Genomic DNA, 144,179 nt, shown 5'->3' on the forward strand with positions numbered 1-144,179 from the left:
AGATACTGCACTATTTATTTATTATTTATTTATTTATTTATTATTTATCTATTTATTTATATGCCGCCCCTTTCATTCTTACTCTTTCTATCTTTCTTTTTTTCTTTCTTTCCTTCCTTCTTTCTTTCCTTCCATCCATCCATTCATCCTTCCTTCCTTCATTCTTTCTTTATTCCTTTCATTCTTTTTAATATTAAGATTAAGATTTATTAGTTTAATTTTTAAGTGCCTTTTTAAGGTAAAAAGGTGCATCTCATACACCGAAAAATATGGTAATTTCCTGCATCTTGTGCATTTATCTTCCTTTTTATTTCTTTTCTGACTTGGCTGCACATCTTCCCCACCTTCAAACTGCATTGTTGCATCGTTTCCATCCTTATCCAGCGGGCATCTGTTCTTCCGTTTGCGTCGAGGTCCCTTCAGAGACAGAGGCCGTCCAGGGGTCACGCATGAAACTCATGTGCATTTCCTGCATGAAGCGAGAAGAGGTTTCCGCTAACACCGTGGTGAAGTGGTTCTACAAGCCGGAAGGAGGACAAGATGTAGCTGTGAGTGATTACTTCTGTACCTTGAATGTGTGAGCTGCGTTGCTTTGTGTGGCTTACAAGGAAGGAAAGGGCCCCAATTGCCTTCACAAGGCACACCTGGGGATGGAGTTTAAAGGAGAGGCACTTGGCATTTGCCAGGAACAAACTCTGAATCCATCAGGTGTTGAGAGTGTGGCCTGCAATCCTGGTGCTCCTCTGTACTGTCTGAATTAGTGCCATGCTTGTCTTGATGGAATTATTCTTCCCATCTGGGACTCATTATCTCGCCCTGCTGGAGTGATTTTTTGCAATCATTCTGTTTACAGCATTTGGACTGGAGTGTCTACAGTTTTGTGAGAGCGATTTTCTCCAGGCTGGAGAGTAAAAGGGACATTGGGAGCAAAGTTGGCGCCAATAAAAGGATTCACATCAGTTTTCTGGCTGTGTTGCTTTGTGCCATGCCCCGGGTCATCACAAAATCTGATATATAGTACTCTTAAGAGGGTGGGTGTTTTGTCCATGGGAGATCAGGCTAATTGGAAATTAAGGTTATGAGTTTTGGAGAAGAAGACAAAGGGACTTGAATATCTTCTTTCTTAAAATAATCACACTCTAAAAGGGAATGTCTTTTGAAAGGGTCAGGGTGTGGGCTGCTAGGGGTTTGCTCAGGTTCGGGAGAATCCATAGCTATTGTCATGGCCAGTTCAGAGATCCTCCAAATCCCACCCCTGGCTCACCTCACCCCCCCCCCCCCAGGAGTCTCCGGGCAGCCCATTTTGGATGCAAGGTAAGTGCAGGGATCAGGCATGGCAGCTCAGGGAGAGGGGGGGGGGATGGGCCTCCTGGAAGCTCCAGAAGGCCGGAAACAGGCCCCTGATGTAAAGGAAACCAACTAGGCCACGCCCACCATGGCCACACCCACCCAGCAACCGGGCAGCAGAGCCCCCCTCTCCACGTCTCTAACCTACCCAGGCTTTATTCTCTGGGACTGAAGATTGCCAATGCATTTATAGTAGAATGCTACTCCTATTTGTCAAAGGTGTTCTGGCAAAAAGATGGGGGCAGCGGGGGGCGGGAATCCGACTTTATAAAGGGTAGATGTGTGATAGGGATAGGAGCCATGAATTAAATCTGCAGAGATTTAGACTCGAATCCGTCCTCATGAGCCCTTACAAGCCCATGGGGTGGATTTGGGCTAGCCAACACAAATTAACATCACAGAATTGTTTCTATGGGGGAAAAAATGGAATAATGGAGAAAGGAGGGATCTGCATTCTGCCTTAGGTGAAAACAGATGCAAATCGAATTTGGCTTTTTGTTGGTGGGGGAGGGGATGTGGGTGTAAAAATAGAATGAACACACGAGTGTTCATGTGAGTAAGAGCCGCCCCGAGTCTTCGGAGAGGGGCGGCATACAAATCTAATTAATAATAATAATAATTATTATTATTATTATTTATTAATAATATTTTGTTTTTTCTCTCTCCCACCCAGGTACCGTGCTGGTGATGGTCTATTTTATCCTCATGGCTGTGTATTATTTTGCTCCGTCCCCTGCTGGCTGCTAAGGTGACAGTCCGGTCTGCTTGGGCGTCCGTATTCCTGCCTCTCGGCCTGTCAGTCACTTCCCGCAAGTTCTTCTATCCGAGCCATGACCGTCTCGTAGGGAGGAGCTCAGGACAAAACTTTGTAAACTACCTTTAGAAGATTTATCTCCAGGGGAGCCCATGGACCCTTCCAGCTCACTCAGGGGTTTCGGGGTCTTTCCTGCATTCAAAAGCCCACCCAGGTCGGGAAAGGAGCTGCAGAAGATGTTGACCAATTCTTGGTGACCAACAAAGAGTTGCAGAAAAGCAGCGATGTCGTTGACCACTACTAAGGACAAGAATGGCTGGTGATTTTGAGCGCAGATTTGGGGGATGGGGTCCGTTTCCTCGAAGCTGCCTCTCAAGCGTTTTGTCGTACAGACACACACACACACACACACCAAAATCAAGCCGTCCCTTATCTCGAGACAGAGCACAAAATAAAAGAAGCTGGTTTTTGAATGCGTCCTTCAGCTTGTGTCAGTGACGGTCTCTTTCGTTTCATAGCCGTTGCGGGGTTTTCAATCTTGGGTGCTTGATGCCAAGTGGATGTCAACTCCCTGAATTTCTGGCTGAGGAATTCTGGGAGTTGAAGTCCACCAGTGGCTGGCTGAGGAGGTCTGAGGAAGGCCAACTGAGGTCTGGCTGAGGAATTCTGGGAGTTGAAGTCCACCAGTGGCTGGCTGAGGAGGTCTGAGGAAGGCCAACCGAGGTGCAGCTGAGGAATTCTGGGAGTTGAAGTCCACCAGTGGCTGGCTGAAGAATTCTGAGGAAGGCCAACTGAGGTCTGGCTGAGGAATTCTGGGAGGTGAAGTCCGCCAGTGGCTGGCTGAAGAATTCTGAGGAAGGCCAACTGAGGTCTGGCTGAGGAATTCTGGGAGGTGAAGTCCACCAGTGGCTGGCTGAGGAGGTCTGAGGAAGGCCAACCGAGGTGCAGCTGAGGAATTCTGGGAGTTTGAAGTCCACCAGTAGCTGGCTGAAGAATTCTGAGGAAGGCCAACTGAGGTGCAGCTGAGGAATTCTGGGAGTTGAAGTCCACCAGTGGCTGGCTGAAGAATTCTGAGGAAGGCCAACCGAGGTGCAGCTGAGGAATTCTGGGAGTTGAAGTCCACCAGTGGCTGGCTGAAGAATTCTGAGGAAGGCCAACTGAGGTCTGGCTGAGGAATTCTGGGAGGTGAAGTCCGCCAGTGGCTGGCTGAAGAATTCTGAGGAAGGCCAACTGAGGTCTGGCTGAGGAATTCTGGGAGGTGAAGTCCACCAGTGGCTGGCTGAGGAGGTCTGAGGAAGGCCAACCGAGGTGCAGCTGAGGAATTCTGGGAGTTTGAAGTCCACCAGTGGCTGGCTGAAGAATTCTGAGGAAGGCCAACTGAGGTGCAGCTGAGGAATTCTGGGAGTTGAAGTCCACCAGTGGCTGGCTGAAGAATTCTGAGGAAGGCCAACCGAGGTGCAGCTGAGGAATTCTGGGAGTTGAAGTCCACCAGTGGCTGGCTGAAGAATTCTGAGGAAGGCCAACTGAGGTCTGGCTGAGGAATTCTGGGAGGTGAAGTCCACCAGTGGCTGGCTGAAGAATTCTGAGGAAGGCCAACCGAGGTGCAGCTGAGGAATTCTGGGAGTTGAAGTCCACCAGTGGCTGGCTGAAGAATTCTGAGGAAGGCCAACTGAGGTCTGGCTGAGGAATTCTGGGAGGTGAAGCCGCTCAGAGAGGGCTGTGAAGCAGTATATAAGTCCAATCTTTAGTGCTAAGTCCTGTTTATGAAGTCAAAGTTTCAGGTGGGAGCTGCAGGTTTTGGCAAACCCTTGAATGACACAAGAGCTTCCGATTCCCACCTTCTGTCTTTCTTTGTGTCAGAAACACCTCCAAACGACATATAGACCTACCACATTCAAACCCAGCATATCAAATGAGCATAAAACAGATCAGAGACATAGCAGGATGAGTTAAAAAGTACAGTGGCACCTCTACCTAAGAAGGCCTCTACTTTTCTAGACAAGAACCGGGTGTTCAAGATTATTTGCCTCTTCTCAAGAACCATTTTCCACTTACAAACCCCAGCCTCTGAAACTGCAACTGGAAAAGGCAGGGAGGAGCCTCCATGGGGCCTCTCTAGGAATCTCCTGGGAGGAAACAGGGCCGGAAACGGCAGGGAGAGGCCTCTCTAGGAATCTCCTGGGAGGAAACGGCTGGAAAAGGTGGGGGAAAGCCTCCGTGGGTCCTCTAGGAATCTACCGGGAGGAAACAGGGCCAGAAAAGGCAAGAAGAAGACTCTATGGGGCCTCTCTAGGAATCTCCCAGGAGGAAACGGCTGGAAAAGGCGGGGAGAAGCCTCCGTGAGGCCTCTGTAGGAATCTCCCCGGAGGAAACAGGGCCTCCACCCTCCACCCTCCCTCCTCCTTCCACATTCTTTGCTTTTACGTTGATTCCTGTGCGAGGAAAATGCTTCTTCTTACAAACTTTTCTATGTGAAAGGGTTAAATAAGGTTCAGGAGGGAAGTGTTTTCAATAGGAAAGTGAACGCAAGAACAAGGGGGCACAATCAGAGGTTAGTTGAGGGAAAGATCAGAAGCAACGTGAGAAAATATTATTTGACTGAGAGTAGTAGAGGCTTGGAACAAACTTCCAGCAGATTGTATTTCCAAGTCAGAAAGCAGCAGAACCACCAAACTCAATATTTGGGTTAACAAAAAGGACAATGAAGGACCCCTTTCAAATGCTCACCAGTGTTGTCACACGCTGTAAAAGCAACACACACACAAAAATGACAAAAACAGTGCAGGGTTTCCCTAATTTCCTGCCAGGAATCAGGAAAAAAGTCTCACCAGATTCCAGAGGAAGCCGAGGCTGTTTTGCAGCGCATTATCTCTTACCGAAAGGGAAATCGAGGTCTGAAACCAGGAGGCAGTGAACAGGTCCTCACGACGCTACAAGAATGTGACAAAAACCCCAGTACAGGTAGTCTTCAACTTACGACCACAATCGAGCCACCCCCAAAATTCCTGTCGGTAAGTGAGACATTCCATCAAATGAGTTTTCCCCATTTTACGAGCTTTCTTGCTACGGTCGTTCAGCAAGTCCCATGTCGTTAAGCGAGTGGTCGCTTCCCCAGGGACTTTTGCTTGCCAGAACGTCGCAAAAAAGGGACCCCAATGGGACACCCTCACCCTCATAAATAGGAACCATTTGCCGAGCATCCGAATTTTGAGAGGGGGGGACACTGCAACAGTTAAAATCCGACGCTAATTTGCAACTTCCAACTGCCACTGAATGGAACGGTTGTAAATCGAGGACTACCTGTACAAATTCTCAGCCACAACCAGCTTTTTCCGTTCATGATGTATTTATAGGTCTCCATAAATTAAAAAAAAAAGCACAGAGTTTAATAAATTCTCAAATCAGAATAGAAAAAAAAATTATATATATATATATATATAGTATGTATGTGATGGGCAAAGGCATCCGGAGTTCTTGGCGAGTAAGGCTTCTTGTCCATGGCGGCGTTCTCTGCGGGACCATAAATAATGGGAGGAGATGAGGACGAGAGGCGAGAGGGGCAAAGCCGGAGGGGAAGAATTTCCTTTTTTTCCTTTAAATTAGCGCGCCGGCCTGCGGGACGTTTTTTCCTTCCTTTCATTTCAAGCGTTCGATGAGCCCCTGCGTCAGTCCCAGGTGCAGAAGCTGCGACCGGCTGAGCTTGGCCAAGTGAGGGAAGAAGACCAGCAGCTTCTCCCAACAGAGTTCCAGCAGGCTGGGCACCACGAGCCACATCTTAAAGAGGGAGCCAGTCCGTCTGTTCCGGTGAATGTCCACCACGCCTCCGTGGACGTACATGCAGCCGGCCTGCGGAGCAGCAGCAGCAGCAGCAGAAGAAGAAGAAGAAAATTTGATTTTTATGTGACTAAGCGGAAATTTTGCTACAAGCAACAAAACTCTGAATTATATTAACTGGCAAAAAAGATGGATAAGTATTTTATTCTATTCTTTGTTGGTGTCTTGAAAAGCTTCTAAGCCCCTTGCCTGTAGCACCCCCCCCCCCCCAAGAGAATAGAGAAGAATAGAATTGGGACCTTGGAGGTCTTCTAGTCCAACCCCTTGCTTAGGCAGGAGACCCCACACTACTTCAGACAGATGGTTGTCCAACATTTGCTTAAAAACTTCCAGTGTTAGGGCATTCCTGGTGGCAAGGAATTCCACTGATCAATTGTTCTGTCAGGAATTTTCTCCTTAGTTCTAAGTTGCTTCTCTCCTTGTTTAGTTTCCACCCATTGCTTCTTCTACCCTCAGATGCTTTGGAGAATAGGTTGATTCCCTCTTCTTTGTGGCCACCCCTGAGAGATTGGAAGACTGCTATCATGTCTCCCCTGGTCCTACTTTTCATTAAACTAGCCAGGCCCAGTTCCTGCAACCGTTCTTCGTATGTTTTAGCCTCCAGTCCCCTCATCCTCTTTGCTGCTCTTCTCTGCTCTCTTTCTAGAGTCTCAACGTCCTTTTTGCATTGTGCAAACATTCCAAGTGTGGCCTGACCAAGGCCTTATAAAGTGGTATTAACCACTTGACATGAACTTGAGTCTAATCCCTATGTTAATGTTAAAGAAATGGGGAAACTGGGTGGGCTGCAAAGGCTCCTGCCCCACCCGCACTGGCTGTGAGAGGAATGACTTCACGCTCTCTTTGGGGGGAGAGCCGGGGTGGCCCAGTGGTTAGAGTGCAGCCCTGCAGGCTCCTTCAGCTAATTGCTAGCTGCAGTTCAGCAGTTCAAATCTCACCTAAGTGGACAGTTTGATTTCACAGCCATCCTGTCTTTTAAGTGTTCCCTTTATTTTTTGAGCAGTTACAAAGCCATCCCGAGTCCTCAGAGGGAGGCGGCATAGAAATCCAATAAATAAATAAAATAAATCTAACTAGGCGAGAGAGGTCACCAGGTAGGTGGGAAGCAACCTCTTACCGGAGTCACAGCAGCACAGTGGAAATAAACAGGTTCGGGCATCACCGCAGGGAGCTTCACCCACTGAAACGTCTGCAGGTTCAGTTTCCAGATGTCGCCTAAAATCACCTCTCCGTTGTATCCGCCGCAGACAAAGACATCTGAGAGAAGAGGGAAGGATTTGTTTACCCTGTTTCAAGCTATTTTGCTCCCATTAGCTAGTGTTTCCACAACGTTTGCAAGTTAAATTCCCCAGACAGAATGCATTTTAGTCCTGCCGTAGGCGTGAAAGCCAGGTGGGCAACTGTGGACCAATCACAAGATTGGGAGTTCTAGTCCCACCTTAGACATGAAAGATGGCGGGGTAACTTTGGGCCAGTCCCTCTCTTTCAGCCCAACCCACCTCACAGGTTGGGGGGGGGTTAGGGGGGAAAGGAGGAAGATTAAATAGGTTTGCCGCCTTCAGTTATTTATTGCTAGTATAAGGTACATGGTTGTTAGGGTTTGCCATTGTAAACTACCTATTGTAGTCTCTTGTACTATCACTTTAAATATTTTGGGCTGGTTCGCCATAAGAGGGCGCCAGTGCTCCTTCCCTCAATGATGCTTTAACGCTCATTCGCTTTTGCTTTGCCTTGAGGGGGGGAGTGTGTTTGCTTAGTGCTTATTACATTGGATGGCTAAGTGCTTGTTATGGATTGTTTTCTGTTTTGTATATATATAAATAGTACTTATTAAGCATAACTAAGTCTGTGTCTTTTTCTTTGGCTTTACCACACATCCGCACTCTGTTAAAATCCTCTGCTCAGTGTATGTCAAAGGTCGCATAGCCTAGCTATACCAAGACATACCAACATTTGTTTTTAAAAAATGATTGAAGGCAGGATAAACAAATAATTTTAAAAATAGGCAGTGCAACCCTGTCAGAATTCCACCCATCCCTAACAGGAGATTCTGTTGTTCCAACCGTCCAAACTTAAAAGTATTTCTTACCGTTTTTTATCTGTACACAGCTGTGGCATCTTCGGGCTGCAGGATAATCTGTGGGTCAGAAGCCTGAATGTCAGTAATTCAGTCCATAAGATGCTCCTCTGATTTAACGTTAATGACTTGTGGACTTCAAGTCCCAGAATTCTGGGAATTGAAGTCCATAGGACTTAACATTCGATATCCCTGCTCTAAAACATCAGCTATGGGGCCCAGGGGAAGAGCCTTATCTGTGGTGGCTCCGACCCTCTGGAACCAGCTCCCCCCAGGGATTAGGATTGCCCCCACCCTCCTTGCCTTTCGGAAACTCCTTAAAACTCACCTCTGCCGTCAGGCATGGGGGAACTGAAACATCTCCCCCTTGCCCATGTAGTTTTTGGGTATGATTCGGTTGTGTGCTTGTTTTTTATATATTGGGGTTCTTTTGAATTTTTTGACTTAAAACTGTAATTTAGATTGCGAAATATTAGGTCTCTTCCAACTCTGTTGTTGTTATTATTATTATTATTATTATGAACACTCGAAGGTTGTGAACAATCCCTCTGTGGCACGATTTACAAGTCATTAAAACTTGTAAACTCACTACCCTGAATCTTACAGGATTGGGGGCGCATATAAGTCAAATAAATTAAATTAAAACGCACTCCCCCCCTCCCATCGCTGCCAACAAACCCAGATCGCAAGACCCCTACCTTCTTTTTTATGAGGCTTTGTGGCGATTTCTTCCCAAGTGTTGGTTTCCAGATTGTAGGCGTGAATCTTAATCAAGAGGAAAACACAATTCAGTTATTATATATTATTATTATTATTATTATTATTATTATTATATTAGATTTATTGGATTTATATGCCGCCCCTCTCCGCAGACTCGGGGCGGCTCACAACAATGGTAAAAAAAACAGTACATAGTAACAAATCTAACATTTAGCAATCTAAATTACTGTGACAGATGTCAAAAGGTTGCAGGATCCAATCTGAGCCGAATGGGGCAACTGGGAACAGCCAACTCGCCGCAGCCAATTCATTCTGGGACATCTTTATCCATTCTACTTAATTGTTTAAAATGTGAGTGGTACTGGGGAGTGTGGGGGGGCGAGCTGGCTGGAGAATTCTGGGAACTGAAGTCCACAAGTCTTAAAGTTGCCAAGTTTGGGGGCTCGTGGTGTAACTCTTGTCCTGCAGCAAGTTGGCTGTGGTAATTTCAATTCCCCCATGCCTTTCGCAAGCTCCTTAAAACCCACCTGTCGTCAGGCATGGGGGGATTGAAATTTCCCTTCCCCCTAGGCTTATAGAATTTATACATGGTATGCTTGTATGTATGAGTGGTTCTTTAAATTGGGGTTTTTAAGATTATTTCTAATATTAGATTTGTTTACATTGTCTTTTTATATTGTTGTTAGCCGCCCCGAGTCTTCGGAGAGGGGCGGCATACAAATCTAATAAATAAATAAATAAATAAACTGTCACAGACCCTAATCTGGGTGGGTCACCAGGACCAGAGGTTTCTGGGTTTTCAAATTCGTGCCGGGGCCATCCCCATTGTTAGCCAAGTGTGTGTGTGTGTTGTTCAATGTATGGGGTTTATATAGTGCCTGTTCCACGTGGCGTTTTAAAGACGTCGCTTGGGGTGTTGTGTTGAGGGCCAGCTTTGGAGCCATTGGCTGTCGTTTCGACACCTGTATTGTTCTCGACCACCAAGCTTGTCTCTTTCTCTGCTAATCCTCTTTTGTATTACACCCACCCTCTCACAGGTACCCTCTGTTCACAACCATTCATTTAGAGGCTGTTCGAAGTTACGACGGCAATGGAAAAAAACATGACTTAGGGTCATTTTCTGTTCTGTCTGGGCCCGGCGCCAATCAGAGATAAAGAGACAGGCCAACTCAAGCTTTGATCCTAAACAAAATCTATTGGTAAAGCAAATAATGCAATCCACTGGCTTAAGGAATTCATGCAGGTACCATCTCTCTGCGAGCGAGGGGGCTATAAATCTTAGTCCTTGAAGTTTTTATGGCAGCTTGAACAGCTTATGTTTCAGTAAAAAATGTGCAAAGCTTAAAACAGGCAGGAAGGAAAAGGACTCGAACTCAGAAAGTCCTCTCAGCTTCGATTGTCCAGCATCCATGATGAGGAATGTTGTCTGCCATGCTCATTTCCCCTTAGACCAGTGGTTCTCAACTTTGGGGTCGGGACCCCTTTGGGGGATCAAATGACCATTTCCCAGGGGTCGCCTAAGACCATGGGAAAAGACAAATTTCCGATGGTGTTAGCAACTAAAGCTTCTATTCTGGCGTATCGGAACATATTTTTACAATCCAATCAGTCGTTTACAGTGGGTGTGTCCCCCTGACCTCCTGCCAATCAGCCTAAAGCTCTTGAAAGAATTTGTGCTAGACTTATAGTTGGGGGTCACCACAACATGAGGAACTATATTAAGGGGTCACGGCATTAGAAAGGTTGAGAACCACTGCCTTGGACGTCCCTTATATACTCGCAAGGTGTGGCCAAGTGACCCAGAGATCTATTAATGCCAAGAACCCCTTATTTTCAGATATTCATACATAGACCACGTTCTCCTGACTCTTGCATCTAACAGGGGGCCCTCCTCCTCTGATTCCCCATCGTCCTCTGACTCATGAAGTCCCATAACTGGGGGCACTACAGTCTCTGGTGGTTCCTCAGTCTCCAATTCCCCTTCACTCTCAGACTCAGATGGCAAGACCAATGGCCTGCAATGCCAGCACTCCTCCATCTCCTGGTCCTCGAAATCTGTGACCAGCTGAACCGGATATGGGCCACTCATAACAATTTTTCAAACTTTAGCAGTGTCCCCGTGGTCAGGCGGTCAAAATTCGGACCCTTGGCAGCTGATTCGTATTGATGGTGGTGGCTGTGGTTGGGGGTAGGGGGCGGCATACAAATCTAATAAATTATTATCTAATAATTATTATTATAAAAATCCAAATCAGCCAACAAACCAATATCAACAAAAGGCCTTTGAACAGTTCACCTTGTCCAAGGAGTAGGCTGTCCAAGACGTCCCACCTCCCAAGATGTAAATTCTCTGCCCGTCGTGTGCGATTTCGTGTCTGTATCTGAAAGGACAAGTCAGCTTTAGAATTTTATAACATGAAATAGATCAAATACAGGAGAACATGTGTAGCTCAAGGTTGGCAGGTGTCACCTTAACGCCTGCTTGTGCTTTGCTACCATTTGGTGACAGTCTGCCATGTACTCCAGGGAAGGTGTATGGAAAGAGTAGGGGCAGGCAACAATGAGGTGTATTTTGGATGAGGACCTCAGCTACAAAAAGAGATGGATCAAATTGAAGGGGTCCAAAGATGGGCTACAAAAATGGCAGAAGGTCTTAAGCATCAAACTGATCAGGAAAGACTTCATGAACTCCATCTGTCTAGTCTGGAGGACAGAAAGGAAAGGGGGGACATGATTGAAACATTTAAGTATGTGAAAGGGTTAAATAAGGTTCAGGAGGGAAGTGTTTTTAATAGGAAAGTGGACACAAGAACAAGGGGGCACAATCTGAGGTTGGGAGAAAAGATCAGAAGCAATGTGAGAATATATTTTTTTACTGAAAACAATAGTAGATGCTTGGAACAAACTTCCAGCAGATGTGGTGGGTAATTCCACAGCCACTGAATTAAAACATGCCTGGGATAAACATAGATCGATCCTAAGATAAAATACAGTAAATGGCATAAGGGCAGACTAGATGGACCATGAGGTCTTTTTCTGCCGTCAATCTTCTATGTTTCTATGTTTTTAAAAGAAGAGTCACCGTCTTGTTTCTCCCAGGGGACATTTTGAGCATAAAGGAACCCTCAGACCATGGATTTTGGCCTCACTGACCTTTCCTCCGGCATATCACAGTGGAGGCTGTTTGGCTTGAGCTGCGTCCATTCCCTGGTGTTGAGGTCCAGTTTATGCAAGTCTGTGCTGTAGATATAGCCAGTTGTTCCTCCAAATACGTACAAGCACCCATTAATGATGGCCATGGCCTGACAGGGAGAGAAGAAAAGGCCGTGTGAAAATATGCTGCATTTTATGTAAGCTACATCAGGGGAAACCTGGCTCAAAGACAGTTAACTGTGAGAAGGACCTTGGAGTCCTGGTGGACAATCACTTAAACATGAGCCGGCCGTGTGCAGCAGCAGCCAAAAAAGCCAATCCAAGCCTTGGTTATACAAACAGAGGCATAGAATCAAAATCACACAGTGTTAATACCACTTTATAAGGCCTCGGGAAGGCCACGCTTGGAATCCTGCATTCAGTTTTGGTCGCCACGATGCAAAAACGATGTTGAGACTCTAGAAAAAGTGAAGAGAAGAGCGACAAAGATGATTAGGGGACTGGAGGCTAAAACATACGAAGAACGGTTGCAGGAACTGGGCATGGCTAGTATAATGAAAAGAAGGACCAAGGGAGACATGATAGCAGTCTTCCAATATCTCAGGGGTTGCCACAAAGAAGAGGGAGTCAACATCTTCTTAAAAACTTCCAGTGTTGGAGCGTTCACAACTTAGAAACATAGAAGTCTGATGGCAGAAAAAGACCTCATGGTCCATTTAGTCTGCCCTTATACTATTTTCTGTATTTTATCTTAGGATGGATATATGTTTATCCCAGGCATGTTTAAATTCAGTTCCTGTGGATTTACCAACCACGTCTGCTGGAAGTTTGTTCCAAGGATCTACTACTCTTTCAGTAAAATAATATTTTCTCATGTTGCTTTTGATCTTTCCCCCAGTTTACTTCAGATTGTGTCCCCTTGTTCTTGTGTTCACTTTCCTATGAAAAACACTTCCCTCCTGGACCTTATTGAACCCTTTAATACATTTAAATGTTTCTATCATGTCACCCCTTTTCCTTCTGTCCTCCAGACTATCCAGATTGAGTTCATTAACTTCTGGATGCAAGCTGTTCCACTGATTAATTGTTCTAACTATCAGGAAATTTCTCCTTGGTTCTAAGTTGCTGCTCTCCTTGTTGCTTCTCTCCACAAATTGCTTCCTGTTCTACCCTCATGTGCTTTGGAGAATAGCTTGACTCTTTCTTCTCCCTCAGGACGTTTTTAAGAAGATGTTGACTCCCTCTTCTTTGTGGCAACCCCTGAGATAGTGGAACACCGCTATCACGTCCCCTCTGGTCCTTCTTCTCATCAAACTAGCCAGGCCCACTTCCTGCAACCATTCTTCATATGTTTTAGCCTCCAGTCCCCTAATCATCTTTGTTGTTCTTCCCTGCACTTTTTCTAGAGTCTCCACATCCTTTTTGCATTGTAGCGATCAAAACTGAATGCAGGATTCCCAGTGGGGCCTTTCCAAGGCCTTGTAAAGTGGTATTAACACTTCGCATGATCTTGATTCTATCCCTCTGTTAATGCAGCCTAGACCTGAGTTGGCTTTTTTGGCAGCTGCTGCACACAGCTGGCTCATATTTTATTATTATTATTGTTGTTGTTATTATTATTATTATTTATTAGATTTGTATGCCGCCCCTCTCCGTAGACTCGGGGCGGCTAAATGGTTAATGATTATTTAAATGGTTATATTTAAATGGTCGTCCACCAGGACTCCAAGATTCCTCTCACAGTTACTACTGTTGTTATTATCTCTGATTTCATTGTCAACAGCCCAGAGTCTCTCTGCAGAGCCAGGTTTAACCAATAAAGGGATGTCCAGAGGGCTTCTTGAGCAACCCCCTGGCTGCCTTTCACCTGTCCGTAGATGCGGTTCGGCTTCTTCCCTCGGCAATTGAAGAGGGCCCAGCGCTTGTACCTCACGTTGCAGACGTGGACGTCGTTGCCGTTGCTCTCCCCGAAGGGGATCCCGGTGCCGCCAAAGACCAAGAGGTTGTTGCCGTGCAGCACGACTGTGGAAAGACGATACGGAACAGGGAGGTTTTGTGAACAAGACAAGCAGGAAGGAAAATGATCCAGAGGCAAATACCCTAATGTTGCCAAAAAAGGCAGGTTTAGTCCCTGGTTTACGACCATAACTGGGCCAAACTCTCCTGTTGGTAAGCAAAACAGACACGAAGGGAGTTTTGGCCCACTTGGAAGACTTTTCTGTCCATGTTTGTTAAGCAAATCGCTACACTTGTCAATTAACGCGGCTCTTTTCCCCATTGACTTTGTGTCATCGTACCAATAAACATCCAAGAAGTGGTGCACTGAACTTAAGTACGTCAAAAGAGCCAGGCTGAATCGGGCCAAAGCCCATCGAGTCCAGCATTCTCTGTCCCACAGTGCCCCCCCAATTGTCCATGGGGATCTTGAGCAGAAAGAAAAGGCAAGACATACAAATAGAGAAACCTAGAAGATTGACGGCAGAAAAAGACCTCACGGTCCATCTAGTCTGCCCTTATACTATTTCCTCTATTTTATCTTAGGATGGATATATGTTTATCCCAGGCAGGTTTAAATTCAGTTACTGTGGATTTACTAACCACGTCTGCTGGAAGTTTGTTCCAAGCATCTACTACTCTTTCAGTAAAATAATATTTTCTCTTATTGCTTCTGATCTTCCCCCCAACTAACTTCAGATTGTGCCCCCTTGTTCTTGTGTTCACTTCCCTATTGAAAACACTTCCCTCCTGAACCTTATGTAACCTTTTAACATATTTAAATGTTTCTATCATGTCCCCCCTTTCCCTCCTGTCCTCTGGACTAAACAGATGGAGTCCATTAAGTCTTTCCTGATACGTTTTATGCTTAAGGCCTTCCACCATTTTATAGACCCTCCCTTTCCCTCGACCCCCAGGAAATGGGACCCAAGGGAACCCTGCCGGCCTCAACCAACAGTGGTTAGAGTGCAGTACTGCAAGCTTCTTCTGCTGATCACCGGCTGCCAGCAGTTTGGCAGATCGAATCTCACCAGGCTCAAGGTTAACTCAGCCTTCCATCCTTCCGAGGTAAAATGAGGACCCAGATTTTAAGGGGCAAGAGGCTGACTCTCTGTAAACCGCTTAGAGAGGATTGTAAAGCACTATGAAGTGGTATATAAATCTAAATGCTACTGCTATATAAATCAGAGTCTAAGCCTTGGTCTTCTTCCAGGCCAAGTTCCAATTTATTAACGAAGCCAGGTGGGAAACGAGCTGTGGTCAAACCGATACTAACTTTTCCTACAGTTCCGCACCCAGGTTAAGATTCATCCTTCACCCCCACAAGTTCATCACATGGGCCACTCTGGCTCTCTCAACGCCCACGGTCCTCCCCTGCACTTCCGCTGGTGCCGAACAAAGGATGACCTTGAATGTTCTGAAAGGAATTTGTTGTGGCTAATATCTCCACCACCACCACCATGTAATCACCCCTCCCAAATTCCACAGTACTATTCTACTTGTGGCTGGCCAAAGTCTCCAACTGGAAACGATGGGTTCGGCCTGACACTTTGCTTGTCAGAAGGTCGCAAAAGTGACTCGACTGTCATATAGAGTCAGTGGCCAATTTTGATCACGTGACACTGAGGCTGCTGCAATGGTCAGAAATGTGAAAAACAGTCATAAACAGTCAAAACTTTTTTTCAGTGGTGTTGTAACTTTGAATGGTCACTAAATGAATTGTTAAGAATAGAGGCGTTGCAACAGCAAGCCTCACATAACAGTTTCATGCTCAATCTTACTCTAATATAGTTTTTGCATAGTGAAACATGCTGGATGTTGTGTTTAATGTAACGTATTTAATTTACGCACCAGCCATCACCAAGTTGTACATTGTGGGCTGCGTAGATTAAAAACAAACACAAAACGGGAAAACACATAATGTTTGGGGAAAAGGAATCCTCAATCTGAGTATTGCATTGGCAGTTCTGTGTTAGCAAAAACTTCAGAAGAGAAGGATTTAGGGGTAGTGATTTCTGACAGTCTCAAAATGGGTGAACAGTGCAGTCAGGCGGCAGGGAAAGCAAGTAAGATGCTTGGCTGCATAGCTAGAGGTATCACAAGCAGGAAGAGGGAGATTTTGGAATACTGTGTTCAGTTCTGGAGACCTCACCTACGAAAAGATATTGACAAAATTGAACGGGTCCAAAGATGGGGTACAAGAATGGTGGAAGGTCTTAAGCATCAAACGTATCAGGAAAGACTTCATGAACTCAATCTGTCTAGTCTGGAGGACAGAAGGGAAAGGGGGGACATGATCGAAACATTTAAATGTGTTAAAGGGTTAAATAAGGTTCAGGAGGGAAGTGTTTTTAATAGGAAAGTGAATACAAGAACAAGGGGACACAATCTGAGGTTAGTTGGGGGAAAGATCAAAAGCAACATGAGAAAATATTATTTTACTGAAAGAGTAGTAGATCCTTGGAACAAACTTCCAGCAGATGTGGTTGGTAAATCCACAGTAACTGAATTTAAACATGCCTGGGATAAACATATATCCATCTTAAAATAAAATACAGGAAATAGTATAAGCGCAGACTAGATGGACCAGGAGGTCTTTCTCTGCCGTCAATCTTCTATGTTTCTACTCTAATATAGTTTTTGCATAGTGAAACATGCTGGATGTTGTGTTTAATGTAAGGTATTTAATTTACGCACCACCCATCACCAAGTTGTACATTGTGGGCTGCGTACAATAAAAACAAACACAAAACAGGAAAACACATAATGAAATTATTTTAAAAGGGTAAGGAAGGGACCACAAGAATGAAACAATCAAGAATACCTGACTTGTGTTTCCTTTCTAAACCTGTTGTGTTTTCCCCATTGTGTTTGGTTTTATTCTTAACCCTTTTAAGCAATTTTGAGATAAAATTTTGATTGAGCTATTCACCGGTAATTCACCCGCTGGCACTTACGTGACATGGATGCCAACTCGCGAGGCATGTAGCCCTCCGTGCCCATCTGATGCCAGGTGCCAGTAGCAAAGTTGTATCGCCAGAGTTCCCGGAACAGGGGGTAATCTTCGTTCTCCGGCCCTCCAGATTCGTCGTAGTCAGGATTGTACCCTCCAAACACATAGAGGTTGGCATTGTCTGCCACGCAGCGGTGGCCGCTTCTGGCTGGCGGCACTCGGTGGCCTAAAGCAGAATAAAGACCCGTTTGTCATTGTGAGAAGAGACAAAAATCACCAATCAATGACATCTGTGGATGCTGTCAAAGTCCCTAATGAAGACAATGTCTTCAATGGGACTAAGTGCAACCCAGCCGTGTGGGATCACTCACGAACGTGAATCCTAGAAAGAAGACTTGGACACATTCTCTCTCTGGGTGAAGTGACACAGTATAGAGCCATGTACCTCTTTTTATTTGGGAACATGAGGAAATGGGGATAATTACACATACATGTCAAGTGATACACAAACATCCAATAACATAACTTCAAACATATCTTTGAGTTCTTCCTTTTCCCACAGATATCACAAAACAATTTCCTAGAAACACTTCCTCAGAGCAGATGTTTCTCACACCTAATTTCTCTGAAGCCTTCTGCCTTATCACAACTAATCTTCCTTAATCGCCCTCTCGTCTTGTGTATGCTTCAGGCAATGTAAATCTCCCCCTTTGATTGTATAATGTCCTGTCCGGAGTGATGTAAACTTTGTTTATCAGTGAGATGTTTATTGAGCCCTTTTGTATCCCTTCACCAGTAATTACCAGGAATACAGACTAGGCAAGTTAGTGCCGTCCTATTCTGGCTTATAATAGATTCAGCGTAAGCAGAGTATTTTTATGCTACAGGTCCAGATATAAATCCTATTCTAACATTACGCTATACTGCAACAGACATCTGCAATGCTGCACCAGAAAGCACCTCTGGAGGACTGTAACTGATATCTAGCTGGGGGAGGAAGGATAACGAGAGGAGCGGTACCGGTCCAGGAATGGAGCCCGGGATCTGCTGGTGATGAATTAACTGGAACGTCTTCCTCAGCTGGGGAGCATCATCAGTGTTAGATGGGAGTGAGGTTGAGGAGGATTGTGCGGTCCTTGGAGCTCTGAGCGTGGTCATTTTCTTGACGTTTAATAACCCAACTAAGTAACAGCTTCAGTTCTCGGTCCGATTCTGGAGTGGGGAGAAAAACTTTGAACTTTTTGGTGCCCTCTGATCTTGACTGTGTTCCTGCAAACATGTCATGACCCATGGAGGTAACCTCATCAGTGTTAGAGGGTATGTGTGTGTTACTTTATGTATAAGTGGCTTGCTCCATCAATGTTTGGTGGGAGTGACCTTGTGGGTTCCTTCATTAGAAAGTCCCTTCACTGCTTACTGTTTCTTTGTCTGCATTGGAAGCATAAACAGAAAGCTGAACTCACTCCCTTCTAGCACTGATGTTGTTACCTAGTTCGATCGTGAAACATCTGTAAGAAAAACCAACAACTTCGCACGGCAGCAAAAAAACCCATCGTTGTTGTTGTCGTCCTCCTGCTCTCCATTGCAAACCCAACTCCCTTCTAGCCATGATGTTGTTACCTAGGTGGATCATGAAACGTCTGCAAGAAAACCAGAGAGGCACCAGGGACCCCACAATCCTTCTCCTCTTTCGACTCCGCTTCCTTTTCTTCTTCCTCCTCTTCTCCTTCTTCTCTACTCCATTCCCTTCCAGCACGGATGAGGTTATCTAGCCGGCTCATGAAACCTCAGCAACAAAACCAGCAAGCTCAGGGAGCATTAAGGATCTTATATCTGTTCTCCTCCTCCTCCTCCTCCTCTCTACAAACCCCATTCCCTTCTATCACTGATGAGGTTATCTAGCTCAGTGTTTTCCAACCTTGGCAATTTGAAGATATCTGGACTTTAACTCCCATTTGCTGGCTGGGGAATTCTGGGAGTTGAAGTCCAAATATCTTCAAGTTGCCAAGGTTGGGAAACACTGATCTAGCTGGATCAAGAAATGTTTGTAACAAAACCACCAAGCTCAGGGAACATCAGGGATGTCATAGTAGGTAGAGCCTCGGTGGTGCAGTGGTTAGAGTGCACTGCTGCAAGCTACTTCTGCTGATCACCGGCTGCCAACAGTGTGGCAGATCAAATCTCGGCTCAAGGCTGACTCATCCTTCCAGGGCCGGTAAAATGAGGACCCAGACTGTTGAGGGCAATAGGCTTACTCTCTGTAAACTGCTTAGAGAGGGCTGTAAAACACTGTGAAACGGTATATAAGTCTAAATGCTATTGCTATTATCCTCTTCCTCTTCTTCTTCCTCCTCCTCTCCACAAACCTCACTCCCTTCTAGCACTGAAGAAGTTACCTAGCTGGGTCATGAAATGTCTGTACAAAACCACCAAGTTCAGAGAGCATGAAGGACCCCACAGTTATAATTGTCTTCCTCCCCTTCCTCTTCACATCTCTTCTAACACTGATAATGTTCCCTAGTCAGGTCATGAAACGTCTGCAACAAAACCACCAGGCTCAGAGAGCACCAAGGATCCCACAGTCCTTCCTTCTTTTCTTCCTCCCTCCCCTTTATTCCTTCTCCTTTCTCTTCTTCCTCCTCTCCACAAACCCCATTGTCTTTTAACACTGATGATGTTCCCTATTTGGGTCGTGAGACGTCTGCAACAAAACCATCAGGCTCAGCAAACTACAAGGACCCCTACATCCCTCCCGCTCTTTCTGCTCCCCTTTTTCTTCTCTTCCTTCTCCTCCCCCGTTCAAAAAGCTCGCCCCCTTTCTAGCATCAATGGCATTCCCTAGTTGGGTCAAGAAATGCCTGGGGGGAAAAAAAGCCACCAAGCTCAGAGACCACCCAGGATCTCTCCCCCCAAGGGATTTCTGAGTGGAGGTGGTGCAGTGGTTAGAGTGCAGTACTGCAGGCCACTAAAGCTGACTGCTAGATCTGCAGGTCAGCAGTTCAAATCTCATCACTGGCTCAAGGTCGACTCAGCCTTCCATCCTTCCGAGGTGGGTCAAATGAGGACCCGGATTGTTGGGGGCAAGAGGCTGATTCTGGAAACTGCTTAGAGAGGGCAGTAAAAACACTAGGAAGCTGTAGATAAGTGCTATTGCTAAGTGCTAAAGAAGGGAGAAAGAGGGAGGGAGGGAGGGAGGGAGGGAGGAAATGGTAGTGCATTGATTAGACTGCAGGATTGCAGGCTTATTCTGCTCCACTGCCAGCAGTTCAATCCTGACCAGCTCCAGGTTAACTCAGCCTTCCATCCTTCCAAGGTGAGTAAAATGAAAACCTGGATTGTGGGGGCAAAGGGCTGGGCTCTGTTAAAATGTCCTATTGCTAACATATTGTAAGCCGCCCTGGGTCTAAGGAGAAGGGTGGCATAAATAATTGAATAAATACTGTACGTAAGTACATAAATACATTTCCTGGTGGCCCCCCCATCCAAATCCTCACCTTAAAAACGTACCGACCGCCCCTCCCCTTCCTGAGAACCGCCCTAAGTCCTTTTTGGAGTGGACGGCATATAAATACAAATAATAAATAATAAAATAAGTAAACCATCCCACCCGCAGGACCTGCAGTCCCAATTCCACCCCAAAAGCATTCAAGTCGCTCCCCCGGCCTCCCCTCCAGGGGGCGTCCTTCCCAGCTAAAGTGCCCTGGGCCAAGGAAACTCCACTCCCCGCCGCCCATTGTTTTCCGCCTCCGTGACGCCTGAGCAGCCTTCACGGGGCTCCACCGAAGTCCAGAGGCCGAGGCGGATATCCCCGCTCCCCAGGAACGACCGGTCACGCCCAGCCGGCCTACCTCGCCGGGGTGTCGTGCGCGGCCTAGGAAGCCAACAGAGCCAGAAGGGCCTTCCCGCAGCCGGGGCCTGCCCGCCTCTCACTCACCGACGCGTCCAGGGCCGGGCGGGAGATGGACGAAGCGATTGAGGAGCCCCCCGGACGGGGCCTGAGCGGTCGGCCCGTCGCCGCTGCCCCCTCCGCGCTGCCCGTTGCCGACCCAGCCTTCTCCGTCGGCCGCAGACATGCTCCCCCCCCGCCGGCCCGGGCCTGGCCTCGCCCCGCGTTCCCCTCAACGGCCGACCGGCGGAGCCCCCCTCAGGCACCGAAACAAAGCGGCGTTTCCCCCGGCGGGCCAATCAGCTTCGCCCTAACTCCGCACCAGCCAATCAAAGGCGCGCTTGTTGCAAGGCGCGCGATGGGGGAGGGAAGGCCGCCGGGTGACCATAGAGAGCCCTGGGTCGCCTCGACCGCCCGGCAGCACCACGTGACCCGGCAGTAGGACACGGATCCTTCCCTTCTCGCGGCCTTTGCGTCGGGCGCCACGAAGGGCAGGCAGAAGCAATCGAGGCCAGAGGAAAGAATTCTCTCTCGCGAGAGCTCTCTTCGCAAGGACTGCTGGGGGCTGTAGTTCCATTGCGGGCAATTTTTCAATAGATTCGGTAGCTAATTCACCGCGACCTTTCAAATCATCGGGCAATGGGTTTGCATTTCAGATTTTGGAAGCCTTGTCCTGTCTTGTCTTCCGCAGCCAGTGGTTGGGGATGATGGGAATTGTAATGACCGCCATGGAAAGGCAACAGGTGGACATGACAGCATCGGGGGGTCCAGCTATTCTCCAAACCCAAAGCACCAGAAAGCAGGACAAGAAACAATGGACGGAAACTAATTAAGGAGAGAAGCAACCTGGAATTAAGGAAAAACTTCCTAATAGTGAGGACAATGAACCAGTGGAACAGCCTGCCACCAGAAATTGTATGGGCTTCATTCAGGTTTTTAAGAATAGACTGAACAGCCACCAATCTCAAATTATGTAGGTTCTCTAGACCAGTGTTTCCCAACCTTGGCAACTTGAAAATATTTGGACTTCAACTCCCAGAATTCCCTAGCCAGCATTCGCTGGCTGGGGAATTCTGGGAGTTGAAGTCCAAATATCTTCAAGTTGCTAAGGTTGGGAAACACTGCTTTAGACTAGAGGACCTCCAGGGTCCCTTCCAGCTCATTCATTCTAATCAAGTTGGGAAGGCAGACTTGAAATAGAAAAAAATGGAAAGATTAAAAAAAACTAATAATAAATAGCCTGCAAATATTTTCTGACCCCTCGCATCCTGGACATAAACTGCTTCAACTCCTACCCTCAAAAGGTCGCTACAGAGCCCTGCACACCAAGACAACTAGACACAAGAACAGTTTTTCCCGAACGCCATCACTCTGCCAAACAAATAATTCCCTCACCAGTGTCAAACTATTTACTAAGTCTGCACTACTATTACTACTAGTTTTTTCTCATCATTCCTATCACCCATTTCCTCCAACTTACGACTGTATGACTGTAACTTGTTGCTTGTATCCTTAAGATTTTTTATTATTGTTTCATTTCTTATTTGACCCTGTGACAATTATTAATTGTTGTACCTCCTGATTCTTGACAAATGTGTCTTTTTCTTTTATGTACACGGAGAGCATCTGCACCAAAGATAAATTCCTTGTGTGTCCAATCACACTTGGCGAATAAAGAATTCAATTCTATTAAATTCTATGCAAGATTTCAATAAAACTTTAATCTACCACCACCACCATCATCATCATCATTATTATTGGAGAATTCTGGTAGTTGAAGTCCACCAGTTTTAAATCGCCAAGTTTGAAGACCTCTGGTCTAAGATTAAAGGTTTGGGGGGGGGAGAGAAATTGGAGGACTTTTTAAAAAAATGTATAACCCCCACCCACCCCAGGCATTGCGTTGTAAGGGATGGCAGATAGAGACGGCCTTAGCAAGCAGTTGAGCCGGGTAGGAACGAATATTCCCCCGGAACTTCCGTTTCCGGTCTTCGGTTGGGAGTGGGGAACGCTTTGGACGGACGGACAAAGATGGCGGCGCCCAGCCCCTTGGCGGTTGCTGCTGCTGTTGCTGCTGCCCCGGGCAACGAGAGCGGCGCCCTAGCGACCAAGCCCAAGTCCCCGGCCATCACGCCGCAGAAGGTGCGGGAGATGATCGACGAAGGGATCGCCCCGGAGGAAGCCGGCCAGGACAGGTGAGAACGGCGGGACACGGAGCACGCCAGCCGGCAGCCCGCGCGTGGCTTAGGTCCCCCGGCGGAGGGGAAGGCGGCGGGTTGAGGTCGGAGGAGAGGCGGGTTCTGGGCCTTGGGGGGCGGTGGGGGTGTGTGTGGAGGCGGTGGGGGGGTTATGGAGACTCCGTCCAACGTTGGTTTCATGGGGGGGGGGTTCAATTAGAGGGACGGTTGGGTCCAGGTGGGGAAGGTGCTGGGCCAGAACCAGGAGACGGTGAGTTCTAGTTCTACCATTGGCATGAAAGCCCGCTGGGTGGCTTTGGGCTAATCACTAGGAGATGGTGAGTTCTAATATCGCTTTAGGCATGAAAGAGACTGGGGGACTTTGGGCCAATCAGCAGGAGATGGTGAGTTCTAGTCCTGCCTTACTCTTGAAAGCTGGCTAGGTGTCTTTGAGCCAATCACCAGAAACAGTGAGTTCTAGTCCTAGTTTGGCCCAATCCCAAAGTGATAGTGAATTCTAGTCGTGATTTACTCATGAAAGCTGACTGGGTGACTTTGGGCCAATCACCAGGAGACAGTGAATTTTAGTCTCCCTTATTGTTGAAAGCTGGCTAGGTGTCTTTGAGCCAATCACCAGGAAACAGTGAGTTCTAGTTCTAGCTTAACCATGAAAGCCAGTTGGTGACTTTGGCTCAATACCAAAGTGATAGTGAGTTCTAGTCACGATTTATTTATGAAAGCTTTGGGCCAATCACTAGGAGGTGGTGAGTTCTAGTCCCGCCTTAGGTATGAAAACTGACTGGGTGACTTTGGGCCAATCACCAGGAGACGGTGAGCTCTAGTATCGCCTTAGGCATGAAAGAGGCTGGGGAACTTTGGGCCAATCACCAGGAGACAGTGAGTTTTAGTCTCCCTTATTGTTGAAAGTTGGCTAGGTGTCTTTGAGCCAATCACCATGAGACAATGAGTTCTAGTTCTGGCTTTACCATGAAAGCTAGTTGGTGACTTTGGCCCAAACCCAAGGTGATAGTGAGTTCTAGTCCTGCTTTAGGCATGAAAACTGACTGGGTGACTTTGGGCCAATCACCAGGAGATAGTGAGTTCTAGTTCTGGCTTAGCCTGATTGGTCATTTTGGCCAAATTCCAAGGTGATAGTGAGTTCTAGTTCCGATTTACTCATGACAGCTGATTGGGTGACTTTAGTCTAATCACCAGGAAGTGATGAGTTCTAGTCTAGTTTTGTGTCAGTTAAACACCAACCCTAAGAACAAGGCCTGGGCAGCCTTTCATTTGGAGAGTTTCCATTTCGATTCTGCCCTGAGCAGTGGGGTCAGACTCAATGGCCTTCAAAGGTCCAAGCCCAATTCAAAAATCCTATCACTGTATTCCTTTACCAAAGGTTAGTTTTATACACTTTTAGGGGGTCCTGAAAAGAGGGAGATGGGAGAGAAACTACTACTTCTTTTCCTAAATTGAAAATCATTTCTCTTGCATTTCAGAAAAGATCCCTCGGCCTTCGCTGAAGTGGCCAATGGCTCTCCCCACACCAACGAGCTGCATTTTGAATCCACTAGCAAAGATGCTTTCTTCAGCCGAGTTGAAACATTCACCATATCCTTTGAGTCCCAATTATTTTAAGGCCTATAAATTTAATAAAACTAAACTAAACTTTTGAGGGGGGGGAGCTGAAGTGCCCAGAGGAAACAAAATATACAGTAGTCCTCGACCTATGACCACATTGGAGCCCCAAATTTCCATTGCTAAGCAAGACAGAGAGGCGAAATATCAATCCAATGAATGAATGATTTTTTTTTAAAGTTTATTTTTATTTATTTAAATTTTTTTAAAAAAATTAATTGATTTTTATAATAACAATATATTAATAAAACATGCACAAAACACATAACAATGTGCTCAATGTTCAAAATGCCCACCACCAAACAACATTCATACCCCTCCACCAAAATGGGGGCATATTTTCTATATATCATTTTAAGAGTAACATATCTATTTACATATTACAAAGTAATTCTAATTTATTCTTTATACCTTGGTCTCGAATTCTACTAACCACATGTGCTCTTACCTTGTCCCATTGTCCCATCAGTTCCTGCAGACTATTACCACCTGGGCGCTTTCTATCACTGCTTCTTTTATTTCTCTAAATTCTCCCAATTTGTTCCTTTTAACTAATACTGTACTGCCATTTCCTTTGTAATTGTCCATCGTATATTTAACATCCTATTAGTGTCCCCTTTCACTTCTTTCCAAAAGTTCTGCACTACCTCCAATGAACGAACGAATGAATAAATAAATAAACTAATAAATAAATAATACAACGCACATATTCTATTAAATACCAGTATTTAACAAAATTATTTTTTAAACAAAATGAGTTTCTATAATCTTACAATTATTCCATTAATATACTCTCTAGTTTTGTATTTTTCTTGTTTGTAAACATTCATAAAATAGGTTCCAAATTTTATAATATTCTTGAGTGGCTTTCCTTAACACCCACCACTGTCTCAAGTGGGCAGGCAAACCCCACGAGCTGTCGCCCCTGATCTGCGCCAAGTACGGCTGGACCAACGTAGAATGCGACATGTTGAAATGCTCCAGCTGCCAAGCCTACCTCTGCGCCAGTCTGCAGCTGTCGTTCGACTTCAGCAAATGTAAGCTTGTTTGGGGTTTGCACATCTGGAAGGCAAATGGAAACGGGATTTATTGGTTGGTGGGCTGGCTGGTTGGTTTGGTCAACTTGGCACGCAGTAACTCTGGATGCTTTGCGTGCAGCTTGCGATTCGTGGCATTTGGGGTAAAGATTAAAAAAAGACTACATGGGTTTTGGGGAGGGTTTTTTAAAAGAAAATTAGTAAGCTTGAGTAAGCTTACTCAAGAACTACAGGATAAAGATAACAAGGAATTCCATAATACCTGGGACAGGTGGTATGTCTGGATAACAAAAAAAAAAGTATACAAGTATTTAAAATTTTGATTGTGAATACACACTCAAATGAAAACGGAGAAAAATTGAGATAAACAAATGTAAATATAGTTAAATGAACCACTATACCACAGAATAAATATAGTTGAAACGAAAAGAAACATAGAGAAATAGATATTGATAATATAAGGAGACTAACGTGCACTAATAAGTAGGAATTGAAATGGTTGCAAATGAATAAGCTGAAAATAATATCCTGTTATATAGCAGGTGTTCACTCTAAGTTCTGACACCAAAGCTACTTAATGTATAAAGCATAATGCTTTATTTTGTCCTGTCTGTATGTGTGTATGCTTTCTTTTTATGTTGTCTTGTTTTTAATCAATGTAAATAACCAATAAAGTTATTTTTTTTAAAAAAAATAGTAAATATACTGCTCAAAAAATAAAGGTAACACTCAGAGAACACATCCTAATATCTGAATGAATGAAATATTCTCCTTGAATCCTTTGTTCTGTACAAAGTTGATTCTGTACAACAGCATGTGAAACTAATTGTCAATCAGTGTTGCTTCCTAAGTGGACAGTTTGATTTCACAAGTTTGATTTACTTGGAGTTGTATTGTGTTATTTAAGTGTCCCCTTTAATTTTTTTTTGAGCAGTGTATATACTGCTTTGTAAAGAGGGAGTTGGAAAAATTTCATATTTGTTTGTTTTTATTTGTTATTTTTAGTTTTTAATAAACAAAGGTCATTCTTTTATATACACTGCACCAAAGACAAATTGCTTGTGTGTCCAATCACACTTGGCCAATACAGAATTCTCTTCTATTTGCTCCTTAGATAAGGAGCGGTGTCTGGAGCTGCAGAAGGCCCTGTTGGGAGCTCACGAAAAATTCTGCTTCTGGCCAGACAGTCCTTGCCCAGGTAAGGAGGGAGAAAGAAACAGCAAGGTTGGGGCCATACCTGGACAATGACGTTTTCCAGCTGTGTAGGCTTACTGACCCTCCACCATTTTCTGTGAAGTAGAATGCTTGGCTGCATAGCTAGAAGTATAACAAGCAGGAAGAGGGAGATTGTGATCCCTTTATATAGAGTGCTGGTAAGACCACATTTGGAATACTGTGTTCAGTTCTGGAGACCTCACCTACAAAAAGATATTGACAAAATTGAACGGGTCCAAAGACGGGCTACAAAAACGGTGGAAGGTCATAAGCATAAAACATATCAGGAAAGACTTCATGAACTCAATCTGTATAGTCTGGAGGACAGAAGGAAAAGGGGGGGACATGATTGAAACGTTTGAATATGTGAAAGGGTGAAATAAGGTTTAGGAGGGAAGTGTTTTTAATAGGAAAGTGAACCCAAGAACAAGGGGGTCCAATCTGAGATTAGTTGGGGGGAAAGATCAGAAGCAATGTGAGAAAATATTATTTGACTGAAAGAGTAGTAGATGCTTGGAACAAACTTCCAGCAGACGTGGTTGGTAAATTCACAGTCACTGAATTGAAACATGCCTGGGATAAACATAGATCCATCCTAAGATAAAATACAGGAAATAGTATAAGGTCAGACTAGGAGGTCTTTTTGCTGTCAATCTTCTAGGTTTCTATGTTTCTAAGTGGGGGGGGGGGGCATTCTCACAGCCACAGAAACTTTGGGCTTCATTTGTGGTCGCAAGTCGAAGACATTTGCTTCTTTTCGGACCAGATCGGTTTTCAGTGCTGCTGGTGGAAGAACCCCGCGCGCTTTTGAACGACTTCCTGCAACGCTTCCATACTCTGCGTCGGCTGCAGCTTCGTCTACCCTCCCTGAAGCCAGACAGCCTCAAAAATGTGGTAAGCTTGTGGAAGAGAAATATGAACACATTATAAGTGCCCGAGATTGAGTGGCGCGTTGGCCTACAGGTGGAGCTCTCGCCTCACATTCAGGGCTTGTGAGTTCAATCCTAGGTAGAGGCAAATATTTCTCTCTGGATGCAATGAGAATATACGAGGGTTATCTGGAAAGTAAGGTCACAAGGCCCGTAGCTCTCACGGGGAATGTTCGCAGGGGAAGTTGGTGTGACTATCGTGTAGCGGGAAGCCAGCAGAAGAGACCGAGCAATGCCAGTGGTCAGTAGATCATCAACTGGCCTTGTGGGGAAGGTTAGAGAGGAGCGTCCTCATTTTGTTTCTCTGGCTGTGGAATTCTGGGAGGTGAAGTCCAAATACCTTCAAGTGGCCAAGGTTGGGAAACACTGGACTAAACAATGCCATCTGGCGGGCCCCAGGGGAAGAGCCTTCTCTGTGGTGGCCCCGGCCCTCTGGAATCAACTCCCCCCCCCCCGGAGATCAGAACCGCCCCCCACCCTTCTTGTCTTTTGTAAGTTACTCAAAACCCACTTTTGTCACCAGGCATGGGGTAACTGAGCTACCCCTAGGCTATTATAGTTTTGTGTATGGTATGACTGAGCTGTATGGTTTTAATGTTATGGGTTTTAGATGTTGTTTTAATGTATTGGATTTGTTATATTGTGAGCCGTCCCGAGTCCTTGGAGAGTGGCGGCATACATATCTAATAAAATAATGAATGAATGAATGAATGAATGAAAGAATGAATGAATGAATCTGGTATGCAAGGAAGAGGATGGTGGTACTCTCCCTCCCTGTTGCTTTTCAAACTTTTTAGCAGGATCCTCCAGCACATCTTCCCACTTCCCAAAATGCCAGAATCCTCCCCCCTCCCCCCGTTTTCATGGAAGCCAATGCAAACAGGACATGAAGAAGAAATGTAGAGGCTGAGAGCCATTTAAGGGGGAGGGTTGAGAGATTGATTTACTGTATTTTTCAGAGTATAATTATTCGGAGCCCCTTAGTTTTGGGGGAGGAATGTATGGAAAAGAATCTGCTTACCAGGTATTCCTCTGGCTAGCATCCTTAGCTGGTCAGCTTCAGCACATTATTTTATCCCCTGGTTAGGGCTTTAAAAAAACTTTATTTGGAAAGAGTAACAATGAAAGAGCTTGCAAGCCAGTGAGAACTGGAAACATCATTAACACCTGGAAAGAAACATTCGGAACAAGTAGAGCAATGGAAAAAACCCTGCAAAGACTTAGGACTTGGAAAACATTCTTTGCAGAGAGTAACAATGAAAGAGCTTGTAATCAGGTAAGAGCTGGGAACATTGTTAGCACCTGGTTAGGGATGGAAAGAAACATTGGGAGCAAGTAGAGCAATGAAAAAAATAAATAAAATAAAACTAAGTAAGTAGGTGTTGTGTTTAATGGATATGTATAAACTGATTGATTGAATTGATTTTTTTCTCCTTTTTTGTGTGTGTGTAAAATTGTTTTAAATGTTTATGTGTTTTGTTTTTAATGTGAATATTTCAATATATATATATATATATATATATATATATATATATATATATATATATGTAGATTGTTCTGAGTTCGGGTTTTGCCCTGTGTAATGTTTTGCATGTCTATGCGACGTTTCGGTAAAATCACATTTACCATCATCAGGCTGGAGTTCCAATCTCTGTGTTTTTGCAAATGAATATTAGCAACTGACATTCCTTCTTAGCATGTAGTGTGGGGGTGGAGATTTGCTTTGAATGTAACCATGATTACACCAACCAATCAGATCACGGAAGCATAGTCACCCAATCTATTTGCTACATTCAAAGCAAATCTCCACCCCCACACTACATGCTAAGAAGGAATGTCAGTTGCTAATATTCATTTGCAAAAACACAGAGATTGGAACTCCAGCCTGATGATGGTAAATGTGATTTTACCGAAACGTCGCATAGACATGCAAAACATTACACAGGGCAAAACCCGAACTCAGAACAATCTACATACATATACCCGTGAAAATTTACGAAAACAATATATATATATATATATATATATATATATATATATATATATATATATATTAAGAATAAGAAAAAAACCCATAAAGACAGGGTTTGGAAAACATTCTTTGCAGAGAGTAACAATGAAAGAGCCGGCAAGGTCGGAACTGGGAAGATCGTTAGCACCTGGTTAGGGCTGGGGGGAAAAGTATAAGACTCACCCAAATTATCAGCCCCTTTTAGGGAGGAAAAAGGAGCGTCTTATACTCCGAAAAATACAGTAGTTCTTGTTTGCTTCTCAGGCCTTGACAGAAGAGAAGGTCAGCTTTCTATTGCAATTGATTGAGGAAGAGGATGAGGAAGAGGAGCCGGAGAACTGCAAAAGCGAAGGAGGCGAGAAGACGTCGGCCAAGCGGCCTTCCGATCCCCTTCAGGTCCACATCACCGCTTCCATCCTGGCCCTCTGTGGTTGGACTGGCAGGTAAGTGGAAAATTAGAATCATGGATTGGCGGGCCCGGGGGGGGTGTCTGATTTTTTTTAAAAAAATTGTGTCCCAAACTATCCTTTATTTTGAAGTCTCCGGTAAAATAAAAACCCTTCGGAAACTGGATTTATCATCATTGTCTTTTAACGACCTCTTTGCGGGGGGGATATATATATGGGTATATCACCCATTTCCTCCCACTTAAGGCTGTATGACTGTAACTTGTTGCTTGTATCCTTAAGATTTTTTATTAATATTGATTGTTTCCTCATTGCTTATTTGACTCCTATGATAATAATTAAATGTTGTACCACATGATTCTTGACAAATGTGTCTTTTCTTTTATGTACACTGAGAGCATCTGCACCAAAGACAAATTCCTTGTGTCTCCAATCATACTTGGCCAATAAAAAATTCTATTCTCTCTCTCTCTCTTTCTCTCTCTCTCTCTCTCTCTCTCTCTCTCTTTCTTTCTCTATCTATCTATCTATCTATCTATTTATATATACTGCTCGAAAAAATAAAGGGAACACTAAAATAACACATCTTAGATCTGAATCAGTGAAATATTCTCACTGAATACTTAGAGTTATATTCTGTTTTTTAAATGTTCCCTTTATCTTTTTGAGCAGTGTATATATAATAATCAATGCATATACCTTAAAATATATCAGTGTGTGTGTGTGTAAATTGTGGAGAAAGAATAAAATTCACCAAAAAGGGTTGATTTTTGGTGTGTGCTTGGTGCCTCCTTCCCAGCCCTCCCTCTGGACCCATCCACCTGCCCATGATCAGCTGCAGCCGATGCGTCAGGAAAGTGGGGCTGTGGAGCTTCCACCAGATGGAGTCCGCGGAGAGCGAGCTGGAGATCCCCGCCAACGCTGCCCCCCCTGCAGCCGAGAGGCTCTCCCTGGGGCCCACCTCCCCACGACGGATGATCACCCGGAGCCAGGACACCAGCGCTCCCCCGGGCTCGGAGCAGGTAACACCGCCGGACGCTGGAGGCCCAATTTCTGAGGGATTGGGGGGGGCAGATGCTGTGGCTCTTAATCTTGAAGTCTAGGGAGATTCTCTTTTTTTTTTTGGAAAGCATGCATGCACAGGAAGCAAAATGATGAGAGGATGCGCACACACCCCGGAGAGATTTTGCTTCTGCGCATGAGCAGGAAGCAAACTCTCATGAGAGGATGCGCGCCTGTGTGAGGTTTCCATGATTTTTTTACTTCCACACATGCACAGGAGCAAAAACCTGCTGAAATCTCACACGGGCACGCATCTTCTCACGGGATTTTGCTTCCTGCGCATGGTAGCGGTGGCAAGTAGCAACCTCCGCCTGCCCCTGCCTCTCCCTCAGCTTCTGGGTTGACCCCGTGTCGCCTTCTTCCTTCCCTGCAGCACGAGAAGAGTCCGTCCCCCGTGATCAGCCGCGTGCGGGGCGGAGACAGCTTCAGCGAGCGCCCCGAGGCCGAAGCCGCCAGCCCCACCACCCGCAGCCGGCCTGTGACCCGCAGCATGGGCCATGGGGAAGCCTGTGGCCCGGGAGCCGAAGTCCCATCCAGCCCCCACCGGAAAGCCAAGCGGCCACGGCTGTACTCCTCCAGCAGTTCGGTGAGCGGGCCTGATTCTTTCTTTTATATATAGAAGAATAGAATTTTTATTGGCCAAGTGTGATTGGACACACAAGGAATTTGTCTTGGTGCAGATGCTCTCAGCGTACATAAAATAAAATATACATTTGTCAAGAATCATGTGGTACAACACTTAATGATTGTCATAGGGGTCAAATAAGCAATGAAGAAGCAATACTATTAATAAAAATCTTAGGATACAAGCAACAAGTTACAGTCATACAGTCAACATGGGAGGAAATGGGTGATAGGAATGATGAGAAAAACTAGTACAATTTAGTAGAAAGTCTGACAGTGTTGAGAGAATTATTTGTTTAGCAGAGTGATGGCATTCGGGAAAAAACTGTTCTTGTGTCTAGTTGTCTTGGTGTGCAGGGCTCTGTAGCGACGTTTTGAGGGTAGGAGTTGAAATAGTTTGTGTCCAGGATGTGAGGGGTCAGTCAATATTTTCCCCGCCCTCTTTTTGACTCGGGCAGTCTACAGGTCCTCAATGGAAGGCAGGTTGGCAGCCATTGTTTTTTCAGCAGTTCTGATTCTCCTCTGAATATAATATATATACTGTATATATATTATATTCTTTCTTCGGAGTCTTCAGAGAGGGGTGGCATACAAATCTAATAAATTATTATTATTATTATTAATATATATATATGTGTGTGTATATATATATATATATATATATATATATATATATATATATATATATATAATTTTTAAAAATACACAAAAGAAAAAACAAACGAATAAGACATTATACAACACAAAACAAAAACGGATCTGATATACATACATTTATACCTTTAAGGTTATTTTACGGTACATATATCAACTAGTATTTTATGATTATTTTACTATTTTTACTATTTCTAGGTAATTATAATCTATGTTATCTCTAAGGATCTTAATTATAACATTATTATATATTAAATAATAACGTTATAATTAAAATCCTTAGAGCTCTATAGATTATAATGACAGTAGAAATAGGTAAAAAATAGTAAAATATATACATTATGTTCCTAAGTATTGATATAATCCAGTATTATATCCATCTGAGGGTGCCTAATTCTTTCACTTATTTATTTTGTATCGCACTTTTGTTACTTTTATAAAAACAAGTCTGCTACAGCAAATATATTGAATCCTCTTTTTCTCCACAACAACCCTGTGAGGTGGGTTGGGGGTGATAGAGTGGGAGGGATTGGCACAAGGTCACCCAGCTGGCTTTCATGCCTAAGGCAGGACTATAACTCCCCTTCTCCGGGTGATTGTCTCAAGTCACACAAATGGGTTTCAAGGCTAAGGCAGGACGAGAACTCCCTTTCTTCTGATGAGTGGCCCCAATCATTCAGCTGGCCTTTAATTTAATTTAATCTAATTTATTAGATTTGTATGCCGCCCCCTCTGAAAATTCGGGGCGGCTCACAACAACAATAAATACAGTAAACAATAATACAAATCCAATTAATAAAAGTAGAATTTAAACCCCTTAATATTAAAAACAATCAATGCGACACAGTCATACTATTCTCAAGTGCTATAGTCAGAAGAGAGGGGGGAGTTAATCGCACAGGGGAGTCTTTAACATCTTGCGGAAGAGAGGGAGGGTGGGGGCAATTTAAATCTCATGGGGAGTTGATTCCAGAGGGCCAGGGCCGCCACAGAGAAGGCTCTTCCCCTGGGGCCCGGCGGACGACATTGTTTAGTCGATGGGACCTGGAGAAGGCCAACTCTATGGGACCTAATCGGTCGCTGAAGACAGTCTCAGAGATATTCTGGTCCGATGCCATGTAGAGCTTTATAGGTCATAACCAACACTTTGAATTGTGACCGGAAGCTGATCGGCAGCCAGTGCAGACTGCGGAGTGTTGGTGAGACATGGGCATACCTAGGGAGGCCCATGGTAGCTCTTGCGGTCACATTCTGCACGATCTGAAGTTTCCAAACACTCTTCAGAGGTAGCCCCATGTAGAGAGCGTTGCAGTAGTCAAACCTTGAGGTGATGAGGGCATGAGTGACTGTGAGCAGTGACTCCCGGTCCAGATAGGGCCGCAACTGGTGCACCAGGCGAACCTGTGTAAACCCCCCCTCGCCACAGCTGAAAGATGGTTCTCTAATGTTAGCTATGGGTCGAGGAGGACGCCCAAGTTGCGGACCCTCTCCAAGGGGGTCATTAATTCCCCCCTGCAGGGTAATGGACGGGACAGATGGAATTGTCCTTGGGAGGCAAGACCCACAGCCACTCCGTCTTATCAGGGTTGAGTTTGAGCCTATTGACACCCATCCAGACCCCAACAGCCTCCAGGCACCGACTCATCACTTCCACTGCTTCACTGACTGCACATGGGGTGGAGATGTATAACTGGGTATCATCAGCATACTGATGACACCTCACCCCATGCCCTTGGATGATCTCACCCAGCGGTTTCATGTAGATATTAAATAGCATTCATAGTTAAGGCGGGACTAGCAGTCCCAGTATCCTGGTGATTGGCCCAAGGTCACTCAGCTGGCTTTCATGCCTAAGGCAGGTCTAGAACCCACCACTTCCTGATGATTGCTCCAAGTGACTCAGCTGGCTTTCATAGCTAAGGTGTGACTAGAATTCACCTGGTGATTGTGCCAGGGACACTCAATCAGCTTTCATGCCTAGCATTGGGGCAGGAACCATGGCAAGACTGTTTATTCCAGTGCCGTCGTAACTTTGAACTGTCACTGAATGAATGGTTGCAAGTTGAGGACCACCAGTACGAAAGACTGGAATCAAAATCTGAGCTCCGGTCAAGGAGGAGATAAAGAAACTCAAGATAGTCTCACCTTGGTTTTCTTCGGGGACGGAAGGAAATTTGAGCAGCTCGAGCTCTTGTTTTTATGTCCAAAAAGCTTAAGGTCTGTTTCCTATTGAATCGCGGTAGATTCAATAATACAGAAAGAGCATCGCAGGGTGAAAAAAGCCAAAGGCCTTACTTTATTAGTGAAGAATTAGTGTGCAATAGGGTTGACATTCCTGGAGGCGTCTGTAATATGGTAAATGATTTAGCTTTACTAGATAAATGGTCAAAGCAATGGAAACAGTTTAATGCTTCCAAATGTAAAATAATGCACTTGGGGAAAAGGAATCCTCAATCTGAGTATTGCATTGCCAGTTCTGTGCTAGCAAAAACTTCAGAAGAGTAGGATTTAGGGGTAGTGATTTCTGACAGTCTCAAAATGGGTGAGCAGTGTGGTCGGGCGGTAGGGAAAGCAAGTAGCATGCTTGGCTGCATAGCTAGAGGTATAACAAGCAGGAAGAGGGAGATTGTGATCCCGCTGTATAGAGCACTGGTGAGACCACATTTGGAATAATACTGTGTTCAGTTCTGGAGACCTCACCTACAAAAAGATATTGACAAAATTGAACGGGTCCAAAGACGGGCTACAAAAACGGTGGAATAAAACTATCAGGAAAGACTTCATGAACTCCATCTGTATAGTCTGGAGGACAGAAGGGAAAGGGGGGACATGATAGAAATATTTAAATATGTGTAAGGGTTAAATAAGGTTCAGGAGGGAAGTGTTTTTCATAGGAAAGTGAACCCAAGAACAAGGGGGCACAATCTGAGGTTAGTTGGGGGAAAGTTTAGAAGTAATGTGAGAAAATATTATTTGACTGAAAGAGCAGTAGATCCTTGGAACAAACCTCCAGCAGACGTGGTTGGTCAATCCACAGGAACTGAATTTAAACATGCCTGGAATAAACATACAGTATATCCATCCTAAGATAAAATACAGGAAATAGTATAAGGGCAGATTAGATGGACCAGGAGGTCTTTTTCTGCCATCAATCTTCTGTGTTTCTATGTTTCTAAGAGGCCATGAAGCCAAAAGAAGAAAAAGAATCAACTTACCCTAATTTATCCTAAAACGTAGACATGTGCTAACTTATTAATCCTAACTGATTTCACACAGCACTTTTTATAATAATCTGTTTTCTATGACCTAATGCAGTTAATAGACATGCGCAGTTCTTCATGATGTTGTAATCCATGAGCCTGCCAACATCATAGATAAGGCTGCAGGTATTGAGATAGATGTTTAAAGAAAGCTTGTGAGAAGCTAGATAAAAGAATGTGTTTAATGGTGCCAGCCCGAACTCCCATCTTTTCTCATGCTCTCATTCAAAACTGCCCATTTCTGTGAACATGAACTTTCCCTGAATTTTCCAGGCCTACCAGAAATCTGTAATTGCAAAGCCTGAGCAAAACTCATACTAACTTATAGTAACAGCATAATGGGAACTAATAAATAAATATTCCACGTGCGGTTTCCGGCATATCTGAGCATGCCCATCCATATGACCTTTGATCCGCAAAAGGAATATTACAGTTTCCTGACCTGACTTACCTCAAAAGGCTATAGACCTAATTCAGGAATCGCCAAACTTAGCCAAACTTAGCCATTTTAACTCCCAGGATTCCTCAGCCAGTGTGGATAATTGTTACTTCAGACGTACTTCAATTTTCAATTCAATTTATTAGATTTGTATGCCGCCCCTCTCCGAAGACTCTAGAGAATAGAAATTTGGAACTAAAAGAAAGACGATTGGTTAGAAAGATAAAAAAAGGGATACTGAAGTAAGATCAATGAAAATATACTGTATATATTATATATAATAATAGTTATAGTGGTGATAGGGATTGAGCATGGTAAGAATTATAAAGCAGGTATGTCCCACACTGTCCAATGCTTTTAAATATTTATGTTTGTATGATTGTGTTAAAATAAAGAAATATTTTTAATTAAAAAAGACAGGTGAAAAAAACATATAAAAAATTCCTCCTGGATGGCAAAATGGGAAATGTCTAAAGCAGAAGTTTTCAAACTTGGTGACTTTAATACATGTGGACTTCAACTTTCTGTATCACTTGCCACCAAACACCACCATCATACAGTGATACCTCATCTTACGAACTTAATTGGTTCCGGGACGAGATTTGTAAGGTGAAAAGTTTGTAAGACGAAACAATGTTTCCCATAGGAATCAATGGAAAAGCGATTAATGCGTGCAAGTCCAAAACTCACCCCTTTTGCCAGACGAAGTGCCCGTTTTTGCGCTGCTGGGATTCCCCTGAGGCTCCCCTCCATGGGAAACCCCATCTCCGGACTTCCGTGTTTTTGTGATGCTGCAGGGGAATCCCAGCAGCACAAAAACGGGTGCTTCGCTGGCAACGGAAGTCCGGAGGTGGGGCTTCCCAGCGAGGGGAGCCTCAGCGAAATTGCAGCATCGCAAAAACACAGAAGTCCTCGAAACCCCACCTCTGGACTTCCGTTCCCAGTGAAGCGCCCGTTTTTGCGCTACTGGGATTCCCCTGCTGGGATTCCCCCGCAGCATCGCAAAAACACGGAAGTCCGGAGGTGGTGTTTCCCAGGGAGGGGAGCCTCAGGGGAATCCCAGCAGCGCAAAAATGGGCACTTCCCTGGCAACAGAAGTCCGGAGGCGTGGGGGCATCCCAGTGGCGGCGGCTTGGGTTTGTAAGGTGAAAATAGTTTGGAAGAAGAGGCAAAAAAATCTTAAACCCCGGGTTTGTATCTCAAAAAGTTTGTATGACGGGGGGTTTGTAAGACGAGGTATCACTGTATCTCTATTCCATCTTCTCTTCTGCGGATTAAGGTCCTGCTTTCAACTTGCTTGATAGAACTTGATAGATCTATCTTGGTGGATCTTCTCTGGATGCGCTCTAGTTGTTTGCCTTCTGGTGTCCAGGTGTCTAGAACTGGACACAGAACTCCCAGTGTGATCTGACCAGGGATAGCCGATTTCTGCGATCTCTTGCACTTTATGTTCTTCATAATCCCAAAATCCCTATTTGTCTTTTGGCTGAATCACCCCCACTGGCTCGCCTGGATCACGAGTGTGACCTAGTCCATCAGGAATCTGGCAGCACCTGTTGTGATGAACCCATGACTCATTCCCCAGTTACCTTCTTCCCTGTCCACTTCCTCCACCAAACTCCATGGTTTTTTTCCTTCCCGTTTTAGAAAGCTTTCTGTGTATCACTTTAGGCCAGAGATCTTCTAACTTGGCGACTTGAAGACTTGTGGACTTCAACTCCCAGAATTCTACAGCAAGCCAGAGAATTCTGGGAGTTGAAGTGGGTGGAAAGATCTCACCCATATAGTTCCAACTGGCCAGTAGTTCAGTTAGGTTCTTCCCATCACATGCCTACAGTAGGCTTTGGAGGTCAACCCCCAGATTTCTCAACCAATTAGAAGTTGAAGTCCCAATACAAGAAGAATGGAGGTCGGTTTGAGGAAGACTAAGTAGATACTGTACCTTCTCGTTCAATCTCCTGTTTCATTTTTGTCTTTACTACATCTCAGATCAAAAGCTTGGTCAGGTCCATCCAAGAACTATTGGTCCAATTAAAGATCATTTATGGAGCTTGTTGGAATATTTAGTGACCCCTCGCACCCTGGACATTAATTGTTTCAAAAGTCTCTTTAAAGCACCATGCACCAAGTCAACTAGACACAAGGACAGTTTTCCCAAACGCCATCACTCTGCTAAACAAATAATTCCCTCACCACTGTTAAACTATTCACTTAGTCTGCACTACTATGACTATTAGTCTTCTCATCATATCACCCATCATCTCCTCCCACTAATAACTGTATGACCATAACTTGTTGCTTGTATCCTTACGATTTATATTAATGTTGATTATTTCCTGATTGCTTATTATACCCTGTGACAATCATTGTGTTGTGTCTCATGATTCTTGACAAATGTCTCTTTTCTTTTATGTACACTGAGAGCATAAAAGTTGATAGCTAATAACTAATGGTACTATTAGTCTTCTCATCGTTTGATCACTCATCTTTTCCCACTTAGGACAGTATTATCTCAGGGACCGCCTTCTGCTGCATGAATCCCAGCGACCAGTTAGGTCCCACAGAGTGGGTCTTCTCCGGGTCCCGTCAACTAAACAATGTCGCTTGGCGGGACCCAGGGGAAGAGCCTTCTCTGTGGCGGCCCCGGCCCTCTGGAACCAACTCCCCCCAGAGATTAGAATTGCCCCCACCCTCCTTGCCTTTCGTAAGCTGCTTAAAACCCACCACTGCCGCCAGGGAATTGAGATACTCTTTCCCCCTAGGCCTTTACAATTTTATGCATGGTTTGTCTGTATGTATGTTTGGTTTTACAATAAGGGTTTTTAACTGTTTTTAGTATTGGATTATTATTATATGCTTTTTTGTTATTGCTGTTAGCCGCGCCGAACCTCCCGAGAGGGGCGGCATACAAATCCAATAAATAAATAAATAAATGACTGCTGCTTGTATCTTTATGATTTGTATTGACTGGTTCCTAATATAATTTGATTGCTTATTGTACTCTATAACTAACAAGTGTTAGAAACATAGAAGTCTGACGGCAGAAAAAGACCTCATGGTCTATCTAGTCTGCCCTTATACTATTTTCTGTATTTTATCTTAGGATGGATATATGTTTATCCCAGGCATGTTTAAATTCAGTTACTGTGGATTTATCTACCACGTCTGCTGGAAGTTTGTTCCAAGGATCTACTACTCTTTCAGTAAAGTGTTGAGTGTTGTATCTCATGATTCTTGACAAATGTCTCTTTTCTTTTATGTACACTGAGAGCATCTGCACCAAAGAGAAATTCCTTGTGTTTCTAAACACACTTTGCCAATAAAGAATTCTATTATATTCTGTTCTATTCCATTTCTATTTCTATTCTCAATAGACTCTATTCTATTCTATTCTATTCTCAATAAAAATTCTATTTATTCTGTTCATGAACACTGAGAGCATCTGCACCAAAGGCAAATTCCTTGTGTTTCTAGTCACACGGCCAATAAAGAATTCTATTCCATTCCATTCCATTTCTATTTCTATTCCCAATAAATACTCTATTCTATTCCATTCTATTCTCAATAAAGATTCTATTTATTATGTTCATGTACACTGAGAGCATCTGCACCAAAGGCAAATTCCTTGTGTGACCAATCACACTTGGCCAATAAAGAATTATGTTCTGTTCTGTTCTATTTTATTCTACTATTCTATTTTATTCTATATATGAACATCTGAATTTACTTCGCTTAGGTCAGCCGTCTGCAAACTTGGCCACTTTTAAGTCATGTGGTCTTCAACTCAGGACGGCTGGATGAGGAATTCTGGGAGTCAAAGCCCACAAGTCTTAATAAGTTGCCATGTTTGGAGACCTGTCTCTTAGGCAAAGATGAGCTAATCCTTTACCCGGCTTAATCTGGTTGTGTGAACACAGGCTGTTTTTCCTCCCCCTAACAGGATTCATCGACCCGGGTTTACTTTGACCCCCTGGCCCAGCACCGCGACTGGTGCCCGTGGGTCAGCGAGGTGAAGGAATTGGCAGGGCTTGGACCCAAAGGGGACTCCCCGGAGGAGAAGGGAGACCATGGCTGGCAGGCGGTCCTGAAAGTTCTCCAGGCTTCTAGGAAGTCGGAAAAGCCATCTCATCTGGAATCCGAGGTGAGACAGACCACCCATGGACCTAAAACCCTGGCAGCGTTGAGACTTGTGGACTTCAACTCCCAGAATTCCCCAGTTTTAACTCCGCCCCCAGTTCCTGCCACTCCTGCAGACACATATTGTAAAATTGCACTGGTTGCCGATCAGTTTCTGGTCACAATTCAAAGTGCTGGTAATGACCTATAAAGCCCTTCATGGCACCAGACCAGATTACCTCTGGGACCACCACCTGCTGCATGAATCCCAGCGGCCAATTAGGTCCCACAGAGCGGGTCTTCTCCGGGTCCCATCGACTAAACAGTGCCGTTTGGCGGGACCCAGAAGAAGAGCCTTCTCTGTGGCTGCCCCGGCCCTCTGGAATCGACTGCGCCCAGAGATTCGAATTGCCCCTACTCTTCCCGCCTTCCGCAAGATGTTGAAGACCTATCTATGTCGCCAGGCATGGGGGGGGATAACTATCTTCTCCCTCCCCAGCACCACCTTTTTTCTGAGTGTAATATATGAGAATGGTGTGGTTGCGTAGTAATGATCGTTTTTTAATATTTATGGGTTTTAAATTGCTTTTAACTTATATTGGATTTGTACTTTGTATATTGTATTGCTGTTGTTGTGAGCCGCCCCGAGTCTTCAGAGAGGGGCGGCATACAAATCTAATAAAACTTAAACTTATACAGTGCCAACTAGCCCCAGCCCTGGTCCAGTTTAATTTCTAGGTTCAGACAAGCCCATGCATCTCCAAGAGGTCAATGTTGAAAAACGCCGGACAAAGTTCGTCCAAATCCAGTCTTTTTTAGCTCAAGTGGCGAAAGAACATGTGCATGCGCTATTGTGCATGCGCAAGTGCACATACCCATAATTCAATGCCTGGGGAGGGCGAAAACAGCTTCCAGGGGGCAGCAAGTAGCTGGCTGGGGAACTCTGGGAGTTGAAGTCACTTTACTAGATAAATGGTCAAAGCAATGGAAACTGCAGTTTAATGTTTCCAAATGTAAAATAATGCACTCTCACCCGTCCCTCTCCTCCCCACTGCAGAGTCTCTCAACTAAATCCCACAAAGTCTTCCAGATTTTCCGCCAGTGGGAAGGCGCCTGCTCCTCCTGAAGACCCGGAGGCGGCGGCCAGACGGGGCAAAGCAGGCTGAACAGGACCCCCGCCGTTCGGTTAGCAGGAGGGAACGCCACGTAAACGAAGAGACCCAGGGAGAAAGGGTTAGATACCGCCTCCCCGCTGCCACTTTCTCCCCATGGGCAAAAGCACAGGGCGGTTGGCCCGTCTCCCATCGAAGAAGGTGCCTTACCTGCAGAGCGGATGCCGGGGGCGGGGGGACACCTGAGCATTTCTGCAAGCCTTTGTGCTAGTCCCCAGCTGCCCGGAGACCTCTAACACCTGAGCCCAGACAAATTCCCAGCTTAAATTGAGCTTAGATCTGTTCCGGCGACAATTTGGAGAAAATCTCTCCCCACATAGGAAATGTTTGGGTTGCGCTTGGGTCTTCCTTGCTCCCCCTTCTCTGCAAGGAGGAACGGGGGTGTCTGTAGAATTTGTTTGGGGGGGTGGGTGGACCTGATTTGACATTCTTGGCATCAGCACAAATATCGGCCCCTGGCACTCCACCGGGGCCCGACATCTCCGTTACTTGGGATTCGGTGGCGTGAAAATGCGTAGACTACTCGGGGCTCAAATTGAGTCGAAACCCGAACTCGGGGTTCCGCTAGAATGGAAGTGGAACATTTATGGACTTTTATCTCGAGATGGAAAAGAGAAAGACCTCTCCCAGAATTCATTGTGACGGTCTGCTCATCCGGCCAATAAAAACGAAAGAATTAACGCTCCTCCAACCGTTGTGTCATTCGAAAAAGGTCAAAAATTGCCTTTCACCCTGGAGAAAAACTGGGGAGAACTTCCCTCAAAACTAGGGTCTCCAATGTCAGTTAACTTTTTAAGACCGGTGGACTTCAACTCCCAGAATTCTCCCTATCCAGCTATGCCGGGTGGACTTCAACTCCCAGAATTCCCCAGGGCAGATATGTGCTGGCTGGGGAATTCTGGGAGTTGCCGTCCACCAGCCTTAAAAGTTGACAAAGCTAGACACTCCTGCCATAAATACTAAGTTGCGGCTATTAGCAGCCGCCTAAAGCAGCGTTGGTGAACCTTTTCGACACCAAATGCCGAAACAGGAGCACATGTGCCGGAATTTGGAAGAGCAGCTGCCTGGGGCACATGTCACCTGGTCTTCCATTTACATGTGTGCATGATGACCAGCAGCGTGGCGTGCATGTACATTCCGGAAGCCGGAAGAGCAGCCATTTGATGTGCATGCGCATGACAAAAAGATGATATTCCGGTTTGATGTGCGCACATGCATCAGTACATGTGCACCAGAAAATGGAAAGCATCTGGCGCGCCAGAACCTGGAAGAACCACATAGAAACATAGAAGATTGAGGGCAGAAAAAGACCTCCAGGTCCATCTCGTCTGCCCCTATACCATTTCCTGTATTTTATCTTAGGATGGATCTATGTTTATCCCAGGCATGTTTACATTCAGTGACTGTGGATTTACTGACCTTGTCTGCTGGAAGTTCCAAGCATCTACTACTCAATGTTTTCTCACATGGCTTCTGATCTTTCCCCCAACTAACCTCAGATTGTGTCCCCTTGTTCTTGTATTCACTTTCCTATTAAAAACACTTCCCTCCTGGACCTTATTTAGCCCTTTAACATATTTAAATGCTTCGATCATGTCCCAACTTTCCATTCTGTCCTCCAGAGTAGACAGATGGAGTTCATTAAAGTCTTTCCTGATAAGTTTGATGCTTAAGACCTTCCACCTGTCTTTGGACCCGTTCAATTTTATCCATCTCTTTTTGTAGGCGAGGTCTCCAGAACTGGACACAGTATTATTCCAAATGGGGTCTCACCAGCGCTCTATACAGCGGGATCACAATCTCCCTCTTCCTGCTTGTTAGACCTCTAGCTATAAGCAACGGCTGGCGTGTCGAGAGAGATGGCTCTGTGTGCCCCTTCCGTCACATGTGCTGTAGGTTCACCATCACGGGCCTAAAGAGTCCAGAAGGAGTTGGGCGGCTTATAAAATTTAATAAATTTAATTAAATTAAAGCAGCCAAGCTTACAGGTGTACAGGTGAGAGCCCTTTCACAGCTGGACCCCAAACCCATTTCATGCAGAGCTGGACATTCTAATGTGTTGTGCAGTGTTTGTATAAAATAAATAACAGGATCCGGGTCTGTTTACTTTGCATTTTGTGACGTGTCTCACACTTTTCTCATGGGAGTTATCGGACAAGCTAGGCCAAGAGAGAGAAACCTCTCAAAGTCATCCCAGGTCTGAGGATAGATTTGAACCTGGATCTTCCTAGATTAGCCCAGCATTTTCGGTGCTATGTCATCATCTCATGCCAGGGTAGAAATTACGAAAGAAGCAATGAAAGCCAAAATTAAAACATTTGGTTTCTCCTCCGAAGAGCATCTTCGATTCTGATTGGAAGTTTTTCCAAAAGGCAACTGGACAATCTCATATTTTTTTTTGTTTCCTTTGAAAACGTTTCGCTCCTCATTCCAAGTTGTTTCTTCAGTTCTGATCAGAATTTTTTCCAAAAGGCAACTGGACATTCTCTTTTTTTCCCCCCTTTTGAAAACGTTTCACTCCTCGTTCCAAGAAGCTTCTTTGGTTCTGATCGGAACTTTTTCCAAAAGGCAACTGGACAATCTCATTTTTTTTTGTTTCCTTTGAAAACGTTTCGCTCCTCGTTCCAAGAAGCTTCTTCGGTTCTGATCAGAACTTTTTCCAAAAGGCAACTGGACATTCTCTTTTTTCCCCCCTTCCTTTTGAGAATTTTTCCCTCTTCATCCCAAGATGTTTCTTCGGTTCTAATCAGAACCGCAGAAGCTTTGTTGGATGAGAAGCGAAACATATTCAAAGGGAAAAGTTGCCTTTCAGGAAAATCATCTTGGGGAGCCGTTTGCCAGGTGAGTCGCTGTATGAGACATTCGGCCGGAAAGAGAATCAAAACAACATAACACCCATGCCACTCACTCGTCGCTTCGTCGCCAGAGGACAATTTTTCACGGCGTGATAATGAGACACACCTTGGCAGGCGAATCCCGACACGTGGAGCATTTCCCCTTAAGGGCGTTTCGTGTTGGCCGCAACCCCGGAAGTCCGAGGGATTAATGCCAAGGGCGCGTGGCAGCCTCAGCCCACGTAGCTTGGCACATTGCCTGGCATCATCACGCAACGCCCACCGAGGAAACTGAGTCAGGAGAAATGTTACTGATTCCCCGAAAGGGGAAAACCCCCAAAGAACAGAGGTTCAAGCGTGCCAAAAATTGGGGGAAACTTTGTGGGAGGAATCCCCAAAAAACATAGAAAGCATAGAAGATTGACGGCAGAAAAAGACCTCCTGGTCCATCTAGTCTGCCCTTATGCTATTTCCTGTATTTTATCTTAGGATGGATATAAGTTTATCCCAGGCAGGTTTAAATTCAGTGAGTGTGAATTTACCAACCATGTCTGCTGGAAGTTTCTTCCAATCATCTACTACTCTTTCAGTCAAATAATATTTTCTCAGGTTGCTTCTGATCTTTCCCCCAACTAACCTCAGATTGTGGCCCCTTGTTCTTGTATTCACTTTCCTATTTAAAACACTTCCCTCCTGAACCTTATTTAACCCTTTAATATATTTAAATGTTTCAATCATGTCCCCCCTTTTCCCTTCTGTCCTCCAGACTCTACAAATTGAGTTCATGAAGTCTTTCCTGATAAGTTTTATGCTGAAGACCTTCCATCATTTTTGTAGCCCGTCTTCAATTTGATCCATATCTTTTTCAAGCAGTTCTATGTTAGCAAAAACTTCAGAAGAGAAGGATTCAGGGGTAGTTATTTCAGACAGTCTCAAAATGGGTGAACAGTGTGGTCAGGTGGTAGGGAAAGCAAGTAGGATGCTTGGCTGCATAGCTAGAGGTATAACAAGCAGGAAGAGGGAGATTGTGATCCCACTGTATAGAGCCCTGGTGAGACCCCATTTGGAGTACTGTGTTCTGGAGACCTCACCTACAAAAAGATATGGATAAAACTGGACGGGTCAAACGATGGGCTAGAAAAATGGTGGAAGGTTTTAAGCATAAAACTTATCAGGAAAAACTTCATGAACTCCATGTGTATAGTCTGGAGGACAGAAGGGAAAGGGGGGACACAATCGAAACATTTAAATATGTCAAAGGGTTAAATAAGGTTCAGGAGGGAAGTGTTTTTAACAGGAGAGGGAATACAAGAACTAGGGGGCACAATCTGAGGTTAGTTGGAAAGAGAAGAAGCCAACATGAGAAAATATTATTTGACTGAAAGAGTAGTAGATGCTTGGAACAAACTTCCAGTAGACATGGTTGGTAAATCCACAGGAACTGAATTTAAACAGGCCTGGGATAAACATCGATCCATCCTAAGATAAAATACAGGAAATAGTATAAGGGCAGACTAGGTGGACCAGGAGGTCTTTTTCTGCCGCCAATCTTCTAGGTTTCTAGGTTTCTGTTTGAGGCTGCTTCTATCCCTCTGAAAAACCCAATTAATTAAACCTTAATTGATTAATCACGTAACCTTAATTAACCAATGGCTTCGGTATAGCCTCTACATGTGGAAGTCTGTTGCTGTTATGGGATTATTCCTGCATTGTTACCAGGAAAAAAACACCACATTTCTGCAAAGAAAAAAAATGCTTCCCCTAAATTTCCACTTCAGGTTCTAAGTTGGTTCTTTTGAAATCATCTGCTTTTCCCACTACTGGTATTCAAGTACTATAGTCAGGAAACGCTGAAAGAATTCAATCGTGGGGCATTTTGAAGCCTTGCCATGAAATCAAAGCTCTTTTGTCGCCAGGCGATGACAAAAGCAGAAACCGTCCCCTGCGGAAAATCTATAGAAAAGGGGTTTTTTTAAAATATATTTCTTTTCTAATGGATATGGGAATAAAAAGTGCCAGGCTGCATTATAAAGCTGGAATGAGCATGAGTAGCAGACGTCAATGCCGCTTGGACAGTGGTTTACAGAGTTAGCCTCTTGCCCCTTGTCCTCATTTTACCCACCTTGGAAGGACGGAAGGCTGAGTTGACCTTGAGCTAGTGAGAATCGAACAGTTGGCTGTCAGCAGAGTTAGCCCACAATATCGCATTCTAACCACTGTGCCACTACGGCCCCTTCCCTCTTTTCTTCCTTCCTTCTTTCCTTCCTTCCTCCCTCCCTCCTCTATTTTCCTTCCTCCATCTTTCCCCTTTTTTCTGTCCTTCCTTCCCTCTTTTCCTTCGTTCCTTCCTTCCTCCCTCTCCTCCCTCTTTCCTTTCCTTCCTTCCTTCCCTATTTTCCTTCCTCCCTCTCTTCCTCTTCTTTCTTTCCTTCCCTCCTTTCTTTCCTTTCTTCCTCCTTCCCTCCCTTCCTTCCTCCCTCCCTTCCCTCTTTCCTTCCTTTCCTTTCTTCCTGCATTCCTCCTTCCCTTCCCTATTTCTTTCCTTCCGCCCTCCCTCTCTTCCTCCCTTACTTCCCTCTTCATTCTTTCCTTCCCTCCTTCCTGCCTTCCTCCTTCCCTCCCTATTCTATTTTCTTTGCTTCCTTCCCTCTGTTCCTTCCTTCCTTCCCTCGACACTCGCTCCCTTCTCTTTTCTCTTTCCTCATTTCCTGGCTGCTTGCCTCCCTCCCTCCCACCCTCCTCTATTTTCTTTGCTTCCTTCCCTCTGTTCCTTCTTTCCTTCCTTCCTTGAACAGTCACTAAATGAACTGTCATAAATCGAGGACTCCCCGTATGACCACAGGGGAGGCTACAATAGTCGGTAAGGTGAAAAAAACGATCCCAAATCGTCTTTTTTACAGTGCCGTTGTAACTTTGAACCGTCACTAAATGAACCATCATAAATCAAGGACTCTCTTATCACCATGGAGACATTGCAGAGGTTGTGTGAAAAAAATGATCCTAAGTCGCCTTTTTTACAGCAACATTGTTAACTCCGGTCAATGAACTTGCCGTTGTAAGCCGAGGACGGCCTACCGCGATGCAAAGGAGGCTCAGGCCTTGAGCCGCCCGGCGTAGCTGCGTGACGCAAGCCAGAGGCCACCGAGCCGGTTCTGCAGGTTGCCGTCTTTTCCCTCCTCCCCATCCTCCCTGTTTCCGGCAGGGATGGCAGCCTGGCGAGGTGGCGCGGCGATTCCTCCCGTGCTCTGGGCAAAGATCCAGGCACACCTGCCAGCCCAGCCCGTCGGCCTGGCGTGTCATCGGCACCTGGGTGGCCAGGCGAGGCCGGTCGTGAACTCGTCGCTCGTGGCAGGATGTCCCAGGCGGGTGGATGACGGATGGAGGAGAGTCCGAAAAGGATCGGAATCCCCGGGCCGGTCCATCAATTAGGCTCCCTTGATAGACGAGCTGTCTAAATCCTTCACGCCTGAAGAAGAAGCTAGTTTGTTTTAGAATGGAATGGAATGGAATAGAAATATTTGAGCAGAATGGACTGTAATGAATTGGACTGGACTTGACTAGAAAAGAGTAGAGTAGAATAGAATAAAATAGCATAGAATAGAATAGCATAGAATAGCATAGCCTAGAGTATAATAGTATAGAATAGAACAGAATAGAATGAATAGAATAGAATAGAATAAAAATATTTGAGCAGAATGGACTGTAATGAATTGGACTGTGCTGGACTGGACTGTAGAAAAGAGTAGAGTAGAACAGCATAGCATAGCATAGAATAGCATAGAGTAGAATAGCATAGAATAGCATAGCATAACATATAGAATAGCATAGAGTAGCATAGCACAGAACAGAATAGAACAGAATCCTTTATTGGCCAAGTATGATTGGACATGCAAAGAATTTTTCTTTGCTGCAGATGCTCTCAGTGTACATAAAAGAAAAGAGACATTTGTCAAGAATCAAGTGGTACAACACAATGTTTGTCATAGGGATTAAATAAGCAATGAAGAAACAATATTAGTAAAAATCTTGAGGATACAAGCAACAAGTGACAGTCATATAGTCATAAGTGGGAGGAAGTGGGTGATGGGAATGATGAGAAAAAACTAGTAGAAATAGTAGTGCACACCAAGACAACTAGACACAAGAACAGTTCCCCCCGAACGCCCTCACTCTGCTAAACAAATAATTCCCTAAACACTGTCAAACATTTTACTAAGTCTGCACTTCTATTTCTACTAGTTTTTTCTCATCGTTCCTATCACCTATCTACTCCCACTTAGGACTGTATGATTGTACGTTATTGCTTGTATCCTTAAGATTTTTATTAATATTGATTGTTTCTCCATTGCTTATTTGATCCCTATGACAATCATTAAGTGTTGTACTTCATGTTTTTTGACAAATCTATATTTTCTTTTATGTCCACTGAGAGCATCTGCACCAAAGACAAATTCCTTGTGTGTCCAATCCCACTTGGCCAAGAAAGAATTCTATTTCAATATTCGGAAACAATGCCGACATTCTTGTCCAAATGACTCGTGGAAATCCTGTTGGAAGGCAAACATTAAACCAACGTTCATGGTCAGCCACGCTAAACCCCACTTTCTTTGCACAGCTGCAAAGGGGTTCATATTTCTGCACGTTTTCCCACTTTAGTAAGCTGTTCTCATCCACCTCCCACGATCAGATAGGAATCCTGGCCTCTGCAATTCACAAACCAGGTTCTCATCCTAGTTTGCTAGTCTGCTCTTTTTTTAAGGCCGATCCGAGAGAGGCTCGTCTTCCAATTATCACTTGGGCAAAGAAGCTCGGAGGCCCCGCTGCTGCGAGGGAGTATTGCAGATGTTCAACTTATGGCACTGGGAGATAACAAACCTGTACTTGTCCTTCCTCTTAAACCTACATCCGGGCTACTGTGGCCGAGCCCTGCAGCAGTTTACGCCTTGTTCGTACGGCATTTGCAAATGTTTACGACTCAGGCAGGTGTTTCTGTTGTGGTTTTAATAAGACGTCGCTTTATTTAAACCAAGTTACCTTCGCACACCCTTTGCCGGATGTCTCCATTCCTTTAAAAAAAAAAAGGTTTAGTCAGATCTTTCCAGCACCTGTTGGAGATTCCTTGATTTGGGCTTGCAAGGAAAGTATTTTAATTCCTTGCAATCAACAAATGCCCTGTCTTGCACATTGGCGAAAATAATCAGAACACAAAATACAAACTTGGAGGACACAACCTTGTAGAGCAGTGTTTCCCAACCGTGGCAACTTGAAGATATTTGGACTTCAACTCCCAGAATTCACCAGCCAGTGGATGCTGGCTGGGGAATTCTGGGAGTTGAAGTCCAGATATTTTTAATTTACCAAGGTTGGGAAACACTGTTGTAGAGGACCCTCACTCTAAAGAAAGATAGAAACGGTCGTCAGGCATGGGGGAATTGAAATTTCCCCTTCCCCCTAGGCTTATAGAATTTATACATGGTATGCTTGCATGTAGGATTGGTTCTTTAAATTGGGGGTTTTTTGGATTATTTTTAATATTAGATTTGTTTACATTGTCTTTTTTATTGTTGTTAGCCGCCCCAAGTCTTCGGAGAGGGGCGGCATACAAATCTAATAAGTAAGTAGGTAGGTAGGTAGGTAGGTAGGTAGGTAGATAGATTAGATAGATAGATAGATAGATAGATAGATAGATAGATAGATAGATAGATAGATAGATAGATAGATAGATAGATAGATAGAAACATAGAATATTGGATGGCAGAAAAAGACCTCCTGGTCCATCTAGTCTGCCCTTATATTATTTCCTGTATTTTATCTGAGCATGGGTCTATGTTTATCACAGGCATGTTTAAATTCAGTTCCTGTGGATTTACCAACCACATCTGTTGGATGTTAGTTCCAAGCATCTACTACTCTTTCAGTAAAACCATATTTTCTCACGTTGCTTCTGATTCTTTCCCCCAACTCACCTCAGATTGTGCCCACTTGTCCTTGGATTCACTTTCCCAATAAAAACACTTCCCTCCTGGACCTTATTTAACCCTTTAACATATTTAAATGTTTCAACATATCCCCACTTTCCCTTCTACAGATTGAGTCCATGAAGTCTTTCCTGATAAGGATCTTGGAGTACTCCTATCTAACGACCTAAGTGCCAGAGCCCACTGTAACAACATTGTCAAAAAGGCGCTAAGAGTTGTTAACCTAATCTTGCATAGTTTCTTCTCTGGCAATATTAAACTGCTAACCAGAGCATACAAAACATTTGCCAGACCAATCCTTGAATACAGCTCACCTATCTGGAACCTGCACTGCATATCGGACATTAATACTGTTGTGGTGAGCTCTGGCCCAGCTCCTGCCCCAAGGACTGTGGGTGTGGGGGAGACATCCACATGCTGCAGGCCTGTTTTGCCCCCAGTGGAATCTGATGATGAAGGCTCCTCTGACCAAGAAGACATGAGTGACAGGGAGGAGGAGAGTGTGGCAGACAGCTCAGAAGGAGATCAATTATCTAGCTCCTCCTTGGATTCAGAACAAGAGTTAATGATACAGCCACGCATGGGGAGAGCGATGCATAGGCAGCAACAACTGAGAGATTATTATCAAAGAAAATGAGGCCACCTGTAGTTGGGTGGGGCTGTGGTCATTAGTGAGGCTGCTATAAAGAGCAGCCTGTGGGTTTGGCCATTGTGGAGGATTATCTGATGGTTGTGTTTCGTGACTGCTTTGCTGACTTTGACCTTTTGTGTGCTGATTTCCCCCCGCTTTGAAACTAAACCAGAGCAAAGTGTGTTTCACTTTGTGGAAGAAGAAGGACTGTGAATTGCCTCACAGCTGCAAGCTAAGTATCTCAGAACTGATAAGGGACTTGTACACATTACCAGTTTGTTTGGAGACCAGTGCTTTTGGCTATACCAGAAGAGGGCTTAGGTTAAGGGAATTTTCATTATAAAGAACATTGTTTTGAATTTTCAAACGTGTGTGTGTCTGAAATTTGTACCTGTGAATTTTTGGGAGGAGTCTACCAGAGAGCCCGACAGAACAGATACAATCGGGAAAGTCCAGAAATATTTCACAAGAAGAGTCCTCAACTCCTCTGCTCGCAAAAGAATGCCTTATTCCATTGACATTTTGGGCTTAGATAGTTTAGAACTACGTTGCCTTCAATCTGATCTAAATGAAGTTCATAAAATCATCTATTATAATGTCCTACCTGACAATGACTACTTCAGCCTCAACTGCAACAATACAGGAGCACACAGTAGATTCAAACTCGATATAAACTGCTCCAAAATCGATTGCAGAAAATATGACTTTAGTAACAGTGATCAATGCCTGGAATGTACTACCTGACTCTGTGGTTTGTTCCCCAAACCCCCAAAACTTTACCCTTAGATTGTCTATTGTGGACCTCACCCCATTCCTAAGAGATCTGTAAGGGGCGTACATAAGCGCACCAGTGTGCCTCCTGTCCCTGTCCTATTGCCTAATTGACCTGTACATAGAAACATAGAAGATTGACAGCAGAAAAAGACCTCCTGGTCCATCCAGTGTGTCCTTATACACTTTCTTGTATTTTATCTTAGGATGGATCTATGTTTATCCCAGGCATGTTTCAATTCAGTTCCTGTGGATTTACCAACCACGTCTGCTGGAAGTTTGTTCCAAGCATCTACTCCTCTTTCAGTCAAATAATATTTTCTCATGTTGCTTCTGACCTTTCCCCCATCTAACCTCAGATTGTGGCCCCTTGTCCTTGGGTTCAGTTTCCTATGAGAAGCACTTATTTAACCCTTTAACATATTTAAATGTTTCGATCATGTCCCCCCTTTCCCTTCCGTCCTCCAGACTATACAGATTGAGTTCATTAAGTCTGTATGTACTTTGCTAATGTTTATGTTTCTACCAGTACCTACTACCTTGTACATCTTTTGACAAATAAGTAAGCAAGTAAGTAAATAAAACTATTTTTTAAATTTATCCTGTGCTTTCCAAATTATGTCATTTTTATACTGCATTAGAGCCCTGCTTATATATTCCGTCCTTTAAATCGTTCATTGTGAGCCAGATTTCCAATACCATATAAGTAGTCCTCGACATACAACACTTAGTTCAGTGACCAAAATTACAACGGCACTGAAAAAAAAAGCAACTTATGACCCTTTTTTACAGTTACGACTACTGCAGCAACCCCCATGATAAAATGCAGGAAATAGTATAAGGGCAGCAGACTAGATGGACCAGGTCTTTTTCTGCCGTCAATCTTTTATGTTTCTATGAAGTTAGTGAAAGAAATTAATGAAGCCTTGCCTGAAAATAAAGAGAGGGTGACATGTGTACAGCTAGCCTTCGACTTACAATAGTTCACTTAATGACCATTGGAAGTCACAACAGGACTGAAAAGTGACTTGATGACTGTTTCTCACACTTATGACCATCTGGCCACATGAGTGAGAAAATGCAGGCGTTTGGCAACTGAGTCCCGTTGACTAAACAATGTCGTTTGGTGGGCCCCAGGGGAAGAGCCTTCTCTGTGGCGGCCCCGGCCCTCTGGAACCAACTCCTTCCAGAGATTAGAACTGCCCCCACCCTCCCTGTCTTACATAAACTACTCAAGACTCACTTATACCGCCAGGCATGGGGGAGTTGAGATATTCCTTCCCCCTAGGGCCTAGGCCATTACAAGTTATGCATGGTATGTTTGCGTGTACGTTTGGTTTTATAATAAGGGTTTTTAGTTGTTTTATTAATTGGATTTCTACATGCTGTTTTTTATCATTGTTGTTAGCCGCCCCGAGTCTACAGAGAAGGGCGGCATACAAATCCAATAAATTATTAATTATTATTATATGTTTATTGATTGATTGATTGGACTCGGGGCAGCTCGCAACATTCCGATAAAAAGATACAATATAAAACATTCCTAAGCCAATTAATAGAATCATTACTTTTAAAAATTGTCTTATGTTCCCCTTTTGTGACCTGAAAAGTTTGGCCACTTCATATTTATGACGGTTGAAGTTTCCCAGGGGTGGCAGTGGGCTAATAACGCTACATTGCACTTGCCGCGGCGGCTCATAAGTGCTTGCGGGACCAGTGCAATTTTGCTTCTGCATCTGTGGAGGTAGCAACATCGCGCATGGAGCCACAAGTGCGCCCATGTTTCGGCGAGGGTTTTTTTTTGCTTCTGCGCATGCTGAAACACAGGCATACCTGTGGTTCCATGCACGATGTTGCTACCTCCACAGGTGCAGAAGCAAAATCGCGTTGGACCTGCCAGCACTTATGAGCCACAGTGGTGAGCGCAATTTAGCGTTTAGAGTTTTTGGAGAGGGGCGGCCTACAAGTCTAATAAATTATTATTAATTATTATTATATCCCACTTTGCGACCTTCCATCGAGCAAAGTCAATGGAACAAAGCCAAATTCATTTAACGACGGCGTTACTCCTTTAACAGCGGCCGTGCTTCACTTAACAACCGCGGCCAGAAAGGCCAAAGCTCCCTGGAACAAACCATCCACAGAAACTCTGAGGTCGCAAGTCGAGGATTTGAACCCGGGTCTGACAGGAGAAGGCCTGGAAAAAAGCTCCGAAGCCTCAAAACAGCAGAGAGAAACTACCACTCCCGGCGTGCCTCTCGAGGGGGCGAAAGCCTCCGCCCCAAAGTGGGCGCGGCTCCCCTCCCGCCCAATAAGGCCAGCGCTGGGCGATGAGGTCACTGTGGGTGACGTCAGGAGCCCGAGCGAGAGGCTTTGGCAGAGCCGAGCGAGCGGCCGAAAGAGAGAGAAGAAGCAGCAGCGGCGGCGATTGGGGTGCGGGCGGGCGCAGGAAGCAGCGGCGGCGGAGGAAGGAGAAGGAGAAGCGGCGGCGGCAGCGGAGGGGGGGGGGCAGCAGCAGCCGCGGGCCAGGAAGAGCCGGCTCCCGAAGGGAGGGGCCGCCAGGGAGGCCTCCTCCGCGCAGGCGCACCGCGGGCCCCCTCCCCGACGAAGCGTTCTCGACGCCCCCCCCCACCAAGTCCCCGCGCGCCGAGGGGGGTCCTGACAGGCCTCGCTCGAGACTCCGCCCGGGAGGGGCCGCCGGCCGGGGGGGCACCATGTCCTCCCCCAGCCCGGGCAAGAGGCGGATGGACACCGACGTGGTCAAGCTGTATCCTTCCTGGAGAAAAAATAAGGGGGGGAGGGAGGGAGAACGAGGAGGGGGGGCTCCTGTGCCCCCCACCCCTCGCCTGTGAGTATGGGAGGGGAGGCAGAGAAACAACAACCCCCCTCCTCGGAGAAGGACTGAGGGAAGGAGGGAGGGCTCCCCTTGCAGAAGCAGTGAAAGGGAGGGGGGGGCTCCTGGAGGTTTTCTTTTGGGGAGGGGGATGAATGGGAATCCCCCTCCCCACCCCCCAAACTAGAGGACCCCCCCTTCACTCCACAGCCCAAACTAGAGCCTGGGAAATAGAAACCCCCCACCTTAAACTAGAGGACCCCACCACCACCCCCAGATTGGAGCCTTGGGAACAGGACCCCCCCCAAAACTAGAAGACACCTCCACTTCACCCTCAAAATAGAGACTGGGGAGTAGGAACCCCTCTTAAACTAGAGGACCCCCCTCACTCCACCCCCAAACTAAAGCCTGGGAAGCAGGAACCCCCCCTAAACTAGAGGACCCCACCCTCACCCCCAAATTAGACTCTGGGGAACAGGAACCCCCCTAAACTAGAAGATACCCCCCACTTTACCCCCAAACTAGAGACTGGGGAATTGGAACCCCCCACCCTAAACTAGAGGACCCCCCCAAAAATTAGAGCCTGGGGAGCAGGAACCCCCCTAAACTAGGGGACCCTCCCACTCCACCCCCCAAATTAGAGCCTGAGGAACAGGGGAAAAAACTAGGGGACCCCCCCTCACTCCAGCCCCAAACTAAAGCCTGGAGAGCAGGAACCCCCCCTAACTAGAGGACCCCACTCCCAAACCAGAGCCTGGGGAACAGGAATCCCCTCAAACTAGAGAACCCCCCTACTCCACCCCCAAACTAGAGCCTGGGGAACAGGAACCCCCCCCCAAACTGGAGAGCAGGGCCTTGTTTCCCTCTCCCTTCCCCAATATCCCAAACTCTTGATCCCCCCCTAAAAGGGGGGGGGGGAGAAAACCAGCCCCCCCCTTTGGCACGGTAGGGGGCTGCCAAATTTTTTGGGGGGCAGGCAAAGGGTCAGGATTTGCAAGGAAGGAGAGAGCTGGAGTTGGGGAGGGGGGTGTTTGTTTTATTTGTCCCCCCCTTTTAAAAAAGAGGGTTAAGGTAGCCAAGAGTGGGGTGGGGGGTTAAAAACACCTTTTGAGAGACACATTGGACACCCCCCCTTCCTCAAATTCCTTCAGGGGTCTCCGCTTATCCGGTAAACCCACCAAGGCCTCAAAAGAGGCCCTGTTGTGGAAGCCAAAAAATGAACCCCCTCCATCCCTGTGGTGGGCTGCCTCCTATTTCCCCCCCTTTGAAGGCGAGGGGGGCCCCTTAATTTAATTCAACTTATTATATTTATAAGCCTCTCTTCCCCCTCCCCACCCCAAAACCGGGAGACATTTTCCCCTCCTGTTCGGGTGGAAACCTTTTATTACAAAAACAACCCCCCCCCCAATATTTATTTCTCCTTTCCTTCTCTCTCCCCCCCCCATTTCCCTGAAAATCCCCCCCCTCCTCACAAATGAGCAAATAATGGACCCCCCCCTATCCTCATTCCCCAGCCAACAGCCCTCTCCCCCCCAACAACACCTATAGTTTCTCCCTATAGTAACCACGGTGGGGAGTGTTAGGAAAACAAAATCACAATTCTCCTTATTGCACGGGTCTCTTTGAGGCTGGGGTATATATATGTGTGGGGGGGCACATTTTATTGTCCTCCGTATCCCCTCTGGTGGTGGAGAATTTATCTTAGATTAAACAAGCCAGGATGGGAGGAAAGCAAGAAAACTGGTTTATTTTCAACCAGTTTTTTTTTATACCTCTTCATTTTGGGGGGGGGGGAGGGATAGTATAACAATCCATTTAATAATAATATCAATAACAATGTGAAATATTAAATGTTCAGTTGATTGAGTTTCATGTTTAATAAATAAAACAATAATGTCAATAACAATGATAATATAAGACCCAACTCCCTCCAGCAGTTTCCACCTTCAACTACCTGGTTGGGGAAGGGTAAGAAGGAGTTTGGGACAAACCAGGTTTTTGGGGAGGCAGGTTGTTGACAGTTACCATGGGATGATCCTTGTCTGATAATGTTGTGTTACTAGTTCCTTAATTTAGTTCGGGTGGCTTCTGATGCCAGCAAAATTAAAGAGGAGGGTTGGTGTTAGAAATTAAACCTGGTTAATGGGCTTGGAGTAACCCTGGTTTGGTGGAAAAAAACAATTCCAAAACACTCTTAGCCTCTCATTCCTCTCCTCGTCCTGCTGCTGGTTTTATTTTGTTGTTGTTGTTGTTTTATGTAACACTTCGCTGGAGATTTCTTTCTAAATCTGGATTAATTTTATTTTATTTTTCCTATTTTCGTTCTTGGCCTAACAAGATTTTGACCGTTGTGGATATGGTGGGCCGGAGTGGGGTGGCCGGGGGAGAGAGAAAGGTGCCGAATTATTACGTTGCTTTGTAGAATTGTTGTGTGTTAATCGTCCTGTTTATTAGGTGGTGGAGGGGGGAAGACAGATTGGTTGCAATTTGACAAGAGCCAGCCAGAGAAATGCGCTTCGGAGATGTTTATTGAATGGGTTAACCTCTCCCTGGAGAATTTAATCGTGAAGGAATTAGGTATGTAAAGAGGTGGGGGCGCCTACGTGGGTGTTACAAATAGCCATTTAGTTGGGAGAGATAAAACAAACTTATTTAGATTGGGGTTTGCTGGGGTCAAATGGTTATTTATATGGCCGGCACACAATGTTTTTAGCTCCTCCGCGTTTTGTTTGGGGGAAAAACCAACAACAAAAACCGGTTCTTTGATAAGGTGCCTAGATCTTCCCTTTTTAAAAAATAAATAAATAATGTTTTTAATAAATAGGAAGTGGTTTGCGATTGCTCTGGAATCAAAGCTATTTTTATCCGGGGGAATTACATATACATGTCGTTCTTCCAATAACAAATGGCATTGGATGGTTAATTTCTGCTGGTTGGGGAGGGAGAGAGAAGGCTTAGGACTCCAGCTGTTCCCGTGCCAAAAATTCTCATTATATCTACATATTATTATTTTTTTTGAAAAGGCGAGATTCTGGGAGACCCACTGGGCCCTCGTCTACCGATCTCCCCCACCGGTTCACTTTGTGGTTTGTAACGTTAAAGATATCACACTGGGCTTTTTAATATGTATTTTTTTGCAGACAAAAGATAGCACCTGTGAAATATATATATATATTTATGTGTGTGCGCGATTCGGTGTGGCATATATTGGTGGTGTGGTCGCTGTTTAATTCAACGGTGGGTAGAGGTTGGGGGCAGAAATAGAAGGAAAATAGCCTGACATCCCCTCCCGTTGGACTAATAAGCTGCTGGTCTTTTTCTGTTCAACAAAAGAACCATAGAGATCCTTTGCAAAAAAGCTCTCTGGCCAGGCCTCTGATTATAATTCTTGGTATTTTAAGTGAGCTGGGCCAATTTCTCCTGGGCCTGCAAGGATTTTTTTGTGTGTGTGTCTGCGTGGAATGACAAAATAGATCTCTTTTGTTGTCTGTGGTTTCCCTCCCTGGCTTCACTTTTCTCTCTCTTTCATAGTTAAGGTTCGGTTTAACGCAGGCCTTGGCTACCGCAACCCGGCCTAAAGCCTAACCATGGTTAGGAAGGCGCAGCGGATTTTGATTCGGGCTTCCGTTCCAATGAAGGCGCTCTTCCTATAAACGGGTTTAATTTCTTGGATAATATCCACGTTGTTGCTCCTAGGTGTGTGCGACCTGTGCTTTATTTTTATTTTTTTGCAAGTTTCGTTCCACTGTTCATTTTGCTTTAAAAGTGCAGCCTCTTTTGCCCTATAATCTTGACTTTGGGTTGCCCAGCCAGTATTTTGACTTTGCGACGACGGGATGTGGGTAAGAGAGAAATAACAAACGTGGCTTTGCCAGCCCAGCCTTTTTGGGAGCTGTTGTGTGTGTGTGTCTTTTTTTTTTGGCTAGTTTTGGGCTGGGTTTTCTTTTCTTTCTTTTTTTTACAAAAATTCTCCTTGTGTTTTCCCCCTCACTGCCTTCCTATTTTGCCTCCGGCTGGGCCAAAGCCTTTGTGTACACCCTTTACTTGCAAAACCAGGAGTTTTGAGGTTGGTGATCCTCCTCCTCGTCCTCCATCAGTGGGCCAAAACTTCCTCCCGTGTTTGGGGTTGAAAAAAAACCTCATTTGAGTAATTGCACACTCTGAGTCACCGGGCTGTAATATATTTTTTTTTGCACGCTTATTTCACGCAGTAGTTTTGCAAACCTCCGAAAAGAAGAAGCTGGGTGTTTTGGGGGGGGGGGGGGGGCTTCTTTGCACGATTGCATCGTTTGTGGGGTACCTTCTCTCCCACCCTCTGGGTGAAAAACAAGCCGAATTCCCTGTTCCTTTTTGGGGTGTCTTTTCTTAATGTGGATATGAAGAGTGGATGCATGCATGTTTTTTTAAAAAGTAAGTTTGTTTGTTTATTTTATTTAGTTTTCCAAGTCTCTCTGTCTCTACCCCTTTTTTGGGGTGGGTGGGTGGGAAAGTTTGGGGAATTTGGACTGGGCCTTGCAGTTTGAGTTGGAATGTCCTCGTTCCTTTTTCCCCCTTCCCCACCAGCCCATGGATTCCCTCCCCTCCCCAGTCCGGAAGTGTCCCGGGAGTTTGCTTGTTTTGGAAAAGTGTTTGCAGGCAGACACAAAAAAGGCTTAGAAATCAGCTGATTGGCTGTTCTGTTACTACCCGGAAATGGAGCCCTGGGTGGAACAGCCCAAACAGCTGATGGAGTGTGTGACAAGAGAGTGTTTATACAGAGGGGGGGGGGGGCGGCTGGGAAAAAAGAGGGAGGGGGGCTGGAGGCTTGCCTGGCGGTTGCAGCCAGCCAGCGAGAACAAACTGTGCCAGGTCAAGGCTTTAGAAGTACGGCCTGCAAGCAGATGGGGCCCGTTTCTGTTTGACCTCGACTTTGCAAACGGCTCAGAGAGGTTCGGTTAAGATAGAGGTTGGAAGGGGCCTTGGAGGTCTTCTAGTCCAACCCCTTGCCTGGACAGGAAACCCTCCCCCACTCCAGAAAAAAATGGTTATCCAACACCATCTTTAAAAATTCCAGTGTTGGAGCATTCTCAACTTCTGGTGGCAAGCAGTTCCACGGATTAATTGTTCCGACTGTAAGGAGATTTCTCCTTAAGTTCTGAGTTGCTTCTCTCCTTGTTTAGTTTCCACCCATTGCTTCTTGTCCTACCCTCAGGTGCTTTGAAAATAGGATAGCCCCCCCAAATCTTCTTTGTGGCCACCCCCCTGAGATATCAGAGCACTGCTATCATGTCTCCCCTCGTCCTTCTTTTCATTAAAATAGACAGACCCAGTTCTTGCAACCGTTCTTCATAGATTTTAGTCTCTAGGCCAGTGTTTCCCAACCTTGGCAACTTGAAGATCTCTGGACTTCAACTCCCAGAATTCCCCAGCCAGCATTCGCTATGGAGACAGGGCATTCGCTGGCTGGGGAATTCTGGGAGTTGAAGTCCAGAGATCTTCAAGTTGCCAAGGTTGGGAAACACTGTTCTAGTCCTTTGATCATTTTAATTGGTCTTTTGTGAACTTTTTCCAAAGTCTCAACTTTTTTGGGGGTGGTGGTGGTGGTAATCTGCAATGTTCCTTTTATGGCCCACAATCTGGTTAAAACTAAACTTTTGTGGCAGCTGCTTCGCTGATATTTTTTTTTTAAAACAAGGTTGTGTATTAGATGATTGAGCAGTGCCACCTTTTAGCTTGGATCTAAGAAGTGTTTATTTGTTTCCTACGTTTATTGTTTCTACAAATAACTCAAGGTGTCAAGCAAACCTTATCACACCATCGTCCTCCTATTTCCCCCACAAGAACAACCCTGTAAGGTGGGTTGACCTGAGGCAGAAGGATTGGCCCACGTCACCCAATCAGCTTTCATGCTTAGGATGGGGAGTAGAACTCACTGCCTCGTGGTGATTGGCCCCAAATCACCCAATCAGCTTTCATGGCTAAGGCGGGACTAGAACTCAACGTCTCCTGATGATTGGCCTAAAGTCACCCAATCAGCTTTCATGGCTAAGGCAAAACTAGAACTCACTGTCCCCTGGTGATTGGCCCGAAATCACCCAGTCGGCTTCCCATGGCTAAGATGGGACTAGAACTCACATTCTCCTGTGATTGACCCAAAACCATCCAGCTGGGTTTCATGCCTTAAGGTAGGACTAGAACTCACTGCTCCTTGTGATTAGTTCAAAGTTATCAGGAGATGAGGACTAGAACTCCCCGTCTCCTGGTGATTGATCCAAAGTCACCCAATCGGCTTCCCATGGCTAAGGTAGGACTAGAACTCCCCGTCTCCTGGTGATTGGCCCAAACTCACCCAACTGGCTTTCATGCCTAAGGTAGGACTAGAACTCACTGTCTCCTGGTGAGTGGCCCAAAGTCACCCATTGGCTTTCATGGCTAAGGCAGGGCTAGAACTCACTGTCTCCTGGTGAGTGGCCCAAAGTCACCCATTGGCTTTCATGGCTAAGGCAGGGCTAGAACTCACTGTCTCCTGGTGAGTGGCCCAAAGTTGCGCAAATGGCTTTCTCGGCTAAATTGAGACTTGAACTCACCACTCGCCACTCTCTCTAGCCTGTCTCAACCTGGCGTAAACTGTCTGATGCCATCCTTCATTCCATTTTTACTCTGAGCTCCTTTTTCCAACATCTGGGATGTTGAACGGGTCAAAACTCAGGATAGTTCTAAGGATTTGTGCCATCGTATATTATCCAGAAAGTTGGGTTGCAAAACGGTTCGAGATGGGTTGTGATAATGCTGGCTTGGTGGTGGTGGGTTTTCTCTTGTATTCCATTGAGGGCTGCACCAGAGTTGTGTTTGACTTTGCGGGTCGGGGTGTGTGGCCTGGGGGCGTGGCCAACATGACATCACTCGTATCGGGGGGGGGGGGGCTGTGGCTTGCCTGTGCGCTCCGCCATCGAAAACAGGCTCCCGGAGGGCTCCATTTTCAGCTGCCACAGTCTCTTGCAGTGAAAACGGACCTTGGGAGCCTGTTTTTCATTTCATTTACTCGATTTGTATGCCGCTCCTCTCCGGAGACTCCTGGCGGAAGCATTGTAAGCCAGTCCTTTGCTGTTTGTAGGACGGCCCCTGGGCCAGATCTGGCCCTTGGGCCTTGAGTTTGACACCCCCAGCTAAGAACAATTTTATTCCAACTTCTTTTGCAAATCATATCCCAATTATAGGTTAATATGGCTTTTTCTTCTCTGGGCAATAACCAAACCAATGCTTCATTTGAGTCCATTTATCTTGGAAATAAATACTGTATTTTTCGGGGTAGAAAATGCACCTTTTTCCTCCCTAAAAGAGGCTGGTTTGGGTGCGTTTTATACTCTGAATGTAGCTTTTTTTAAAGCCCTAACTAGCTGCTAACCATGTTTTCAGCTCTTACCTGCTTGCAAGCTCTTTCATTGTTATTCTCTGCAAAGAAGAATGTTCTCCAAGCCCTAAGTCTTTGCAGGTTTTTTTCCATTGCTCTACTTGCTCCAAATGTTTCTTTCCAAGTGCTAAGAATATTCCAAGCTGTTACTGGCTTGCAAGATCTTTTATTGTTACTCTCTCCAAATAAGGTTTTTTTAAAGCCTTAACCAGGGGATAAAACAATGTGCTGGCTAAGGACGCTAACCAGATGAAAACCTGGTAAGCAGATTCCTTCCCCCTATTTTCTTCCCCCAAAGCTAAGGTGTGTCTTATACCACGGTGCGTGTTATACTCCAAAAAATATGGCAATTTTAGGCAGTTTGTACTTTTCCACTCTTTTTTTTTCTCTTCTCCGAAACGCAGAGTGAGAATTATTCTATTCAAAAGAGGAACAAATTGTTAACAAAGCTCCATGATTCTAAAACAAGCAGCTCGCCGGTTGTCCTTGACACAATTGTAGATAGATTAGATGGACAATTGGAGTCTCTGCTGATTTTTGCCTCTCTTTTTTTGTGACGATCGCTAAGCGAATCCCCAAGTCAGTAAGCGAATCCGCCTTCCCATCGACTTTGCATGGCAAAAGCTGATTGGAAGGTTGTGATGGTTACAGGCCAAGCACCAAGTTTATTCATGGGGGGGATGTTGCAATTGGCATAGATGTGAGGACCGGCCATAAGTTCCTTTTCCCAGTGTAATAATAATAATTAATAATTTTTTAGACTTGTATGCTGCCCCTCTCTGAAGACTCGGGGCGGCTCACAACAACAACAAAGCAATACAATACAAATCTAATAATTAAAAAACTATGACTGCCATCTTAAAAAAAACAATACAATACAGTCACAAACGCACATAACTCTTATAAGTGTAGTTGTAACTTTGCATGGTTTCCAAATGAATATAAGTCGAGGACATTTTTAGCATTCTTTTTAACATTCTCAGATCCTGGTAGTCCTCCACGTAACGACCATAACTGTATATATTAAGTATATACTTAAGTATTCTTTACAATTGGTGGAGACCTAAACCTTAGATATACAATTTGCACCTGGGCTACAAGCCATTGTACCATTTTGGATGGCGTGAGGTCTGTGAAGGATTTATTTATTATTTTATTTATTTATTGGATTTGTATGCCGCCCCTCTCTGCAGACTTGGGGCGGCTCACAACAATAATAAAAACAGCATGTAAATCCAATACTAAAACAGCTGTCTGTCTGAATAGGAGAGAGATTTAACCCACATGTTAATGGATATGATTCTGGGTTTAAGCCCTTTTCCCAAAATGATGATTCTTTGTCATTTCTGCTTTGTTATTTTTATTAATGTAATTAATATTTCATGTGCCACTTTACTAATAATCTTAGACAGCATCTCTCTTTTAATTTAATATAATATACCTGTATGCCACCCAATCCTTAGGACTCAGGGATTTATATTCTTTCTATCTCGTATCTCTCTCTCTATCTCTCTATCATCTATCTGTCTATCTATCCATTCCTCGGTTTACAACCATAATTGTGCCCAAATATTCTGTTGCTAAGCAACGCCATTATTAAGTGAGTTTTGCTCGAATTTATAAATTAAGTTGTTAATCACTGCAGTTAAGTTAGTGACGCAGTTGAATAGAATAGAAGAAGAAATAGAATAAAAAATAGAAGAAGAAGAAATAGAAGAATAGAACTGAATTGAATAAGAAATTGAAGAATACATAGAATAAGAAATAGAATAAGAAATAAAAGAATAAATAGAGTAAGTAATAGAATAGAATAAGAAATAAAAGAATAGAGTAAGTAATAGAATAGAATAAGAAATAAAAGAATAGAGTAAGTAATAGAATAGAATAAGAAATAGAAGAATAGAATAGGGAAAGAATATAATAGAGTATAGAAAATAGAACAACAGAATAGAATAGAAATTTATTGGCCAAATGTGACTGGACACACAAGGAATTTGTCTTTGGTGCAGATGCTCTCAGTGTACATAAAAGAAAAAGATGCATTTGTCAAGAATCATAAGATACTGTACAACACTTAATGATTGTCATAGTCGTTAAGTGAATCTGGCTTCTTTCATTGACCTGGCTTGTCAGAAGGTTGCAAAAGTGGATGATTCTGGGACATCGTAGTTAGATGCCAGTTGGTTGCAGTTGCCAAGCATTGGGTTTTTTTATCACAACACCCTGGCGATGTTACAACAGACATAAGTACGCAAAACTCATAAGTCAATTTTTTTCAGGGCCATTATAACTTTGAGTAAATGAACTGTTATAAGTCAAGGACTGTATTTGTGTATTTGGGCAGAAATTATCTGTACAAAACCATTTTAGGAAACTGCTTCAGCCTGGAATAATGTCTCCCTTAAAATATTTATTAGACTTGTTTGCTGCCCGTCTAGCTTAATAAACGTAACTAAATATATAATTTAACGGTTTAAAAGAGGGGAAACCAATCATTTGAACCCTCATCCCAGATCTATAGAGGGTCCAAAATATATTTGAATATTAAACAATGAAACATTTACTAATTTATAGACAACCAAGTTCACGGTAAACTCTTGGTAACTACAGTGTCTCCCAATATCGTTGTTTCCATTTATAGGCTGCTTTGCCTGTCAATGTGTCCGGGGCCTTTCTTTCTGTTTTACTCATGGGGGTTAATATGAAAAGTGGCCGCTGCCCTGATTGGTGTTTATTTTTTTTTAACCCAACCACAATTGCATTAATGGCTCTCTAGAATCTTCCTGCTGTTTTATCTGTCAAGCACCCTTTGCAAAACCGAGAGGAAAATATACAGTGTAAATAGTGGAGCCACAAAAATACTCTAAACCAAGATTCATTCTAGAACTGCTCTGGGGGGAGATGAGCGGCCTATAAATTCAATTGATAAATAAAATTATCTCCTGCCTGCTATATACCTGTGTAGAGATAACTTACCACCACAATTGAGCCCCCAATTTTTGTGGTGAAGCAAAACATTTGTTATTTTATTTATTTACTTATTGGACCTGTATTTATTTATTTATTTATTTATTTATTTATTTATTCGATTTTGGGCTCTATGGACTCGGAGTGGTTCACAACATATAAAAAAAATCAATATACAATAAGACATCTGAAATCCAATTAATATAAATAACTAATCTAAAACCATTCTAAAAAGACTAAAACATTAAAACTCATTCATTCAGATTCAAACCACAAACATATCACACATTGGTTGACCAGAGGCTAGGGTCTAGTGACCCCAGGTCTGGCGACATAAATAGGTTTTCATATTCTTGCAGAAGGTGAGGAGGGTGGGGACAATACGAATTGCTTGGGGGAGCTGATTCCAGAGGGCCGGGGGCCCCATAGAGAAGGCTCTTCCCCTAGGTCCCACCAAGGGACATTGTCTAGTAGTTGACGGGACCTGGAAAAGACCTAACTGGTTGCTGGGACTCATGCGGCAGGTGGTGGGTAGGTAGATAGATAAGGATAGAGAGAGACAGGTAGGTAGGTAGATTGATGGGTAGATAGATAGATAGATAGATAGATAGATAGATAGATAGATAGATAGATAGATAGATCTAGGAATAGGTAGGTAGGTAGATAGATGATGAATGGATGTAGGGATAGGTAGGTAGATAGATAGATAGATAGATAGATAGATAGATCTAGGAATAGGTAGGTAGGTAGGTAGGTGAATGGATGGATAGAGGGGTAGGTAGATAGATAGATAGATAGATAGATAGATCTAGGAATAGGTAGGTAGGTAGGTGAATGGATGGATGGAGGGATAGGTAGATAGATATAGAAGTAGGTAGGTAAGTATTTTTTTATATTTAATATTTTTATTGATTTTTAAAAAATATAAACACACATAAAACAGGTGCTTTGGTGGTGGGGTGTGAATGCTTGTCTGGTGGCGGGCATTAATCACAAAGCACTAGGTAGGTAGATGATAGATAGATATAGGGGGAGAGAGAGAGAGAGAGACAGAGAGACAGGTGGATAAATAGATGATAACTAAGATAGATAGAAGATAAATGGTAAAGAAAGGAAAAAAGAAAGAAAGATAGATTGAGTGAGTGATTTCTTTGTAAACCTAAAAAGAGACTCTGGATAATTTGCTTGGGTGGGGTGGGGTGGGGTGGGGAGAAATAAGGCCAAGAGTAGATCATAGAGAATTCGATGGCTTCTGTTTTGTGTATTGGACGTTTCCTTGTGAACAGGCAAACTTGGGGCCGGCTGGGCGAGGCCCTTCTTCTTTGTCAGGCATCTTTCAGAGGCTTTGTCGTTGTTGAGATGCTGAGAAATTTTTTTACACTCGCTCGCCCCGTCCTTGTGCAACGTTATGCCTGGTTTTGGTGACACAAGATACCCCGAGTGAGTCAGACTTTGAAGAAATTCTGCCTTTATTTTTTCTCTTGGTGGAACAAAATAGTCATACAATCTGTAGTCCAACCCGACACCTCCCAAATTCAGTCTGCTTCTTAACAAACAACCATCCTAAACATAGGAGGCAAAATTCAATCTGGGCCAAAAATGATAGTTAGATCATGGATAAACAGGTTGGATTTTACCCTGTGTTTCAGCTCATTTAAACACCCAGATGTATGGAATTTATTGAAGAAGAACCCAGGGTAAAATCCAACCTATGAATTATAATCATTTTTAACGCAGGTTGAATTTTGCCTCCTAATTTGTATTTGAATTGTTTCTTTAAACATACAGTATATATACACTGCTCAAAAAAATATGGGGAGCCCTTAAACAACACAATATAACTCCAAGTAAATCAAACTTCTGTGAAATCAAACTCCACTTAGGAAGCAACACTGATTGACAATCAATTTCACAGGCTGTTGTACACATTCAACGTTATACAGAACAAAGTATTCAACGATAATATTTTATTCATTCAGATCTAGGATTTGTTATTTGAGTGTTCCCTTTACTTTTTTGATATCTATATCTATCTACCTACCTACCTATATGTCACATGTTTTTGCTGAATTTGAAAATTAAGGGAGACTAGGATATATAGTTAGATAGATAGATAGATAGATAGATAGATAGATAGATAGATAGATAGATAGATAGATAGATAGATAGATAGATATGTGGAAAAGCGCAGCTGATGTGGCCAACTTTTATTTTCTGGATAGTGAAAGAAGAGGGGTGTTTACAACAATATTGGAAGTGCCAAACACCATTTCGCAGAGGGGCAGCTCTCTGATTAAAAATTCATATTTTTAATCTGCGATTAATGAGTTGTCTGAACAGGCTGATGAATTGCTTGTGTGATTTCAGTTTTGTGCATGAATTGCAGTTTTCCAAGATTTTGTCTTGTTGCTGTTGGAGGAAACAAAATGAATTTACTGAGTTCTTCTGAGTTTTTGGCCTGCTTGGAGGGTTTTTAAATTCACTGTCTTGTTGTTGCTTTGTCAGTTTGACTGCCCCCCAACTCCACCAAGCCTTGCAAAGCAGACCTCAAGAGATGCTGGCGGCATCTACTTATACTGTAATATCATTAAAATGGACATTTGGGTCCGGAATTGCTTAATAAGAATTGGCTTAGAACAGATTGCAGTCCAAAGTTTGTTTCTTCTTCAGTCCAGTTTTATAACACAGGTTTGTGTGTATGTGTGTGTGTGTATATGTGTGGGGAGTGGGTGGTTTCCAGCCTAATTAAGTGGAGAGCAGGAATTGAAGGAGAGCAATTAATCCATTAATTAGGTATATGCAATGCACCTTTGTATGGGGAAAAAAAATATTTCGCTGCGTTGAAAGTCTGAGTTTATTTTCTCCCAAGAATAAATCAGGGGCCTCGGTTTGAGCATTGTTTTTGTTAATTTATTAACTAGAGGGAAAAAAATGGGGATAACTGACTTTTGCAAGAGAACTTGGGGTGGCGATCCCTGATCGGCGATGGCGCGAAGGCAGGAAAGATGGCGAGAGATCTAGTCCGTACTTTGTGTGAGCATGGGGGTTGTGGAATCAACTATTTGGAAGGATTTGGGAGAAAGATCAGAAGCAGCATGAGAAAATATTATTTTAACTGAAAGAGTAGTAGATGCTTGGAACAAACTTCCAGCAGACGTGGTGGGTAAATCCACAGTAACTGAATTTAAACATGCCTGGGATAAACATATATCCATCCTAAGATAAAATAGTAGGAAATAGTAGAAGGGCAGACGAGATGGACCATGAGGTCTTTTTTTGCCGTCAATCTTCTATGTTTCTATGATTCACACAATACGAATGAGCAAGAATTGCAGGAATTATGGGAGATGTAGTCCCGACACCTCTGAAGCGTGCCAAGTTGGGTAAAGGGGTTGCAGAAGCTCCGAATGGAGTTGTTTGGACTACGCGGGTTATTGATTAAACTGAGGATTAAACTCCACGCTTATTTTTAACCTTTAGTAGGAGAACTGGAAGAGGCTTCTCTCGTCAATGACGTCCCTGTCATTTCACGATCTTAGCAGCCTGGTTCCAACTTTTCCCTGTGTTTTCTTCTTATCAATAGAAACATAGAAAGATTGACAGCAGGAAAAGACCTCCTCATCCATCTAGTCTGCCCTTATACTATTTCCTGCATTATATCATAGGATGGATATATGTTTAAATTCAGTTCCTGTGGATTTACCAGCCGTTTGCAATTGACAGATGGAGATTTTGTCAATTCCGATGGTTTTCAAATGTCCCCTGAGATCCTTTGGTCCTGCGCCCAGCGTGCCAAGTACCACTGGGACCACTTTCACGGGCTTATGCCAGAGTCGTTGCAGCTCGATTTTTAGATCTTCGTATTTCACTAATTTCTCTAGCTGCTTCTCCTCAATTCTGCTGTCTCCTGGGATTGCGATGTCGATGATCCATACTTTCTTTTTCTCCACAATCACAATGTCTGGTGTGTTATGCTTCAGAATTCGGTCAGTCGGAAGTCGGAAGTCCCACAGTAGTTTTGCTTGCTCATTTTCGACCACTTTTTCGGGCTTATGATCCCACCAGTTCTTTGCCACTGGTAAATGGTAGTTCCGGCACAAGTTCCAGTGGATTATTATTATTATTATTATTATTATTACCATTATCATTGCTCTAGTATGTTGGGCAGCATAGAAATTTAATTAAATAAATAAAATAAAATAATCACTCGTGGGCAGGTGACCTTTGGCCATCCATGGGGGGGGGTGAGGTTTGAACCCTTGGAGGGCTAAGGTGGAGAAAGAAATCTGAGAGGGAAAAAACAGACACACACACCTCTCGATGGTAGATATTTTTTTTTGCCTTGTACAGGCCATATAAGCTGAGCCATTGTTTGTCTGTCTGTAATTGGGGACCTTTGGTTGATCATTAATCTGAAATAAAAGGCCCGGGTGCCAGGAAAGCATTTTCTTTCTTCCAAACTTTTTTTTGGACTCTCGCTAATTAGCAGGAGAAGTTTCCAGGTGTGGAGACATTGGCTGCTGTGGTGTTTCTTAAATTTCGGCGAATTTAAGACGGGGTGGACTTCGACTCCCAGAATTCCCTTGCCTTCTTTTAAAAGGCTGATTGGGGGGGGGGGAATTCTGGGAGTTGAGATCCAACCCTCGCTTTTTTAATTCAATGTGGTCTCAATCTTTGTTATTTTTAAAAAGGAGTGGACTTCGACTCCCAGAATGGGTGGAAACTAAACAAGGGGAGAAGCAACTTAGAACTAAGGGGAAATTTCCTGACTGTCAGAACAGTTAATCAGTGGAACAGATGTTGCCTCCAGAAGTTGCGAATGTCCCAACACTGGAAGTTTTAAAGAAGATGTTGGATAACCATTTGTCTGAAGTAGGGTAGGGTTTCCTGCGTAGTAGTAATAATAATAATAATAATAATAATAATAATAATAATAATAATAATAATAATTTATTAGATTTGTATGCCGCCCCTCTCTGCAGACTCGGGGTACGACTAGAAGACCACCAAGGTCCCTTCCAACTCTGTTGTTGTTGTTGTTATTGTCAATGCAACATAGCAAACGAGATCACTATGCTGGATTTCGTATTTCCTCACCAGTCGGGCGCTTCCCAAGCAGGCAAAACTCACTTAACAAAGGTCTCATTTAACAGCAGACAATTTGGAGTCGATTGTCGTACGTTAAGGACTATCTGTGTTAGAAATGGTCTATTTTGCCCCCAACATGCTGAGCCTTTTAAAATTTGGAGCAGTTCAGTTTCAACATACACCCATTTATATCTCTATACAATCTGTATAGTCTGGAGGACAGAAGGGAAAGGGGGGGGACATGTTCTACCTCTGGAACCACCTGCTACCGCATGAATCCCAGCGACCGATAAGGTCCCACACAGTTGGCCTTCTCTGGGTCCCGTCGACTAAACAATGTTGTTTGGCGGGCCCCAGGAGAAGAGCCTTCTCTGTGGCAGCCCCGGCTCTCTAGAACCAACTCCCCCCGGAGATTAGAATTGCCCCCACCCTCCCTGTCTTTCGTAAACTACTGAAGACTCATTTATACCGCCAGGCATGGGGGAGTTGAGATATTCCTTCCCCCTAGGCCATTACAAGTTATGCATGGTATGTCTGTTTGTATGTTTGGTTTTATAACAAGGGTTTTTAATTATTTTATTATTGGATTGTCACATGCTGTTTTTATCATTGTTGTTAGCCGCCCTGAGTCTACAGAGAGGGGCGGCATACAAATCCAATAAATTATTATTATTATTATTATTATTATTATTATTATTATTAATTATGATCGAAACATTTAAATATGTTCAGGACATTTAAACATTTAAATTTCAGGACATTTATTTAAACATTTAAATAAGGTTCAGGAGGGAAATGTTTTAAATAGGAAAGTGAACACAAGAATAAGGGGGCACAATCTGAGGTCAGTTGGGGGAAAGATCAGAAGCAACGTGAGAAAATATTATTTTACTGAAAGAATCGTAGATGCTTGGAACAAACTTCCAGCAGACGTGGCTGGAAAATCCACAGTCACTGAATTTAAACATGCCTGGGATAAACATAGATCCATCCTATGATATAATACAGGAAATAGTCTAAGGGCAGACTAGATGGACCATGAGGTCTTTATTTATTTTTATTTATTTATTTATTTTGTCCAATACACAATGAGGGTTTTAGTGGGTATATATCTATATACACATAGTAAAATACATGATGAAGGTTATAGAGGAGATACTCATAGTAAAATATATCTAAGAAAGAATAGAAGAGAAGATAAAGTAATAGAACATATTAATGAAAGAACAGAAGAAGAGATATAGGAATAGAAGAAAGGTACAGGAGATATAGGAGAGCAATAGGACAGGGGACGGAAGGCACTCTAGGGCACTTGTACTCGCCCCTTAAATAATCTTCTATGTTTCTATATGTCCGAGTGCCATGGACCATGCAGGGCATGATAGCTTCTTAATTAATCCCGGCTAATTACATAAACCATAACCTTAGCATGTGTGAACCCGCCCTAGCGCCCTTGAAAACGGTTGCTTCCCTCTCCGAATTCGATAATCCTTTGAATGTATATGTGCTCTAAGAAGATTTAATTCCTTTTTCAGTGGTGGATTTTATTTCGGGAGAATTGAGACTGACAGGCCTGCACTTGATAGAAAGGCTTAATTCTGGGCCCTTCGGATTTATTTTTTTCAGGTTTCTTTTAAAAATAGGTTATTTTGAGGAGGGTGGGTGGGAGCAAACAGAAGCCAGGGAAGTTGCCTGAAGAAGTCCACCCACCAACCTCAGATGCTGGCACCCCCGCTGCTTACGGTGTCTTTGTCAGTTGACAAGTGTGTGTTGTGTGTATCAAAACTCCCACATTGTTCAAGGCGCCTCAAATCCTGGTGGGTTTAGATGGTGGCTTATTTTAGAACTGGGCTTTGATCTCTCTCTCTCTCTTTCTAGGAGATCCTAAAACATGTCTGTTATTTAGACTTCCTTTTTCTTTAAAACTCTTCCGAATTCTCAGGTTCTGTCAGTTTACTCCTCAAATCACAAGAGTTTAGTGGCCGTTTCTATAATCTAAATATCTATCTACCATTTATCTATCTTTTATCATCTCTCTCTCTCTACTTACCTATCTTCCTATATCTTCTATCTACCTATCTACCTACCTACCTACCTGCCTATCTGTACCTATCTATCTACCTACCTACCTAATCTACCTACCTAATCTACCTACCTACCTAATCTACCTACCTACCTAATCTACCTACCTACCTACCTAATCTACCTACCTACCTACCTACCTACCTACCTACCTACCTACCTACCTATCTATCTATCTATCTATCTATCTATCTATCTATCTATATCATTTCTCATCTGTACCATCTGTCTATATCATCTATATCTATCATTTATCTGTCTCTTATCTATCATCTACCTATTATCTATTATCATCTATATCTCTATTTATGTCTATGTATCTATCTCATCATCTATCGTTTATTATTATTATTTTTATATTATTATTATTATTATTATTATTATTATTATTATTATTAATTGGATTTGTATGCCGCCCCTCTCCGGAGACTCGGGGTGGCTAACAGCAATAATACGACAGCGTACAATAATAATCCAATGCTAAAAATGATTAAAAACCCATTAATATAAAAACCAAACATACATACAGACATACCATGCATAAAATTGTAAAGGCCTAGGTGGAAAGAGTATCTCAATTCCCCCATGCCTGGCGGCAGAGGTGGGTTTTAAGTAGCTTACGAAAGGCAAGGAGGGTGGGGGCAATTCTAATCTCTGGGGGGAGTTGGTTCCAGAGGGCCGGGGCCGCCACAGAGAAGGCTCTTCCCCTGGGTCCCGCCAAGCGGCATTGTTTAGTTGATGGGACCCGGAGAAGACCCACTCTGTGGGACCTAACTGGTCGCTGGGATTCGTGCAGAAGAAGGCGGTCCCTGAGATAATCTGGTCCGGTGCCATGAAGGGCTTTATAGGTCATAACCAACACTTTGAATTGTGATCGGAAACTGATCGGCAACCAATGCAGACTGCGGAGTGTTGGTGTAACATGGGCATATTTTTATCATTCTTTTATTGCCTATCTACCTATCTCATTCACAACAGTTTAGTGGCCATTTCTATTATCTAAATATCTATCTACCATTTATCTTTTGTCATATCTCTCTCTCTCTCTCTCTCTCTCTCTCTCTTTCTCTATCTATCTATCTATCTATCTATCTATCTATCTATCTATCTATCTATCTATCACCCATCTATCATTTATCATCTATATCTATCATCTATCTATGTCATCTATATCTAATTTATCTGTCTCTTATCTATCATCTACCTATCATATATTATCATCTATATTATGTATGTATGTATCCATCTTTTATCCTCTATACTCAACACTTCCCTCCTGAACCTTATTTAACCCTTTCACATATTTAAATGTTTCGATCATGTCCCCCCTTTTCCTTCTGTCTTCCAGACTCTACACATGGAGTTCATGGAGTCTTTCCTGATACGTTTTATGCTTAAGGCCTTCCACCCTTTTTGTAGCCCGTCTTTGGACCCGTTCAATTTTATCAATATCTTTTTGTAGGTGAGGTCTCTAGAACTGGACACAGTATTCCAAATGGGGTCTCACTAGCACTCTATATAACGGGATCACAATCTCCCTCTTCCTGCTTGTTAAACCTCTAGCTATGCAGCCAAGTGTTCAACTTGCTTTCCCTACCAGCTGACCGCACTGTTCCATATACCAAATATACTATTTTCCAATATCTCAATATATCAAATATACTATTTTCCCACCTTCATGATTTAGCTAATCAAAGTTGCGGCTACTTCCTGCCTCTGGTTTGTTTAGATGCTTCTAATTGACTAAGTGGAAGTTGTAAGATTTGCGGCTGGGTCTCCTTGGTTGCTTCCAACCGCTGGGTAATTATGGGGGGGGGGGGAGTCAGCCGGCTTGTGTTTAAAATAATTAGGGGGTATTTTGGTAGGTAGTGGAGAATTGGCTTCGGAAGCGGAGAAGTCCTTCTCCCTGGATCAGAGGGGAGAGGTGAGTCTGGCTTTGGGTCTCCAGAGGACCCCCCGAAAGTACCAGGATTTATTTATTTTTTAGATTTATAGCCTACCTTTCTCCTCGCGGACTCGCAGCATTGCTTTACTTTGGAAGGATAAAGATGGTTGGACTTCAACTCCCAGAATTCCCCAGCTAGCAATGCTGAATTCTGGGAGTTGAAGTCCACTCATCTCCAAGTATCTGAGGTTCAAAAATACTCCTTTAAAATTTATCTCTCAATAGATAGAGAGATAGAGATAGAGAGAAAGAGAGAGAAGAGATAGATAGATAGATAGAGAGAGAGAGAGAGAGAGAGAGAGACAGGGACATAGATATAGATATAGGTATATATATAGACATAGATATATATATATAGACAGAGAGGGAGAAAGAGAAAGAGATAGATAGCTAGATAGCTAAGATATAGATAGAGATAAATAGAGAGAGAGAGAGATAATGACAGACATAGATGATTGATAGATAGATAGATAGATAGATAGATAGATAGATAGATAGATAGATAGATAGATAGATAGATAGATAGTCAGTCAGTCAGTCAGTCTTCGGAGAGGGGCGGCATACAAATCTTAATAATAATAATAATAATAATAATAATAATAGAGACAGATAAATAATAGATAGATGATAGAGATAATAGATGATAGGTATAGATAATAATGACAGAGATAAGTAGATGATAGAGATAATAGATGATAGATAGATAATGACAGAGACAGATATAGATAAATAATAGATGATAGAGATAATAGATAGATGATAGATGTAGATAATAATGATAGAGAGATATAGATAAATAATATATAGATGATATAATAGATGATAGATAGAGATAATAATGACAGAGACAGATATAGATAAGTAATAGAAAGATGATAAGAGATAATAGATAGATGATAGATGTAGATAATAATGATAGAGACAGATATAAATAATACATAGATGACAGATAATAGTAGATATAACGTCTCCATTCATCCATCTCTATCATCTCTATATATGTCTCCATCCATATTCCTATTGCCAAGAAGATGAAAAGCCTCTATTTAGGGACTTGGGGCTGTACAGCCGAGCACGCCTATAGTGTTAGGCATGTATTCTACTTGAGCATTGTGTAGCTGGCCTTACAGTGCGCTGGGTTCTGCCCCTGCCATTCTCCCTTGCTTTCCAGCAAATTCTGGCATATGTTTGAGGACACAAGCCCTTGTTGTCAGGGCCTATAAAGAATCCTGCCTCTTAATCGCCTTTTGGTTGGTCATTCCACGGCCCAAGTGCCTCTACAATCCAAGCTCAGCGTTTGAATCCTGAAAATATTCTTTATTTTGTACAATATAGGAAACTTTGCTCTCTTTAACTAAGCAGGGTCTCCTACTTAGATTAAAATAACAGAGTTAGAAGGAACCTTGGAGGTCTTCTAGTCCAACCCCATGCTTGGGCAGGAAACCCTACACTATTTCAGACAAATGGTCATCCAACATCTGCTTAAAAACCTCCAGTGTTGGGGCATTCACAACTTCTGGAGGCAGGCAGTTCCACTGATTAATTGTTCTGACAGTCAGGAAATTTCTCCTTAGTTCTGAGTTGCTTCTCCTGGATTCGTTTCCATCCGTTGCTCCTTGTCCTGATCAGGGAGAGAAGCAACTAGAACTAAGGAAAAATTTCCTGACAGTTAGAAGAATTAATCAGTGGAACAATTTGCCTCCAACAAAAGTTGTAAATTTGCAGGGAAGTGGGTTTGACTGGATGACCTACAAGGTCCCTTCCGACTCTGTTATTATTCTGCTATTCAAAGGTTGTGGGAGCTTCATCACGGGAAGTTGGGTGTCTGTGTGTGTAGAGATATAGCTACATATTGATATCTATTGATACTGATATATTGATATCAATATTGACATATTGAAATCAATCAGTCTGGGACTTTTTATTATACATTCATAGCTATATATTATACTGCTCAAAAAAATAAAGGGAACACTCAAAGAGCCCATCCTAGATCTGAATGAATGAAATATTCTCATTGAATCCTTTGTTCTGTACAAAGTTGGATGCGCACAACAGCAGGTGAAATTGACTGTCAATCAGTGTTGCTTCCTAACTGGACAGTTTGATTTCACAGACGTTTAACTTCCTTAGAGTTATATTGTGTTATTTAAGTGTTCCCTTTATTTTTTTGAGCAGTGTACATGTATGCATGTATGTATTATATATGTATGTATGTATGTATAATAAAAAAATCCCATATTTCAATTGATATATAAAATTTCTATATACAGTGTTCCCTCGATTTTGGCGGGTTCGAATTTCGCGAAAAGTGTATACCACGGTTTTTCAAAAATATTAATTAAAAAATACTTTGCGGGGTTTTTCCCTATACCACGGTTTTTCTCGACCAATGACGTCATATGTTATCGCCAAACTTTCATCTGCCTTTAATAAATATTTTTAAAAATAAACTTTAATAAATAAACATGGTGAGTAATAATCTGAATGGTTGCTAAGGGAATGGGAAATTGCAATTTAGGGGTTTAAAGTGCTAAGGGAAGGCTTGGGATACTGTTCATAGCCAAAAATAGTGTATTTACTTCCGCATCTCTACTTCGCGGAAATTCAACTTTCACGGGCGATCTCGGAACGCATCCCCCGCGAAAATCGAGGGAACACTGTATATCTATTTTATATCTGTCTGTCTATCTATGTTAAACATAGTTAAGTATTTCAGGCGAAATGTGTGTGTGTGCATAGATATATATTGATAGATATCAATCAAAGTTTGGGATTTTTTATTATACATACATATTTCTGTGTGTTTGCATGTATATATATGTAGGTCTTGGCATAATCGTGTTCTGGCTATGGCAAGGCCAAAATAGATCTATGCTAGGCTCCCTTCCTTTTCACTTATCAGCAAAAATATGTGTGTGTGTATATATACATACATACATACATACATACATACATACATATATATATATCAAAAAAAAAACATTTGACACATACATACATACATATATATATATATATATATATATATCAAGAATTGTCCTAAAAATGTGAGTTCCAGGTGTATTTATAAATGAAGAGGCAACAGCCATTGTGATCCCCGGAACATTTAAAATTTATTAAAAACTACTAAAATTAACTAAATAAAAAAATAATAATAAAAGGCTGAGGATTATTTCACCTGAAATAATTCTCAACTTTTTTCGGGCTGTCTTTCTCTCTCAAACCCATTTTGTGTGTGTGTGTGTGTTTGTGTATGTGCATATATATGTATCAATGAAGAGGCAACTGCCATCTCCGGAACGTTTAAAATTTATTAAAAACTACTAAAATGAACTCAGCTTTCATTAGTCCTCTACTAACATCGTCAGAGTGTTAAAATCCCCATTGAAGAGATAATAATAATAATAATAATAATAATAATAATAATGCATTATGTAAAATCAACTGTCTTCAATGGGGATTTCAACACTCTCACGTCGTTAGTAGAAAACTAACGAACACAGAGTTCATTTTAGTAGTTTTTAATAAATTTTAAACGTTCTGGAGATGGCGGTTGCCTCTTCATTGATACATATATATGCATATACACATACACAAACACACACACACACACAAAACGGGTTTGAGAGAGAAAGACAGCGGGAAAAAAGTTGAGAATTATTTCGGGTGAAATAATCCTCAGCCTTTTTTTATTATTATTTTTCCCCCAGGATGCCTTTTTCTCTCCAACCCGTCTGCTGTTTCCCCAGCAGGATTGTTTCCGTGGACTTCAACTTGATTTTCAGGATTGTGAGCCTTGTGTTTGAGAGGCGTAGGAATTCACGCCCGTGATCCTTAACCAGCCCAACAGTGTCAGGATACAACCCGTGAGCCTTCCCAGGGCAACATGAGATAGGGAAACGACGGCACCGGCCGAGCGTTTGTGTAAACGCTGGAGTGTATTCGGTGTGACTTGGAGAAACGGCTGGGAGTTATTTTTAAATGTGCCCCCTGATGAATAAGCCCTATTGGTTTCTGACACCTAGCTGGACGCTTAAATAATACTTCAAAAGAGGGCAGTTCCCTAGTTGGGCCTCATTAAATATACAGTGGTCCCTCTACTTACGAACTTAATTCGTTCCGTGACCAGGTTCTTAAGTAGAAAAGTTTGTAAGAAGAAGCAATTTTTCCCATAGGAATCAATGTAAAAGAAAATAACGCGTGCGATTGGGGAAACCACAGGGAGGGTGGAGGCCCTGTTTCCTCCAAGGAGATTCCTAGAGAGGCCCCACGGAGGCTTCTCCCCTCCTTTTCCAGCCCTGTTTCCTCCCAGGAGATTCCTAGACAGGCCCCATGGAGGCTTCTCCCCCCTTTTCCGGCCCTGTTTCCTCCCAGGGGATTCCTACAGAGGCCCCACGGAGGCTTCTCCCCACCTTTTCCAGCCCTGTTTCCTCCCAGGAGATTCCTAGAGAGGCCCCACGGAGGCTTCTCCCCAACTTTTCCAGCCCTGTTTCCTCCCAGGAGATTCCTAGATAGGCCCCACGGAGGCTTCTCCCCTCCTTTTCTGGACCCGTTTCCTCCCAGGAGATTCCTAGAAAGGCCCCATGGAGGCTTCTCCCTGCCTTTTCTGGACCCGTTTCCTCCCAGGAGATTCCTAGATAGGCCCCACGGAGGCTTCTCCCCAACTTTTCTGGACCCGTTTCCTCCCAGGAGATTCCTAGAAAGGCCCCACGGAGGCTTCTCCCCAACTTTTCCAGTTACAGTTTCTGAGGCTCAGGTTTGTAAGTGGAAAATGGTTCTTGAGAAGAGGCAAAAAAATATTGAACACCTGGTTTTTATCTAGAAAAGTTCTTAAGTAGAGGCGTTTATAGGTAGAGGTACCACTGTAGTCCTCAATTTATAACCATTTATTTAGTGACTGAAGTTACCCTGGCAATGAAACAAAGAGACTTATGACTGTTTTTCGCACGACAACTGTGGTCACACAGATCAAAAATTCAGACATTTGGGAACTAACTCGGAGTTATGACGTACCAGGGTCATGTGAAGAGTGTTCGGAAACTTCAAATCGTGCAAAATGCAGCCACGCGAGCAGTCATGGGCCTCCCTAGATATACCCATGTCTCTCCAACACTCCACGGACTGCATTGGTCGCCGATTGGTTTCCGGACACAAATCAAAGTGTTGGTTATAGAATAGAATAGAATTTTTATTGGCCAAGTGTGATTGGACACACAAGGAATTTGTCATTGGTGCAGATGCTCTCAATGTACATAAAAGAAAAATGCACATTTGTCAAGAATCGTGATGCAACACTTAATGATTGTCAATAGGGGTCAAATATTAATAAAAATCTTAAAGATACAAGCAACAAGTTACAGTCCTACAGTCCTAAGTGGGAGGAAAAGGAGGATAGGAATGATGAGAAAAACTACTAGAAATAGAAGTGCAGATTTAGTAAAAAGTCTGACAGTGTTGAGGGAATTATTTGTTTAGCAGAATGAGGGCGTTCGGGGGAAAAACTGTCCTTGTGTCTAGTTGTCTTGGTGTGCAGTGCTCTGTAGCGATGTTTTGAGGGTAGGAGTTGAAACAGTTTGTGTCCAGGATGCGAGGGGTCAGTCAATATTTTCCCCGCCCTCTTTTTGACTCATGCAGTCTACAGGTCCTCAATGGAAGGCAGGTGGGCAGTAATTGTTTTTCATGACCTATGAAACCTTACATGGCATTGCCAGATTACTTACAGGACCGTCTTCTGCTGTATGAATCCCAGCGGCCGGTCAGGTCCTGCAGAGTCAGCCTTCTCCAGGTCCGGTCAACTAGATAATGTCACTTGGTGGGGCCTTCTCTGTGGGGGGCCCGGCCCTCTGGAATCAGCACCCCCCCCCCCCGAGATCCGTATTGCGCCCACCCTCATCGCCTTCTGCAAAAAGTCTCAAGACTCACTTATGTCGCCAGGCCTGGGGCTATTAGATTCTTGCCCTCTGGCCGATGAATGGACTGCGAGAAACTGATTGAATGAGAATGACTGGGGTTTTAGTTTTAGATTATATATTTAATTAATTGGACCCGAAATGTTATGTATTGTTTTATATGTTGTGAGTTGCCCCGAGTCCTTGGAGAGGGGCGGCATAAAAGTCCAATTAATAAATAAATAGACCATGTTATGAACTTAACAACTCCAGTGATTCACTTAACAACTACGGCAAGAATGGACCTAAAAACGGGGCAAAACTTGCTTTAGTACATGTTTCATTCATCATCTTCCTTTTAACGACCCCCTAATCTGTTGCGGGTGGAGTTCGGGCAACTGAATGGCGCTAGCCGGGTGCGCTTCCCTGTCGCCATAGCGGAGTTTTGTTCAGATAAATTCTCTCATTGTGCCCAGAGAGAGAAATATATGCCTCTACCTAGGTTCGAACTCACTGATCAACGTAAATTTTATCAATTGTCATAACTTGAAGTCTTGGAATCATTTTTTTAGGTGCTCGTCATTTGAAGTCAATTCAATTCAATTTATTAGATTTGTGTGCCGCCCCTCTCTGAAGACTTGGGGCGGCTCACAACAAAAATAAAAACAATATTCCAGCGAAAACAAATCTAATATTAAAAAGCACATAAAACCCTATCATATTTAAAAAAGCAAACAACATATACATACCCAAACATAAATATATTAAAAAAAAGCCTGGAGGAAAGGTGTCTCAACTCCCCCATGCCTGGCGGTATAGATGGGTCTTGAGTAATTTGCGAAAGACAAGGAGGGTGGGGGCAGTTCTAATATCTGGGGGGAGTTGATTCCAGAGGGCCGGGGCTGCCACAGAGAAGGCTCTTTTCCTGGGGCCCGCCAAACGACATTGTTTGGTCGATGGGATCCGTAGAAGGCCAACTCTGTGGGACCTTATTGGTCGCTGGGATTCGTCCGGTAGCAGGCGGTTCCGGAGATACTCTGGTCCAATGCCATGCAGGGCTTTAAAGGTCATAACCAACACTTTGAATTGTGACCGGAAACTGATCGGCAGCCAATGCAGGCCATGGAGTGTTGCAGAAACGTGGGCGAATCTAGGAAGCCCCACGATGGCTCTTGCGGCCGCGTTCTGCACAATCTGAAGTTTCCGAACACTCTTTAAAGGCAGCCCCATGTAGAGAGCGTTACAGTAGTCAAGCCTCGAGGTGATGAGGGCATGAGTGACTGTGAGCAATGACTCCCTGTCCAAATAGGGCCGCAACTGTCACTAAAGGAACTGTATTTTTTTTTTTAAAGTGTATAATTGTGGGTCGAAGTTGTTTTGTGCGGCAACCATCCCAGCCCCCCCCCTAAAAAAACACCTCTTTGCCTTCAACGGCGCTCCGGCTTCCCGTTGACTTTATTTTACCAACCAGGAAAGCAAAATATTTTCTAAGTCAGAATGGCAGGGGAGGAGAAACCTGGGTGAAGCCATTAATCATCATTAATTACAGAGCTTCTCTCCTGGGCCGACTCTGCCAAATAGGTCAGTGTTCCCATTTTTCCAGGTGGTAAAACCGAGGCTCGGGGAAAAGGGAGAAGGACTCGCCAGGCCGTGGCCAAGCCAACAAATTGGGGGTTTTTTTCCCCAGGTTTCTGAAACAGACTAGATTTCAAAGGGACAAACCTGTCTGCCTGCCCTATTGGGAGTGCCTAAATTGGCCACGTTTGTTGGTTTGTGTCAGGCCACAACGATAGCGTGCAACAGTACAGTTTTCCCTCGATTTTCACGGGTTCGAACTTCGTGAAAAGTCTATACCATGTTTTTTTAAAAAATATTAATTAGAAAATACTGTATTTCACATTCCCCCCCCCCCTATACTACGGTTGTTCCCACCCGATGACGTCATATGTTATCGCCAAACTTTCGTCCGCCTTTAATAAATTATTTTTTTAAATAAACTTTAATAAATAAACATGGTGAGTAATAATCTAAATGGTTGCTAAGGGAATGGGAAATTGTAATTTAGGGACTTGAAGTGTTAAGGGAAGGCTTGGGATACTGTTCATAGCCAAAAATAGTGTATTTACTTCCACATCGCTACTTCGCGGAAATTGGACTTTCGCGGGCGGTCTCGGAACGCATCCCCCGCGAAAATTGAGGGAACACTGTACCGTGATTTCTGACAGTTTCAAAATGGGTCAGGCGGTAGGGAAAGCGAGTCGAAGGCTTTGCTGCATAGCTAGAGGTATAACAAGCAGGAAGAGGGACATTGTGATCCTATCGCTTCCAACAACCTGGGTCCTCATTTTACTGACCTCCGAAGGATGAATCCACCATGAGCCAGATCTGCTAAGCAACCATGGCAAAGGTTCGTACAGTGAGGCACATCCTTCTCGAACTCAGCCGTGCTTAGTAATTTATTTATTTATAATGAAAATTTGGGGTCTCTGTTGTGCTTGTCAATTGAGGATTGCCCAAACTGAACCTCTTGACAATGACATAGAAACATATAAAAGACTGACGGCAGAAAATGACCTCCTGGTCCCGCTAGTCTGCCCTTATACTATTTCCTGTATTTTATCTTAGGATGGATATATGTTTATCTCAAGCATGTCTTGAAGACGATTCATAACCCAACTAGGGAGCATCATCAGTGTTAAAAGAGAATTGTGTTTGTGGAGAGGAGGAAGAAAAGAAAGGAGAAGGAATGAGGAAGGAAGGAAGGAAATGAGAAAATGGAAGAGGGAAGGCCGTTGGTGTTCTCTGAGCTTAGTTGTTTTCTTGAAGACGTTTCACAACCCAACTAGGGAACATCATCCATCAGTGCTCGGAAACCTTGTATTCATCCTGCTGGGGAATAATTCCGGGAGTTGAATTCCGCACCTCTACAAGAGGATGAGAGAGAAAGAGTAGTGTGTAAATCCTCTGCCTTGAGGCCACCTACTTGTATACCCACCTACTTGTATGTACTGAGTTGACCTTACTAATCGTGAATCGTCAGGTAGGCTCCGTCCTAGTTAATATTGGACGAGGAAATCTCCAACTTGTAGGCTAGACTGGAAAACAAACAGACCAGAAGGCCAGAGTAGTAGAAAATCATTTCCATTCTGTCTACACCAAAGCGTTGGGTAGGAAGGGAAGTTCACCTGGTAGGAACATGTCAGTTGGAGACACAGCTTGGCTTGGAAAACAACGCCCGTCTCTCACCCATCATAGGTCTACTCAGGAGGAAGGGAAAGAGGAGGGCTGACCTGGCTGACCTTGGCTGTCCTGTAACCTTCAGACACAACCGTCTGGTTTTGTCTCATGTGCTGCCAACTTCCTGCCTCATTGTGTTGGTTCAGCAGGTGGCATGGAGAAAGAATATCCTTGCCCAGCCTCAGTTTCCCCAAGGGAGTCTTTTTGGGAAGGAATGGGAGCGGTCCCCTCTGGGGTTCATCGGTCAACTCTCTTGGCTCTACCAAAACTCATTCCTTCAGCTTCATTAATTCAAGTTTACTTAACAAACAAAACAAGCCAACAAACAACAGAGTAGGAAGGGACCTTGGAGGTCTTCTAGTCCAACCCACTGCTTAGGCAGGAAACCCTACACTACTTCAGGCAGATGGTTATCCAACATTTGCTTAAAAACTTCCAGTGTTAGAAACATAGAAGACTGACGGCAGAAAAAGACCTCATGGTCCATCTAGTTTGCCCTTATACTATTTCCTGTATTTTATCTTACAATGCATATATGTTTATCCCAGGCAGGTTTAAATTCAGTTACTGTGGATTGACCAACCACGTCTGCTGGAAGTTTGTTCCAAGGATCTACTACTCTTTCAGTAAAATAATATTTTCTCATGTTGCTTTTGATCTTTCCCCCAACTAACCTCAGATTGTGTCCCCTTGTTCTTGTGTTCACTTTCCTGTTAAAAACACTTCCCTCCTGAACCTTATTTAACCCTTTCACATATTTAAATGTTTCGATCATGTCCCCCCTTTTCATTCTGTCCTCCAGACTATACAGATTGAGTCCATTAAGTCTTTCCTGATACGTTTTATGCTTAAGACCTTCCACCATTCTTGTAGCCTGTCTTTGGACCCGTTCAATTTTGTCAATATCTTTTTGTAGGTGAGGTCTCCAGAACTGAACACAGTATTCCAAATGGGGTCTCACCAGCATTCTATATAGTGGGATCACAATCTCCCTCTTCCTGCTTGTTATACCTCTAGCTATGCAGCCAAGCATCCTACTTGCTTTTCCTACCACCCGGCCACACTGCTCACCCATTTTGAGACTGTCAGAAATCACTCCCCCTAAATCCTTCTCTTCTGAAGTTTTTGCTTACACAGAACTGCCAATGCAATACTCAGATTTGTTGGGGCATTCACGACTTCTGGTGGCAAGCTGTTCCACAGATTAATTGTTCTAACTGTCAGGAATTTTCTCAAGTTCTGTGTTGCTTCTCTTCACGCGTCTGAATTAATTTTGATCGCATCCTTCAGTTGAACAGCAATGATACGTCAACATCTTTGAGCGCCGCTGTAACTTCAGAGGGTCACTAAACGAACTGTTGTAAGTTGAGGACTCCCTGCATGTTCTTTTTCTCAACACCCGGCCTGCTTCTCGGTTTGTTGACACCGTCGGTCGCTCATTCTCTTCATTCCCTTCTGGTTATTCATGGCTGTTTCAGGCGTGACGGTGTTGTTCCTTTGACTTCCTGTGCAAGCTTGTTTTTCAGTTGTCCCAAAGGTTGTTTTTTGTGTATGTGTTTCAATAGTCAACTGGACTTTCTGGTTTTGTTTTGTTTTGAAGACGTTTCACTTTTCAGCCAAGAAGCTTCTTGATCGAAACATTTAAATATGTTATAGGGTTAAATAAGGTCCAGGAGGGAAGTGTTTTTAATAGGAAAGTGAACACAAGAACAAGGGGACACAATCTGAGGTTAGTTGGGGGAAAGATCAAAGGCAACATGAGAAAATATTATTTTACTGAAAGAGTAGTAGATCCTTGGAACAAACTTCCAGCAGACGTGGTAGATAAATCCACAGTAACTGAATTTAAACATGCCTGGGATAAACATATATCCATTGTAAGATAAAATACAGGAAATAGTATAAGGGCAGACTAGATGGACCAGGAGGTCTTTTTCTGCCACCAGTCTTCTATGTTTCTTCAGTTCTAGCTGAAGTTCTGACTTTTTCCCATAGAAAATTATATTGGAAGCTGCAAAATATGATTGAGGGCTGTATGATCTAGGGCAGTGGTTCTCAACTTGGGGGTCGGGATCCTTCTGGGGGTCGAACAGCCATTTCACAGGGGTCACCTAAATCCATGGGAAAAGACAAATTTCCCCTGATGTTAGGAACTAAAGCTTCTATATTTATTTATTTTTTATTTTATTTATTTGTTTTGTCAAGTATGTATTGGTGGTATACAAAGACATAATTATATTTATATACATGATACCAATAAAAGAGAAACATGAGGACAGGGGACAGAAGGCACGCTGGTGCACTTATGCACGCCCCTTACTGACCTCTTAGGAATCGGGAGAGGTCAACAGCAGATAGTCTAAGGGTAAAGTTTTGGGGGTTAGGGGATGATACTACGGAGTCTGGTAGTGAGTTCCCTCTATCAACTACACATTACTAAAGTCGTATTTCCTTCAGTCGAGTTTGGAGCGATTAAGTTTGTATCTGTTGTGTGCTCCTGTGTTGTTGTGGTTGAAGCTGTAATAGTCGTTGACAGGAAGGACGTTGTAGCAGATGATTTTATGGATTATGCTTAGGTCGTGTTTAAGGCGACGTAGTTCTAAGCTTTCTAAACCTAGGATTGTAAGTCTAGTTGCGTAGGGGATTCTGTTGCGAGTGGAGGGCTCTTCTCGTAAAGTATCTCTGGACATTTTCTAGAGTGTTTATGTCCGAAATCTGGTGTGGAATCCCCTTCATTTTTACCAGCGCTGCTTTGAATCCCACAAGGCGAGCCTCAGGGGAATCCCAGTGCTTCGGCTGGCAACGGAAGTCCGGAGGCGGGGATTCCCAGCGGCGCAAGGCAAAAGGAGTGATTTGGGGATGGGGTTGCACGCATTATTTGCTTTTACTTTGATTCCTATGGGGAAAATTGCTTCGTCTTACGAACTTTTCATCTTACGAACCTGGTCACGGAACGAATTAAGTTCGTAAGACGAGGTATCACTGTATAGTTAAGTCGGAATGGAGACAACGGAGTTGTAAGATGTCTAATCGGAGAATTTCAAATCTGGTGAAGTAAAGTATTTTGAGTCTGATGGAGTAAGGTTTGTGGGGAGGGTGGCGAATTTTTAACACTGTCCCATCAGGAACTGAGTTTTCTTAGCCGAACGGTAATTTGGAACTTTTGTTACGAGGAATGTGAAAGAAATCCTGAGAATAACACTTTTCCCCCCCAGTGACGTAATGCTGAATGGTCACTCAGTGAACTTTTTAAAGTCGAGACCGCCGATGTTAAAGATCCCCTTCCACTGGGCTCGCCCTCCCTTAACTCGTGTTGCTAAAATAAGTTTTGCAAAGTTTCCACTCCCGCGTTCTTCCGAAGCCGGAAGGACCTGTTTGACCAGCAAGTAACCTGATTTTATTTTATTTTTTAAATCAAGCTTTGTTTACACCATCCATGCTAGAATATTTTATTTCTTTGGTAGGGAAGGTTTGCCTATTTGCCGATGACTCTAAAGTGTGCAATAGGGTTGATATTCCTGGAGGGGTCTGTAATATGGTAAATGATTTAGCTTTACTAGATAAATGGTCAAAGCAATGGAAACTGCAGTTTAATGTTTCCAAATGTAAAATAATGCACTTGGGGAAAAGGAATCCGCAATCTGAGTATTGTATTGCCAGTTCTGTTTTAGCAAAAACATCAGAAGAGAAGGATTTAGGGGTGGTGATTTCTGACAGTCTCAAAATGGGTGAGTAGTGTGGTCGGGCAGTAGGGAAAGCAAGTAGGATGCTTGGCTGCATAGCTAGAGGTATAACAAGCAGGAAGAGGGAGATTGTGATCCCCTTATATAGAGCGCTGGTGAGACCACATTTGGAATACTGTGTTCAGTTCTGGAGACCTCACCTACAAAAAGATATTGACAAAATTGAATGGGTCCGAAGACGGGCTATAAGAATGGTGGAAGGTCTTAAGCATAAAACGTATCAGGAAAGACTTAATGAACTCAATCTGTAGAGTCTGGAGGACAGAAGGAAAAGGGGGGACATGATTGAAACATTTACATATGTTAAAGGGTTAAATAAGGTTCAGGAGGGAAGTGTTTTTAATAGGAAAGTGAACACAAGAACAAGGGGACACAATCTGAAGTTAGTTGGGGGAAAGATCAAAAGCAACATGAGAAAATATTATTTTACTGAAAGAGTAGTAGATCCTTGGAACAAACTTCCAGCAGACATGGTTGGTAAATCCACAGTGACTGAATTTAAACATGCCTGGGATAAACATAGATCCATTGTAAGATAAAATGCAGGAAATAGTATAAGGGCAGACTAGATGGACCATGAGGTCTTTTTCTGCCGTCAATCTTCTATGTTTCTATTCGATTTTTATGCCGCCCTTCTCCTTTGACTCAGGGCGGCTTACAACAGGTTAGCAATAGCAATTCTTAACAGAGCCAGCCTATTGCCCCCCAACAATCCGGGTCCTCATTTTACCCACCTCGGAAGGATGGAAGGCTGAGTCAACCTTGAGCCGGTGATGAGATTTGAACCGCTGACCTAGAGATCTACAGTCAGCTTCAGTGGCAATGCAGTACAGCACTCTACCTGCTGCGCCACCCTGGCTCTATACCTTCAGTTCTATGGAGACTTATTACTTATTATTTATTTATTTATTTATTTATTACTTAGATTTGTATGCCGCCCCTCTCCGAAGACTCGGGGCGGCTCACAACACGTGGAAACAAATCATACATAATCTGACAAATTTAAAATATTTAAAGATTTAAAAAAGACCCCATATACTAACAGACATACACACAAGCATACCATATATAAATTAAACATGCCCAGGGGGAGATGTTTCAGTTCCCCCATGCCTGACGGCAAAGGTGGGTTTTAAGGAGTTTACGGAAGGCAGGAAGAGTAGGGGCAGTTCTAATCTCCGGGGGGAGTTTGTTCCAGAGGGCCGGTGCCGCCACAGAGAAGGCTCTTCCCCTGGGGCCTGCCAACCGACATTGTTTAGTTGACGGGACCCGGAGAAGGCCCACTCTGTGGGACCTAATTGGTCGCTGGGATTCGTGCGGCAGGACTGCCTCGCATTTCCGCCGTCATACAGTACGTCCTCCAAGTTACGGCCAACACTAAGCGCCGGATCTACGTGACTAAGAGGCAGTTTTGTTAAGTGAGTTTTGCCCTGTTTTGCCACCTTTCTCGCCGTGGGTTACTAAGCGAATTGCGGCAGTTGTTAAGCAGATTGTTTGGGTCATTAAGCAGATCTGGCTTCCCCGTTGTTGTGGTTAGCTTTGGCCCAGCTCCTGCCCCAAGGACTGTGAATGTGGGGGAGACATCCACATGCTGCAGGCTTGTTTTGCCCCCAATGGAATCTGATGATGAAGGCTCCTCTGACCAAGAAGACATGAGTGACAGGGCAGAGGAGAGTGGGGCAGACAGCTCAGAAGGAGATCAATTCTCTAGCTCCTCCATGGATTCAGAACAAGAGTTAATGATACAGCCACGCATGCGGAGAGCGATGCATAGGCAACAACAACTGAGAGATTATTATCAAAGAAAATGAGGCCACCTGTGGTTGGGTGGGGCTGTGGTCATTAGTGAGGCTGCTATAAAGAGCAGCCTGTGGGTTTGGCCATTGTGGAGGATTATCTGATCCTTGTGTTTCCTGACTGCTTTACTGACTTTGACCTTTTGTGTGCTGATTTTCCCCCGCTTTGAAACTAAACCAGAGCAAAGTGTGTTTCACTTTGTGAAAGAAGAAGGACTGTGAATTGCCTCACAGCTGCAAGCTAAGTATCACAGAACTGATAAGGGACTTGTACCAATTACCAGTTTGTTTGGAGACGAGGGCTCTTGGCTATACCAAAAGAGGGCTTGGTTTAAGTGAATTTTCATGATAAAGAACATTGTTTTGAATTTTCAAACGTGTGTGTGTCTGAAACTTGTACCTGTGAATTTTTGGGAGGATTCCACCAGAGAGCCCGACAGAACACCCGTTGACATTTGTCATTTGTGATCTGGATCATTTGTGCTCTTTCCGCACTGTTGCCTCCTAGTTACTCGAGCTGAGTTCGAAACACAGAAGGCCAGTGGCTACCACATCCTTAATTGCAATCTCGTTTTAACTTCAGTTTAAGTTTCTTTGGGGAAGAAATGTTGCCGGTGTTTTTTGAGATAATAGTTTCACACTGGCTGAAAACCTTTGCTGCCGTCTTGAACAAAATGTGCTTTGCTTGGATCTCAGAGAGATCTCAGCCACGCGGGTGTTTCCATAAAAAGCCACTTGTGCAGGCAACGTGCGTGCTAATTCTCCCATCGGTACAAGGCTGTTTGCAAAGCAAGCTTTTAAAAAAAACATTGAATCTGTCCACTTTCTAAAGCAGTGTTTCCCAAGCTTGGCCACTTGAAGATATCTGGACTTCAACTCCCAGAATTCCTCCAGATAGCATGTTGAAATCTGCCCATCTTAAAAGGCTGGCTGGAGGAATTCTGGGAATTGAAGTCCACCCTTTTTAAAGTATCCAAAATTGATCCATATCGACTTAGAAAATAGATAGCAATTTTAAGAGAGGTGGACTTCAACTCCCACAATTCCCCCAGCCAGCAAGTTGACATCTGTCCATCTTAAATGGACATACAATGACAATAAATTTGTATGCCGCCCTGAGTCTACGGAGAGGGGAGGCATACAAATCTAATTAATAATAATAATAATAATAATAAAGTATTTATTTTTTTAAATTTATTATTAAAAGGCTGGCTGGAGGAATTCTGGGAATAATAATAATAATAATAATAATAATTATTATTATTATTATTATTATTATTTATTAGATTTGTATGCCGCCCCTCTCCAAAGACTCGGGGCGGCTCACAACAATGATAGAAACAATATTATAATGGCACAAATCTAATATTAAAAAACTAAAAACCCTATCATAATTAAAAACCAAACAGCACATACATACCAAACATAAATTATAATAAGCCTGGGGGAAAGATGTCTCAAATCCCACATGCCTGGCGGTATAGGTGAGTCTTAAGTAGTTTACGGAAGACAAGGAGGGTGGGAGCAGTTCTAATCTCCGGGGGGAGTTGATTCCAGAGGGCCGGGGCCGCCACAGAGAAGGCTCTTCCCCTGGGGCCCGCCAGAAGACATGAAGTGTCAGAATTGAAGTCCCCCCCTTTAAAGTAGCCAAAATTGGTCCGTACCGACTTAGAAAGTGGATAGCAATTTTAAGAGAGGTGGACTTCAACTCCCAGAATTCCCCAGCCACCATGTTGGAACGTCCACCCATCTAAACAGGCTGGCTGGGGAATTCTGGGAGTTGGAGTCCATGCATCTTAAAATGGCCAAACTTGGACACAGAGAGAGAGAGAGAGAGAGGTGTGGAATTTTTCCAGGATCAGCAATAATAATTTTTAAGCGCAGGACTTAAATTAGAACCGCAGAGAAAGAAGGCCGCGGGAACCTTGGTGCGAACCTCATCTTAATTATTCAGACTTCCTGTTTTTCACTCCGATACAGCAGCATAAATAAGTTGTCCGTCCAACCTGTAGCCATACTTCCTACTGGAAGCTGCCTGGGTTGCACCAGCCAGAGTAAACATTTCACAATTTTAGGAACCTGTGTGCCGTTTATGGGCCAAAAGGTATCTGGAGTCGTTCCAGCATTGGTTTCCAACTGGACTTTTACTCCCTTGGAATTAATCTTAGGATAGTATTTAGAAACCTAGAAGACTGACGGCAGAAAAAGACCTCCTGGTCCATCTAGTCTGCCCTTAAACTATTTCCTGTATTTTATCTTAGAATGGATCTATGTTTATCCCAGGCATGTTTCAATTCAGTGACTGTGGATTTACCAGCCACGTCTGCTGGAAGTTTGTTCCAGGGATCTACTACTCTTTCAGTAAAATCATATTTTCTCACGTTGCTTCTGATCTTTCCCCCAACTGACCTCAGATTATTTCCCCTTGTTGTGTTCACTTTCCTATTGAAAACACATCCATCCTGAACCTTATTTAACCCTTTAACATATTTAAATGTTTCGATGGTGTCTCCTCTTTACCTTCTGTCCTCCAGACTAGACAGATGGAGTTCATGAAGTCTTTCCTGATCAGTTTGATGCTGAAGACCTTTTATTATTATTATTTTATTATTATTATTATTTATTGGATTTGTATGCTGCCCCTCTCCGTAGACTCCACCATTCTTGTAGCCCGTCTTTGGACCCGTTCAATTTGATCCATCTCTTTTTGTAGGTGAGGTCTCCAGAACTGGACACAGGTTATTCCAAATGGGGTCTCATCAGCATTCTATAGAGCGGGATCACAATCTCCCTCTTCCTGCTTTGAACTGGGCCTACTGTTGTTGTTTTTTAAACTCTTAGATGGGAGCTGCCGACACGCCAGCATGGCCAGATTTGTCATCTGGCCACAGGGCGTGTTGTATGTTTTGCTGTTGTGGCGTCTTATGGAAAAAGTCTGTTTTGTGGGATGCATTGTGGTGGGTAGAAAGGGCATTTTGCATAAGCAAATTATGCAACCCGTTCTAAAATCGGCCTTTTAGATTGGAAGGATGGGATAAAATTGGCCCAGGCTGGGCCAAGGCTTTGCAGTTTTGAGCTGCAGACACCAGTAGTCCTTGATTTACGACCACAACTGAGGCCACAATTTTGGTTGTTAAGCGAAACATTTGTTTAAGTTTGCTCTACTTTTTCTTGCTCGAGTTGTTAAGTGAATCACCACAGTTGGTAAATTAGTAACTCGGTTATTAAGTGAATCTTGCTCCCCATTTGACTTTGCCTGCCCCAAGGTTGCAAAAGGGGATCACGTCATAAATATGAATCAGTTGCCGAGCATCTGCGTATTGATCACGTGACCCTGGGGAAACGCCAATGGTCGTAAGTGTGAAAAATGGTTGTAAGTCACTTTTTTCGAGGGACGTTGTAACTCCAAATGGTGACTAAATAAACTGTTGTAAGTCGACTTATGACTACAATTGAGCCCAAATTTTCTGTCGCTCAGTGAAACCGTTGTTAAGTTAAAAGGAACAACGTTCCTTGCCACAGTTGTTAAGTGAATCACCACGGTGGAGAAGTTAGTAATATGATTGATAAGTGAACCTGGCTTTCCCCATTGACTTGGCTTGTCGGAAGATCATGTTAATCCCGAGACATAAATATGTGTCAGTTGCCACGTGTCTGAATTTTCATTAGTAAATGTTTTGGTCGTAAGTGTTGAAAAATGGTTGTCGGTCACTTTTTTTCAGTGCCATTTGTGACTCCAAACGGTCGCTAAATGTACTGTTGTAAGTTGAGGACTACCTGTACTAAACAAAGGCTGAGTACTGGGGCAATGTTTTCACATCGAAATGCATCAAGAATGATTAATGTATGAGCAGAGTAATCTTGGTTTACCAAAGTTGTGCACACACAGAAACGTTTATATTGAGATCAGTTGTGAATAAGTACTCACACAGATACATCAACTTGAATTCAAGTTTCCTTTGAGAAATGACATCTTCAGATAAATGGTCTAAAGTCGTGCACGTAATAAGTCAGAATAACAACCCAAATATTACCAAGTACATGGTCTTTCTTATAAGTTCCGTTTGTCATAATCAGTAAACAAAGATATCAAGTCTAAACACATTTTAGCTGTAATACATGACTACAATACAGAGAGATTGCAGAGCCATTGCAGAGCGTACATACAGTGAGTAGCCAGACAAAGAGAAACAAAGAGGGTGACTCAGGGAAACAAGCTATAAACTCTAGCTCCCTCTTGTGGCAGTCTGCAACACTTGCAGCCAATATATTCCCAACCTAACAGTTATGAACAGAGTCCTAACAAGAACCAAATTCGACAAGTTTTAAAGCAGCCAAATAGCGAGGTAATAGGGGTTTTTCTGCCATCAAGTTTTCTGTGTTTCTGTTTCGTCTTTGGTGGGAAAAGGAAGAAGGGAGGGGGAGAAGAACTCAGAACCCGTTTTGGAGTGAGTGGCATATAAATACAATTTATTTTTATTTATTTATTCATTTGTGCAATACACAATACATATGGAAGAGAATAGACATGAAGTAATATATATAAAGATAATATGTAAAAATAGAGGAGAAGATATATGAAAGGAAGAAAATATGATATATGAGATAAAAGAAAGACAATGGGACAGGGGACGGAAGGCACACTAGTGCACTTATGTACGCCCCTTACTGACCTCTTAGGAACCTGGAGAGGTCAACTGTGGATAGTCTAAGGGAGAAATGTTGGGGGTTAGGGGTTGACACTATTGAGTCTGGTAATGAGTTTCACGCTTCGACAACTCGATTGTTAAAGTCATATTTTTTACAGTCAAGTTTGGAGCGGTTAATATTAAGTTTGAATCTGTTGCATGCTCTTGTGTTGTTGCGGTTGAAGCTGAAGTAGTCATTGACTGGTAGGACGTTGCAGCCTATGATCTTGTGGGCAATACTTAAATCGTGTTTTAGGCACCGTAGTTCTAAGCTTTCTAGACCCAGGATTGTTAGTCTATTTTCGTAGGCTATTCTGTTTCGAGTGGAGGAGTGAAGGGCTCTTCTGGTGAAATATCTTTGGACATTTTCAAGGGTGTTGATGTCTGAGATGTGGTATGGGTTCCAGACTGATGAGCAGTAGTCTAGGATGGGTCTGGCAAAAGTTTTGTAGGCTCTTGTGAGTAGTGTGAGATTGCCGGAGCAGAAGCTACGTAGGATCAGGTTAACAACTCTAGAAGCCTTTTTGGTGATGTTGTTGCAGTGGGCTTTAGCACTTATGTACAATAAATAAATACAATAAATATGGGGTCCTTGGTGCTGTCTGAGTGTGATAGTTTTTAACAGACGTTTTATCACCTAGCTAGGTAACATCATCAGCGATAGAAGGGAGAGGATTTGGGCATACAAATCTGATTAATAAATAAATAATAAATAAATAAGTGGAAAAGAGGAGGAGGAGGAAAAGGAAGAAGACTTTAAGGTCCTTGGTGCTGTCTGAGTATGATAGTTTTCTTGCAGACGTCCATAGCCCAACTAGATAACGTCATCAGCAGTGGAAGAGAGGGGGATTTGTGAAGTGCTCTCTACATGGGGCTACCTTTGAAAAGTGTTCGGAAACTTCAGATCGTGCAGAATGCAGCTGCGAGAGCAGTCATGGGCTTACCTAGGTATGCCCATGTTTCACCATCACTCCGCAGTCTGCATTGGCTGCCGATCAGTTTCCGGTCACAATTCAAAGTGTTGGTTATGACCTTTAAAGCCCTTCATGGCATCGGACCAGAATATCTCCGAGACCGCCTTCTGCCGCACGAATCCCAGCGACCGATTAGGTCCGAGTGGGCCTTCTCCGGGTCCCGTCAACTAAACAATGTCAGTTGGCGGGCCCCAGGGGGAGAGCCTTCTCTGTGGCGGCACCGACTCTCTGGAACCAACTCCCCCCGGAGATCAGAACTGCCCCTACTCTTCCTGCCTTCCGTAAACTCCTCAAAACCCACCTTTGCCGTCAGGCATGGGGAAACTAAACATCTCCCCCTGGGCACGCTTAATTTATACATGGTATGCTTGTGCGTGTGTCTGTTAGTATATGGGGTTTTTTAAATCTTTAAATATTTTAATTAATTGGATTGTTTATGATTTGTTTTACACTTGTTGTGAGCCGCCCCGAGTCTTCGGAGAGGAGCGGCATACAAATCCAAATAATTAATAAATAAATAAATAAATAAATAAATAAATAAATAAACAAACAAACAAACAAACAAACAAACAAACAAACAAACAAACAAACACAAAATGAAGAGAAGGAAGAAGGGAAAAGGAGGAGGACTATGGGGGGTCCTCTCTCCTCCCTGAGCTTACTTGGTTTTTAGTTTGCAGACATTTTATGACCCAGCTTGGTAACATCATCAATACTAGAAGGGCTTTGCTCTTTCTGATCCAGCTTAAATTTCCAGTTATATTTCTATGGAAAACTTTAGGGATTAAAAAGAGGAGTTGGGGTTTTGGGGGGTTTTGTTTGGTCTCCTTTCTTGTTTTTTTCAATCCTGCCCTTGAAAGCCGGTTTCCACCAGTTTTTACAGCACTTTTTTTTTTTTTAAAAAAAGGGCACTTCTGCATTCTCCTCTCCCCCCAATTGTCTGAAGAAAACTGAAATCAGCAGCTGCCCTCTTCTGAAAATAACACGTCTATTGTCTAGGGCCTGGTCTCAGATTTGGCACAATCCGAGCTTCGGGAGATGTTTCTTTCAGCAGGTTATTTGAGGCCAAAGGAATATTTTAGACTCGCAAGCAAGCTTGTTTTTCTGTCTGTCTTTCTTTTTTTTGTAACTGGGCTTTTCCATCATTTTTTTCCTGTGGGTAATGGCGGGTGGTGGAGGGGGGAGATTTGCAAGTGTTTTTGCATTTTCCGGTTCAGTTTTTTTTCCCCCTGCATGATTTCTGCAAAGTCCGATAGCTCTTGCAGAAGAAAACTTGGTTTATTGGGCAGCAAATTATTTGAATAGGATAGAATAGAATAGAATAGAATAGAATACTTTATTGGCCAAGTGTGATTGGACACACAAGGAATTTGTCTTTGGTGCAGATGCTCTCAGTGTACAGAAAAGAAAAGAGACATTTGTTGAGAATCGTGAGATTCAACACTTAATGATTGTCATAGGGATCAAATAAGCAATGAAGAAACAATCAATATAAATAAAAATCTTAAGGATACAAGCAACAAGTTACAGTCATACAGTCATAAGTGGGAGGAAGTGGGGGATAGGAACGATGAGAAAAAACTAGTAGTAATAGTAGTGCAGCCTTAATAAATAGTTTGACAGTGTTGAGGGAATTATTTGTTTGGCAGAGTGATGGCGTTCGGGGGAAAAATGTCCTTGTATCTAGTTGTCTTGGTCTGCGGTGCTCTGTAGTGTCGTTTTGAGGGAAGGAGTTGAAACAGTTTATGTCCAGGAAGTGAGGGGGTCAGTCAATATTTTCACAGCCCTCTTTTTGACCCGTGCAGTATACAGGTCCTCAATGGAAGGCAGGTTGGCAGCAATAGTTATAAATAGATGATGGATGGATGGATAGCTAGAAAGATAGATAGGTAGATAGATAGATAGATAGATAGATAGATAGATAGATAGATAGATAGATAGATAGATAGATATAAGACAGACAGATAGATATGGGTGGATACAGATGATAGATAGATGATGGATAGATGGATAGACATAGATATACATAGAAACAAACAGATAGATAATGCAATATACAGAGCGCAAATCCTACTCCCTTTTAGCACTGATGATGTTACGTAGTTTGGTAATGAAATGTCTGCAAGAAAACAGCCAAACTCAAAGAGTACCAAGGATGCCACAGTTCAATCCTGAACTAAAAGTCTATTTCAAAATATATGTAAAGAGCTGGAGACTCTCTGGGTTTGCATGCAAACTATGTTTCTAACTACAACTATTCTAGACAGACAGACAGATATTTTAAAATATTATTGGATTACAGTAATTATTTCACCCTGGCTCAGAAATATTTGAATGAATTCAGTTTTTGACCCTTCCTGGACTGCTGGTTTTTTTTTTTTAAACGGTCTGCGCATCCAATGTTTTCCTTGACTCCCGACACCTTCAGTATTGAGAGCAAACATGAAGTCACAATCCTAGGAGGACTCAACGAATTTGTAGTGAAGTTTTATGGACCACAAGGAAGTAGGTATACTCTTGAGTTGCGTATAGGGGTTGGAAGGAAGCACCCACCCCCTTTTTTTTTCTGATTGATTGAAAAATGAGAGATAATTTGGGGAGGTCATTAAGGACTATTTTCCCTGTGACATTTAAGACACAGGAGACAGTTTATACTGGGTTAAGCCTCACAATTTAAGACGAAAAAAATTAAATGGAAATGGATTCACAAAAGGGCCCTTGAAGGTCTTCTAGTCTAACCCCCTGCTTAAGCAGGAAAATACAAATGCAATGCTTAACAAATTGAGACTAGCGGTGTGTTGTTGTTTTTAATTTGAACTAGATAAACATAGATCCATTGTAAGATAAAATACAGGAAATAGTATAAGGGCAGACTAGATGGACCATGAGGTCTTTTTCTGCCGTCAGTCTTCTATGTTTCTAGATTTAGGGCTTCCAAAATTTATAATCTAGAACCATCTTTTCTAGGATTTTCTTTGCCATGCTGATAAGGTGTTTAGGGCGTTTCTGTCTTAATGTTCCCATGCAGTATTACTGTCTTGATGGTGTTGCATTTATTTACAATAATTCTTAACTTTAAGGTTTGCAGTTAGTGCAATATTTTTCAATCTTGGTAACTTATAAGGTGTGTGGACTTCAACTCCCAGAATTCCCAAGCCAGCATGGCTGTTAGGCTAGGGAATTCTGGGAGCTGGAGTCCACCCATCTTAATGTTGCCAAGGTTTAGAAACACTAAATGAATGTATTTTGAAGCAGGTGGCTAAAATCTCTGTATAAAAATAAAAACACTAAACTAGTAGTGGAAGCTCTCCCCCCGCCCTCTCCCAAACCTACTTGTTAGAATTGCGTGTCTTGTCTTCCAGGTCTAATTATATAACCTTATATTTGGAAGCATCAGATACACAACTCAGCTTTCTTTCTTTTTGAAAATCTTCCAATTGCAGCACCGTACGAAGGTGGCGTGTGGAAAGTTCGGGTGGACCTTCCTGACAAATACCCTTTCAAATCCCCATCTATAGGTAAGAGATGGAAAAAACTGTCTTATTGGAGACAAACTGCCTACAGCCTACAGGTAGTCCTCGGTTTATAATGGGTTTGTTTAATGGCTGCTCATAGGACCATTGTCCACACTTAACTGTTGCAGCAATCCCCGGGGTCACATGATGAAAATTCGGGACACCTGGCAGCTGGCTCATACGTACGACGGTCCTGTGACCAACTTTTGAGTATATTTTTTTTCCTCCACCTTAATATAAAACATATGTAACCCTTTAATATATTTAATTATGTCAAAGGGTTAAATAAGGTTCAGGAGGGAAGTGTTTCTAATAGGAAAGTGAACCCAAGAACAAGGGGGCACAATCTGAGGTCAGTTGGGGGAAAGATCAGAAGCAATGTGAGAAAATATGATTTTACTGAAAGAGTAGTAGATCCTTGGCACAAACTTCCAGCAGACGTGGTTGGTAAATCCACAGTAACTGAATGTAAACATGTCTGGGATAAACAGATCCATCCTAAGATAAAATACAGGAAATAGTATAAGGGCAAACTAGATGGATCATGAGGACATTTTCTGCGGTCAGTCTTATAGGCTTCTATGTAAATAACAAAACACAATACAGTACCAATATCCAACCGTATACATATGCCAAATTTCCATATCATTAAGGTGCTTTAAGGAGTTTCTTTACTTTTTACCTTCCTCTCCCCTCCCATAACTCCATCTCTCCAACATTAAAAGTAGTACTAAACTTTAAAAACAAAGAAAAAGAAAACAACAGAAACAAAACCCCCGATATGTAACATTCTATAAATCCCACATTCATCATTATTTACGGAGAAAGGGAGAGAGAAAAGGGGGAAAAAAGAATAGAATAGAAAAATCCCCCTCACTCCAACATTCAGCTAATCCCTAATAAAAATAGTTAGTCAATCTGTCTAGTCTGGAAGACAGAAGGGAAAGGGGGACATGATTGAAACATTTAAGTATGTTCAAGGGTTAAATAAGGTCCAGGGGGGAAGTGTTTTTAATAGGAAAGTCAACACAAGAACAAGGGGGCACAATCTGAAGTTAGTTGGGGGAAAGATCAGAAGCCACATGAGAAAATATTATTTGACTGAAAGAGTAGTAGATCCTTGGAACAAACTTCCAGCAGATGTGGTTGGTAAATCCACAGTAACTGAATTTAAACCTGCCTGGGATAAACATAGATCCATCCTAAGATAAAATACAGGAAATAGTATCAGGGCAGACTAGATGGACCAGGAGGTCTTTTTCTGCCGTCAATCTTCTACGTTTCTTTGTTTCTATGCTCTTCAGCAAATGCTGAATGTGTGCTTGATATGAAGCTGTTCTAACGTCCCTTTTGTTCCTCTCTCCATAGGATTCATGAATAAAATTTTTCATCCCAACATTGACGAAGCGTAAGTGAACTTCTGTTTGCAGTTGAAATCGTTACTTTTTTGGAGGTGGGAATTAACATTTCTCCACTTTCACAACAGGAGGTGTAAAAATACCTAAAGCCGTATTTTTCAACCTTTGGGGCTTTTAAGATGGGTGGACTTCAACACCCAGAATTCCCCAGCTGGCTATGTGTTAAGAATTCAAACTCTCAATATAAAAGTTAAAAGAAACAGTTTTTAATCAGAGGCAAACCCATAAAATACACATTACATTTCTGGTTCAACACCAAAGTAACCCTGCAAAAAAGGGGTTCCTTTTTTAACAATAAAAACATTCTAAACTAGTGGGCACTTAATGCGCCATCACGTGCGTAGAGTAAGAAAAATAGAATAGAATAGAATATATTAGAATTCTTTATTGGTCAAGTGTGATTGGACACACAAGGAATTTGTCTTTGGTGCCGATGCTCTCAGTGTAAAAGAAAAGGCAAAGTACAACCAAGTGAAGAACTTAAATGCAGTAATCACAGGTGAGGGGGATTTAGCTAGAATAAAGAATAGAATAGAATTATTTTATTGGTCAAGTGTGATTGGACGCACAAGGAATTTGTCTTGGTGCAGATGCTCTCAGTGTACATAAAAGAAAAGAGACATTTGTCAAGAATCATGTGTTACAACACTTAATGATTGTCATAGGGATCAAATAAGCAATGAACAATCAAATATTAATTAAAAACAAGGATACAAGCAACAAGTTACAGTCATACAGTCATAAGGGGGAGGAGATGGGTGATAGAAATGATGAGAAAAAACTAGTAGTAATAGTAGTGCAGCCTTAGTAAATAGTTTGACAGTGGTGAAGGAATTATTTGTTTAGCAGAGTGATGGCGTTCGGGAAAAAACTCTTCTCGTGTCTAGTTGTCTTGGTGTGCAGTGCTCTGTAGTGACGTTTTGAGGGTAGGAGTTGAAACAGTTTATTTTTTTATTAGAGTTTATAGAATAGAATAGAATTTTATTGGCCAAGTGTGATTGGACACACAAGGAATTTGTCTTGGTGCAGATGCTCTCAGCGTACATAAAATAAAATATACATTTGTCAAGAATCATGTGGTACGACACTTAATGATTGTCATAGGGGTCAAATAAGCAATGAAGAAGCAATATTAATAAAAATCTTAGGATATAAGCAACAAGTTACAGTCATACAGTCAACATGGGAGGAAATGGGTGATAGGAATGATGATAAAAACTAGTAGAATAGAAGTGCAGATTTAGTAGAAAGTCTGACAGTGTTGAGGGAATTATTTGTTTAGTGGAGTGATGTAGGTTTATGTCCAGGAAGCGAGGGGTCAGTCAATATTTTCACCGCCCTCTTTTTGACTGGTGCAGTCTACAGGTCCTCAATGGAAGGCAGGTTGGCAACAATAGTTATAAATAGTGGATGGATGGATGGATGGATGGATGGAACGATAGAAAGATAGCCTAGAAGAATAGAATAAGAATCGTTTGGGAAAATTAACAGGGTGGCCCTAGGAAAATGAATAATAATAATAATAATAATAATTTATTGGATTTGTATGCCGCCCCTCTCCGCAGACTCGGGGCAGCTAACAACAATAATAAACACAATATTTACAATCCAATAATAAAAACAACTAAAAACCCCTATTATAAAACCAAACATACACACAAACATACCATGCATGACTTGTAATGGCCTAGGGGGAAGGAATATCTCAACTCCCCCATGCCTGGCGGTATAAATGAGTCTTGAGTAGTTTACGAAAGACAGGGAGGGTGGGGGAAGTTCTAATCTCCGGGGGGAGTTGGTTCCAGAGGGCCGGGGCCACCACAGAGAAGGCTCTTTCCGTGGGGCCAGTTATCAGCAGGTGGAGCTTAGAATATTTGGACTCATGCAAGCAACCGTTTAAACAGACATAACACCTTTTCCCAAAGTCCAGACCTACAGACCAACACTATGCTGGCTGGGGAATTCTGGGAGTTGAAGCCCACCCGTCTTAAAGTCTCCATGGTTGAGAAATACTGATTTAAAAGAAATTTTGAACACCAATTTTCTCAACTGTTTTCCCCCAAAGGAGAAACTAAGGAGTTAAATTGGTTTCCAACTTGCAGTCTTGTGAAATATGGGGATTGATCATCCTGGCTTCGGATAAACCTTGCTGCTCTTAGACAGATACCGGAAGTGACTTGGCTTAGGAGTTATTTTTAAAATGCCAACTAAGAGCGCAGCTGTCACCACCTATTAACTCACCTTGAGTTGATTTAAAGGCAGTTTCCAGTGGCCGGCAGCTTCTCCGTACTGAAGGAGCGGGTCCAGCAGTCACATGGGTTGCTCATGTCCAATCCGGTGGAACTGAGCCTAGTATTAAAAAAGCTTGCCGGATCCGCCCCTTCCCCAGAATTCGCTCAGTTCGCATATCCTGCGGTTGTATTGTGATAGCTCGTTCAACATTCTAACACCTTCCCTTCGATCTTTCCCTTCAAAAAGTAGTAAGATTTATTGTCTTTATTTATTTACTTGCACTAATTGCGCCAGCCGTTTAAAAGAAAAAAAGATAAAAAGCGGCTCGGCTTTTTTCCTTGGGAGAAGTTGCGGTTTCGTTTTCCCCCGGCGGTTTTGCCGGTTACGATTCCTGCGGCCGCTTGTGGATTCTTCTAATCCTTTGGCCTGGAGGTCCTGGTGCAAGTATTTATCTATTGAATTATTGATTATTTATTGTATATAAGATATTTAAGGGCTTAAGAAATACCTCCTGCGGAGTGAGACGCCTTCCAGTCTCCTGGACTTAGTCGATCGCTTTTCCTTTAAGAAATTCTACGGAGCGATTTTTTTTTCGGCGCGAAGGCCTTCGCGCCCTTTTTTAAATCTAGGCCTCTCGTGTTGGCCTCCTGCCAGCCGCGTAGGCCTCAGTCCACCGCGTGGATCCCGGAGCGGGCCTTGGGGGTCCCAGGCTAAATTCTCCACCGGCTAAGCCTCCAACCAGAGTGCCTTGGTTTACTTAATTATAAAGTTTAGGGAGGCTGGCCCCGCTGGATTTGGGGGCACGAACTCTGGGTTTGCCCAGATTGTCCTCAAGTTTCAGCAGCTTCGAGGCCTCGAAGCAGGATCCATTCCTCTTGGGAAGTCCTTGAAATTCTTCTCCTTATTATTCAGTTTTTGGCTCAGCCTTGTCTTCTGTTAATTGTCAGACTATGGCTACCTTTCCCAAGAGAGGCACAACTAAAGGTCCCAGAGAGGCCAGGCCTACAGGCGATGAGATTACTAGTATCCCCCAGGCCTCTTCCTCCTCTTCTCCAGGGGCCCGCCCCTCGACCAAGGTCACCAGGGCCGAGAAGAGAAGGGACCTAGCCCTACAAAAAATCCATGATAAATCAGCAAAACGTTTGAAAGTGCAGGCCCAAGTAATCAGTAGTCAAGACCCACCAGAGGCCTCTAGTCTGCCTCCTTCTGGGGTCCCTGTGTTATCTCTGGATGAGCCAAACCTAGACAGACCCCAACCTAACCTATGGGGCATAGGTCCAGAGGAACCAGATATTATTGAAGAGTCCCCCCAGCCAGGATCCTCCCAGGCCTTTAGGGATTCTTCTGCCATTTCTGCTGATATTTCCAGTTTACCTCCTGAGTTCCAGTCTATTTTTGCTGTGTTGTCCAAAGCCATTGATGCCAAACTCTCCACCATCAATGAGCTTCCCTTACCTCTTCCTCCTTCTCGTCCCTCCCGCACCTTGGGTTCTTCCCCAGCGGTCAGAGCTCCTATTCAGGATGATTCAGAGTCCTCCCAGGATGAATATGAGGATATAGAGGAGGATGAGGACCCTTTTCAGGGCTTATCAGATGATGAGGAATCCCAAATAAAAGTTCCTCCTCCAATTACTATATTTCCTTCACAATTATTCAAATCTCTCCTCCTCAAAGCTAGAATTTCTACGGGATTAGCGGCCCAGGAGAAACAAGCCTCCACTTCCACTGATCCCCCGGAGGAGAATTTACCTTACTTCACAGAGGAACAGGAGGATAACGAGGTAATTCCTATGCCTAAATTGTTTAAAGATGCCTTACTCAAACAGTGGGATTTTCCAGCCTCTGGCCTTAATCCCTCCACCAAGGAGTCCTCCGCCCAGAGGACAAGCGCATCGAGCAAATGCTCAAAAGAGGATTCACCGCTGATTCCTGGGCTATTAAAAGTTCTGCAGCGGCTTCCTTTTTCTCCAGAGCCATGCTGCTGTGGCTTCGCCAACTTCAACAGCACATTCCTCCCGATGACTTGAGAGGTCAACAAGACTTCAACAAGGTCTTTGCAGCTGCCCAGTACGTGGCTGATGCCACCTTGCAATCTACTAGATTTTCTGCTAAGTCTATTGCAGCTTCTACAACGGCAAGAAGACTCCTATGGATTCGCCCTTGGCAAGCGGGAGTTCGCCAAAAGTGGCAGTTATCCCAGGGCCCCTTAAAGCGCGACCTTCTCTTCGGTGATCTTCTGGATCCACTCCTCACGGAAACCACGGACAAGAAGAAGGTTTTGGGTCCAACCACAAAAAAGGCTACTAAAACGCAGTCCTTTCGTCGCCCAGGGCGCCAGCAAGATCAAGCGGCTTCCTATCAGAGATCTCCAGGTCAGTATTCCCCCCGCTTTCGTTCCCAAGGTAGGAACTCCAGGGGTAGAGGGTTTCGCTTCCAAAGGGGAGCTTCCTCTAACAGGGCTTCAAAAAAGCCTAGATGGTAATTCTACCTCCATTCCCATAGGGGGTCGCCTAGCTCATTTCGCCTCTAATTGGCGTCTCACCTCCAAGGATCCTTGGGTCATTGACACTATTCAAACAGGCCTTCTTTTAGAATTTATTTCTCCTCCCCCAAAACGTTTTATTTCCTGCCCTTCTCCCAGGTCATCCTCAGATTGTAACCGTATGGAGGAGGCCATTTCTCATCTATTGTCCATCAGAGCCATTCAACCGGTCCCTTCCGGTCAAAGAGGCCTAGGTTTTTACTCCATCCTATTTATGGTTCCAAAGTCCTCCGGAGGTTGGAGAGCTATTTTGGATTTAAAGAAGCTAAACCTATTCATCAAATATAGGAAGTTTAAGATGCACTCCTTGTCTTCTATTTTGGCCGCCATTCACTCGGGAGATTTCATGGTCTCCTTAGACCTCACTGAGGCCTACCTTCACATTCCTATAGCCAAATGCCACAGAAAATTTTTACGTTTTTCCTTTCAAGGCAGGCATTTCCAGTATAGGGCGATGCCATTTGGCCTTTCCTCGGCCCCTCGGGTCTTTACAAAGCTCTTGGGGTCCCTGGCGGCCTATATCCGGGCGTCTCCCATCCATATTTTGTGTTATCTTGATGATATTTTGATTCATGGGAACTCCCTAGAGAAAGTGAAAACAGACCTTTCTGTCACCATGTCAGTCCTTCAGGACCATGGTTTTTCCATCAACTTTGATAAAAGTCACCTCCAACCTTCCACATCCATTTCTCACCTGGGATCCATTATTGATTCAGAATCCTCCCTGGTGTTTCTCTCTCCTGAGAGAAAACTCAGTATAGTGGAGTTAATTTCTAACATTTTATCTAATTCTTCAGTATCCATAGTTACCCTATCTTCCCTTTTGGGGAAGATGGTGTCATGCATAGGCATCATTCCCTGGGCTCGCCTTCATGCTAGGGAACTCCAGTGGCTCCTGTTACCTTTTCAGAGATCGGGACACAGCAACTCAAATCGACGCATTGTCATCCCACTGAGTGTTCGCAGATCCTTCAAGTGGTGGAAGTCTCCGGCCATGGACAGAGGATCCCCGTTCAGGTGCCCGGATCAATTTGTCATCACCACAGATGCCAGTCTATCGGGATGGGGCGCCCACGCCCAGGGGATGATAGCCCAGGGCACGTGGTCCCCGGAGGAAGCTTCCAGGCCAATCAATTGGCTAGAGTTAAGAGCCGTTTCCCTGGCTCTGAAGCATTTCTCTCCTCGCATTCCCAACCGGCACGTTCTCATTCTCACCGACAACATTGCCACAAAAAGCCATATCTGCAGACAGGGGGGCACGAGATCCAAGGCTCTCATGAGGGAGGCCCTCAAGTTGGGCCTTTGGGCGGAGAAACATCTCCAGTCGCTCCTAGCCGATCACATCTCGGGGAGTCTCAACGTCCAGGCGGATTGGCTATCCCGAGCAACGATAGACCCAGGAGAGTGGAACCTTCATCAAGACCTGTTCCATCAAATCACCCTCAGATTCGGCCTACCAATCCTGGATCTCTTCGCGACCAATGCGAACGCCCAACTCCCTCGCTTCTATTCCAGATTTCCATCCCCGGGAGCGGAAGCAATCAATGCCCTCCGGAGTCCATGGCCTCCAGGCCTACTCTACGCATTTCCTCCAATTCCAATCCTCCCGGACGTGATTCACAAGGTCCTCACCGAGAGGGCCCGAGTAATCTTAATCGCCCCTCATTGGCCCCGCCGGCCCTGGTTCGCAGATCTCCAACAGCTGTCCGTCCAGGACCCTTGGCGACTCCCCGTTTCGGGGGATATGCTGCGGCAGGGGGCCTCTTTCCATCCAGACCCGGAGTGGTTCCACCTCACCGCCTGGCTGTTATCAGGAGAGATTTAGAACTGCGTGGTCATGACCCCGATTCAGTGGAGGTCATCTTAAAGGCCAGAAGGGGTTCGACCAATCGAATCTACGACCACACGTGGTCCAAGTTTCACCAGTGGTGTCTACAGGAAGGTCTCTCCCCTCTGTGCATTCCCATACACAGAATTTTTTCCTTCCTTATGCAAGGCTTCCATAAAGGTCTTTCCACCAGCACCCTCCGGCGTCATCTGGCAGCCATCTCATCTGTCCTAGGGGGTCCCCGCAGACAGCCTCTCCGATCCTTCCCTGAAGTTCAGGAATTCCTCAAGGGCATAGCCAACCTCAGACCTTCCAAGGTCCACAGGTATCCATCCTGGGATTTGCCACGGGTTCTCCATTCCCTCACGCAGGCACCATACGAACCCCTAAAATCGGCGTCCCTCAGGTACCTATCCTTTAAGGTAGCATTCCTAGTGGCTATTACCTCTGCCCGACGCATTTCGGAGCTGGCTGCCCTCTCAATCAGGCAGGACCTTTGTCAATTCCATCAGGACAAGGTAGTCTTGCGACTGGACCCCACCTTCTTACCCAAGGTCAGTTCCATGTTCCACAGATCTCAGGATATTGTCCTACCTGCCTTCTGCCTCCAACGAGACCATCCCTTGGCAATTAGATGGCACACCCTGGATCTCATCAGAGCGCTGAGAATCTATATCCAACGCACAGGACCCTTTCGGAGGTCAGAAGCACTTTTTGTAGCCTATCATCCCAGAGTCATGGGGGCCAAAGTGTCTTCAACAGTAATAGGCCGTTGGATCAGAGGGACTATATCTAAGGCCTATGAGTCGGCCTCCCTCTCAGTTCCAAGGAACATCACAGCGCATTCCACCAGGAGCGCAGCCACCTCGGCCGCTTGGGCGACTCAAGCCCCGTTGGAGGAGGTCTGCAAAGCAGCCACTTGGGCCTCGCCAAATTCCTTCATCAGGCACTACAAGATTGATTCTTACGCTTCAGCGGACGCTGCCTTCGGCAGAAGGGTACTCCAATCCGTTATCTCACACGATAGCAAGCTAATCCCACCCTAGGGACCATCTATTGGGTATGTCCCATGTGACTGCTGGACCCGCTCCTTCAGTACGGAGAATAGGCGTTGATTGCTTACCTGAACGCCTCTTCTCGTACGGTGAGCGGGTACAGCAGTCACTTCCCGCCCTTGTATGTGTCTTCTTTACCTTTCTATATCTTTCTTCCTCTAACAATGAGAGTTGAACACTAAAGAGCTTCACAACTGAGCCTAGTCTATGGATTCGCGAATTCTGGGGAAGGGGCGGATCCGGCAAGCTTTTTTAATACTAGGCTCAGTTCCACCGGATTGGACATGAGCAACCCATGTGACTGCTGTACCCGCTCACCGTACGAGAAGAGGCGTTCAGGTAAGCAATCAACGCCTATTCCCTTCGCTTTCTCGGACACGAAGGGAAATTTGGCATCAAGCAGAAATGTAACGGCATCGTCTTTACGCCCAGATACCTTATTGAAAGGTGTTTTTTTTAAATGTAAAAATTGCAGCTTAGCTGGACAAAAATGAAACCGTTTTAATTTTTCTTAAATAGGAAAGTGAACACAAGGACAAAGGGGCACAATCTGAGGTTCGTTGGGGGAAAGATCAGAAGCAACGTGAGAAAATATTATTTGACTGAAAGAGTAGTAGATGCTTGGAACAAACTTCCAGCAGGCGTGGTTGGTAAAACCACAGGAACTGAAGTTAAACATGCCTGGGATGAACATATATCCATCCCAAGATAAAATACAGGAAATAGTATAAAGGCAGACTAGATGGACCAGGAGGTCTTTTTCTGCCGTCAATCTTCTAGGTTTCTATGTTTTTTTCCTTTTTCTGATAAGGTGGGCCTACAATTAGCCATTTTTATATAGTGTTTGTTTGTTTGTTTATTTATTCATTCATTCATTCATTCATTCATTCGGTCTTCGGAGAGGGGCGGCATACAAATCTAATAAATTTATTATTATTATTATTATTATTATTATATTATTATTATTATTATTATTATTATTATTATTATTATTATTATTATTATTATTATGCCGCCCTTCTCCTTAAGACTCAGGGCGGCTTACAACATGTTAGCAATAGCACTTTTTAACAGCCAGCAAATTGCCCCCACAATCTGGGTCCTCATTTTACCCCCTCGGAAGGATGGAAGGCTGAGTCAACCTTGAGCCAGTGGTGAGATTTGAACCGCTGACTTGCGGATCTAGCGGTCAGCTTTAGTGGCCTGCAGTACCACACTCTACCCATTGCGCCACCCACTGTGGTCCAGATTCTTCCCCTGGTCCATGGCGTAACTCAGGCAGGATTTAAACCAAGATCAGGCCATCTTCTGCTATTAACTTGCATGTGGCAAGGGCTTTCAATTATGCTTGTTTGTTTGTTTTTCCTTCCAGGTCAGGAACTGTCTGTCTAGATGTAATTAATCAGACTTGGACAGCCCTCTACGGTGAGTTGTTGGTGCTTTTTAAAAAATAAAAGCCCTGAAAAAATTGTGGTTGGTTTGAACAGTGTAGCAGAGAAGCGGATCCATCTCTTGCCATTAAACAGGTCTTCTTTACTATGTTACTAGAATGTATAAACAAAAGTCTTCTTTTCATCTAGATTAATGTGAATGAATTAAGAACATATTCTTTTTCTGTATTAAAAATTAACTTCTAAGAAGAGGGGGGTATTGGCTGGCTTTGGAATTCTGGGAGTTGAAGTCCAGATATCTTCAAGTAGCCAAGGTTGGGAAACACTGCTCTATAGCGATGGTAGAAGTTGGAACAGTTTATGTCCAGGATGCGAGGAATCAGTCAACATTTTACAAAATATTGTAAAATTAAATTCAAGCGCAAAGAAAAAGCGAAAAAGTTGCCCTATAACCCAGCTACCCATCGCTATCCTGGGAATTCAAGGTGGGAAATGACACACCATAAGACCTACTCCAGATCCTTTCTGGGCGTTTCTTTTTTCCCCACCTTTTAAAAAAAAATTATCATAGAATTAAATAACAAGCACAAACAAAGAGGGAGAAAGTTGGAGAAAGAGAAGGAAAAAATTCCAAAAGAGTTTCAAAAAACAGGAGGGGCTGGGGGGGAAATAGTGTCTCCTGTAAAAGTAAAATATTTTGGGTTTTAGAATTGTTTTAAATTATATTTCTTACATACTGTAGTTTTATATCCATTTGCTGTGAACCACCCTGAGTCTGCAGAGAAGGGATAGATAGATAGATAGATAGATAGATAGATAGATAGATAGATAGATAGATAGATAAGGTAGGTAGTGTTGTGATTCCGTCCGAGGCCCCTCAGGGAACGGCTGATCTTCTGTCGGTTTCCTGCTCAGAGGGGGAGGATGAAGAACAGGAGGTGCAGGCAGACGAGGAGGAGGAATCCCAGGCTGAGGAAGAGGGGGAACAGCCAGAGGCCCCCGAGAGGGAGCTCTCCCCAGCAAGCAGCCTGGATTCCTTAGAGGAAAATGCACAAGCAATAATCGATCTGCGACAGAGAAGAGCAACACAAAGAAGGGAGCAATTGGCTAGGTACTTTCAGCACTAAAGAGGCAACAGCTGGGTTTGGGTGTGGTGCTCTCTGGAAAGGCTAAAAGGCAGACCCACCCTTCCTGGCTTGTGGAGTATTATCTTTGGGAGTCTTGGGACCTGGCTGTGATCTTTGGCGTCTTGGAATTCTGGTTTGTGACTTTGAATACTGAAACCTTGGGGGGAAAAGGTGGGGGTCTTATGCTCTACAGTGGTGGGTGTGCCAGCAAGAAGTTTGCTGTATTGTCTGGACATCAGGACTCTGCTGTAAAGTCTCCTAGCCTGCCTGTTGGGAAGAACAGGTTTTTCTCTGTGTTTATTTTTCAAACTAAAAGTACTTTTGCTTTTACCAGCGTGTCTGGCTGTTTTTTCCAGTTGGTGTTGAGGTCTGGGGGAACCCAGACAGAACAGGTAGGTAGGTAGGTAGGTAGATAGATGATTGATAGATAGATAGATAGATAGATAGATAGATAGATAGATAGATAGATAGATAGATGATAGATAGATAGATAGATAGATAGATGATAGACAGATAGATAGATAGATAGATAGATAGATAGATAGATAGATAGATAGATAGATTATTTGAAAGAGCAACCACCCCAAGCACTTTCTGTGGCCACAAACATCTGCCAACTGTCGAAACCTAAAACTTTGTTCTGTGTCCACTTTTTTTCAGATCTTACCAATATATTTGAGTCGTTCCTGCCCCAGTTGTTGGCCTACCCCAACCCCATAGACCCCCTTAATGGTGACGCCGCAGCCATGTACCTTCACCGACCAGAAGAATACAAGCAGAAAATTAAAGGTAAGGACCCTCAGGGGAAGCCCCAACGCCTGATTCTAAGTCTGTCCTCAAACTTAACCACCACAATCTTGAGAATATGTCAGCAAGCGTTGTATTGCCTCTGTACAAATCGATGGTGAGACCACACTTGGAGTCCTGTGTACAGTTCTGGTCACCGCACCTCAAGGAGAATATAATGGAACTGGAAAAGGTGCAAAAAAGGGCAACAAGTATGATCAAGGAAATGGAGCCCCATCATCCCTTATGATAGTGTTTCCCAACCTTGGCAACTTGAAGATATTTGGATTTCAACTCCCAGAATTCTGGCTGGGGAATTCTGGGAGTTGAAGTCCAAATATCTTCAAGTTGCCAAGGTTGGGAAACACTGCCTTATGAAACCAGGTTGCAGCACCTTGGTGTCTTCAGCCTTGAAATACTTGATCGAAGTGTATAAAATCACGCATGGGATAGAAAAGGTGGAAAAATTATTTTCTCTGTCACACAATATTAGGATGAGGGGGCCCTCCCTAAAGTCACAGGTAAGTAAGTGAGGACAAACAAAGGGAAATATTTCTTCACCCAGAGGGTCTTTGGTTGATGGAATACCCTTCCAGAAGAGGTCGTGACAGCTGTCAGCCAAGAGAGATGGGTGGGTGGGTGGGTGGGTGGGTGGGTGGACGGACAGATGATTGATAGATAGATAGATAGTGTTGAAGTTGGGTTGCAGCCAGGTCCTCTGGTAACAGACTGTTGGCCTGTGTGGCTGTTGGAGGAGTCGGACAGTGAGGAGGAGGTGTGAGGAGCCTGCAGAGGCTACAGAACCCCCAACTGGGGACTTGCCTGGGTCAGAGGAGGAAGAGGAGATGAGGGACCCGATCCTGGATGTATGAGTCAGAAGGATGCGGGGGAGGCAAGAGCAGTTGTGGAGGCTCAGGCGGAGGAAGTGAGCACAGCTGTGCATAGGTATATAAGGGGAAGCGTTGTAAGGTGTCCTTTGCAAAAAGCCAATGTTTGTGCCTCTTGTTTGGGAATTTTATCTTATCAACTTGGCCTCCCGCCTGACTTTTGGCAGTTGAAAGACATTCTTTGGTCCTCCTTTGTGCTGTTCAACAAACATCATTCTAAATAGACTCTGTGTTTGAGTTTTAATTTGGGGTTAATTATTGGCTGGCTGTCTTGCAAAACAGGATGGATGGATGGATGGAGATGATGATGATGGTTGTTGTTCTTATTATTAATATTATTGTTATTGTTATTATCATTTATTAGACTTGCATGCCACCCCTCTCCGAAGACTCGGGGCGGCTCACAACAACAATAAAACAATACAGATACAAATCCAATAATTAAAACTGTAACTAAAACCCATTATCTTAAAAAACAATTGATACTACACAATCATAACCATAGATAGATAGATAGATAGATAGATAGATAGATAGATAGACAGACAGACAGACAGACAGACAGACAGACAGACAGACAGACAGACAGACAGACAGACAGACAGACAGACAGACAGACAGACAGACATGATAGATAGATAGATAGATAGATAGACAGACAGACAGACAGACAGACAGACAGACAGACAGACAGACAGACAGACAGACATGATAGATAGATAGATAGACAGACAGACAGACAGACAGACAGACAGACAGATAGAAGAGAGGGAGGGAGAATGAGAGAGATGATAGAGGGATAGATGGATGAGTGGGTAAGTAGAGAGCGAAATTGCTATATCCACTTCACTGTAAATTATAAATTGAGAGATAGATGATAGAAAAAGATGGATGAATGTGGGGTTTTTTGGGGGGGGTGTTGAACTTGGGCCATCGGAGTTGATCATTAACCTCTATTTCCCCCCCTCCTTCCTCCAGAATACATTCAGAAATATGCAACAGAGGAAGCCCTCAAGGAGCAGGAAGAAGGGACTGGCGACAGCTCTTCGGAGAGCTCCATGTCTGACTTTTCGGAGGACGAGGCCCAGGATATGGAATTGTAGTAGGAGCAGCAGCAGCAGCAGCAGCAGCCGATCCTGCTTCGTCCGGAGAGACTTTTGACTTCCTCTAACCATGCGCTGAGAAAGCAGACTTATAACATTCATATTTAAACAAAAGCAATTTTTTATTACTAAACAAGGTTTTTATGAATAATAGCATTCAGATATATATACATATATATATATCACCCTTTAGATCTTGATTTTTATTTTTTTTTTGGTCATTTCTCAAGAGCCCCCCCACCCTCCTCCTCTTCCTCCTCTTCAAAAACAACAACAACAACAACAAAAATGCATCGCGGTGCGTTTCCGACATTCCACTTGGTAGCAATATGAACCCAGGTGCATGCTTGCATCTTTCCGTAATTCCATTACAGCTGAGTTCAAACCTCCCTCCTTTCTCCCCGTCCCCACTTCACACACACACACACCCCGAAAAAAATTCTCTTGCTTTGCTCGGGAGAGAAAACGGATAACGCCCCCCTTCCACCCCATTTTTTCTTCATTTTTTAAAAAAACCGCCCTCTGTTTTTTGTTTCTGTTTTTTTAAGTTGAGCAGTTCCAAAGATGGCAAAACACACCCTTGGATGCAAACGTGGAACAGCACTTTGAGAATGTAAAAGTTGGAAGGAGGGTTTTTTTATGAGGGGGGCGACGGGGTGAGAAAGCGTGGGGGATCCCTTGTGCGATTTAATCGATGGAAAATTAGAAGGCCGTGAAAGTCAACGGTACTGCTTCGATATTTTTTTTTTTCTCCTCCAACCTGGCTGCTTCGATAGGAGTTCACCTTATATATATATTTTCCCCCTCTAATTTTTCATTATTATTATTATTATTATTATTGTGGTCTTTAGAAACAAAACAAAACCACCCACAACAAGAGCCACCGGCTGAATGCATTGGAGTTTCTTGACGTGTTCGATTTTTTTTAAAAAAAATACGAAGCAGCTGTGAATTCTGAGTATGGTATGCTTTTTTTTCCTTTTTTTTTTTTGTTAAAAAAAAATCCCTTAACGGACTTTCCTGTCTGCTTAGACTGGCGATGGAGGTGGATGATGGTCATTTTTTCTTAAGTTGGTCGGGGAAGGGAAGCAGCGGGCGAAACATCGGAAGGCCAGTGTGGAAAGTCAAATGCAGTCATTCTTGGAGTCTTGGGGTTTTTTTTCTTTTTTTCGAGGGTCGAGGAAGCGAGCCAGCCCTGTCCCCAAAGGGTGGTGAGGGGGTCTCTCTCAATTTGGAGTATCTTGAACCTGATCCAATCTGGTCCTTTTGTCCAAACTACCAGCAGTAGGGATTCTACACACACACACTCTTACTCGCTCTCGTTGTCTTGATGCATTTGCTCCAAGCTGGTGGGGGAAAAAAAGGCATTTGAGTTGGTAAACGCTGTCCTCACCACCTCGCCTGTCCCTTGCCTTCTCTTTGGTCTGTTTCGCCGCGCCCCTGTGTGAGCTTGGCCAGGCGTTTTGAGAAAGTCCCGCCGCTTTTGGTGAGACGCGGTGCTCCTTTTGAAGAAGGGTGGGGAGGCAATGAATATCGAAGGGGGATGTCGGAGAGGCTCCAGATTTTCTTCTTTCCTTGACGATTCGACTTTCCGATGGCTCCGTACCCCTCTTCCCCTTCCTTGCTGGAAAGAGCCTCGGATCGGAAATGATGTTGATGATGGTTGTCAGTAGTTGATGGCTAGAATGTCATGAGAATGAGATGGAGCTGCCCCTTGAGATAGATGTTGCTTCCTCTGGATTTCCAGAGATTTGAAGGGGACAGGATGTTGAGTAGTGGTGTCCGGGAGGGGTTGGTGCCTCTTCTAGTATCGTCATCCAAACTTGGGTGAATCAAGAAGAATGTTGACTGTCAAAATAATTTTCCCTTTCCTTTCCCTTCTCCTCACGGTTCCTTCTTAAATGCCATCGGAGTTTGAAATTGGGGAGTTTGTGGGTGTGTAGGGGTGTGTGTGTGTGTTTGGGAGGGAGGGCTGATGGAACGAGTCCGATCTTCAGCCGCAATCCTTCGCTTCGCTCGCTCGCTCGCTTCCTTCCTTCCCCGCGTGGAAAACATCTGTAAAAGTAGACTTTGAATCGGCATGGTGATTTTGCATTCGAATAAAAGCAAAATTTAGCTTAGAATCGCGTCTTGGTCATCGAGTGAGGGAGGGGGGGAACCCACCACCCGCAAAAATTATTCATAGTCACCTTGAAAACATTGGAGAGGAGAAAGGCAAAGCGGTGAAATCGGATTGTGGTGAGCCGATGGACTGACCCTAGTTTTTGTCGCTCCGGATCTCGATGGACGATACAGAAGGATTTTTTCAATCCACAATTTCTCGATTCGGGCCACTTTTAAGAGGGGCGGAATTTCAACTCAAAGCGGCCCAAAATCGAGAAACCGCGGATTCGATTCCCCGTCCCTAATAACCCTGGTGCCCTCCTGCAATTGCCACCCCCATCCCCATCTTCCCCAGCCGGCCGGAGGAGTGCATGATGGGCTTGGTCCGCCTTAAATGTGCTGCTAATTGGTTGACCTGTGCAATGATCTTTATATTTTTGAGTGCCAAGCTATCTATCATGATAGGACTACCACTTTTGAGCAAAATAAACCATTCTTCTTCTCCCCCACCCCGAGATTGTACATATATAGAGATAGATAGATATATTAATACGCTAGTGTTCTAATTTCCCTTTACGGAGGCAAATCTTTTCTCTTTTTTTCCCTCCCTCGAAACAATAAAGTCTGATATTTTGAGATTTTTTGACCGCCCATAAATTAATATCCGCCCTTTAAAAAAAAAACCACCTACCTCCAGCCAAGCAAAAAACACAATTCGGGCTTTAATTAAGGAGGGAAAACTAACCAAACTTCCGATTGAAAGTTGATCGATGTCGTCAGCACCATTTTCTGGCCCTGAAATTAGCCCTGCCACCTTTTTTTGATTCGTGAAGGTCGGGGTTTTTGGGGAGGGGGGGCGTCTTATCCACAGAACATTTGTAGCTGGGATGAAAGTTGAAGGTGATTCCTTCTTTCTGAAATTTAGTTCTTCAAAGTAGGTATCAAACACAAACGCACACACCGTTTTTCTGAATTCCCTTGACGTAGGCGTTGAATGGACCCTATGGTTGGCCAAACGTTGGCGAGAATTTGAAGGGAGACCTTTGGTGAGCAAAAGTCTTGGAAACTCTTAGTTAAATGGGGCAGGTTTCATCCTTGACCTTGAGAAAAGTTGGGTACCTCCTCCGTTTTCTTCCTCCTTTCTCTGGGGTGGTTTAACCTCCACCAACGGTGTTCATTTCATGACACCCATCACCCAAAACCGTCAACCATTGGTGGAGCCCAATGTTTATCTTCAAGACCGTCTTGTTGAGATGACACTCCAGAGTTTTGACGTTGGCTGAGCGAATCCTTCGGGACATTTTACCGTCCGTCTGGGACGCTTCCCAACATCCTTTTGCAAACTAGATCTTCCTTCAGTGGGGGAGTAAGAGTATTTTCTGGAGGCCACCAGACTTTCGTCCATCCCTTCACCTTCTCCTCCAATTCATCTGTCAGGCATCCTTCTCGAGCTGCCTTGACATGTCTTAAAAGAGAGTAAATTTTTTTTAAAACATCCCGCGATGCCACAGGTTACACTGACCAGATGACCTGGAGTTTTCTGTCCCCTTTCATTCAAGTTGGGAGGTTTTTGTATTTTGTGGTTTTCGGAACAGAGGTGGGTCCTCCTGAGAACTTCAAGCAAAGTGCGTCCCAAGTCAACGGGGTCCCCAACCTTGGCAATTTTTAAAACTTGCGCACTTCAACCCCCTTCCAGAGTTGAAGTCCGCAAGTCTTAAAAAGTTTGCCAAAGTTGGGGGACTCTTGTCCTGGATGACTTGAGAACTTGAGTGAAGTTGGTTGATTGGCGTCTTTTGGAGCTAGGAGGAGACTCGGACGAGACAGATGGAAAAAATATTTCCGATTTGGAGGGGGTGTCCCGCAGCTCAGATTTGGGAACGAGGAAGTGGTCGCCGCATCGTGCATCATTCCCGGTTTGGGATTCTGGGATGTCGCCTTCTTGCGTGCGTGCGTGTGTGTGTATGTGGGGGTGCCTCCTTAAAAATTGCCAGGTTTGGGGTTTTTTTTTTTTCCTTTTTTAAAGTTTTTGCTTTAATTTCCCGGAGTGTATTTGGTACATTGTGTGAATACTTGAAGAGGTCAAAACGGGATGCCCAGGCCCTCCACCTCCTTCTTGGCTGCCCCCCCCCGAATCTCCTCTGCCCCCTCCCTTCCTGGCATTGCGATGATGCGGCTGGCGGCGGCGTTGAGGGGTGGCGGGCGGGCGGAAAACCCACCCACCCCGTGGCGAATGCCTCTTCTAAGGATTATAACCTCTCAGAATAGTTGTGTATAATTAAAAAAACTGTAAACTTTTTAAAAAATAAAATATGTATATACCTTGGCCCCCTTTGGACTGATAGTAATTACTGCGAGCGGGATTTAAACCCTGAGCGCTATTCTGTATTTTATTTTATTTTTTAAAAGGGGCCTTTTGATGGGGTTGGTGGCCTGGAATGCAAAGAAACTTCGATTTATAAATGGTTTGCTGAAAAAAAGAGACTGAACAATGGATCCTCACACTTGCTGACTCTTGTTGGCTCATCCCAGCGGTCCACGGAATCAAAAATTTGGGGTGCATAGTAACAGGCATGTATTTACAACGGCTGCAATACCCCAGGGTGGTGGTAGTCATATAATCTCAGATTTGTTTAATGATCGATGATTCACTTAACAACTGGTGCAAACGGATCTTAACACAATTGGACAAATCACCGTATTTTTGGAGTATGAGACGCACCTTAGTTTGGGGGGAGGAAAATAGGGAAAAAATCTTCTTACCAGGTGTTCCTCTGGCTAGCATCCTTAACCTGGTCAGCTTCAGCAAATTATTTTCTCCCCTAGCTAAGGGCCTTTAAAAAAACTTTATTTGGAGAGAGTAACAATGAAAGAGTTTGGGAACATCATTAGCACCTGGTTAGGGCTGGAAAGGAACTTATTTGGAGCAAGTTAGAGCAATGAAAAAAACCTGCAAAGAAAACTTTCTTTGCAGAGAGTAACAATGAAAGAGCTTGCAAGCTGGTAAGAAGTGAGAACATTGTTAGCACCTGGTTAGGGCTGGAAAGGAACTTACTCTGAGCAAGTTGGAGCAATGAAAAAAAGCCCTGCGAAGACTTAGGGCTTGGGAAACATTCTTGGCAGAGAGAAACAATGAAAGAACCTGCAAGGGAAGAGCTGGGAAAATTGTTAGCAGCTAGTTAGAGCTGGGGGGGGAAAGCTACATTCGGAGTATAGGATGCACCCAAATTATCAGCCTCTTTTAGGGAGAAAAAGGGTGCATCTTAAACACCAAAAAATATGGTAGCAGCCACTTCACTTAACTCTGGTTCCAGTTCTGGTCATAACTGGAAGACTATAGAGTTCATAAAACTCACATCCAACATGGACACGCTAGATTTACTAGCAGCTGTCAACATGGTTCAAGGTTTGAGAGGTGGGTACTTTTGGGGGGGGTTATTGATTGTTTTTATTTATTTATTAAATTTGTATGCCGCCTCTCTCCGCAGACTCGGGGCGGCTCACAACAGCAACAGAAAACAATATATAATACAAATTCAATAATTAGAAAGCTAAAAACCCATAATTAAAAAAAAAACATGCACACAACATACCATACATAAACAGTATAGGCCTGGGGAAGATATTTCAGTTCCCCCATGCCTGACGGCAGAGGTGGGTTTTAAGGAGTTTGCGGAAGGCAAGGAGGGTGGGGGCCGTTCTAATCTCAGGGGGGAGCTGGTTCCAGAGGGTCGGGGCCACCACAGAGAAGGCTCTTCCCCTGGGACCCGCCAAACGACATTGTTTAGTCGATGGGATCCGGAGAAGGCCAACTCTGTGGGACCTAATCGGTCGCTGGGATTCGTGCGGCAGAAGACAGTCCCGGAGATATTCTGGTCCGATGCCATGAAGGGCTTTATAGGTCAAGACCAACACTTTGAATTGTGACCAGAAACTGATCGGCAACCAATGCAGACTGCGGAGTGTTGGTGTAACATGGGCATATTTGGGAAAGCCCATGACTGCTCCCGCAGCTGCATTCTGCACGATCTGAAGTTTCCGAACACTCTTCAAAGGTAGTCCCATGTAGAGAGCATTACAGTAGTCGAACCTCGAGGTGATGAGGGCATCAGTGACTGTGAGTAATGACTCCCGGTCCAAATAGGGTCGCAACTGGTGCACCAGGCGAACCTGGGCAAACGCCCCCCTCGCCACAGCTGAAAGATTGTTCTCTAATGTGAGCTGTGGATCGAGGAGGACGCCCAAGTTGCGGACCCTCTCTGATTGTTGTGCTTCCTGCAATGCACGAAGGGTTAAAATATCTTTTCCGCAGCCTAATTAATACCTTTTTGGAGGATTTTTAAAAATTATTAGAAGCAAGCCAGGCCTGCAAGAAACAAGATGCCTTACAGTTTGAAGCAGGCAGAACTAAATATTTATGAACGTGTTATTTATGAGCGAGAGAAACATTTTGGCTGGGGAAACAGGCTTAGAAAGATCTCACCGAGGCTTAACAAGCCAGCTTCCTGCAGCAAAACAACGAAACCAGGTCAAAAGGGATTTCAGCAGTCTAATCTTGGGGGGATAGGAATCCATGGAGACCCTCCCCATGCAATTCTGGGATTAAGCCGGTTATGGGCTTTAATGCAATTCATTTGGTTTTTAAGTGAAATCGGTTGTGTGAACAGCTGATTCATCAAGATGCTAGGAAGCAAGCGAAGAAATTTCTAGAGAAAATGACCCGTATAAAGGAAATGATAAAAGTCTTCCAACATTTGAGGATACTGCACAAAATAAGAGTTGGGGCTCAACTTATTCTCCAAAGCCCCTGAAAGCAGGAGAAGAAGCAATTGATGGAAACTAATCAAAGAGAAAAGCAACCTGAAAATAAGGAGAAATGTCCTAACAGTGAGAACTGTTGACCAGTGGAACAACTTGCCACCAGACGTTGGATGGCCTTCGTCACTGGAGGTTTTTTAAAAAGACCCTGGAAAGCCACTTCTTTGAAATGGTACAGTGATGGCAAATCACTATACCATTTCAGGAAAAATTTAAGAAGATAAGGATTTAGGGGTCGTGATTTCTGACCATCTCAAAATGGGTGAACAGTGCGGTCAGGCGGTAGGGAAAGCCAGTAGAATACTTGGCTGCATAGCTAGAGTTATAACAAGCAGGAAGAGGGAGATTGTGATCCCACTGTATAGAGCGCTGGTGAGACCCCATTTGGAGTACTGTGTCCAGTTCTGGAGACCTCACCTACAAAAAGATATTGATAAAATTGAAGGGGTCCAAAGACGGGCTACAAAAATGGTGCATAAAACGTATCAGGAAAGACTCCATCTCTATAATCTGGAGGACAGAAGAGAAAGGGGGAACATGATCGAAACATTTAAATATGTTAAAGGGTTAAATAAGTTTCAGGAGGGAAGTGGTTTTTAATGTAGACAAGAACAAGAGGGCACAATCTGAGGTTAGTTGAGGGAAAGATCAGAAGCAATGTGAGAAAATATGATTTGACTGAAAGAGTAATAGATGCTTGGAACAAACTTCCAGCAGACCTGGTTGTTCAATCCACAGTCACTGAATTTAAACCTGCCTGGGATAAACATAGATCCATCCTAAGATAAAATACAAGAAATAGTATAAGGGCAGAATAGATGGAGGTCTTTTTCTGCCATCAATCTTCTATGTTTCTAAATATGTGAAAGGGTTAAATAAGGTTCAGGAGGGAAGTGTTTTTAATAGGAAAGTGAACACAAGAACAAGGGGGCACAATCTGAAGTTAGTTGGGGGAAAGATTGAGAAGCAACGTGAGAAAAATTTATTTGAAAGGGTAGTAGATGCTTGGAATAAACTTCCAGCAGACGTGGTTGGTCAATCCACAGTCACTAAATTTAAACCTGCCTGGGATAAACATATGTTTATCCTAAGATAAAACACAGGAAATAGTATAAGGGCAGGCTAGATGGACCATGAGGTCTTTTTCTGCCTTCTATCTTCTAGGTTTCTAGGTTTCTAAACCTTTTTTTTTGCTCAGATGCCAAAGGACGTGCGTTCAAGCCCATACCCATAATGCAATGCATATGCACGCACAACCCCCTCTGTGCTGCCCCCCCCCTGTATTTGCGCAGGCCACACTGATTCCTCCAAACTTCTAATATTATTATTATTATTATTATTATTATTATTATTATTATTATTATTATTTGGATTTGTATGCCGCCCCTCTCCGCAGACTTGGGGCAGCTAACAACAGTGGTAAAACAACATGAATAATCCAATTAATAAAAACAACTAAAAAACTCTTATTATAAAAACCAAACATACATACAAACATACCATGCATAACTTGTAATAGCCTAGGGGGAAGGGATAACCTAACTCCCCCATGCCTGGCGACAAAGGTGGGTCTTAAGTAATTTGCGAAAGACAAGGAGGGTGGGGGCCGTTCTAATCTCTGGGGGGGAGTTGGTTCCAGAGGGCCGGGGCCGCCACAGAGAAGGCTCTTCCCCCGGGGCCCGCCAAACAACATTGTTTGGTCGACAGGACCCGGAGAAGACCAACTCTGTGGGACCTTATTGGCCGCTGGGTTCACCCTCCCCAGGCTTCAGGAAAGCCTGCGATGCCCAGGGAAGGTGAAAAACAGCCCAACTGACCTACCGGAAGTTTATATCTGACCTTCTTGTAGGCCCCTTGGGTCTGTTTTTCGCCCTCCACAAACTCCAGGGACTTTCCTGAAGCCTGTGGAGGGTGAAAAACCGCCCAATGGGCCTACTGGGAGTTTGGAGGCATCACTGTGGCCTACGCATATGCGCAGGGGAGCAGCACATTTTTGGCCTCCAGAAGGCCAAAAATCAGCTGGAAAGCGTGCACATGCGCACTGGAGCTGACAGGGCAACGCTTCACGGGCCCTCAGATATGGCTATGTGTGCCACCTGTGGTACGAGTGCCATAGGTTCGACATCACGGACATAGGTTCTCTTGTTTGAATAGGGGGTTGGACTAAATAACCTCCATGGTCCCTTCTAGCCCCAGGTCTCTATGATTCTATCAGATATATTGGCTGGATGGAGATTTTGTGTGTGTGTGTGTGTGTATGTGTAAAAAAGGTGTAGCTATCACAATCTCCGGAATGTATAAAAATGTATTTAAAACTACTAAAAACTACTAAGTATCGTCAGACATCGTCAGAGTGTAAAATTCACATTTTTAGTAAGTTTTAAATAATTTTTTATATGTTCTGGAGATTGTGATGGCTACTGCTTCTTTATCTATAACTATATCTGGAACTTGCATCTTTAGGACATATATATTATATAAAGGTATATATAATATATATAGCCAGGAATCTTTGAAACATATACAGGAAGAAACACTAATATGCCAAGATGTTCATATATATATAAATAGATACTTTTAAGATGATAGGTAGGTAGGTAGGTAGGTAGGTAGGTAGGTAGGTAGGTAGAGAGAGAGAGAGAGACAGACAGACAGTAAATAAATTTAAATAAAACCAGGCTGGATTAGAATCTTAGTACCAGCAAAATGCCAATTTTTCCAGTCCACCAATGAATGCCAGCAATATTCTGAGTGGTCGACAGGTGGCAGGCAGGGAGCATAAATCAACGATCGGTAGCTGGTCTTTTTTGCTGCTGACACATGTTATTCACAGGGCTCAATGATTCAAACAAAATGCAGCTGGAAGGGACCTCAGAGGTCTTTTAATCCAGCCCCCTTGCTCAAGCAGGAAACCCTGAACTATTTCTGGCAAAGGGCTGTCCATAAAAACATCCAGTCTTGGAGCATCCACAACATCTGGTGGCAAGCTGTTCCATTGGTTAACTGTCCTCAGCATCAGGAAATTTCTCCTTAATTCCAGGTTGAATTTCTCCTTGCTTAGTTTTCATCCATTTTTTTTCTTGTCCTGCCTTCAGGGGCTTTGGAGAAGAGGCTGACCCACCCTCTTCCTTGTGGGGGCCCCCCAAATTCTGGAATACCGCTATTATTTCCTCCTTAGTCCTTCTTTTCTCTAGATCAGAGATTTTTAAACTTGGCAACTTTAAGACTTGGGGAGGTAAATTCCCAGAATTAGGGAATTAGGACGTTTCATGACCCAGCAAGATAACATGCTTTGAGGGGGGGTTGGCAGAAAGGAGGATGAACAGGAGGAGGAGGAGGAGTGGGTGGAGGAAATGAAGGAAGGTAAGAAGGAAAGAGAAGGAAGGAGAAGAGGAGAAAAAAGGAAGGAGAAGAAGGTGAAGGAAGAATTTAAGGGAAGAGAATAGGAGGAAGGGAAGAAGAAGGGAAGGAAGGAAGGAAGGAAAGGATAGGGAGGGAAGGGAGGGAAGAAGAAAGGAAGGAAGGAAGGAAGTAAAGAAGAAGGAAGGGAGGAGAAAGAAAGAAAGAGGGAGAGAGGAAAGAGGAAAGGGAGAGAGGAAAGAGGGAAGGGAGGGAGAAAGGAAGGAAAAGAGGGAAGGGAGGAAGGAAGGAAGGAAAAAGAAAAAAGGAAGGAAGGAAAGAAAGAAAAAAGAAAGAAAGAAAAGGCAGGAAGGAAGAAAGGAAAAAGAAAGGAAGGAACGAACAAACAAAAGAAAGGAGAGGGAGGGAAAGGAGGAAAGAAGGAAAAGAAGGAAGGGAGTGAGGGAAGAAGAAAGGAAGGAAGGAAAGAGAAAGGAAGGAGAAAGAAAGAAAGAAAGAGGGAGGAAAGAGGGAAGAGAGAGAGGAAAGGGGGAAGGGAGGAAGGAAGGAAAAGAGGGAAGGGAGGAAGGGAGGAATTAAAAAGAAAAAAGGAAGGAAAGAAAGAGGAAGGAAGGAAGGAAGGAGAAGGGGAGGAATGAGGAAGGGGAGAAGGAAAAACAAAGTAGAAGGAAAGAGAAGGAGGCTGTTAAGGAGAGAGACTGGTCAGCCATTTGTCCAGAAATCCGTATATAGGCGGGGTCTCCTACTTAAGCAGGGGGGTTGGACTAGTTGACCTCTAAACTCCCTTCGACCTCTGTCGCTCTGTCTTCTGAGCAAGTGGGGGACTCTGTAAATGTACCCACTGCATTTCCTAAAACAAGAATAAAACCTTTCTTTTTTTTCCCCTTCTAGGATATTTTTGCCACTTCCCAAGCCGGCTCAAATGTTTTAAGATTTCCCAGAGATCTTTTTTGGGGGAGGGGGTGTATGTGTATGTCAAGGTCAGATCAGCAGAGCCGCTCTGGCCATCTGCTGGGCGAAAGGTGCGTGTTTGTGGTCTGTGTGTGAGATTGTGTGTGTGTGTTTGTCGGTGCAGGCTGGGATAAGAGATTGACCTGGTTCCGGCTCAATCCGGCCCTCCTACTGAGGAGCAGGTGGTGTGGAGGGGGCTTAGGGGGAGGCTTAGGGAGGTGGGGGTCAGGTGAAGGCACCACCACCACGGGGTCACCGAGAGGAGAGGACAGCCACTGGAAATGTGGAGACAGGCAATCCTCGACATGCGACCGCAACCGAGCCCGAAGCGTCGCTAGGTGAGATTTTGCTCCATTTTAACTCCTTTCAGAATCTACAAGGAGTTGGGTGGTTTACAACTCTAATCAATTAAATTAACTTAAATTAACATAAACTAAGTTAAAGTAACCTTAAATTAACTTAAATTAACATAAACTAAGTTAAATTAACCTTAAATTAACTTAAATAACTTAAATTAACTTAAATTAACTTATATTAACTTAACCTAAATTAAATTAAATTAAATTACATTAAATCCAGACTCTTGATTGATATCAATATATATCTATCTATATCAATACATACCCGTACACCTCCGGGACCGCCCTCTGCCGCACGAATCCCAGTGACCGATTAGGTCCCACAGAGTCAGCCTTCTCCGGGTCCTGTTGACAAAACAATGTTGCCTGGCAGGACCCAGAGCAAGAGCCTTCTCTGTTGCGGCCCCGGCCCTCTGGAATCAACTCCCCCCAGAGATCAGGATTGCCCCCACCCTCCTTGCCTTTCGCAAACTTCTAAAAAGCCACCTCTGCCGTCAGGCATGGGGGAATTGACTCCCCCGGCCCGTTTCTGTTTTATGCATGGTTTGTCTGGGATGTATGATTGTTTTTATATTAAGGGTTTTAAATGTTTTTTAATCATTGGATTTGTACTGTGTTTTGCTGTTGTGAGCTGCTCCAAGTCTCCAGAGAGGGGCAGCATACAAATCTAAATAATAATAATAATAATAATAATAATAATAATAATAATAATAATAATAATAATGTGCTATCAGATTAATAATACACACATTTGTGAATTTTCATCCAGAATTTTTTTTTGTTTCAGAGCCAGCTTTAATACAACCCTTGAAGACATCTGACATCTGGGTCCTATTCTTTTTAATATGTTTGTGAGTGACATAGGGGAAGGTTTGGTAAGAAAGGCTTACCTATTTGCTGATGACTCTAAGGTGTGCAATGTTTGTATGTACTTACTGTATGTTGTCTGTATATAAGTCTGAAGTATGTGAATTAATGTTTTCAATCTACATTTAATAAAAACAACTTTAAAAATAAATCAATAAAGGGTGCAATAGGGTTGATATTCCTGGAGGCATCTGTAATCTGGCAAATGATTTAGCTTTACTAGATAAATGGTCAAAGCAACGGAAATTGCAGTTTATTGGCCGTTCTTTATTAGCAAAAACTACAGAAGAGAAGGATTTAGGGGTAGTGATTTCTGACAGTCTCCAAATGGGTGAACAGTGCAGTCAGGCAGTAGGGGAAGCAAGTCAAACACTTGGCTGCATAGCTAGAAGTATAACAAGCAGGAAGAGGGAGATTGTGATCCTGCTGTATAGAGCGCGGGTGAGACCACATTTGGAATCCTGTGTTCAGTTCTGGAGACCTCACCTACACAAAGATATGGATAAAATTGAACAGGTCCAAAGACGGGCTACAAGAATGGTGGAAGGTTTTAAGCATAAAACTGATCATGAAATACTTCATGGGCTCAACCTGTATAGTCTGGAGGACAGAAGGAAAAGGGGGGACATGATAGAAACATTTAAATATCTTCAAGGGTTAAGTAAAGTTCAGGAGAGGTTTTTAATAGGAAAGTGAACACAAAAACAAGGGGGCACAATCTGAGGTTAGTTGGGGGAAAGATCAGAAGCAACGAGAGAAAATACGATTTGACTGAAAGAGGAGTAGATGCTTGGAACAAACTTCTAGCAGATATGGTTGGTCAATCCACAGTAACTGAATTTAAACATGCCTGGGATAAACATCGATCCATCCTAAGATAAAATACAGGAAATAGTACAAGGGCAGACTAAATTGTTTTTTGTTTTTTTGTTTTTATTTATTTATTTTGTCCAATGCACAACAATACCCAATGAAGGTTATAGAGGTTATACTCAAGTAAAATATATTAGAGAAAGAATAGAAGTGAAAATTTAGGAATAGAATATATCAATTAGAGAATAGAAGGATATTATGAGAGTAGTATAAGAAGAATAGAAGAATAGTAGATATGATATATGAGACATAGGAGATAGATAGATAGATAAATGGTCCATGAGGTCTTTTTCTGCCATCAATCTTCTACGTTTCTATGCTTAATTTCAAAGCCAACTTTAACACAAGACATCTGACCTGGGCCTGCCAGTTTCTCTCTGCGTTGGTTGGCAGCTGTCGAAATGCCAGGCTCCTGTCGGAGGGCCTTGGCTGCCCCCCTCCTTTTCCCATTCAAACCAGCCAGGAACCCGAAACCCGTTCTATGATAGCCAAACAAGGCTCGGTGCCACGAGTTCGGGTTACGCCGGGGTAACCTTTCCCCTAGCTGGAAAATGAGAGCGGCAGATCGGTGGCCATGATTAATGGATGAGGCTGAGATGGATGCCAGGAGGGAGGTGGGGCTGTCACTGGGGGGGGGGGGAGGGGGGGAGTTAGCCCTGCCATCTGGCCAAGCCTCTGGCCCCTGGTCCCAAAATGAGGACCCTCCCAGTTGGTGGGTTGTTTTAAAAAACATTGCAAAAATAAAATGTGGGGAGTCCTCCATGTATGACGACAATGGAGCCCCCAAATTTAGGTTGCTGAGGGAGACCCTGCATTGGACCCTGCCTGCGTTGGACACAGCATAGAACAATAGAGCCAGGGTTCAAAATGAGAACTTCCTTGACCAATGGCTGGAACATGTGAATTTGCCCTATTTTCTCCTCCTCCATCTCTCTCTCTCTCTTTCTCGTCTGTCTGTCTGTCTGTCTGTCTGTCTGTCTGTCTGTCTGTCTGTCTGTCTATCTATCTATCTATCTATCTATCCTCTATCTATCTATCTATCTATCTATCTATCTATCTATCTATCTATCCTCTATCTATCATCTATCTATCATCTATCTATCTATCTATCTATCTATCTATCTATCATCTATCTGTCTACTCTCTATCTATCTATCTATCTATCCATCTCTACTATTTATCTCTTATCTATTTTTTATCATGTCTGTCTGTCTGTCTACCTATCCTCTCTCTCTCTCTCTCTCTCTCTCTCTATCTATCTATCTATCTATCTATCTATCTATCTATCATCCATCTCTGCTTTATGTATGGTCTGTATGAGATGTATGATTGCTTTTTATATTAAGGGTTTTAAAATTATTTTGACTATGGATTTGTATTGTAATTGTGTTGTTTTGTTGTTGTTTATCCGCTCCAAGTCTCCAGAGAGGGGCGGCATACAAATCTAATTAATAATAATAATAATAATAATAATAATAATAATCTATGTCTGTCTGTCTGTCTGTCTGTCTGTCTATCCATCTCTACCATTTATCTCTTATATATTTCTTTATCATGTCTGTCTGTCTGTCTGTCTGTCTGTCTGTCTGTCTGTCTGTCTGTCTGTCTGTCTAGCTAGTGCACTCAAAATCCCAATTGAGCTTATTTATCAGGGTAGGTCTTATTTTGGGGGAAACCTGGTATAATCTCTCTCTTTCTTTCTGTCTCTCTCTCTCATCTCTCACCTATCTATCCTCTCTCTCTCCCTCCCTCTCTTTGTGATGTGATGCCTCAGCCACCCAGCTGTCACCAGAGGAGATCAACATCTCTTCTGCAGGCGATAATCTTGCAGTCGTGAAATATTTATCACGCTTCTCCGTTTTTGCAGAGAGAGAGAGGCTGGAAGCCTCCCCAGGAGGAAGCGATCTGATGGGTCCTGGGTGGGGGGGAGAGACAAGCGACCCCAAAACGCAGCCGCTGAAATAACTCCGCTGTGAGCCGCTCCACCTAGCCACAGAAAAACCAGGAATTTCAGGAAAAACTTCCTAACGGAAGACACCGCAGCAGTCATCCTATATTTAAGGTTCTCACCTCATTCTCCAAAGCCTCTGAAGGCAGAAGAGGAAGAAACAATGGGTGGAAATTAATCCAGGTGGAGAATTAATTCATTCCCATCTGGAATAGAAACATGGAAACATAGATTAGGAAAAGACCTCCTGGTCCATCTAGTCTGCCCTTATACTATTTTGTGCATTTTATCTTAGGATGGATCTATGTTTATCCCAGGCATGTTTCAATTCAGTGACTGTGGATTTACCAACCACGTCTGCTGGAAGTTTGTTCCAAGCATCTACTACTCTTTCAGTAAAATATTTCCTCACGTTGCTTCTGATCTTTCCCCCAACTCACCTCAGATTGTGCCCCCTTTTTCTTGTGTTCACTTTCCTATTTAAAACACTTCCTTATTTAACCCTTTCACACATTTAAATGTTTCGATCATGTCCCCCCTTTCCCTTCTGTCCTCCAGACTCTACAGATGGAGTTCATTAATGAAAGAGAAATTTCCTAGCAGGGAAAATAATTCATCTCCTTCTTTTTGAATAAAAACGTCGAGTCCTAAAAGCACTATTATATTCTTAATTTTCAACCGCACAGCTGTCTCTACAACGGAGACCAAATCCAACCACAGAAACATCTGGGAGGCCTATCCTGGCATCACCAGGCCCCTGGTTTTGCCCGCTTCAGTGGGATGCGACCACCATCTTTCCACGCCGGTAGTCAAAGCCACCACCCCCCCGGTCTCTCTCCCTATAAAGCAAACCATGACTTAGGACAGTGACGGAAAACTATGACACCTGTGCCACAGGTAATGTGTGGAGCCATATTGGAAGCCGCGGGTGGCATTGCCCTAGGTCAGCTTCAGTGGGCATCCGTGCACTAGCCAGCTGATTTTCAGCTTTGGAAAAGGCTGTTTTGCGCTCTGGAGGCTTCAAGGAAGCTTCCCTGAAGCCCTGGAGTACAAAAAACAGCCCAATGGGCAAACAGGAAGTTCATAAAAACGGACTTCTGGGTTTGCCCATTGTGCTGTTTTTTGCACTCTGGAGGCTTCAGGAAATTTCCGGAGTGCCAAAAACAGCACAACGGGCAAACCAGAAGTCCATTTTTATGAACTTCCTGTTTCTCCATTTGCCCGTTTATTTTCACTGTCCCAGGCTTCAGTGAGGCCTGTGTGCATGCGCGGGGAATGGGTGGACAGGGATGGCCTGCTACCGGAATGGTAAGGTGCAATTTTTGGGATGCATGCGCAGGTAGGCACCCCCAATGTGTGCCTGGGTGTGCCCACACAAAGTTGGCGATTTGGCAGGCAAAACCTTGTGTGAAGATGCTCATGTGAGCAAGTTTTTGGCAATTTTTGGAAATTTTCTGCGGATGCGCGGAAGTAAAAATATCACTGAAAATCACCGAAATCTCACTCACGCGCACGCCCTCGCTCAAGATTTCGCTTGCTGTTCATGCGCAGAAGTCAAATTTAGCACCAATATGTGTGCAACCTGCTGGACATGTGACAGCCTCAAAGGGCGCACCGATAGCGCCAAAGATGGCAGGCCCTCACTGACAGGAGATTTTGCACATGCGCAGGGGCAGCGCTGAAGGGCGCACATGTGTACGCGGGGAGGGAATGGGCATCAGCACATGTGCGCCTGATAGTACACACCCACACACCCTTTTGGAACACGAACCAAATAAAGATTTGCCATCACCGAGTTAGGAGGAAACCCATAATCTGGAACGCTGTGGTCGATTCTCCCCCTGCCCCCTTCCTTCCCTGGCTCTGCGCTACCCAGTGGCATCTGCCATCAGCCTCGCCCGGGGAGCAGGAAGCACACCGCCATGGGGGGGGGGGATTGCAGTAACATTATCCCAGAAAAGGGGGGGCAGGTCTTGGGGGGAGGCAGGGAATGCAACCTGCCAGATGTTCAGCAAAGGATGAAGCTGTCCGTCATCTTCATTTCAGGCCCTGTTTGGCTGCTCCAACCTGATTTCAGGAAGCCAAGGAATGGGAGGAAATACAAAACTCAATTTTTCTCCGCCTGAAATTCTTTTCTGCTCAAAAAAATAAAGGGAACACTCAAATAACACATCCTAGATCTGAATGAATGAAATATTCTCATTACATACTTGGAGTTATAGTCTGTTGTTTAAGTATTCCCTTTATTTTTTTTGAACAGTCTATTCTATATTCTATATTCTATATTCTATATTCTATATTCTATATTCTATATTCTATATTCTATATTCTATATTCTATATTCCATATTCCATATTCCATATTCTATTCTATTCTCTATTCTCTATTCTCTTCTCTACTCTTCTATATTCTATATTCTATATTCTATTTATTATCTACTCTATTCTCTATTCTCTATTTTATATTCTATATTCTGTATTCCATATTCCATATTCTATTCTCTATTCTCTTCTCTACTCTTCTATATCTATATTCTATATTCTATATTTTATTCTCTACTCTACTTTTCTATATTCTATATTCTATTCTCTACTCTACTCTATTCTGACTAGAACCTTAGACAGAAGATGGCCAAACACTAACAAAATTGAACATCTGAACATTTCGATCCTTCTCAATCTGCTTATCAGAAGCAGAGGAAGAGGAAATTTAGGGGTATAAATAATAACACTGGGGAACAGCAATTTCGGTGTCTTAAATCTGTGCCTTGTTTTCAACTAACTGGATCTAAAAAATAAACCACAGTTTTTGTCTATTACGTCAACTTTTTAAGCTACAGGATACCCTCAAACGTCATACGAATTGTGCATATAAAGGAAAGTAAAAACTTACCAAATGTACTGTTTACAAAAAATAATTTTATTCATACAAAGACTATAATAGTTACTGCAAGTTAAATTGTGTTCATACAAATAGCTGTTGTTTTTATTGAAGGGTAATTATACATATTAAGGTAAAAATTTGCGCTTAAAGATTTTTCTGGAGTGGATGCGAGATGGGCAGCAAATAAATTTAATATTAATAAAGGAAGAATAAATACAATTATTTAAAAAATAATTATATATATAATTGACTACAGAAATTTTCCCTCTATTGAAAACGGGTCGAATTTTGCAGGATTTTTTTTTTAATCCGACATCTTTTTTTTCTCCTTTCGGAAATTTCTTTCTAAAATGCAGTCCCGAAATTTAACGACTAAGGATGGGAGCAAAACGCTTCTCCGACGCTTCAGCGCGCACACCCACAAATCCGGGTTTCGCGCTGTTATCTCTATTTTATTGCCAGCATCCTAACCAGCCGAAAGATTCATTCTGGTTTTCGGAGACACGTCAGTTTAAATCGGAAGCTCCCCAAAGAGCTAACAGAAACGGGCAAAAAAATCCACCTCTTTTTCCCTGGAAGTTTCGGCTTCGAGTTTCTGCCCGCCCCCCCCCCTACTCCGCCCACCCGACTCCGTGTAAATTGCTCCTCGGTGCATTTTTCTCTCCCGTTGCAATTTAAACCTGCGTAGGGAAAGTGGGGGGTGGGTGCATTATTCTCAGCAGAGCTGCACCGTCGAGATCCGCCAGTGAATGGTTTAAAAAACGGTTGCCATTGTTTTTTAATTGTTGGTTTTTACATTGTTTTAAATTTGGTTTTTTTAAGGGGTTTTCGTATTACGTTGTATTTTATTTTCTGATTGTGGGTCCCTAGGGAGTTGGGTGACATCCAAATCCAGTTCTAAATCTAGATCTAGAATTGATCAAATCCAAATCCAGTTCTAGATTTAGATTTAGATTTAGATTTAGATTTAGATTTAGATTTAGAACTGGATTTGGATTTGGAATTGGAATTGGAGTCTCCGGAGAGGGGCGGCATACAAATCTAATAAATTATTATTTGGTCCAGATCCAAATCCAAACCCAGATTCGGATCCAAATACAAATACAAAGTCCAGATCCAAGTCCAGATCCAGATTCAAATTTAAATCCAGGTCCATATCCATATCCATACCCAAACCCAAACCCAAACCCAAATCCATCAATCCATCAATCAATCACCCGATGGGGACCCCCCTCAGGTGGCAGCCGAGACCCTGAACGAAGAGGGAGGAAGAGGCAGTTTCCTCGCGAGTAAAGCCCCCCCCCTTTGTTTTTCAGAGAGAGACCTGGCCTCGGGGGGCTCCTTTCGCCCCGAACCCTTCTTTCCTCTTTGATAATATTTTTTACAAAAAATTGCCGTAACTGTTTTTATTTTTTTTTCCTGCCAAGGAGGAAAATTAATTTTTGACAGACAGACAGACAGACAGACAGACAGACAGACAGACAGAGAAGAGGATTTACTTAATTTTGTTTCAATTCCTTTCTAATAATAACAGAGTTGGAAGGGACCTTGGAGGTCTTCTAGTCCAACCCCTGCTTAGACAGTAGACCCTACACCGCTTCAGACAGATGGTTGTCCAAGATCTTCTTAAAAATTTCCACCGTTGGAGCATTCGTAACTTCTGGAGGCGAGCTGTTCCGCGGATCAATTGTTCTCACTGTCAAGAATTTTATATTGCTAATTAGCAACTAGCATTTATTTGACAGTGATTTCATTGTACATATTATTTCATTTCATTTCACGATTATATTTTATTTTATATTTTGCATTGTTTTCTTGATTTTATTTTAGTCTCGGTTTTATTTTATTTATTCTCTATTTTGTTTTGTTCACCCTTATTTTATTTTGACTTTAGTCTCGATTTCATTTCGTTTCGTTTTGTTCGCTGTATTCTCTCTTTTATTTTAGTCTCGATTTTACTTGGTTTCTTTTATTTTTATTTGTTCTTTTCTTTTCTTTCTGGAGCTGCCCAGTTCTGATGAAGGGAGACTCCAGGCAGGTTGTTAATTGTAAAATTAGAATAGAATAGAATGGAATGGAATGGAATGGAATAGAAGAATTCTTTTTGGCCAAGTGCGATTGGACACACAAGGAATTTGTCTTTAGTGCAGATGCTCTCAGTGTACATAAAAGAAAGTATTATTTTATGTAGTAAATAAATGAAAATATCAAAATTAAAGAACACTTTAAAAAAACACCGCATGAAAATAATAAAAACATCCACCAGATAGATAACATTTATTCTTTGAGAAATGAACTCACGAAAATGAAACGGAACGAAATTATGATGATGATGATGATGATAATAATAATGATGATAATAATGATAATGATAATAATGATGATGATAACAACAACAACAACCACAACAACAACCACAACAACTCAAAACGCCCCAATCCAGCCTTAAACCCATCCCTGCGTATCCTCCAAAGAGGCCTCGCCGCGCTCCGGCAGCGCTTGGATGCCAAAGTCCCGATCCAAAGTCTCACATCTGGCTCGCCCACCATCGCATCAGACCATCGTTTTATAGACACCGTGGCTTTAAAAGCAAAAAAAAGTTACAGCCCAATTTAATTTTGATTTTTTTAAAAGCCAAAAGCGCAATAAAGGCTCCCCCATTGCTCGCCAAATGCGTAAAGAAGGTGCCCGGGAGGATTATTATAGTATTATGTTGATGGTATTATTTCTGGGGGTCTGCAGGAGGAGAGATACCCCCCACCCAATCCTCACCAAGCTAGAAAGCGGTCTGGGGGCGGGGAAGGCGATTGGAAATCCCAGCAGGGCCCCCTCCCCTCCCTCCCTCCCTTCCCTGGCCCGACGCCCCTTCTCCAAAGTCTGCAGCTTTTCCGCTTTAATCCTCCCCGCCAGGCCGGGCTTTTAGCAATCCGATCCCCCCCCCCCCCGACAAGGGGAGGGTGAGGAGGGGGCGTCGTCTTTCCCCGGTCAAGTCAACCGACTGGTTTGACCGTCTTTTCATTCTAGTTTGCCTTCTTACAGAAGCGTGTTTTGTTTGCGCGCGCGCCTGCGAGCGCGCGTAAATGGGGAGGGGGGTGTATTTATTCTCCCCCTCTTTCTCTCACCTGGCTCGCCCCTTCTTTCCAAACGACCGCCTCTCTCTTCTCCTCCCCCGAACCTCCTTCTTGCACATCCTGGTTTAACCAAACCCTCTTGAGCACGTGTGAAAGGCGACTTCAAGCGAGAAAGGAGGAATTCAGAAATTGAACTCTTGAAGTCCCCCATTGAGGTCGAAGGGGGTCGGTTCTAAATCGCGGAAGCCCCAGTGGTCCCGGCGTGGGGAGAGGAGATTCCCGTGGTCAGTTTTCATTAAACCAGGGTTTATTGGAGGAACTCTGAGTTCCAGAAGGAGTTGGGCGACTTATCGATCAAATAAATCAAATCTAATTAACATTTGGATAAACTTGCTGGACACGTGTTTGTAGAAGGAGGAGGGAAAATCCGTCCTTCTTTCCAAACAACTATACCCCCCCTCCCCGCTACTTGCACATCCTGGTTTTAAAAAATCCCCCCCCACACACGTGTGAATACACACACTCCACGCGTCTTTCTATATGGAGAACACCAACTAAGCTTCCTTCGCAGGGCAATAAAGAAATATAAAATGTATTTTTTATTTAAAAAAAAAATTTAAATTAGTTTTTCCAAATTTTAAAAACATTATTACATTTCTGATATCATTTCTTTATATATACATTTACCTATAAAGGTAGGAATAAAATGTGAAAGGATGTACTAAATGGAATATATAAACATCCAATGCAACAAATAAATATAAAATGTATATTCTTTGTCAATTAGTTTAATTGTTGGTGTGGTGAAGTTATGATGGTCAAAATGAAAAATAGAAATGGTAAGGTTAATTTTTAAAATAATGTTTCCTTTTTTAACTGGATAAGATATTATTATTATTAAATTTATTAAATTTATTAAATTTATTAAATTTATTAAATTTATTAAATTTATTAAATTTATTAAATTTATTAAATTTATATTTGTGTATGATGGGTTTCCTGGGTGCCGCATTGACAACATTTCAATCTGTCAATTGCAAAAATAGCTTAGCTCCACAGATGCTGGGCAGACATATTAAATTCTTGGGAATCCTTAAATTCCTAGGGAATTCCTGGAATTCCTGGGGAATTCCTCATTTCTTAAATCCTTAAATTCCTGGGGGGAACTCGAAGTTTATGGGAAGGCCAAGCCAGCTAAACCGTGGCTTTTGGGTCTGGGGGTGATGGGGGGGTCAAACGGGTGGCTTTAATGATGAGTCTGGGGGCGATGGGGGCTCGGACGGGGGGGGGGACTTTAAGGCTGGGGGCGATGGGGGTGTCGGGGAGGAGCTTTGATGCTGTCTGGGGGCGATGGAGTGTCAGACGGGGGGGCCTTCAAACCTGGGCCTGGGGGCGGTTTGGGGGGGGGGCTCAGATAGGCTCCCCTCCATCCGCAGCCGGAGGGCGCCAGGGTTTTTTTTTGGGGGGGGGGGTCCTCAGCGCCAGGCAGATTCCATTAAAGGGGGGGGCGGTCGCTTTCCAGATGCCGCCCGCCCTCGCCGCTGGTTGGCTGGCCTTCCTCCTCCTCCTCCTCGTTGGTTTCTCCTAGTAGTTGCTGGACAAAGGGAGGCCGCGGGCGGGCGGGGAGGGGCTCCAGAGCCCCCTTGGAAAACGTCCTGGCGGCAGGGGGGGCCTCGTGTAAATTTTTAAAAAGGCCCCGCCCGCTTTGAGGCCCTTCCCCCCCAGGTACCGGATACCTGGGCGGCTCAGGTGTCGCCGGATCGCCTTACCTGCGCGCCAGCAGGTCGGTGGGTACCGGAGGAGGCGCCAGCCCGGTCCAGCCTGTATAAAGGGGCGGGTGGCGGATCGGAGCCAGCCCGCCGGACCGCACCGGGCCCAGGTAAGGCGGACCCGCGGTGTGTGTGTGTGGGAGGATGCGCCGGAACCTCGCCGGCCTCCCCGCCCGCCCCTCCCTTCCCTCCTCACCTGGCTCTCCCTCCGCGCAGGTGCGCGGGGTCTCTCTCTCCCCCCCCTCTTGCTCAGGTATTCCGTGCGGGGGGGGCGGAAAAACCTGGAATGAGTCGGGGGGCTTTTCTCTTCCCCAGGACCCCTCCCCTCAATTCCCGGCCCGATCCTGATGGAGATGCGCAGGATCTCCCCCCACCCCAGGTATTCCGTGCCTGGGGTGGGGTACACAACCCTGGGAGGTGAGGGGGGGCTCGGCCCTTCCTCGCGGGCAGGAGATAATGGGGACCCCTCCCCTCAATTCCTGGCCGGATACTATCCGGCAGAAGGAGGTCGCGCAGGCTCTGCCCCCCATCCTGTGTTCCGTGCCGGAGGGGACATCTAGGATGTCGGGGGGCAGAGGAGATTGGGGACCCCTCCCCATAATTCCTGGACGGATGAGTTGGGGGGCTCGGCCCTTCCCCGAGGACCCCTCCTCTCAATTCCTGGCCCGATCCTGATAGAGGTGCGCAGGATCTCCCCTCACCCACGGGGGGGGGGGGGCTCGGCCCCTTCCTCGCGGGCAGTGAGGATTGGGGACCCCTCCCCTCAATTCCTGGTCGGATCTATCCGGCCCACGAAGGTGGACAAGGTCTCCCGCCACTCAGTATTCCTTGCCGTGGGGAGGGGGGGAGAAATCCAGGATGTCTGGGGGGTCTCAACCGTTCCCCACGGGGCAGGGGAGATGGGGACCCCTCCCCTCAATTCCTGGCCGGATCCTTTCCTCCCCGCGCGACCCCCCCACCCTCCACCCCAAATCCCTCGCGGGACTCCCGCGTCCGCCCTTAATCCTTCTCGGATTTGCGAGTCGGGATTAACCGCAGCCTCCTCGCCCGATGTTCGGCTCTGGGATCGTGGGAACGAGGCTCTCTTCGATTCGGGTTCGGCTGCGTGGAAATTGGGTCGGGTGCCCCGATTGTAAACCGAGTGGTACCTAATCCTGGTGGGGTGGGGGGAAAGAGAGAAAGGATTCCTGCAAAGGCCGCGTTCCCACGAATTTCGGAACCCCAGGTAGACCCAAACCCGGGTTTACTTTCCAAGTTTTGTGGACTCACATTTGCGGGTCAGAAAACTTTGGTTGGTTTATTCCATTTGCACGCCACTCGCAGAGTTCCCACGACGCCACAAACCCCCTAATTTTTAACTGTCATATTGTATAATACAATAATATAATAATAATAATATATTATATTATATATTATTATAATATATATATATATATATATACTATAATATAATATATTATAACAATGTATATTATAATATTGTTTTCCCCAGAGTCCGTAAGGAGTTGGGAGAGGGCTATAAAATTAATATATTAAATTAACACACACACCCCCCCCAATAAACCGTGGTTGGGAACGCTGGACCGTGGGAACCCGACCGGTTCCGATTCGGTTCCAGATTTGGAGCAGATCCACATATGGCCTTGAATGGGTGGCCCGAAACCCCCTCTGCAGAAATTGACCTTCCTTTTAAAATGGAATAATACGAACCCCTTGTTGGGTTTTTTTAAATTATCTATCTATCTATCTATCTATCTATCTATCTATCTATCTATCTATCCATCCATTTATTGGACTTTTATGCCGCCCCTATCTAAGATATACTGTACAGCATCTTATAGCCAATTAATTGATTTCAAGTCTAACCCCCCCTCCAACCCCATAAAAACAGTCATACCATTCGCTGGGGAGGATCTACTCAGGATCCACTCGCCTTTCCACGCGTGGCAAATGATCCCAGCAGATCTGGAAGCCCGCGGTTCTTATGGCCGCATTCACACGACCGTTTTGGGTTTTTTTAAGGCAGATGCCTCTCATATCTTGGTTAGCGTTGACCTTCGTTTTTTTATGCCTTATACAAAATCTCCGGTTAGGCTGCGTGTCATTCTCGGCGCCGAATGTTTAATGCAAGGGTCGTGTGAACAGGCCCGCTGGGTTAGGTCGGGGTCAGCCTCTTTTCACTAAGGTCGGTTGGTTTTAATTCCATCGCGGTTTTTTTTAAAGATGAGTTTTCTTTTGTTTTCTTTTTGGTTGACAGCAGATTTGGGGGGGGGGGGGGAAATAAATTCCGGCCATAAAAACGGTATGCATGGTGGGTTTACAGTAGTATTATTATTATTTTAGCTGTGGGATTGAAATTGTTTTTAAATTGTTTTTTAGAGGTTTTCATGCTATTTATATGTTTTGGTTTTTTGTTTATCGGATACAAATCCGATAAACAAAGAAATAAATAACGACATATAAATGACTAATTAAAGTAAATAATAAACAATATAAACAAACTACACAAATAAACAAACAGGCCATTGCACAAATAGACAAATTGGCAAATCAACAAAACATAATCACACAAACAGACAACAGACAAATAAACAAACAAATAAATAAATCAACAAATACACAATTACACAAACAGACAAAAAACCAACAAATCAACAAATAAATCAACAAATAAATCCATTAATAATAAATAATATAAATGAATGAATGAATGAAATTTAAAAATCTGAACGAAACCCAAAGGCCGGTCTTGTTGGTGGGGGGCGGGGGGGCCAACACCCCTCCCTCAATTGCGATCGGTCGCGGGAAGCCGAGCCACCCGATTCAAATAAGGTCAGATGGGTGGGTCGTCGGAATACAAGCGAACCCCCACCTGTGCCTGCCTGCCTGCCTGTTGGAAGAAAAGAAGGAAGGAAGGAAGGAGGGAGGGAGGGAGGGAAGAAGGGAGGGAAGAAGGAAGGAAGGAAGGAAGGAAAGAAGGAAAGAAGGAGGGAAGAGAAAAAAAGAAAGAAAGAAAGAGAAAGAGAGAAAGGAGGGGTGGAGGGAGGGAGGGAGGGAAGGGAGGGAGGAAAAAGGGAAGGGAGGAAGGAAAGAAAACGAAAGGAAGGAAGGAAGAAAAGAAAGAAAGGAAGGAAGAAGGAAAGAAAGAAAGAAGAAAAGAAAGAAGGAAGGAAAGAAAGAAAGAAAAAGAAAGGAAGGAAAGAAAGAAGGAAAGAAAGAAAGAAAGAAAAAAGGAAAGAAAGAAAGAAAGAAAGAAAGAAAGAAAGAAAGAAAGAAAAGGCGAGATGGAGCCTTGAAGGAAAAGCCGCTAAGAGCCTCTTTCTTTCTGTGCGTGGTTGACAGGTTTCCAGACCCACCCACCCCCAACATCATCCCGGGAAAGGGGGACCCCCGTCGCCGTCCTCAGCTTCAGGAGGAAGACAGACAGACAGACGGCAAAGGGAAGGTAATGGCTAATTTCCTGGAGGGGAGGGCTGTGGCTGGGTGGGTGGGTGGGAGGAGCGGAGGGGAGGAGAAGGAATTGGGGAGGGGGGGAGAAGAGAGAAATCCTACCTTCCTTGCTGGCAATTCCTCGGCCAGGCTTCTCAAACGATGCAGGCTTTGGGGTCCAGCAAGTCTCTTCGATGGGCAAAGGCGTTTTCCCTTCGGCCCCTCCCTCGGAGCCCCCCCCCAATTGCTTCCGCTCCCCCCCAGACCCACGAATAGACGGATAGATAGATAGATAGATAGATAGATGTGATAGATAGATGTGATAGATAGATAGATAAATGTGATAGATAGATAGATAAATGTGATAGATAGATAGATAGATGTGATAGATAGATAGATAGATAGATAGATAGATAGATAGATAGATAAATTCTTTTCCCAGCTCAGAACCCAAAAAAAGAACGAGGGTGAATTAATGTTGATTTATTGATAGATGATGGCGCCGAGATCATTAATAGTCGGCCAGTCTTTTTTTTTGGGGGGGGGGGGGGACCACCTAGGATGGGATTCGGATTGATTTCGGCACGAAAAAGGAGGCACGGAAAAAATCCACCCTGTCTTGCTTTGTGGGCGATTCATAGAACGATTTTTTAAAATGAATGGTTGGAAACTAAAAATAATTGAGAAGTATTTTTAATTACTTTTGAAGGAATACGTGATGATTTATTTTTAATTTATTAAAGACCCGGGTGACGAAATAAGGATTTGTGGCAGCAATGGATAAAGAGTTAACACAGAGATGAAAGGATTAAAATAGATATTGGGATGTTTATGTTTTATTATAGATAGAAAAGGGGTAATATAAAAGGGAATATAAGGGATTAGATTTCATAATATTGCTATCTGTAGAAGAGATATGTCTCATGTGTAGTTAATTTCAATAAATTTAGCAAAGGATAAAAAGTATACATTAAAAACATTATTAAATATATTTTATATATTAAAAGAGTTCTCGGAGAGGGGCAGCATACAAATCTAACAAATAATAACAATAATAACAACAACAACAATAATAATAATTTTATTAATTTTTCTCTCTGAATATTTAACATATCAAAAAAATATCATTTATTATTATTTGAGGCACTGATTCTGTGTTTTTTTTAACTGCTCATGTTGTTTTTACTGTATGTTGGAGAAAAAATAAAGAAAATAAAGACCCCCCCACCAAAAAAAATGAATGGGAAAGGCAGTTCCGCGGTTGCCAATGACACCCCTCCACCCACAAAGCGCCTCCAGGGAGAGTGGGGGGCTTTTCTGGACCCCCACCCCCATCGGGAACCGACCTGGAAAGATAGGCTGGCTTTTTTGGTTGTCCTGAGTGTTCATATGTTTTGGGCTGATTTTAAGCGGTTTTGTATTTGTAGCGTTTTTAAGGAGGGCGGGGGTCTTTTTAAAATATATATTTAAGGGATGTTTATATCATTGCGGCAGATAAATTCAAATACAGATAGATAGATGGATGGATGGATGGATGGATGGAGAGAGAGAGAGAGAGAGAAATATATAGATGCATGGATGGATAGATGGATGGATGGACAGATAGAAGATAGCGAGATAGATAGAGGTAGAAAGATAGATAGATAGAAAGAGAGAGAGAAATACATGGATGGATGGATAGATAGTAGACAGACAGACAGACAGACAGACAGACAGACAGACAGACAGACAGACAGACAGACACAGATAAATAGAGAGATACATTTTCCCAGCTTTGTCCACGCGCCTTCCCAGGCTATCTGCCGACCCCTCCCCTCCAAGATTTAGGGGCTACCCGGAGGAAACGCCCCCCCTTCCCGAAACCCGTCGAGAAAGTCAGGCCTCCGACACACACCCCCCCCGAGAAAATCTGGGTTCGCGGATGGGGGATCGTAGGAGGTGACTAGTCGGGCGCCTCGGCCAAGACGGAGCCAGGCGGGTCTTTCTGCGGTAAACCTGGCTCCAGCACCGCGAGGGGCGGGATGTGTGGAGTGGGGGGGGGGTCGGTTGGGAAGTGGGGGTGTGTGTCTACGGAGGGTCTCGATCCTCTTAGCCAGAAGATCTTAAAAGGGTCGGGGGAGGGGGAAATGGGTGGTTCTCCCCTCTCGCGAGGAGGAGGGCGGGGAGGAGGCGGAGCAGGCAGCCCGTTTCCCTGGGACCCCTTCCCTGCCCGCCCTCCCCTCGCCTCCCCTCGCCTCCCCTCCGCCTTACCTGGCTCCTTCCGCGCCGCCCGCCACACCTGATCCTTGAGGAAAGATAGATCGATGATAGAAAGAAAGAAAGAAAGAAGAAACGAAGGAAGGAAGGAAGGAAAGAAGGAAGGAAGGGAGGAAGGGAGGAGAGGGAGAGCGCGGCCCCCTGCAGCTCTTTCCCGACTCCTGTGGGCGCTTCCCGACGGGATCCTTTTTTGACACGGGAGACCGAGGTGGACGGGTCGTTCGAGAAGAGAGAGGAGGCTGTTTTGCGGGCCGCGGGGACGGGACTCGCTGGGGGTAAGTCTCCGTCCCGAGGTTGGAAGGCCGGCAGTTAGGGGTGTGTGTGGGGGGTCTGTCTCTGGGGGGTTCCGTGATGCTAAGAAAGCCCGGGTCCTTCCCGACCCCGTGGCTGACTCGGGAGAGGCGGGCTTGGATACCCCGGAGCGCACGATAATATCCCTGAGTTACACAGGATTTACATATTTTATTTTATTTTATTTTATTTTTCTATCCTATCCTATCTATCTATATTTCATCCATCCATCCATCTACCTTTCTATCTTTCTATAATCTATTTATCTATCTCTATCTATCTATCTATCTATCTATCTTTATTTCTTTCTTTTTCTTTCTATGTTTCCATCTTTCTGTCATCTATCTATCTATCTGTCTGTCTGTCTTTCTGTCTGTCTATCTGTGTATCTGTCTATCTGTCTTTCTGTCTATATTTCTATCTTTCTTTCTGTCTTTCTATCTTTCTATCTTTCTATTTTTTCTATCTCTCTATCTTTCTATCTGCCATCTTTCTATTATGTATGTATGTATGTATGTATGTATGTATGTATGTATGCATCTCTCTATCTTTCTATCAGTCTATCCATCCATCTTTAATTTAATTTAATTTAATTTAATTTAATTTAATTTAATTTAATTTAATTTAATTTAATTTAATTTAATTTAATTTAATTTAATTTAATTTAATTTAATTTAATTTAATTTAATTTAATTTAATTTAATTTAATTTAATTTAATTTAATTAATAGAATCTCGTACGCGGTTTCCTAAACCTTCTTGAGTCACGAACAAAAGGGCTCGGCCACGCGTGTCGGGCGCTTCCAGACGTACTGCTGGGAGTCTTTTGTCTTCTCTACATCTCGAGGAGGGGCTGGGGGGGGGGTCCCTCAGGTTTTCCTTGGGGGGAGACTGCTGGTTCGGGTCGCGTGATTTGAACCCAGCCCCTCTAGGGATCCCAGACTGACCCACTGGAATCTCCCCAGCCTTGGCTTGATCCTCTCTCGGAGCCCCCCACGAGGGGCTGAGACCCCGGGTGGGAATTTCCAGGCGTCCCGTCGCCGGGAAAGATCCACGGAGGGACTCTGAATCCAGCCGAAACCTCTGGAAGAGATCCAGGACTCCCACGCCCGCCCGCAGCTCCCCGGTCCCCAGACTCCCTGTGGAAATGGACCTGCGGGGACCGTCCCTCCCCTCCGCCTTGGGTTGCGCTGGGGGGTTGGAGCCAATGAGCGGCAAACTATCTTTTCTTCTTTCCCTCCCTCCCTCCCTATCATTTCCATCTCTTTCCTTCTCATCTCCTTCCTTCCTTCCTTCCCCTCCTTCCCTCCTTTCTCTCCTTCGCATCGTATTCCTTTCTTTCTTTCTTTCTTCCTTTCTTCCTTCCCTCCCTATCATTTCCATCTCTTTCCTTCCCTCCATCCATTCCTTCCCATCTTATTCCTTCCTTCCCTCCTTCCCCTCCTTCCCTCCTTTCTCTCCTTCGCATCGTATTCCTTCCTTCCTCCCTCCCTCCCTGCCTCTCTTTCTCACCTCCCTTCCTCACTCCTTAGCATTTCCATCTCCATCCTTCCCTTCCTTCCCATTTCCTCCCTTCCCACCCTTCCTCCCTGTTCCCATCTCCTTCTCTCCCTCCTTCCTTCCCTTTCTCTCCTTCCCATCTCCTTCCTACCCTCCTTTCTTCTCTCTCTCATTACCATCTTCCTCTTTCCCTCCCTTCTTTTCTTCCTTACTCTCTTCCTTACTCTCTATTCTCTCCTCCCTCCTTCCCTCCTCCTTCCCATCTCCTTCCTACCCTCCTTTCTTCTCTCTCTCATTACCATCTTCCTCTTTCCCTCCCTTCTTTTCTTCCTTACTCTCTTCCTTACTCTCTATTCTCTCCTCCCTCCCTCCTCCTTCCCATCTCCTTCCTACCCTCCTTTCTTCTCTCTCTCATTACCATCTTCCTTCCTTCCTCCTTCCATCCTCCCTCCCTCATTCAGTGGGGAGGGGTTTATGCCCCCTCCCTCCCAACATCCAACTCCCTAGCTCCAAGCAGACACTTTCCTCCTGCCTTCTCTCTCTCCCCCCCTCCTCCTCCCACCCATCCACCCCCCCCCCAGAAAATCCCTTGGCAGCTTTCCAGAACCAGCTTGCAGAATTCTGGGGCACTCAGAGTTAATTGGTGACCTCAAATATCCCTGTTCTCAATCATTAGCGTCATTATTCGGAGCTTAGGCCTCCCAAGCTTGAAATCTGGAAAAAAAAATTCGGTCCTGGGGAGCAAATTTTGAGAAGCGAAGGAAGGTTGCAGGAACTGGGCAGGAAGAGAAGGACGTGTGTGTGTGTGTGTGTGTGTGTGTGACCTGATAGCATCTTCCAATGTTTGAGGGGCTGCCGTAAAGGGGTTCAAGCTATTTTCCAAGGCACCAGAAGGCCAGACAAGGAATCATGGATGGAAACTGACCAAGGAGAGATTCGACCTGGGAATAGGGAGGAATAAGGGCAGTGGGTTGGACTAGATGACCTGCAAGGTCCCTTCCCATTCTCTTAATCTGCATTTGAGAAGGCTGAAGAATTTCTTTACTTATTGATTTATTTAATAATTTACTTATTGATAAGAATTTAAACATACAGAATTTTCTAATATAGTTTATATGATGTATGGTAAGAAGTATCTTTTTATTTTAGATATACACTGCTCAAAAAAAATATGAAGGAACATTTAAACAACAGAATAGAACTCCAACTAAATCCAACTTCTGTGAAATCAAACTGTCCACTTAGGAAGCAACACTGATTGACAATCAATTTCACCTGCTGTCGTGCAAATGGAATAGTTGTGCAAATGAAATATTCAATGAAAATATTTCATTCATTCAGATCTAGGATGTGTTATTTGAGGGTCCCCTTTATTTATTTTTTTGAGCAGTATATATAGAACCTCTAGTAAATATATGATAAGTTGATACTGGATTAATTAATTTAATGTAGAAATGAAAAAAAATTGAATTAAGATTGGCATAATAGAGTTTGATACTGTTTATACCGGTGT

General features: G+C 43.8%; 3 protein-coding genes across 3 annotated transcripts; 2 read left to right on the forward strand and 1 right to left on the reverse strand.

Annotated features, from left to right (window-relative positions):
• Nucleotides 1–5,465: 5,465 nt before the first annotated feature.
• KLHDC10 (kelch domain containing 10) lies at nucleotides 5,466–21,150 on the reverse strand. The gene is made up of 9 exons (XM_070754911.1): nucleotides 20,768–21,150; nucleotides 16,838–17,059; nucleotides 13,753–13,907; nucleotides 11,886–12,034; nucleotides 11,029–11,113; nucleotides 8,711–8,777; nucleotides 8,025–8,072; nucleotides 7,053–7,192; nucleotides 5,466–5,947 (listed from the first exon to the last, which is right to left on the reverse strand). The coding sequence occupies exons 1-9, from the start codon at nucleotides 20,904–20,906 to the stop codon at nucleotides 5,738–5,740; spliced, it is 1,215 nt and encodes a 404-aa protein (XP_070611012.1). The 5' UTR covers nucleotides 20,907–21,150; the 3' UTR covers nucleotides 5,466–5,737.
• A 1,471-nt stretch (nucleotides 21,151–22,621) lies between these two features.
• ZC3HC1 (zinc finger C3HC-type containing 1) lies at nucleotides 22,622–42,145 on the forward strand. The gene is made up of 10 exons (XM_070754496.1): nucleotides 22,622–22,914; nucleotides 24,396–24,507; nucleotides 25,421–25,571; nucleotides 26,686–26,769; nucleotides 27,553–27,680; nucleotides 29,991–30,169; nucleotides 30,933–31,155; nucleotides 31,569–31,781; nucleotides 40,113–40,313; nucleotides 41,346–42,145. Exons 1-10 carry the CDS (start codon nucleotides 22,751–22,753, stop codon nucleotides 41,412–41,414), a joined length of 1,524 nt encoding a protein of 507 aa, XP_070610597.1. The 5' UTR covers nucleotides 22,622–22,750; the 3' UTR covers nucleotides 41,415–42,145.
• Nucleotides 42,146–54,029: 11,884 nt separating this feature from the next.
• Nucleotides 54,030–116,618, forward strand: UBE2H (ubiquitin conjugating enzyme E2 H). Its single transcript, XM_070754498.1, has 7 exons — nucleotides 54,030–54,441; nucleotides 96,737–96,813; nucleotides 97,752–97,826; nucleotides 99,192–99,231; nucleotides 108,271–108,323; nucleotides 110,077–110,205; nucleotides 112,068–116,618. Exons 1-7 carry the CDS (start codon nucleotides 54,389–54,391, stop codon nucleotides 112,190–112,192), a joined length of 552 nt encoding a protein of 183 aa, XP_070610599.1. The 5' UTR covers nucleotides 54,030–54,388; the 3' UTR covers nucleotides 112,193–116,618.
• The last annotated feature ends 27,561 nt before the right edge of the window (nucleotides 116,619–144,179 follow it).

The sequence above is a fragment of the Erythrolamprus reginae genome, chromosome 6 (genome assembly GCF_031021105.1).
Source record: "Erythrolamprus reginae isolate rEryReg1 chromosome 6, rEryReg1.hap1, whole genome shotgun sequence".
Lineage (NCBI taxonomy): Eukaryota > Metazoa > Chordata > Lepidosauria > Squamata > Dipsadidae > Erythrolamprus > Erythrolamprus reginae.

Coding starts and splice junctions, on each gene's coding strand:
- KLHDC10 (XM_070754911.1), bottom strand. CDS start 20,906: ATGTCTGCGGCCGACGGAGAAGGCTGGGTCGGCAACGGGCAGCGCGGA. Junction 8,778..11,028: donor CAGCCTACTCCTTGGACAAG/GTGAACTGTTCA, acceptor CTCTTGATTAAG/ATTCACGCCTACAATCTGGA. Junction 8,073..8,710: donor AAAGCCTCATAAAAAAGAAG/GTAGGGGTCTTG, acceptor TCTGACCCACAG/ATTATCCTGCAGCCCGAAGA.
- ZC3HC1 (XM_070754496.1), top strand. CDS start 22,751: ATGGCGGCGCCCAGCCCCTTGGCGGTTGCTGCTGCTGTTGCTGCTGCC. Junction 22,915..24,395: donor GAGGAAGCCGGCCAGGACAG/GTGAGAACGGCG, acceptor CTTGCATTTCAG/AAAAGATCCCTCGGCCTTCG. Junction 40,314..41,345: donor CATCTCATCTGGAATCCGAG/GTGAGACAGACC, acceptor TCCCCACTGCAG/AGTCTCTCAACTAAATCCCA.
- UBE2H (XM_070754498.1), top strand. CDS start 54,389: ATGTCCTCCCCCAGCCCGGGCAAGAGGCGGATGGACACCGACGTGGTC. Junction 54,442..96,736: donor GACACCGACGTGGTCAAGCT/GTATCCTTCCTG, acceptor CGACACCTTCAG/TATTGAGAGCAAACATGAAG. Junction 97,827..99,191: donor TTTCAAATCCCCATCTATAG/GTAAGAGATGGA, acceptor CTCTCTCCATAG/GATTCATGAATAAAATTTTT.